Source organism: Aptenodytes patagonicus, chromosome 2, assembly GCF_965638725.1.
Source record: "Aptenodytes patagonicus chromosome 2, bAptPat1.pri.cur, whole genome shotgun sequence".
NCBI classification, from domain to species: Eukaryota; Metazoa; Chordata; class Aves; order Sphenisciformes; family Spheniscidae; genus Aptenodytes; species Aptenodytes patagonicus.
Window position 1 is genome coordinate 13003517 of NC_134950.1, and position 144179 is coordinate 13147695.

Sequence of the window (144179 nt, forward strand, 5' to 3'; positions counted from 1 at the left end):
ATTCCTTCAGTGCGTATTTCACATTCTCTTACTCTTGATACATTTCCTTTTCCTGCTGTCCTGTGAATACTTTCAGAATTATGCTCAAGAGCCACAGGCCCCATTCATAACAGCTTTCCATTAGTTACTGCCCAAATGAGTACCGAAGTCCGCCGTCTCACTGATCTAAATGGTCTCACGTCTCTCTTTTTCTTCAGGAGATGCTTAAAAAAAGTTCCTTTCCATCACTGGTGTGCTCTTTCCTTGCTATCAGGATGCAAATGGACTTCCTACAATGTTGCCTTACGTGTCTTCAAAATTAATTCTTTTTCCCCCTTCTGTAAGCTAATAAGATGTGTCTTTTTGCTACCTAACAATATCTGAGGGCTACAAGAAGATGACAGGGAAAGTTTCAGTGATTAGATTTCTGCTAATGGTGAATATAATGCATGACTATTACTTAGCTTGGTTGCTGTTTTATGTGTGTATTTCTCTAGATTTTAAGTTATCACCACATAAGTATCATTATGGTCATAATTACTCAGATTTCTTGCATAACCCAGCACTTCCCCCCCAGCCCGTGGTGGTCCACATTGTGCTGGGACACCCCTTCTTCTGAGAGTGATCTCTGCAACTGCTGGGCTTCACCCTGCAGGTGCAGGCTCCCTGCACCACTTGCTGGCTGACTTTCAAAGCAATGCATTAATGAAATTTCCAAGGGTCAACACTGGAGATTTGAGGTTAGAAATGGCGCCACTGCAGCGATGTGGTCAAAAAGTGAAGAGCTTTTTTTCTTAAAAAAAAAAGAAAAAGGATTTGTGAAAAATTAATCATTTAGGCTGTACAGAGGTTAATATATGCTGAAGTTTCTGCCCCAAAACTTCCAAGGCCAGGTTGGATGGGGTTTTGAGCAACCTGATCTAGTGCAAGATGTCCCAGCCCATGGCAGGGGGGTTGGGACTAGATGATCTTTGAAGGTTCCTTCCAACCCAAATCATTATGTGATGCTCTTATTCTATGCTGTCCAAGTGCTCTCTCACCATGACCACAGTTAATAAAGCTTCTGTCTGACCTGTTGTGCTGGTTTTGGCTGGGATAGAGTTAATTTTCTTCACGGTAGCTAGTATGGGGATATGTTTTGGATTTGTGCTGGAATCAGTGTTGATGACACAGGGATGTTTTCGTTACTGCTGAGCAGTGCTTACACAGAGTCAAGGCCTTTTCTGCTTCTCACATCACCCCACCAGCGAGCAGGCTGGGGGTGCACAAGAAGCTGGGAGGGGACACAGCCGGGACAGCTGACCCCAACTGATCACAGGGATATCCCATATGGTATGACGTCATGCTCAGCATATAGAGCTGGGGGAAGAAGAAGGAAAGGGGGGACGTTCGGAGCGATGGCGTTTGTCTTCCCAAGTAACCATTAAGCGTGATGGAGCCCTGCTTTCCTGGAGATGGCTGAACACCTGCCTGCCGATGGGAAGGAGTGAATGAATTCCTTGTTTTGCTTTGCTTGCATGCGCGGCTTTTGCTTTACCTGTTAAACTGTCTTTATCTCAACCCACGAGTTTTCTCACTTTTACTCTCCTGATTCTCTCCCCCATCCCACTGTGGGGGGAGTGAGCAAGCGCTGTGTGGGGCTTAGTTGCCGGCTGGCATTAAACCATGACACCTGTCCTAAATTGTACCTGTGTTATTACATGCTTGGAGTCCCCAGATCTCTGACAGCAGTAAGGAGCTAATGGCAGCTCATTTACTGAGCAGCACCCTTCGCAGCATCTTATGGACCATGCAAGGAGAAGTAATGTGTGTGTATAATGAAAACCCATCCTTTTGTCAGTGTACAAGCAGACTAAATTAAGAAAGTAGCGGCTACCTAATTCAAGTCATTCCTGGCTTCTGAGTGATGGATTTTAATACAAGCCACATAAAAAAAAAAAAAGTGTTGCACGAGTGCAAAAATCTGGGGGGGTGTGTGTGTGTGTGTGTGTGTGTGTGTGTTAACTAGATTTCTTCTGATTAGAACATTTCAAGGGACTTGGGTTAAAACACATTGTGAAAGATGTGATCAAAATCTGAGCACCAGGGACTGCTGGTCCTGGGGGACCCTGCCCAGGAAAGGCTGTCCCGAGCCGTCCCCTCACTGCGGGGCTTCGCTGGGCGCAGGGCCCTGCTCTCAGCCACGCACTGTGGGGCAAGCGTCAGGCTCCTGCACTGGGGAGGCACGGCTGCGCAGGAGGAAACTCAGTGTCAGCAACCTATTTTCATTCATGTGCAACGAAACCCCCATGGCCAAGGCTGTCCCTAATGGCCGCCGTGTACAAACAATGTCCTGATTGTGCCTCGCTGCTTGGACTCTCCTAGAAATGCAGTCACTGCGGCAGTATTAATTAAAAACAAAGACTGCTTGCAATGCCCAGTTTGTGAACCCGTTCCGGCAGTCACACTGAAGCAATCTTTGTGGGGATCTGGGTTGCTTTAAGCTAAAAAAAAAAGGGGCCGCTGGATCGGCTTTCCCCAGTGAAACCTGGTGTCCGAAGGTTTGGCATCACACCACAACCTGCCTGCACAAACCTACCCGGCGCTGCTGTTCTGCCGACGCCGGCAAAGGCCGTGCCAGTCTTTTGCAAGCCCATTTGTTTGCTGTAGGAGAGCTTCAGCTTTATTATCTGTGCGATGACAGACTCTGGGGCTGGTGCTATTGTTTTATTTGAATTGCAGAGATCTTAAAGAGCCCCAGTCCTGGCCCCTAATCCCACCGTGTCTGGGGCTGTACAAATACAGAAAAACCCAGGTGGGTCTTGTTCTTCCTACACCTCCTGTTGAGCTCCCTGGGAGCGCTGCTGGTTAAGCAAAGTAGGTCAGGGCTCCAGACACACAGACGTACACGCACATCAGACAGGAGAGATGCAAACAGGAATATTAAGCCGCCAAGTGGCTGCTAAAAACTGTGCACAAGGGCAATTAAAATGTTAGCATCCTTTCATGTAAGCAAAGCAGGCAGAAGTGGCAATTAGTTTCAGTTACAACATTGGAGTTCTGGAGGAGCGTCCTCGGAGGCATTTTCTTTTTGGCCACCTGATGCTTGCATCCATCCATTTGACAACCTGCGCAGGGGGTACAGCTGTGACTGCGCGGGCACCTGCCTCCATGCACGCAGGAGTACGATGCACAGTGCCACGTGTGATGGGACACGTATACTCACTGCCAGGCTGCCTTTGCCTGTGGAGGAGACGAAGTGGCTTCCCCACCTCTTACCGTTGGCCCGTGTTGCGCAAACGCGGCGAGCGCAAGCGCTGCCCCATCCAGTTACTTCTTTTTGGCGATGAACCAGAAAACTTTATTGTAAGGAAAGTTGCCGAGCACTCACCACCGCCCACTGCAAGCCTCCCTCGACACTTAAATGCTGTGCTGGTGATTAATAAAGATAATTCCATATGGGTGAGTCATGGGGATGGTTTCATTCATTCAGGTTGTGATTGCAACCAAAATAAAGGCACCCCCAAATCCCCATTCCCAGATGCTACCCAACCCCCTGGCGTGGGGAACAGCCGTCTAACACCAGGGAAATAAACATCAGTACTTCACCAAGTTCATTTTAATCTGGTTAGTGTTTGCCAAGCTGATTACTGCAAACCCAGTTAAAACCCTAATCGCGGCTCTAAAGACACTGAGCTCTTGTGCACCAAGGAGAGCTGCTCGGGGCCAAGTTTGGGTTTTAAATGGAATAAAATAAAAATTAAAAAAAAAAGAGACCAGAAAAAGGTTACCAAAATGTTTAGCCTTTGTTTTATTGAGTTACAACAAATGAGCAACAAGTTAGAAAAGTTGGATTTATTCAAACTCCCTAGCATTATATTTGTGCAGCGTACTGAAAGGTGGGTAAGTTTTCCAAACCCAGCTCATCAGAGGAACACACCGGACGGCTCTAGCACCCGCTCGCCTACACAACCACGCTCCCTCTCTCCCTCCTCCCCCTCCTCCTCACACGTGCATGGACAGACACCCCCACACAAATCCAAATTAGCAGTATTTGAAAAAAAGTGCACTCAGGAACCTAGGATTGATCGAAAAATTTAGTGGCAAGGATTAATCAGAAATTTCTGTTGTGCGCTACAACATCTAAAGCTGGAGGGCAGACTTGGTTATGGTGTCCATCATTGTACCAGCTGAAGAAACACAAACAAGTTCGGATTATGAAGCATCTTAATTTTCTCGCTCCAACCCCTCTGGGGGTTGTACTGCATGTTTAAACAAAAAGTGCTACCCCCCCCCCCAAAACAAAACAAAACAAAACAAAACAAAAAAGGCATTCTAGCCAAATCTTCAGAGACCCATGGTCGGGGCTGGCTTGTGAAAAGTAAAGTACAGGAGCTGGAGAAGACTCGCCATGTAGGAGCACGGAAAAGCTGATATTTAAATACTTCAACCAGTAGCAGGTGGCCATAAAACAAAACAAAAAAGTCAAAACAACAAGAAAAAAACAAACCCCAACCACTCCAGAATGACCCCGTAACGCATTTAAGTGGGCTGAAATGTAAACCGGGGTGGGGATCTGGGCTCAGATGTTGATCCACACCAACAAGACTCCAAAAGATTGCAAATCTGTCTTAAAAATGCTTCAGAAAAAATTCTCCTCTCCCTCCCCCACAAAAGACACTTCCCTCCCCCAAACCAACCCCCAAATTTTGCAATGGCATTATATGCAAGAATAACTTGCACCTATTAAAAAGTTAACAAAATTTCCACGTTGTACAAATCTGTTCCAGTAGAGGAAGAGGCTGGGCAGGAAAGTGGGTGGGAGAGAAGCTAAGGAGAAACCTATGTACAAGGACCCTTTTATCTTTCTTTCTTTTCTTTTTTAATGCAGTAGTAGGACTTTGGCACTATAAACGATCCCATGATGATGCTCCACAAGAGTATTTCTTGCTGTGCCTCCGCAAGTGTGGTTTGAGACTTGGAGTTGCAACACGCTATCTCACCCCAGGCAGGAAAATAGAGTTTTCTTCTATTTTCAGACAGCATTTCCCCTTCAACGTCAGGACAGTGCAGCTGAGGAGTACCCCTGCAAAAATTATAAAAGCAGCATATTATTTTTGAAGGCACTATGAACAACTATTTGAGCTGTCAACTAACACAGCATCCAGTTTACATCCTTGCACTCGTGGTAGCACTATATTTTGTATTAACTGTACCCTGAAGCCTATCCCTATCACAGCCTGATGCTGTGGTAGGGTGCTGGATTTTTGTCGTATATAACACCCAGCTAATAACCCCCTATAGATTTCTAAGAGGGACATACAGCCCAGCCTTGACTCTGCTGATCCCTCACTACTATACACCTTGGGCAGATCCTCACGCTGGCTCAAAAATGATGTGCGCATGGGTTGGGGGCAGCCACTTTGCGACCACAGGACAGATGAAGCTAAAGGCAAGAAGACCTCAGCTCTTTCTTCCCCAGTAAATCCTCTCATTAAATACTTTTTTTGCACGATTTTAGAAAATAATTATACAAACTGCAAGACAATGGAAAAAATTACATGTGCCTGTGCTCTGCAGAGCAGCTCCCTGGCTCCGCTATGACTCCTGCACCTACATAAAGGCCGCACCATGAACCAGAGGTTAAAAAATAACCCCCCAAAAACCAGCCTTCAAATGCTCACCCGCCTACACATATCCTCAGTTGCCAGCACAGAGCAAGGGCTCTATGACAGGGATAATGTTCAGCATGTTTTTCTCCATTGAGGTGTAAACGTGCAAGAAGTGCAAGCACCCACTCAGGCTGGAGCTGCACGCAGCAGCACGAGGCGGCTTTCCTGCACCATCCTCCTCACCCATCCTGCAGCAGCGCTTATTGAAACCTGAGCTAACCCTCACACCTTTTTTGAATGTTGCTACCAGGTCTGTTACTTCCCATAAAAGCAGTGAGCTCTGGCACCTGCAACGCAGAAAGCAACGTGGTCGAGCCCAGTAAAAGGGTACAGGCTTGCACCAACACCAAAGGCAAAGTCCTCCTCATCCTGCAACCTTTCCTCAAACAGCCCCCTGCTCCTCCTAACTCACTGGAAAATTTTAATTGTTGCATTGGGTTTTGCTTCCCCCTCTGAAGTCCTTCATTGTGTTACAGCTTGGATCTCCAACATGCCTCACTGGTTTCAGGGGAAAAGGCAAGTCCTCCGAACTTCGGCCTCACTCCCTGAAACGCTTTAGGGTGACCCTAGTTCTGCAAAAACCACTGGTCAATCCCACACTGACTTCAGGATGGCACCCTGGAACCCAACACCAGTAACGGGCACTGTAGCTAGCTTTATGGATGAAACCCTAAACCACAAGAAAAATGAGAACTTGGACGGAAAGGGAGGGAAACCCCAGTGCTGTTCATTTCTACCAGTTTCGGACACGGAGGAATGCACTGTGCCACCAGTAACTGAGCGATCTCAGCTCCCGCAGTGGTGCAAAAGGGGTTGGAGACACCAAGAGGACCCAGACCACCCCTGATGCCCAGTATGATGCACACAGCAGAAGCAAGGAGTGACTTCCTTTGGACTCTTTTTTTTTTTTTTCCCTCTGGTGTGCAACTCCCAGACATGGTTTTCCTTTGGCACATCTCCACAGAGCAGTGGTCACAGCCATCAAGAGCCAGGGCACGCATCTTCTGGGGTGTCCACCTACCTCGCTCCCACTGTGAGCCATGGACTTTGGTGCCTAATCCTGCAGGGTTTAGGCTTAAAATGGAGGTCATGAGACAACTCTAAAAAAGAAAGTTAAAGGCGGAGAAGGTGTGTGTGGGGGGAAAAGTATGCTTCTGAGAAAAAAACCAAAAGCTCTGGCCTGAGTAAATACTTATGTTGGGAAAACCCCACGGGGAGACAATGCTATGAAGAAAGCCAGCGGTAGCTGCCAACCACTCTGGCACGCTCTGGTCCCACTCTCATGTCTGAGCTGCAATTTGCTGTATTTAATTCAGGACTAGTTTCTGTTTCTCAGGCTTGCACAAATGGGGACAACAGACCTAATTTTGACCCGTGCTGTTGGAAGGCAGGAATATCTCTATTGATGGAAAGGGAGCTTAAGCTCTCTCTTGGTAGAGCAGTTAGGCCTCGTTACAAAAGGCTTCATTAAGCAGCATCTGGAGCATTTTCAGTGATGGCTCTAGTGCACCCTACAGCAGCCACTCAACATCTTGAAGGCCCCAGTACCCTAAAAGGACAGGTCTCCCAGCCTCACTGTTCAGGAAACCTGACCTGCTCCATGGAATAAATCCAATTTTGCCAAAAGCTTCAGATACGGACTTAGTAACAGAGCCTTTTCTTAGTCCAGGGATGGTATTTCAGAGCCTGGTGTGAATCCTGCTCTTGCTGAGGCCAGGCATTTGTGAAACTCCCACTAGCTCCAGCAGCATCTGCTGAACATAGGTCAGTTTTGAAAAACTCAGTTTCTAAGGCATAAGGTCTGTCTAAGCTGTAACGCTTCAAAAACTCCTAAAGCTACACACCGGAGCACAGAGTGATTGAGATGGTCTGGAACAGCTCAGGTTTTACAGAAGCCACACATAAATTCAGCCAACAACAGGAGTATGGAGATCGATCACCAAAAAACATTCACTTTAAACTACATATATCAAGCTGAGAAAATAAGAACACCATGAATATCAAAGGACTGTGTTTCTGCCCGATGCAGGGTTCAGCAGTGAAAGTTTCACATAAGGCCTGTGTGAGAATCAAGAGAAGTTGTCCCTTGTCAGCTCTTCAGTCCACCTCTTACATGTGACCAGGACAGTGACATGACCCCTCTCAGGTACTGAGGAGTATGATGTTAGGAAAAATCAGACTTTTATATGACAAATGGCAGTAACAAGCTCTCCATCAGGCCTTACGCAGTCTTTGCTTTTGAGCCATACCCTGGATGTCACCTGAGATAACGCTTTGCTAATTTAACACCAAAGTTTTAGTTAAAAAATATGTAAGATAGGCTTCACAAAGATAAGAGTGAAAGCTTATCCTGAAGGAAAAAGGAGCCAGTAGCTGGGATTTTTCCATGGGTCCCATCAGCGTGGGGTATAAAGCTTCCAGCTTTTGTGTCACAACACCTGTGACAATGCCTCCACGCAGGCGCCGGAGAGCAGGCACTTGCGTTTCTGGGCTGAGACTTACAGGGAGAATAAGGGAAAATGAAAGAGGAAAAGACTTTGGGCTTTTGTCAAGTCCCCAGGCCAGCATGCTGAGAAACGGGCAAAAAGCAGGGGACAAAACGGTCCTCTGATCTTACTGCATGGGCTTCGCAGTGGAAGCCCTGCTCCAGTCCACCTCTTCTCAGTAAGTGTATTTTACAACCAGCCACCGAAAAGCTCCTCATCAAAAGGATAACCCAGTGAAAGTTTAACCGAGATCAAAGTTCTTATTAAAATTCCTCTCTGATACCACTCGAGCACCTCCATAGCCCTGAAGCTTTACAGCCAGCACCTGGGCCAGGGCATGAAGGCAGGAGGCTCACCCCAACATACCCTACACTGCTCACAAGCACAAAAATGCAGGCACTAAACCTACGCTGCTGGAAGAGGGTTGTTGCAGAGCTTGGTTTCACGGTACAAGAGGTTTCTAAGAAATAGTGGTTTCAGGCACACACCACCCCCACCCCCTCCCCCATTCCTTCTCCTAGTCCCTGGTCTGCTCCCTTTCCTCAGTACAAACGTTTATAGCTAGAAGGGGGAAATGATCTGGAATAACAACCCTGGAAAAAAAAAGATCCCACAATGCATTTATTCATCGTGCATTTGATTTTAAAAGGTAGATCACATCCTGGCTCTCCTTTCTTATGTGGCTGCACAACAGTGTTACCCCAGCGTGCCTCCAGCTGATGTTCCAATGTCCTTCCTCCTTTAATCTCTGCCTTTGCCACACAGGTAACACAACCTGCTCCTCGCATCCCTAATTACCGACTTCTGCACGCATAACACAGGACAGTGCCTTGCATTGCAGTCTGGAGCTTTAAGATACTTTGTGATAACAGATGCTGTGATAACATTTCTCAAAATTAGCTGACGTAATTTGTAGTTCAAAATAAAACCACTGCAGGGTTTCCCTTTTCAACTCAGAGAAAATGTCCAGGAGACTTTCGGACAAGTATTGTACAAGGAGAAAGTGGAGGGCTCTAGGCTAGCCAGCAGGGCTTGCTAAGAAAAACTGCACCTCTGCAACAGATAGTAGTTCAATTCAAGTACTGCCAGCTGCAACAGTAAAGTCTTCAGTGCAAGTGTGGAGGGACTTCTATCAGTCCTCGGTTTTGTATTTTCTTTTTTTTAAATTTTGTATTTTTTTTAAATAAATGCTGAAGTATATTGTACTTATTAGACACCAGAAAACTACTAACTCTTTCTAAAATAGGTGTTCTCTCACTGTGGCTGTTAATGCAGGGTGCTGAGCTCTCTGTGGGATAAGTTCTAGCTCAAGGAAACTCCAGTTTGGGAGAGAGAGACTCAGTTATATCGAGCACAAAATGTTACAGGCTCCAGTGAATTCAATTCACAACATGCAAGTCAAGAAATGCTGACAGTGCTTGCTCCAGATTTATACCTGTGCAACTGTGATCAGGAACAGGCTTCAGGTCTCCAAATAACACGTCCTTTCACATTGTGAAAGATCGGATAAAACTCCCTTAAAGAAGGGCCCTGCAGCTTGCTTTTAAATTCAAGATCCTGTGAAGAAGAGCTGCTAAAACACCCACACAGCTTAGTCTGGGGCATTTCCTAGCCTCTAGAGTGAGCAAGCAGAACAAAGCGAGGTTGGAAACAGTTCTCACCTGCAAGAGGAAGAGAGCACATTTACACATTTTTTTGCTCGCTGTTGCATAAAGAAGCATCTCTGTCCTGGGCCCTTCCCCCAGTGACCTTTTATTCTGAGCAGAGCAGGATGCTGCAAAGGAAGGACCCAAGGTGCAAAAACAGGCACAGCCTCTATTCACGGGAGATCAATGATCTGTTACCACGGGGATATTAGCAACTAGTGTTACTTACTATTTCTTTGCGTGGCTCAGCTGGTATGTTTTACATCAAGTGCTGCAGAGGTTACACGGGTCATTTAAAGGCAGAAAGTTTAAGGTTTAATCACTTATCCAGGACTTGACCCACAAGGAGACAAGAAACAAGGCAAATGGTACTAACCCCTCCCCTACCATACAGTTGCTTTAATTTACAAGCAGGATGGGTCTCCCTTTTGTTCAGGCATCCAGCAGGCACAAGGATCCAGCAGGGATGGGCTCCAGGATGCTAGAAGCACACCCAGACAGAGGCAGGCTCAGAGAAACAGGGCACCATCAGCATTACCTGTCTATATGTGGGAATTGTCTCCAGATATACTTTCAGAGTCAAAGTCCGCCAGCTCTGCCTGGCCTTCGGGTGCCGTTTGGCTCCAGCTGTCTGTACAGTCCGATGCAGCGTCATCCTCTCCCACCGTCACCTCCACCCAGTTGACCTCCGCCGGCTCCTCGTTCTCCTCGCTGCCGTGGCCGTCGTGGCTGTTGCACTCCAACCTGTCCGTACCCTCCGCTTGATTCCCCAACAAAGAGTCTTTCAGTGGTTCGCAGTCTCTTTTTGCTCTCACCACTAGTTTCCCCCCATTCTCTTCATTCAGTTTTTTATGCTCCTGGTGATGCTGCCGAGACACCTCATTGCCATTCTTTGAACTCTCGATGTGTCTTGATCCCTTTTTCTGGTTTTGCTCATTACGACCATCAACAACGTACTGCTGCTGGTACTGGTCAATCCATTTAAGTGACCCTGTTCTTAGTGAAGACCGATTTTCCTTGAACCAGCGAACTATTTCAGTTCTTGTGAGTCCAGTCTGAGATGCTAACTGGTCATACTCCTGGGGCGATGGCCACTGGGTCCTTGCAAATGTGCTTTTCAGTAGATGAATCTGCTCTTGCGTTTTCTTAAACGTGGTGGAGGACCCAGATAAAGCACCAGGGAGCTGGGAGCTACTCAGCAGTTCTGCCTGGCTTATTGCACCGTTGGGAGTTCCTTGTTCTTTAATTTTTCTGTATGATCCCATTGAGTCCAGGACAGCTTGCTCCATGCTGTCCCTTATCTTTCTCCGCTCAGAGAACCATGAATCTATCTCCCTCCTACTCAGCTTAGTCTCCACTCGAAGCCTGTCCAATTCTCCTTGGGTAGGAAAAGAGCATCTTAGGAAACTCTCCTCGAGGGCCCTAAGCTGCTCTTGGGTTTTCTCTTTGAATCTCTGGGGAGTAAAATCTGTGTATGGGTGAAACGAACGGCTGTGTCGACCAGCTGAAGGTGCTATTTGATCTTTCCCTAAAGCATCGCCAGGGATGTGCACAATGCCCCTTTGACTTCTGTACCTGTGGTCACTGAACCACTTCTTGATCTCGCTCCTGGAGAGACCCGTTGCCTCTATCAGCCGGTAGACTTCCGCATCATCGGGAAACTGGCTTGCCATGAAACTGGCCTTCAGCTCTGCTATCTGCTCCTTCGTCTTTTTTCGCTCACTGGCTGGTGTCAGTGGTACAGCAGTCAACTTGGCAGGAATCTCAGGCATCTGAACTACATGAGGACGCTTGGCCTCTGGGGCACTTGACAAGGTCTGTATCGTCCTCTTTTGCCCCTGGTTCGGGGCAACAGCAAGTGTAATTGGTGAACAGGAAACAGTTGAACCATTTGACACAGGAGTCAAAACCAGACCGGTCTGGCCCAGTATCTGACAAGGCAAAGCTGTCTGGATGATAGGCTGGGGCATTTTTGCAGTTGTCAAAGGAGCTGGCAGGACAGTGATGGTTTGGGGAACTGCCTGGATAGTACCATTGAACATCTTCTTTCTTGCCTCCTCCACTTCTTCAGGAGACCAACTTATACCATGCTTCAAACGTTGCGTAGCAAACCAGATTCGGATTTGTTCTTCTGGATGTTTTGATGCTGCTGTCAACCAAGACAACTCTGCTTGCGTTGGATAAGGAAATTTATTAAAGGAGTTGATCATGGTTGCATTAGTGTCCAGTGCAGAGTTGTATTTGGTACTGTTCAGAGGTACTGGGACCTTGGGGACAAGGTTAATATTTGGTGGCAGCTGTACAGAGGGCATAACATGGGCTAACACATCATGGAGAAGGTCTCCATTTATACAAGCAATAGCTTCAGTGGCTTCAGTTATGATGCGGGGGAGAGTGCCATCCACATGGTTTTCTGTAACTCCCTCTTCCAGCTTTTTGGTACCCTTCTTGGTTTCCCCTTTAGGCTTTCCCAGTTTCATCATGGGTGTTTTACTCGCGCTAATTCCCCCATGAAGTGAATCATCACACTCCGCATTTTCTAGCCCACCACTTGTGACAGTGACATCATTAGCAGTGGTCTCAATGGACTGCTCTAGAACAGTCTGATTATTGCGTTTAATTAATTTCAGTTTAAAGTTAGTCTCTCCTGGGTGGTATTTTGTGTTGTGGTCAGATAAAGAATCATATTTTTTGGTTGTGAAGTTGCATTCAGCACAGACATACAGGGGGTTGAGAATGACATTTGGATGCTGAGTGTCAACATGCTCGGTAAATTCATTTAAGTTTTGTGTTGAGTAAGGGCAGTATTTACACTCATAACCGCCCTGGGGTTTCTTAGACTGATTTTCAGCTGGGGGCTTTGCCTCAACCACTTCGCAGTCTTTGACTGAGCTTTCTGAAGGCCAATTTTTTTTAAAGTCCTGCTGTGGTATGCCAGCCCCCTTCTCTTTAGGAGCCTCTACGCCCTCTGCGCCTTCCTGCTCCATGACTTCAGAAGTTCGCACCATACAGGGAGTCGTTGACTTTCTTTTGCTAGCCATAGCAGCCGCTGCCAGTGGGCTGTCCCAAATGGTGACTTTTTTTGACAGGGTGAGCTATCAACTCAGAAGATCTTGCAAATGGCTCCAACCTTCCTTGATTATTTTACTCTGTTCTGTTTAATGAAGAATTTCCACCCCAGCTGTGACCGTCAGCTCCACCAGCAGACCTGTCAGCTGCATGACACCTGTGAAACAAAGCACGCATTGTTAGGCACTGATCTATAAAACACAGATTTAGCAGAAAGCCACAGCTCAAGATATGTGCATTTACAAGGCCATTTTGGACAATGCTGAACTCCCCCCCACACCCCATCATCAACTTAAGAGTCAAAAATCTTCCCACAAAAAATAAAAGCAGTGGATAATTCGCAATGAAATGCACCACAGGTAGAAGATGGCTTTGAAACAAATAGGATGAACAGACAGGGGATTTCAATCTCCACTAGACTCAATGTGTTTATCTGGAAAAGAAAGAAGATACTGCTATAAATACTGTATCTTTTTATAGAAGCTGCAGTTTCTATAAATTATTATTTTGAAGCCTGCCGATTTGAAATTGAGTGTGATTTATATTAAACTTAATTACTTCCCACTGTCACTTACCTTGTAAATATGTCTACTAAATGATTGTGGTTACTAATGATGGGTGATTTCTAAATAAAGCTGTATTTGTTGTAAAAGTAAAGGCAGAAAGAAGAGTTAATGCAAATCAACATTTTCAAAGGTCTGTGTCTTGAGGTGGATTCAAAGAAGCTGCAACAGATCTATGGAGGCCTATCAAGTCTTTTCTGGAACAAAAGTTTCCTTAAAACACCACTTTTCACTCATTATTGACAGAGGTAACTAGCACAGGTCACAGAAGCTCTTAGATCCCTTTTAAACAGGGTCCCTTCCTGTGACCCCGCTGATATTCCCATCGAGCCCTGATCTGTGTACTTCACTCCCTACAGAATTAAAAAAATCCATTTTTAAGCATGATTCATATGTTGAAGTGGTTTTGGAAGTTCCCAAATATAAGAATTCTGTAAAACACATATGTTTAAAAGGATCTGAGGTCAATATCAGTCAGCACAACCACAGAGGAAAACTACACCAGCTGTCTTATGATCTACTGGCACTCATCGGGGTGGATGGAGGGAGGAGGATTTAATTGTCATAATAGGCATCAATAAAAAAGAAACTGATGTCAATCTCCTACTTGAGAAAATGCCTTTTCTAATCAATGCTTGACTCCAATTTGCTATTCTTCCCGATCAGACAGGCTCTGGATTCATAATACTTCCAGGCCTGATGGAAAACTCATCTTTTACAATCAAGGAGTCCTTGGGATGGGTTGGGGGAGGCACCAGGATTTACAAACTGGAGGAGGAGAGAAAGTGGACATTTGCAGAGTAGGTGACGCCTGCACTGATTTTTGTAGAAGCGTATTAAAAATGGAGAATCTGAACTAGAGATCTAAAAAAAGATGTCCCTGCCCACAGCAGTGGGGTTGGACTAGATGGTCTTTGAAGGTCCCTTCCAACCCAAACCATTCTGTGATCTCATGTCTAACCAAACACAGATTTTCTCACTGTGAAACTTGTAAATAATGAGCTGCATCCAGTACCCAGCAGACATGAAGATCAAATGAGATAAAATCCCACTGCAGTTACATCTGGACACATCCAACATCAGCAGACAGCTTATAACCACCTCAGTGCTGTCCCTGATCCTGCTCCTCTCGTTTGTGCATTGGCACAAGAGCCAGAAATAGTTGCTGTAAAAGCAGCCGCTAACTTCTCAGTTCTGTTTGCAGCTGACGAATACTTTGCAAGTCTCTAGAGCGTGTTTCTGCTACTCTGCCCGTCACAGATCATACCACTCCTGTATATATGGAAACCCAGGATGATATACTGCCAGAGGAAGCAGCTCCAGCTGGGGATAAGAGCAGCAATGGCAGCTTCCAGCTCCGTGTACTCAAAACCCAGCATGAAGCAATTCTCCATACACGAAGCACTTCATACCCGAATTGTCCATGAAGCACCTTCGCAGATAGGGCTCTCGCGAAATGCAAGCTGTGAAACACTAAACACACAGCATGGAGGAGATGCTGTGCAGAGACGCTATTTGTTATATTGCAGATGTGCCAGCATAACCGCACAGTGCTCTGCATTCACAGTCACCACCACCTCCGCACCTCCCAGCCCTGACGGAGACCAGGGATGCTCCTGCACACTCGCTCCAATTTGGTGATGCACTGGAGCACCTGGTTGACTTTCAAGGGTGCATTTAAGCTCCGGGCATTTCTCTAGGAAATGGGACATCTTTGCTCAGCTCCATGAAACAGAGGTGGGGCTGCCCATGGGCTTAGGGCTCTGCCTCAAGCATCTGGTTTGGTCAGTATGACAAAGTGCCATTTCCCTCTAACCTGGGATCACCAACATTGTCATTGTCATTCCCCAAAGCATTAGCACCTCTGAGCCAGCATCTCCTCTTCTGTTTTCTTTTCCCTTCTCCCTTTTAATAATAAAGCAAGCAGATGAACAGTGGAACAAATGATGCCTGGTTTTCTACAGATTTGTGCTGACTGACCTTTAAACTGGATTACACTGAATATTCTCTATTATTTCCACATATTGCTTCAAAATTCCCTTCTACTTCCCCTCACAATCGTCCTCCTGCAGAGTATTTTGGCTGTGATCTGTGGCTTGCTGTGTTCCACTGCAGACAGGATCAGAAGTTAGAGACAAACATGCAACTGTCCAAATGCCCATCTTCCTGGCCACCCATTTTTAATGATACTTGCAGAGAATTAATTATCTTTGAAGCTTCTTCCCTTATAACAAATCTGGCTGAAACAGGCCAAAAAGTGTGAGAAGGGGGCAGAGTGGGCTGTGTAAGCCTGGCTGCTGCTGGAAATAGAGTAAAGGCGATCGGGTCACCTCACTCTCCCCTGCAGATCCCACTGTGCTTGCGACTGATTTTCATAGATGAGGGAAGGGAGGCACAAGGCAGTGCCCTGTGAATGGGTACAGGAGATGAGGATGGAGCCACGGCTCCCAGGATGCTCCTCCACGGCTTGCTCTCCCTCCCAGGCCACACAGCTGCTCCTTTTCTGGTGTATGACCTTCTACAAAATTCATGTGGCAACATCAGCAAAAGGAAGAAAAATCAAAAGACATCAAAGACAGAGCAAGGCTTATTTATATTTCACTGAATACCACCCCCTGCCCCAAGGAAGAAAGAGCTAAGAACAAAAAGATAAAAGAATGGGATGGAAGAGAAAGAGTGGAGAACGAGAAACAGCTAGGTTACAACTTTGAATCAATCAAAGGTTTGTTAAAAGTTAAGACTAGATGTTTTGAATTCCCCATTCTCTGGAAGCTCAGTGAGCTCTCTACCACACTGGGTTGCTGTGCTGAGCTCCCATGTCTCATGGGGACACGAGGATCAGCCCCAAGCAAGGATGCTCTGATACAGAGGAAGGGCCAAGGTCCCTCCAAAACAGATATAAATGGGTGGATGGATGAAAAATTCTGTCTGCTACAGTTTTACTAGAAAATTGCACAGATTGTTGCTTCTGTTCTCTTCCATGTCCTATTCCACAGAGTGTTTTTCTGTATTTCTAATTGCTGTTTTGATAACTCTACACTCCGAATAGTTTTTCTGCCACACAAGAATCATTATCCACTGTAGAAATCAAGCCCAAGTCAAATGTTTCTTTTTGGAAGTCAGTAACAAAACAAATGAGTTTCAGTCCGAGACGTGCAGTTTTGGGAAGCAGGGGAAGACAATGACCAGCCAGAGACCATCTTTGTCCCTTCAACTTGTGTCCTGAAAGAGGGGGAGGAAACGAGACCCAAAACTTGCATGAGCGAGGAGAGTTTACTGGGAGTTGCAAGCCATGGCCACTCCAGGACCTTGGTAAGGATGTCATTTGGGATAAATCACTACACAGTTGCTATGGAGGATGGACCCCCCCATGGCACATATCCAGGAGCCGCACTGTGTACATTTGCCACATCTCATCTGAGGACGTCAGAGAAAGCACCAGGAGCATCTCACAGCTTTCAAACACAAGTTGCTCGCTAGAACATCAAAGCCCCAGCAGAGAGCTTTAAATACACGGTGTGGTTCCTGACAAAGCTGCTAAATGATGCTGCTTCAGCTCCTCTGACTTGGGAGCGAGGTGGCTCTCCTGGGCGGTTGCTCCACTGGAGTTCAGCAGGCCGGGGAAAATGCAAACCTGACCCCACAAACCTTTGGATTTCACCTGCAGATGGCTGATCCTCCAGCTAGTGACGACTCCCAAGATTTGGTGGGGGCGAGAGAAGTTACCCCTCAGCAACATCCAAGGCTTAGCAACCAGCACATCATGACGGGAACCCGAGCTACACTTCATCATCTCTGTCCATGGCACATGCGTCCCTTTCAAGGGACAAAATTCACATCTGATACTCTATGAACGGGGCTGCACCAGGTCAACAACCTATCCCTAGGTCAACCTCTATCCATAAAGCCAGCCTGGTTCACCCTTTATGTTTCGTTATGGCCAGGACCCTGGACAAGCGACATCCTTTTTGGGCTGCTGCCACTGTGGGGTGTAGGGGTGCTGCTGGCAGCTGCCCTGCAAGCAGCCAGTCCCCCTGGATGTGGGGAGAGAAGGTAGCTCTCACCCCTCCAGCTCACCTGCCACATCTCCTGCTTGTCTTGCCATGCTGCAGGGGGTTGAAAACACAAAAATAAAAACACCTAATTTTTTAATTTTTCTTTTTTTAAAATGAGCAAAAGCACAAAGCAGCAAAAAGCAACAAGGTAAAAAACAACAGCGCTCGGCTTCAAGCAGACAGCTGCCATCATGAACGAGGTCCAAACCAAACCACAGAGAGCCTGTGTGCAGTAACAAGAGCTTTTGATTTGCTTTGCTTCAGCAAAGCCATCCAGGACAGGAGCGTACAGGTGAGAAGCAATGTGTTCTTTTAAACCTATCTCCCCAAAAGTGCGTCACAGCAGTTATGAGTGAGGCCATAGTCTGGTTTTGTTTAATTTCTGAAATTTGTTTAATTAATGAAATAAGCCAGCCACAGTCCTCTGATCTTTCAAACCCCTGTTAAAATGGCTCTGGAGCATCCAACGTGAGAATGAAGTGGGACCTAATTTGGCAACTCTGTGCGTGACTGAGGAAATGCCACATTTCCTCCCTGGTCGCCTGGCCCCAGACTGGGGAAACTGCGGAGAACCGCACAGGGAAATTAAACCATACTTTTAGGCCTGGCTGGCACTGGAAAATGTTTGCCTGTGCAGCAATGCCACCTTCCAGCAGCAAAAGATAACTGTACAGTTCAAGCAAAGGGATGGAAAAAAATAAATCAAAAAGCTTTCTCTTGCTGAACATTGAAATCTTTTCATTCTCTCCCATCTTTCCCTTGTGCACATAGCTAGTTTTATAACCCCCCCCTCCCAAAAAACCCAAATATTTGGGTAGAGACTGAACTCCTTTTCTGCAGTGCTGTTCCCACATGGGCTCCTCCGAGGTGGTGGCAGAGCGGGAATTTTCCATGGCAGCTGGGACACAGCCCAGTCGCACAAAGCATTGGCCAAAACCCTGTGAGCTGGGGCTGGGGAAGTGGTAGGGCAGTGGAGAGACAGGGCGAACTGCTGTCTGTCTTCTCTCGTACCTCAAAACACCATTTGGTCTGAAAAAGGCTGTCCAAAGACAACCAAATTTGAAGGGATGTAAAATTAAAATGCAGGGAAAACCTTAACTTTGGCAGAAAGGGAAAAGCGCACCAGAAACGTCACCACTCTGTGCTGCATCTTGCTTCCAGCTGAGGGCTGGAAGAAAGTAATACAACAGAGGCTGAAACAGGTTGAATCCCCCACCCAGTGCAAATGGATCTTTACTTTTCACAGATATACCTTGTTGGTTTTTTTTTTTAAGACAAACAAACAAAACCAGAAAGAAAAACACTTCAGTGACACTTGTGTGATTTGCCAAGAAAATCTTTCTTATTTTTCATCTCACTGCATCATTTGCTCTGCCCTGTGCTAGCAGAGAGTTCCCAGCACCTGGCCTCATCTGAAAATGAACAGCAGGAAAACCACCACCATGAGGATACCTGCAAATCAGCACAGAGATACAGGGGGTTTCACTTGCAAGGGCCAGCTGATGTTTAAAGAGAGCGGAAGCATTTTTGTTGCTTTGTGTCCTGGTTTCAGCTGGGATAGAGTTAATTTCCTTCCTAGTAGCTGGTACAGTGCTGTGTTTTGGATTTAGGACCAGAACAATGTTGATAACACACTGATGTTTTAGTTGTGGCTGAGCAGTGCTTACACTAGCCAAGGACTTTCCAGCTTCTCATGCTCTACTGACTGAGAAGGCTGGAGGTGCACAAGATGCTGGGAGGGGGCACAGCCAGGACAGCTGACCCCAACTGGCCAAAGGGACATTCCATACCATGTGACATCATGCTCAGTACATAAACTGGGGAAAGCTGGCCGGGGGGGCCGCTGCTCGGGGACTGGCTGGGCATCAGTCGGTGGGTGGTGAGCAATTGCATCGTGCATCACTTGCTTTGTATATTCTTCTTACTATTATTATTATTATTAGTATTTTATTTCAATTATTAAACTGTTCTTATCTCAACCCATGAGTTTTCTCACTTTCACTGTTCCGATTCTCTCTCCCATCCCACTGAGGGAGGAGGGAGTGAGCGAGCGGCTGTGTGGTGCTCAGTTGCCAACTGAGGTTAAACCACAACACTTTGCTGCTTAGGAGCTCAGTCTCCATGAACAGCATCCTCTCTGCTACACAGGATGAGCAACAGCAAACTACACCTTTGTAATTTAAAAATAAAAACCCACCCCAATCCCCAAAAAACCTTCCCCCATGTCTGAACATGATGTTTAGTATCACAAAGGTACAAACTCCTCCTTACAGCTTTCCCATGCCCCTTCCCCAGCTGGGGGACACAGCAGGAGTAACAGGAGGTGCACAGCACAGGACCAACCAGAGCTCACTAAAAAGGACTTGTCGGACAAGTCTTTCAGTCCCTCATTTTTTTTTGGGATACTATCCCATTTTATCATGCAGCAAGTGGATCTCGGCAAACCTCAACGCGGATGCCACGCTCTGCCCTCAGATGCCAGCCAGGCCCTGCTGCCCACTGCCTTGCAAACACCGCAGGCTGCTTTTAAAGCAGAGATGTCACCTGCACCAATTTTTCCCTGAGCTGAAGAATTTGCCACCCCTTCCAGGATGTGTGACCAACCACACTGCGATGGACCTCAGTGGGTCTGTTCATTTCTAGCTAGCTTCAATGATGGTCCTCTCCCACTCATAACCTTCCAAGCTTGCGGGTCCCTGGCTCCCCCAGGACTCAAAAAGCGCGTGTCCCTGTGAGCATCTCTGCTTTTAACACGTGACTCCAACCTGCGTGGCTGCCCAGAAGTCATGCCCATAGAGTTTAGAGCAAAGCAGAAATTAATTGATATTACTTGACAGCATCATAATCCCCCCACAACCATCTACTCTTCACCCACGAAGGCTGCAGTGACACGAACACACACAGCACAGAGCAGAGCTATCATCCTGTTCCCTACCAGAGATGCTGAACTCACATTCATTAATGTTGCGGTAATATTCTCCTACAAATCCAAGGATGAGAGGTGAGATACGCATTTCATGGTGCAAAAAAAAGAACATGCCTAGGGTGATGTTTTTCCTTCCTTACAACTGTTTTTAGCATGCAGCTGCTACAGTAATATCAAAAAGCACATCAGCTAACACAGCAAAAAAATGCTGTTGCTCTCCACTGTGATAAAACATTGCTTAATTATATGCAGGAGAATAAGCAGAAGCAAACCAGGGCAAATAATTCCTGCATGATGAATTGGGACTGTAATGAGTTGCAAAAGAAAACCACAGAAAGGCAGGCAGGTTTTGTGAACTACAGAGCAGAGCTGTTAAAACAGCATTTAAGTCAGAGCAGCCTAGAGCTCCGACACTTCTGCAGTTCTTTGTAAGCTGAATAAAACACAATTAATGGGGAGTACACAGATCATTACAACAATAATTTTTGCAGACGTGAAAAAATAAATTTGACAGTGCTATACATTTTCAATTCACATGTCGGTGTAGACATTTCTAATTAGAAAAAACCCCCACATAGATGTTTGTAGCAGGGTGCCGTGGCCATGAATTTTTGTCTACAGAGGGGCAGCAATTGATAATTTTTCTTTCTTTAAAGGACCAGAGGCTCACACCTTTCAAAAGCTATCAGCAAACCAAACTGCCTCCAGGACTCCTGACTCCCCCAGCAACGCGTCCTGTGAAACTAGATGTCAACATGACTATGAAAGGGGGCAGAAGAAAACTCAGCGCACATCCCACCTCTGCCTTGCACCCCTACAGCACGGTCACAGAGAGACTCTGTAAAAATACATAGATAAAGCAAAAATGAGGGTTGTTGGTGGAGATGGGCCGAGGGTAGGATGAAACAGGGTTTCAAAAGGCACCAACAGTAGCAGAAAACCCTGGAGAACTGCATGCCTAAGCCAACCCATGTGAAAGCTGCCTCTTTACATTAACAGCTCAGCTGTGATGTGACCACTGCGTAGAGATAAAGAAACTTATTCTGAAAAACAGAGGTATTCTGGAAAAAAAAACAAACCTCTGTAGGCTTTACCAGAATAGGTTGTGTCAGGCAGTACTGTGCAATAGGCATATTTCAGAGTACACCGTTCACAGGCTCTTCTTTTGAACTAAAAATGTTCTCATTCATGCTGCTGCAAAGCCAAACACATGGGAAAAATGGTGGGTTTTCTGTGCTGCACATTGTACGAATGCAAGTGGCCAACCCCTTCCCAGAAAAGGGAAAGTTGAATATCCTGTGCTGTCAATTTTCTATTGTAAGTATTCATCTGCAATCGCTGGCTTGTATTTTTTTTTTCCCCCTTTTTTAAATGCAGGCTTAAGTTTAGTTGCTAAAAACTGGATTAGGCCTGATTTTAGCTTTTTTGCTCTCTGGAAAAATAACAAAATAATCTACCCAGGATGAAAAACAAGACCTTACGGACTGGTTCGTGTTCTGAATCAGTATTTATATTGCAGCGATGGTCACTTGTCCCATCCAAGACAGTGGCCTTAATCTCAGGTCCAGCCAGAGATGGTCCCTCTCCAGGAAGACATGCACTGGAGCGGATGGGGCAATGATGAGCAGGAGAGAGAGCACCAGGGTGCTGAGGTGGGGACAAAATCCAGGTTTTCTTGCTTTTCAGCCACTGCTTTCTCCTCCAAAAAAAGGGCTGGCAACGCACAGCTTGCACACGAAACGGGGCACATGGGCAACCACGATTGGCATGCAAGGGCTGCAGCTCCCACTGGTTTCTGAAGTCGGTGCAGTCCGGGAAAACCTTTTTTCCTCGTAGTGTGGGCTTCTGCCAGAGGCATCTGCTTCGGGGTGCTGCTGAACGCATGGCTTAGCTCCGGTGTCCTCCACCGGAGTCGCAGATGCTCAGGGACAGAAAGGGACCCAAAACCCCAATGGCACCTATGACTGTGCATGCTCAAAACCCAAAAGGTGCTAGCGGGTGCACTCCTGGGGCCTCGCACTCTCCTTTGGGAAGGAAAAATATGAACTGACTTCTTCCAAGCAAGAAGATGTATGAATCACCCATGCAAGACACAGCCAGATACATCAGCAGATGTTCTCAACACCCGCAGGAGGGCTGAACCTCTGTCCAACACCCTCCATCGGTGGCTTCCAGGGGCAGCGAGCTCCAAAGATTAGTCACGTACCCTGTCAAAATTATCTCCTTTAATCAGTGGTGTGTTTACTCCTAGGGTTCATAAGAGAGAAATAAAGACCAACAGCTTTCTTAAGAGAGAAATAGAAACACTACAAAAACATTCATTCTAATTAGTCTAATTACTTGTCTGTGCAGCTCACTGAATCCTCATCACTGGACTGGATTTAAGTCACTGGATTTAAGTAATTCTTCATACTGAGTTTTCATCCTGCATCATGTGGTGGGAGGACAAGAGACTCACAGACACAAAACAAAAATTATCTGTAGACACTATCTTCAGCTATATGGGTAAAACCTGGATATATCCACCTTTGATTTTACGCAGGAAAAAAAAGTTTATTCTGCTTGAATATTCAGCTTCATTTTTCAGGTGTGCTTTTAAAGAGTGAATTTTTCTAGGAAGGGAGGGGTGTTGAAAGAAGTACTCTGCTTAAGCAACAGCAATATCTGGTCCTCTTTCTCCTTCATGTCATCATTCCATGGCACTGCCACCTAGATGGGGTACAGCTGTATACATTTTATTACTATGCATTTTATGTATTATTATATATCCTCTCTCTTCAGATTTATTGTTATTATAGGAACACTATCACAGCTAAATGCCTCTGAAGCAGGAAGATGATGAGTTATGACACAATCAAGACATTTGATTTCTTTACTCCATGTGCTTCCAAAACTTAAGGAACAGTACAGAAGTTTTCCTGCTTTAGTACTTCTCATGTCACTTGTCTCCCTCAGCAAATTTTTCTGCTCTGGGAACCACAGTACCCTGCTTTTAGTCAGCTGAGTGTCAATTTTTCCAAGTAAAATCATCAAGGCACTCACAAATGTTTTTGCAGGTGAACTGCAAAGGAAAAACAAAATAAAAGTCACATGCACATTCTGGGTGTCCCTCTTGCATGGCTGCATGGTAGAAATAAGCTCTAACTTTCTCAAAACCCCCCCTTTCATTTCTCAAGAAGTAGCCCCTAAAGCTCAGCATTTCTTGGCTCAGACAGCACGTGTCCTGGTTTCGGCTGGGATAGAGTTAATTTCCTTCCTAGTGGCTGGTACAGTGCTGTGTTTTGGATTTAGGATGAGAATAATGTTGATAACACACCCATGTTTTAGTTGTGGCTGAGCAGTGCTTACACTAGCCAAGGACTTTCCAGCTTCTCATGCTCTACTGACTGAGAAGGCTGGAGGTGCACAAGACGCTGGGAGGGGGCACAGCCAGGACAGCTGACCCAAACTGGCCAAAGGGACATTCCATACCCTGTGACGTCATGCTCAGTACATAAACTGGGGAAAGCTGGCCGGGGGGGCCGCTGCTCAGGGACTGGCTGGGCATCGGTCGGCGGGTGGTGAGCAACTGCATCGTGCATCACTTGCTTTGTATAATCTTTTATCATTATTATTATTTTCCCTTCCTTTTCTGTCCTATTAAACTGTCTTTATCTCAACCCATGAATCTTACTCCCCACCCCGCTTCTCTCCCCCATCCCACTGCAGGGGGAGTGAGCGAACGGCTGTGTGGTGTTCAGCTGCCGAGTTAAACCATGACAACATGGCACATATCACAGCAGGAAACAGAGAGAAAAGTGCCCAGAGAACCTGATGGAGGGGAAGGAGCGAAGGCTGAGGCCAGGACGCAATTTGGTGACCACTTCTCAGAGGGGTTTAGATTTGAGGGAAAGAGAAAGGAGAAGAAATCCATGTCACCAGGATGTCAGGTCTGAATGAGACAGGCAATACACGTAGACTTATGGGATGCCTGGCCATCACTATTTGTCCAACACAGAGAGCATCCCTTGCATCAGCCTCATCCAACCCAACAGCAGCACTGAAGGAGTCTACGGAGTTCCCAAAAGAGATGAAGGAGCTCAATTAACACAAAACATTAGTAACCTGTGTGTGTCTACAGCTGCACACCTCCTCCTTTGACTCATTCACAATGTGTTACAAAAACGCAGATGGTTTGTGATTTATAATGCTGATGAGTCACTGTATCTCTTTCCTTCCCCCCCCAAGGGCTTCTCTGTGTATCTTCATGTTCCCTGATGAGAGGATAAAACACTACAAGCACACTAGTGTAACGTCTCCCTCCCACAGGATGGTTTTAACCGTGCCCCCCAAACATCACTATTCTTCTCTCCTGCCCCCATTTCCCCGTCTACTTGTCTACGCTCCAGTGAACTCAACGACTACTGCTTCAAGTCATCCAGACTGACACTGCTTATGCAGTCTGAACCTTTGCACTGCCAGGAAAAGCTTCAGTACACAATAATTTTCCCTTTTAAAACATTAGGTCTGGCTTATAATTTTAACACCTAAAAATATTCACTTCCTGAATGGAAAGTCTTGAGATACAGTGCCAGACGCTATTGAAGGAAGCCCAAAAGCTGGGTTTGAGGTACAAAAAAGCATCTTAGAGCCCACAACACTGAATACTTGCACACTGATGGAAACGTTCACCTCGACATTTCCGGAACCAGGAATTTCAACACATCTCCTTCGAAACCAAACCACCCCTGGAAACTGCCAGCTGGATTTTCACAGGACCTGAACACCCAGTGCCCTCCAACCTCAGCCAGAGGATATCAAACAAACCTTATGTCAAAGGCGCCTCAGGACAGCTCCAATTTTAAGCACATGAACAGTCAGCCGTTGGCCTAACTTGCATGGTTCAATACCCTGATGAACCAAGGAGGCAAACCTCAGGCGTCCCATGTCAAAATGCCATGTTTCTGTCTGGGGTGCAAACAGACCCCCATGCGCATACCACTGCCGGCTCGGGGGAGTATGTTGCAGACACCCATGCTGCCTGGGCCCATGGCCAGGTTGAGTCCCCCAGTCGCTAGCCAAATTCCGATGAATGACCTTAAACTGCTGGCAGATGATGCACATGTGTTTCCTAACCTTGATCTCTATTTAGGAGACTCCTGTGATACAGATGAACTCCTGTATTGCTGGGAAAATACATCTCCTTCCTCAAACCCGATGCAATTTCCCCCCAACCATAGCTGGTGCCCACTCTCCCAACTAAGACGAAGACAAAGAGTGGGTGTACAAGATCAGCAGGCCACATGTCTCCTGTCCCAGCACACAGGAAAGGTGGCTGCTGCTAGTTAAGAGGAATGAGGTGCTAGGAGGAGTACTTGCCTATGCAGTGCTTTGTATCAGTCTGACCTCCTTGTCTCCCTCTGGCCCTGGTAACAAGCGGATTTGGTTCTGCTGAGGGGCTTTGCGAGTACCTTGGTGTAGATAACATTCACTCTCATCTTGTCACATTTTACATTAAATTTTGTTGTGCTCTACTTGCTTAAAAGAACGACTGTTTCAAAAGTGGCCTTTTATCAGACCATGAAAAACGTAGTTCCACATCTGGAGGCTTTTCTTCTCTAAAAGCAAGGACGTGACTTCCACCAACTGTGTAAAATAAGTATCTTTTCTGGGTCCTTTCCCCTCATGTAGAAGTCTGCCTTAGATAGTTAATGACCTATCATGATCAGAGTATCCCACTGGCCCAGTATTTGGAGGCTTTACAGCTGTTAAGGCACCTCTCCTCACAGCAGGCCTGTGAATTAAGGCACTGGTATTATCCTTATTGCTCAGATGGGCAATTAAGGCATGAAGAGAGTGTGGCCAAGACTTCGTTAAATGGCCAAGTCAATTTACAGCTTGCTGCCACCAAAAGAGATGGGGTAGCGACACTGCAAAAGTCATGCCTTACCCAACATCTTCAGCAGTGCTGGAAACCACATCCAGGTTTTCTGTGCTAGAGGCTACTGCTCCATCCTCCAGTAAATTCAGGTTATCCTCCTGGCTTGTGAGTTGAAAATATTTAACAGCCCCCGCAAAAGGGGCTGGTACTCTTAGATTAGGTCCTAGTGAACAAGCACCAAAGTCACAAAACCACCACAACTCTCACTCACCAGTGGGCTCATGAGAGGAAGCAAAAGTCTGAAGATCAAAGGTCTGAACTATCTGCCTTCCCTCAGAAATCACTCATCAGGCCAGCTGCACATACACAGCAGAGAAGCCCATCTGCTTCTGACGATGCCAAACCTCCCCCTGTCCTTACACAAGCTAAAAGTTATCTTCCTCTGCAGCAAAACACATCACTAGCAAAGCCGCACCAATTCCTCCTGGTCTTCGTGTCAACACTACAGTTCAAGAACTTTTTTTTTTTTTCCCCCTAAATTCTGGAAAAATCTAGTATTGTAGGGAGCATTTTCATGTGATGAAGACCTTCTCATGACAACCCCATCTCATCCAAAGTCTATGGGCACCATCAATATACTTGCTCTCTTCTCTCTTTCTGGCTCTGGAGGCCCTGGAAGAGTTGAGCCACACCTCTTTCAGTCAAGGGCATATTTTTTCCTGGTGTTGGTAATACAAACTGAGCACTCCTAGCATGCACCACATTATCCCTTCATCAGTTCCTCGGTCAGCTCTGAGGTCAAATACTGAAAAAGTGACCCTCTAAAAGATGCTTAGCTACTCTGTTTTCCATCATCCTAATCACATGCTGTGCCTGCTGAAGTTGTTTTATTACATCTGCTGTACTTCATTCTCCTGCAATTCTCACTTAGACCACCTCTGCACATAAAATTTGAAGCCAGTAAGAGGAAAATTATCTCAGCACTTTGTTTTCAAAGCGTATTTAATTATCTCTCCTTCTCTTAGTAAGCACCCAGACCTCATACCCATACAAAACACTTACCTTTAGTATAATCCTATAAACCGTGACAGAGGACCGGCTACATGTTCAGCAGAAGAGGCAAAGAGAAAATAAATACCAAATCCAGCAAGATCCTTTGAAACATCTGCATGCATCCGCTTCACTGCAGGTCACAAAACACTTCACTCAGCTTACTAGGCATTTAAAACATCTAATACAAGACCAAAAGCCACCAACTATTGTCCGTTGTCAGAAACCAGAAGCCAGCTGAAGCATCACTGATGTTCCAGATGTCTACACCATCTGAAGCTCAAAATTAATAGTTGTTTGCAGCTGAAGTTATTCACCAAGTAACACATTCCTACTCTGTACCACTGTTCTAATTTCCTCTGTCATCCAACAAATATGCTCCCAATCAAATATTTATCTTCCTTAGGATAATCACAGATTATACACACAATTCTTTTAAAAAACAAAACAAAAAACCCCAAAACACAGAGAGTTAGGAAGCCTTTCAAAACTGTGCTTGCTTATGGGGAAAAGGCCTGCCTTGCCATGCAGTACGCTGAGATTTCAGGTGCGTGTGTACAGTTTATTAAGTGTCCCTACAGACACCTATTAGGCAGGATGACAAACAAATGCATTTTGCCCCTGGGGATCACAGGACCGAACGAGCTTCCTCTTCCTCCCTGCAGCACCCGTTGCTGCTGCAATTTGTCACAGGGCAGAGCCATGCCCTCTGTGCACAGTAACAGTTTTGCTGTTGGGAGAATTTGGCACGGCCACAAAGGACCTTTGTTCGTGCCAGAAGTTGGGTGCACAATGCAATCCTTCCCCCTTGTCACACAGAGTTGGGTTTCCATAGCCGGCTTAGAAACACTCCCTGACGACTGCAACCCGCACTGTCCCCCTCCCCAACACGAGATCTTTCTTCCCATGTCAAGTACTGCAGGACAGAGGAGACAGAGGGGAGCAGTCGCCGCTTTTTGGGGCATTAATTCCTGCAAACTCTAACCTGACTTGCAGCAAAGATGGGTCTGAGGGACTGCCGGAGCTCTGCCCTCAGTCTCTTTGCAGGACTTTCGCTACCTGGATACTACAAGACCACCTGAATATAAGGCTCTCCAATTTCCAGGTATATTCTTGTCCTCAGGAGGCCAGAAACTTGGCAGATAGATCTGATCTAACAACATGCGATTCCTTTGTGCCACATTTCCCCATCTGTGTTTAATCTGCCAGCCTCTGTGTGTGTGTGTGTGTGTGTATATATATATATATTTATTTCAGTGCAGCAGCTCTGGGGCACTGCTCTGAATCCAGCCTGTCCCACCTTTCCCTCAACTGGCCCTTGCAACGAGGGACCTCAGGCCAGGACATGAGCTGCCAGCACCCAGGAGCTCTGGGAAAGGATGCCGATATGGGGGGCAGGGGACAGAGGGTGAGCACCCCCTGACATGATGCTGCTGGAAAAGAGTGGGATTTAGCAGGCTGAAAATGTCTCTGCATTTTCATTTCACCCAGGAAATACAAAGAGGAGATGATTACTGGATCATTCACAAATTATTTAATGTCCCAGTTCAAAAGAAACAATGCTTCTTTTGGAAATATGCAGTGGAAGAGAGTGAAAAGGACCTTTCGAAGTAAATGAGGTTTCATAAGACCTGATTATGTATTAAAAAATAATAATAATAGACACACTCATAAACACGACCAGTCTAGCACAATCCATGCCTTTGCAAAATCCATGCCTTTGCAAACTTTTGCCACAGAGCGTGCCACAAAGAAGGACACATTTTGTTTCTTCCACTTCTCATTTTAAACATGAAGGGATGCAGAACAAACCAGTTCCTACTTCTAAAACTGAGCTTGATCTGGACCATCCAAAGCATGGATTCTTTGGCATCTGCCTGGAATGCCCCTTATGTTCCCAAACCACAGCGGGACCATGTTTCACCCAGACAGATTATTACTATGCTGAAGAATAAACTGCCAAGGAAAAAAAAAAAAAAAGAATTGGAAAAACATCCCATTCGTTTATTTCTTACCAGTGGAAGCATTTGCCATCAGAACACCTTAAAGTGTGACAAAGTATGCTTGGTGGTCACCTCCTCCCACGCATTTTAATCCGAGCGTACTCACTATTCCCACCATGAGGGGCTGGAGCCATCGCAGGCATCGGCTTCTTTGTCTCCCTGGTGCCTGGATTCCCCCCGGGGCTACTTCATAGAGCGTCCAGATAAACAAACTGTAACAATGATGCTTGAGCAATACTTGACAAAATGCAGAAAAGGAGGAGAACTGCTCCTTAAAACAGTTTCTCACTGAAGGGTATTTTTCTAAATTTTTTTTTTTTTTTTTGAAACTGGGTTTCTTCTCCTGTTTCTGGTGAGTAGGATGGATCTCGCTTGAAAAAGCAAAGGCTCGTTTATACACACGAAAAACATTTCCCTGGGGGAACATGTCTTTGTTGCCTCTCACAAGGTCAATCGATTATTTCAACGTTGCCTTTTGGTATGTCAGAAATCTATCGTTGAGCAATTTTTCTCCATTAAAAAGTATCTGAATAAATTATTTTCAGAGTTTCTTATGTATAATTGATATCCCCCCAAAAGCAAAAAATGGAATAGCTACTCTCCAAAAAGATTACACTCCAACGAGTAAAGCACAATACCACAAAGCAGCCATAGGAAGGCAGAAGCACAAAAACACGAGTCAACTCAGAATGCGGCCACTCTCGCTGCTATCTAGGTCAACAGAAGGAAAGCAAGACCTGAGCTTAAGTTTGTAACATCCCATAAGCCTCATTAGTTCAGTTTTCCTCTTATTTCATATGATTCATGTTCCCTTCCCAACCCACTTCCCTCTTCGGCTATAAACTCCAGAGCTCTGCTGGTCTCGCGGATGATCTTCTTGCTAATTTTTTTTCCAAAAAGGCCAAAGGGAAGGTGGAAGGAAAGTGTTAACCTCTTTCTACCCATACCTGTGATCTGTGCAGGCTCCAGCCTCCCTCATTTGCCAGCACAGCCCAGTGAGGTCCGCAGAGGGAAAGTGTTACAGAAGTGTTAAGTCTCACTGTTTCCGAAAAAATCCCGCCATTTGGGCAGCCTGCGCTGCCTCTCCAGCCAAACGGAGCTGGAAATCCTGCAAAGCCCTGAGCGTAACCACCACAGAGAGCGTTCAGGAATGGCTTGTGAAATGTTAGTGCCAGCAGAGCCCCAAAATTTGAGATCACCTGTATGGCGTGGGCTCAGAAATCATGTCCGCTCAGCCCGTGTGCTCTCAGAGCCAAGTTTTACAAGAAGTTTGAAGGCCCATCTCCTCCGACACAGAACGTTAATAACCTGTAACACTGCATGCCAGGGCCACGGAGCACGAGAGGCACAGGAACGGCCAGGACCAGGTCTGCAGCAGCATGCCCAGGGCGTACACCCGTTCCCACCCGCTCCAGCAAACCCTCCTCCTCCCCTCTTTCTCCTCTGCGCTGCAAAACAGGCTCCAACCAACCAGTCATCAAAATCCAGCGTGACACTAATATTCAGTATTTGTTTGCCAAAACATGTGTGCTCCTTCCAAGGGGAGGGGGGGGGGAAAAAAAAAAAAAAAAAAAGATCCTTAGTGATATAATTTCAAGAGCCACTGATTTTTGTGACCAGCTTGTGTTAATTTAGTTCGTCTCCCGGTTTTGTAATGTTTGTGAAAATTTCTCTCTCAAAAAGAAACAACCACCAAACACTCCACTATGAACTCAGTGCGATGTGGCAGCTCTTTCCATGGCAACCCACCACCACTGAGCCCACTTTTCTGCGCGGACTTCGCTGCACAATGAAGGAGGGCAGGGAAAGAGCCTGCTGAAAAGCTCCAGCTGTCGACTCCAGCCTGGCAATCCTGCTACCCCGGGGAACTGAAGACATTGGGAAAAGGCAACACTTCTACAGCCTCACTGCTGAAATGTGTCTTAGCTCTAACTGTTAACCAGCTGCTTGGTCACTTGCAGGTTGGTTGGTTTACTTGCTTTGTAAAGCACAGTCAACATATTTTTGTTTCCCAAACAGCATGGAAAATTACCTTTGTAGTCCCAAAATCATTCTCTGCACCAGAAGGGAGTGGAATTAAGGCAACTGGGCCATGCTTTCAGATGGTCTCCACATGCAGCAGCAGGATGCTCGCTGGGGGATATCTCCTTTTGGAGGACAGGCAGAAGCCTGTATCGCTCCCAGCACTGGCAGGACAACCACGCTTGGCTCACCACTGCTGCGGGCAGCCTGGCTGGTGTGGAGGGCAGGCAGGCAGGGTGCTCACGAGCTCCCTCGCTGCCTCTGATAGCCATCACTGGATGTTGCACTTGATATTCTGCTGCAACCAACCTGCCATTGCTGCAACACGAATTAAACACGGGCTATGCTCTCAAGCTTGTCTCTGCAACCACAAGTTTTCCTCCGAAACACGCCCCCCCATGCTCTTTAATGAATACTTTAGAAATTCATCATCCCCAGACATGTGGGAGCTAAGACCTCCAGGCATATCTCATCTTTGGCTATTCTTCAACCTAGCCATGTAGCCAAACCCTTTGTGTAACTACTTGGGATCCAAAGCTGTCACACAAGCCAACTCCCAAGGACCTCCCCCTGCCCCCCACTTCCAGCAGCATTCCCTCCTTGTCTTATCACCTGCAAGACTCTGCCTTAAGCACTATGATTACCCAGACTGGAGCGGTCCAGGGTTATTTCTCCTGAGGCTTTATGTGAAAGTTTAGTTGCACAACAGTTTCTGAGGTTTAGGAAAAACCACGTTCCACAGCAAGAGCTGATGCTATTATTTGAAGTCACCTGATCCCAAAATCCAAATAAGAAGGGGGGAAAGGGGAGAGACAATAGTCCCATGGATAAGGTTGGGGATGGCAGAGACCCAAAACCACATCTCAGAGGATGATTCACCAGCCGTCACCTCTCTCAAATGCAGCCTGGGCTTCAGACATCTTTCCTAACAAAAGCATTGGCAAAACACACATTTATGTGAAGAGCTTCAGTTCCAGCAGATCAGCTGCTTTCTGACAGGGAAACGCTTGCTCATGAACATTTCCTGAAGCAACTCCTGTCTCAAGACTTTTGTGATATTCAGGGAACTAGATCAAGACTTACTGCATGCTCCACACCTGAAAGAGGAACCCAAGAAGAAAAAATGAATTCTTGAATTACTTTTGTCTTTTCTCCCCAAAGCTCCTATTCTCTTCATGATTTCTTTGTCTTGTGGAAGCGATCTGCTTCTCCTCCGATGCCTTTTGCCTTCTCCACCCCCACCAAAACGTTCAGGGGGTGAAGGAAGCTCATACAGAAGAAACCAGACAAACTACTCACATAGCTCCTGATTGCGTGGCCTTCAGAAATACTCCTGATAGAGGCAGTCCCTGTGGAGGAGGGCTGCTTCTAGCTTGGGGAGGAATTGGGTCCGATATGACCCAACGCACTCAATTCCCCTGGTATCTCCTGTGGCCTCATAACAGTAAATTAAAGGATAAAAATCAGAGCGGAGAGAGAGGGAACAAACAGGAAACCCTTAAAATCCCTTCCCGCTCATGCAGGCCATGGGCCTCCGCTCTCCTTTTGAAAAAATTAATTTCTAAAGCGGTTATCCCATGCGCGGTACTGCAAGAGGAGGAAAGACAGCCAGGGAGCGTGAAAAGGCTGCAGAGCCTGTAATGGAAAATCCTCACTCAGTCACTGAGCAGTCCTCTCATAACACTTATTAAAATAAAGCAAATATGATGAAACACAGCCCAATTGCATGCAACACTGCTGAGAAATTGGATCTGGCTGCTGAAATTGGCTCCCAAACCCCTCCTCTCCAAATACTGGTGGTTCACGTCAGTTAACTGCGTCCAAGCCACCCCTGGGCAAGAAGGGATGGAATAGATGAGACAGGATGGGTCACCCCGTGTTTGATTCATCTTCAGAGCCGGGCCGATGTCTAAATCTTTGCTTGTCTCTTTTGTCACTTGCCAAGGTTCAAACGCAGCATCTCTAGCTGTTTCCTAATGATGAAAGGTGGCACTGAATAAAAGAGTTCAAGGGCGATGTCCATGGGACTCGGTCTTAGCTGTTGCGTGAACGAATGAGAAAAGGAGCCTTAATATTAGGTCTAGGAAAGCAAGTTAAAAAAAGGCCTCTCTGTTTTCTTCTCATCATTTGTTTTTAATTCTGTATTTTATTCTTTCAAAACTGAATTCAAACAAGAAGAGACAGATTTTACTCCTTTTGTGGAATAAATCAGCCTAACCACTGAGGTCAGTGTTTTCAGACCAATGCATAAAAGCAGAAGACCCGGCTGAGGAAACTCAGCGCGCTCTGATTCATCCTTTAGAAAGGATGAACAGCCGCCATCCCGGCACGTCAAGTTTGTTCCTTTGAAGGCAAAACAATTTAGTGTTGGTATCAGATGGCAGGAACTGAAAAAAAAAAAAACCCAAAAAAAACAAACCAACCCACTCTTTCCAAACTGCCCCGAGATATCTTTTCAGGGCTTCAAATGCTGAACAACGGGATAGCCCCCATGGTCCATTGAGCTTGAAGTGAACTGAAGTGATGTGAAAGGCATCCTTCCCCATTCACTTCTTGGCATGGTGGCTCAGCACCGCTGCTCGCCCCGTGCCTCCTGCCTTAGACATGCAGAGAGAGACTGGGGCAGCGAAGTGAGAGGAGAACCACAAATTATTTAACCCACCGAAAGGGGCTTCAGATGGGATCCATGCCTCACATTTCAGAGGAGCCAACGCACTGCCTGAGGCTCGCATAAACAAAACCACCATCACCACCCCCAAAACCACACAGCAAAACCCCACCAAAAGCATATTATGAGAGAAAGAGTGGGGAAAAAAGTGCAGTGAGGTTTCCTTCAAATCTGAAGTAAGAAATCAAGACGGTGTTAGTGAAAAAAGAAAAGTCTTTCCTCCTTGGACAACCCCATTTCAAGATGCAGGCACATACACACACGACATATACCAAGCTATATAAAACCAGCACACGCCATCGCTGTTTCCTTAGGTTGTAAATAGCACCAGGAAAGAAACACCTTTGAACCCAGCCCTCTGTTTGCTTCCAGTCCCGGGTGACACAAAAGAAGGGCTGTCTGAAGATGCTCAGTAGCGGGTCAATCTCTCCCAGCAGGTAGGAAAGCTAGAAATCAATCGCTTCAAAATAATAATAATAAAAAAACCCAACAAAACCCCCTGAGGCTTACTGGGAAGAAGTAAAATTGGGGGGGGGGGGAGGGGGGGAAGGTAAAGATGAAAAGCACCTGTAATCTCTTTAATGCAGCACTGAAGTTCTTATGAATAGAAAGCACGGAAATGCTAAGAAAAGGAAAGAAAGGAAAAGAAGAAAGCAGCTCATTGACACCAGCTGCAGATGTATTTTTTTAATGGGCATTAGGTCAGCAGGGCATTTTCCATCTGCCCTGCTTAAACCAGAGCTTTGATGATGTTACATGTGTGATTTTAACACAGCATTTATCCTGGTGAGGATGTAAGTTTATTTTGTGCGTGCATGCATGGATGATAGTGCAGGGTTTTCCTGAGGGGAAGAAGGGAAGGAGGGCAATTTGTAGGTAGATGGTGAAAACAGCAGGTGTTGGGTTGCACCTCAACTGATTTTTCGGTTGCTGACAAGGGAAAGGGGGAGAGAAAGGAATAGGCAGCAGCAAAGGGCTACAAGGACTTGGAGAGAAGGGAAGAAGAGAATAAATAAGAAGCAGCTTTGCCCTCAGCCTCCTACAGTCCTCCTGAATTCAGCTCAAAAGGCCAGCCTTGCTGCTGCCGAATCCTGCCCCGCAGGGACACCTTCCCTCTACCAGCAGAGCCCTGGTCAGGGGCTCCAGGCTTTCCTCTCCCATGCCGAATGCCCAGGAGCTGCAACATCCCCTTGCTCCTGCCCAATTTTTAGTCCAACCTACAGGCATGCCCATCTCAAATCTGAAGGCTCAGTACATTGGCCAAGGCAGCAATGATAAAACACATTTTTTGCTATACTCTTGCTAGCGATTTGTATCTACACATAGGTGAAGACACCCCAGGCTTCCTCCTTCAAAAAGGCTACAAAAAAGGAAAGATCACGAATCCACATTCTGCTTTTCTTTCAAATTCCACAGTGCTTTTCCAATCTAATTCAATAAGGACTGTGTAAACAGTCTGGAGCCTGTAAAAGTTCCCAGCGAATTAGCCGCTTGACTAACACAGTGGAAGTTAAAGAAGGTTAGCTAGAAGCCGAAGTCAACGTTCAAAACACAGACTAGGGACAGACTTAGCAGATTTGGAAGCTGGCTTTCAGAAAACCCTACCCTACAAACTTAGCAATCTCTTAAGTTTAATTGCTGCATTTTTAGGATAGGTTACCATAATTAGACTAGATTATACTTTCTCTTAAGGTGCAAAAGGTCCCTGGAGACAACACCGTTTGTGCCAGCACTGATTTGCTATACACTTAACTGTATGCAATACGCTTAAATACACGCAATGCCTTTTAGTTGAATATATCCTATAAATCCAAAACAAGCCCAGAGAATCTTTTTCTGTCCATTACATTACAGACAGCAGCGGCGTTACCCAAAATGGTCACTGTTTCAGGAGACCTGAAGACTTGAAGAACAACTGGCAGACATGAAGAACAAAGCAGAAGACATCCATATCTCTATGGGGAATCTCCACCACAGGCAGCACGGGTGTAGTGATGCTACAGATGGATGGTGCATGGATTCGCTTTGCCCTTGGGAGGCTGAAGTTGGGGTAGGAAAAAGGTACTCAAGACCCAATAAGAAGCTTAACATTCACAAGTTGCTGTAAGAACAACCAAGGGGTTAACAATTTCCAGTGGTTTTACTTTACAAGGGGCAAGACAGAAAGGGGGATACATTTTCAAATTTAATTTTACATTCCCTGAGGATTATATTCCAGGAAATTACTGTTATGTGAATATTGTTACTGCATGACATTTTGGTCCCATTATCTCAGACTCTTTTTGGCATGTATGTCAAATGTGATTCACCATATGTTTAATGACATGCAACACACTGGTTCAAATATATCCTACTAATGCAACAAGCCAAGAGAACCTTTATTTTCTTATGCTTCAAGTTACAACTTAACTCAGAAATGCCTCAGTTAGTCACACAGTCCTCATGCAATTTTAAGATCTCCCATGTAGATTTATGGAACTTTAAACAACAAAAGAAAACCTCCCAAGACAGATAAAACCGCTTTTCATAAATTTGAGAAAGACAGGATACGGTTTAACTGTTAGCATTAGAAATGTCCCAATCCCAATGCCTTCTCCAGCATTTTTGAGCTATTCATGTAAAGTGGTTTCTCTGTATGATTAGTAGGCAGGATTTTTATAGCAAGAAAGTTTTCCCAGATCAACAGCTTTTCCCCAATCATGACTTCAGTGCTACAAAACCAAACAAGCCCCAATCCCTGTCCCAAAGAATTTACACGCTATTTCCCTGCTCAAAGGGGAGTTAGGAGGATTATTAGCTGTAAATTGCTTTGAAGGTTAAAAAAAAGTAAGTGCTAAATATTGCTGCCTCCATGAGTCAATATACACTCTTCAAAACTCTCTACTAACCATTTATACTATGATAAAAATAGCAGTTTTGGGAAATAAGCTAGATGCTCTACAATCAGTGGCTCAAGAACAACAAGCAACACCAAGCGTTACTGTCTCTGACAATAGCCTCTCGCAGGCAAACATGTTTTAAGGTTAAACCAAACCAATTTCAACTCATGCAGTCAGACAATTTTGTTCAAACCCTTCAGTCCAACGAAGGCAAAGAGCTGAGTGTGCTTCTACCCTGCAGAGGGCAAAGAGCAAGCGGTGTCCACCAGAATGACATCAACCTTTGCGAAGGGGGGACCACCCTCCTGGACTTCCTATGAAATACGGCTCACCTCAAGTTAACTGCTGCTGTGCTGAAGGTGCACAAAGCAATTTGGCACCCAGCCTCTGCCGAAAAGGGTCTCGGATAAGGAGCAGCAGAGGAACACCAGTCACCTCCAGTAACCCACACGGGAAAGGATGTACAGGCCAGCAGTGTGCGTGGATCTAGCCATGCTATCAGTCATCCTTTTGACCAAGTAAGAAAAAAAATCCACCAAACTCACTCACAGGAATACAAAGCCCCACCCCTCACCCCCCACCCCGAGCTTCCAATTGCCTGGAATAAAATCCAGCCTTTGTAAAGCAGCCAGAAACTAATTTTCAGATGTGTCCAGTACTCAAATCTCCAAGCAATTTAATTGGACCCCCGGGAGTTCAGTGTCTTGGGGGAAGGAAAAAAAAAAAAAAAAAAAAAAAAAAAAAAAAAAAAAAGAAGTCCTACACATTTCATATAGGTGTCTGACATAGCACTGGCACATAAACCCCAGCAAGTATGCCAGCTGTGATGTTATCGGGGTCTGCGCTGCCATCCCAGTCAAGGCTCCCACCAGTGGGAAGAGCAAGTGGAAACGCCAGGACACACACTGAGGTCTTTACATAATGCCCCGGCTACTCTTGCCGAAGCAAACAGTACGGCTGGTTCCTTCACTCAAATAGACTAGGTGCTATCTAAAACAGAAAGCACAGCTAATTACTTGAAGTCTTTGAATGTCACTGCCTCCTGGGAGGCGACACCAGGGATTGTCCCTGCTTTTGGAGATCTCGGGACCGAGTGTTAGAGGAAGAGCAGAGCAGCATCAGATGGTGCCAGCAAGACTAATCCTGCTAGAGCCTCCTGAAAATCAAAGTGAGATGATGGATAGCAACTGACAGGGCTGCATAAAAGAGGGTGGTTTCTTCCCCAGAACAGGCCTGACACCAGACAGTGGCGGTGATGACACAAAACGTAAGCACGCCAGGAGCCTCTGCCTCAGTGGACACTATGCCAGGCCCAGAGGAGGCCACAGACATGCATTGCAGGGGGCAAGAACTGATGCATTTTGAAATCATCATTTATTGCAAAATTTTGGGGGTTGAAAGCAGCACAAAAGCAGCATGTTTTAAGGGATACATGCTTTTGATAGCCAGCAGGCGGTTGGTATGGCATCACCTTGGCGCTCAGGGTGTTGGGAAGGGGTCTTGGAAAAGGACTCTGCAATTTTCCAGCAGCTGTTGTGCTATCGATGCCGTACATCGCTCAGAGTTCATTACGTGGATGTTACCGCTGCTAAATTTACAGGCATATGTTTCAGGCAGCCGCAGAAGAGGACGTGACACCTGAGCCCAGTGCTCCGTCCCACTGACACATCCCAGAGCACAGCAAATAGACTGAGGTTTATTAGAAGGAGAAGCAACAGTTTTAACACATATCTATGACTGGCCAGAGATATGATGGGCACGGCTGCATATGCGCGGGGAGAAAAGCGACATGTTGCAGAAGCCAGGTGTCCGAAGCAGAGACTGTGATTTGCAGGGGTAGTTCACTAGCTAAGCCTAGTAGTTGTTTTTTTGGTTTTTTTTTAATATTTGCTAAGTGGGAAGCCTCAACCACTGCCGGTGGCACAGTAAGCCCCCTCCTGCAGACCCGGCGCCTCTGGGTGAGGAAAGCACAGACAGACGAGCAGAAAGGTGCTAGGCAGGTACGGAGCCGAGCCTCCATGAGCCTGAAGCAAACCAACATACTGGAACAATCACACGGCTCCATCGCCCATAAGTGCTGTGCTACGCAGCACTCCTAACCTGGCGATGCTGCGCAGAGCTGCAGCCTAGAAACTCCCCACCCTTATAAGTGATATTTTTTCATGTTTATTCCTTTTGCAACTAGCTTATGAGACCCTCAAAATACCTTGCTACTTGTTTTGCTATTCCAATGCTCTTTTGGAGTCACCTACCCCTCTACCAAAACCAAGAGCAGCTAAAACACTTTTTCCTTCCCCACTCCACCACAGCAGCTGTTTGGAGGTCACCATCTCCCTCCTCTCCATTTATCATCTCCTTGAGCACACAGCTGTGCGTGGACCAGATACACCATGACTGCAGAGCAGTGCCGAGGCCATCTCGGGGGCTGAGCACAGGATTTCTTTTTGCCTGGTCGGCCTCAGGCTTAAGGACACATTGGAGCCATTCTCCGCTGGGAAAGGAGATGTGCACCACTGTCCCCTCGTGCCTGCCCGTGCCACCACCATGGGCACACGCCACATGGCAGGGCATGCAAACCCAACCCCCAGCCTGCCCTGTCTGCTTCCTACGCTCAAAAACCCTCTCCGGGATTGCCGAAGGTGATGTACATTGTGGAAAGCTCTGGCAGGTTTACACCACTTTTAACATACAGGGCATACCTCCAATTTCACTGCCACCTCTGGTGGTCAGGGTTAACGCGAGGCTAACGTACACAGTCAGGAGTTCATCCAAATGACACAATTACTCATGCAGACTCGGCTGGAAAGAGATGCTCAGAGATCCTCATGACACGCATGAAATGCACCCTTCAGGTTTTCACAGCCAGCAAAGTAAGGTGCTTTTGGATCTTCTCTTATAAAAAGTGGCACAATTTCTATAGTAACAGACCAAAACTTACTGCTGCAACAGGCAGCACTACATGTTACGCTACCGCTGCCGAAGTTTCTTTCCTTTTGATAATACGCACCAAAAAGAACATCTTTATAATGAAGCAACCCTTATTAAGGGTGCACTCCCTTCCCCCCTGCAGGCACATATGAGCTGTTTCTCACCTACTCACAAGCGCTTTCTGCAGGTGCCTTGGGAGTATTTTTAGAGGAGCTGATCCTGGCTCATTGAAGTCCTCCAAAATTTTGCTACTGACTCCGGCAGAAGCAAGATCAAAGAAGAAAGCTGCTCCTTCTCTGCACTCCTCCAGTATCAGAGGGATGGTCTGTCCATGGCCACTCAGCAGGCTCTTTTAGTTAAGAGAAAACCATCGGAGAGCAAGGTCACACCAGGATGGGGATCCACTGAATGCTTTACAACAAAGCTAAAAAAAATTGCAGTTCCTCTTTGTATTTATAAAGTATATAATAATTAATATCATTAGTTATGATTAAATATATATTTATTATTGCCGTGGTTTAACCCGGCAGGCAGCTAAACACCACACAGCCGTTTGCTCACTCCCCTCCCCCAGGAATGGGTTTGCCTTTGCCCGAGGCAGGAATAACCCAGACTGTCTTCCCCAGCATATTTTTTATGTGCACTACAGGGACTTTATCCCCTTCTACAGTACGTAAAAGTTTTGGCTGGGCAGGGACAGCTCGATTGGCAGATCCCCGAGTGTTGACTAACCAGGTGGCCTTTGCTAAATGCGTATCCCAATGTTTGAACGTCCCGCCACCCATTGCTCTCAGCGTAGTCTTTAACAGTCCATTGTATCGTTCAATTTTCCCAGAGGCTGGTGCATGACAGGGGATGTGATACACCCACTCAATGCCCTGCTCTTTGGCCCAGGTGTCTATGAGGTTGTTTTGGAAATGAGTCCCATTGTCTGACTCAATTCTTTCTGGGGTGCCATGTCACCATAGGACTTGCTTTTCAAGGCCCAGGACAGTGTTCTGGGCAGTGGCATGGGGCACGGGATATGTTTCCAGCCATCCGGTGGTTGCCTCCACCATTGTAAGCACGTGGCGCTTGCCTTGGCGGGTTTGTGGGAGTGTGATATAATCAATCTGCCAGGCCTCCCCATATTTATATTTCAACCATCGTCCTCCATACCAGAGAGGCTTTAACCGCTTGGCTTGCTTGATTGCAGCGCATGTTTCACATTCATGGATAACCTGCGCAATAGTGTCCATGGTCAAGTCCACCCCTCGATCACGAGCCCATCTATATGTTGCATCTTTTCCTTGATGGCCTGAGGTGTGATGGGCCCACTGAGCTAGAAATAATTCACCCTTATGTTGCCAGTCCAGATCCACCTGAGCCACTTCAATCTTAGCAGCCTGATCCACCTGCTGGTTGTATTGATGTTCTTCAGTGGCCCGACTCTTGGGTACGTGAGCATCTACGTGACGGACTTTTACAACCAGGTTCTCTACCCGGGCAGCAATATCTTGCCACAACGTGGCAGCTCAGATGTTTATTATATAGTTTATTATACATTGGGGCCTCCTCAGCATGCGTCACCTCCTCCTCTGGCGATATTCCAAAATCTTTGCCCTCTGGCCAGTCCATGATCACTTCCAGGATTCCTGGGCGACTGGGGTTTCCTATTCGAGCCCTTTGTGTGATTAGTGCGACCCACTTACTCCACGTAGCATCAGTTGCATGATGTGTACAGGGGACCCTCCCTCTGAACATCCAGCCCAGCACCGGCAGTCGGGGTGCCGGGAGGAGCTGTGCTTCAGTACCAATGACTGCCGAAGCAGCTCGAACCCCTTCATATGCTGCCAATATCTCTTTTTCAGTTGGAGTATAGCAGGCCTCGGATCCTCTGTATCCCCAACTCCAAAACCCTAGGGGTCGACCTCGAGTCTCCCCAGGTGCTTTCTGCCAGAGGCTCCAGGTAGGGCTGTTCTCCCCAGCTGCGGTGTAGAGCACATTTTTTTACACCTTGTCCTGCCCAGACTGGCTCAAGGGCTACTGCACAAACTGTCTCCTCTTTAATTTGTTCAAAGACTTGTCGTTGCTCAGGGCCCCATTTGAAATCATTCTGCTTCTGGGTCACTTGATAGAGAGGGCTTACGATCAGACTGTAATTTGGAATGTGCATTCTCCAAAAACCCACGACGCCTAAGAAAGCTTGTGTTTCCTTTTTGCTAGTTGGTGGAGACATGGCTGTTATTTTGTTGATCACATCCATTGGGATCTGACGACGACCATCTTGCCATTTTATTCCTAAAAACTGGATCTCCTGTGCAGGTCCCTTGACTTTACTTTGTTTTATGGCAAAACCGGCCTTCAGCAGGATTTGGACTATTTCCTTCCCTTTCTCAAAAACTTCTCCTGCTGTGTTGCCCCATATGATGATGTCATCAATGTATTGCAGGTGTTCTGGAGCTCCACCCTGTTCCAGTGCAGTCTGGATCAGTCCATGGCAAATGGTGGGGCTGTGTTTCCACCCCTGGGGCAGTCGGTTCCAGGTGTACTGAACGCCCCTCCAAGTGAAAGCAAACTGTGGCCTGCACTCTGCTGCCAAAGGGATTGAGAAAAACGCATTAGCAATATCACTTGTGGCATACCACTTGGCTGCCTTTGACTCCAGTTCATGTTGAAGTCCTAGCATGCCCAGCACAGCAGCACTCAGCAGTGGTGTGACTTCATTCAGGCCACAATAGCCTACTGTTAGTCTCCACTCTCCATTAGACTTCTGCACTGGCCATATGGGACTGTTAAAGGGTGAGCAAGTCTTGCTTATCATTCCTTGGCTCTCCAGTCGACAAATCAGCTCATGAATGGGAATCAAGGAGTCTTGGTTGGTGCGATATTGCCGCCGGTGCACTGTGGTGGTGGTGACTGGCACCTGTTGGTCTTCAACCTTCAGCAACCCCACAACAGAGGGGTCCTCCGAGAGACAGGGCAAGGTAGACAGCTGTTTAATTTCCTCCATCTCCAAGGCAGCTATACCAAAAGTGCACTGGTACCCTTTTGGGTCCTTGAAATACCCTCTCTTGAGGTAGTCTATGCCAAGGATGCACGGAGCCTCTCGGCCAGTCACAATGGGGTGCTTCTGCCACTCATTCCCAGTTAGACTCACTTCGGCTTACGATACAGTTAGCCGTTGGGATCCCCCTGTCACTCCAGAAATACAGATGGGTTCTGCCCCTATATAGCTTGGTGGCATTAGGGTACACTGTGCACCGGTGTCTACTAGAGCCTTATACTCCTGGGGGTCCGATGTGCCAGGCCACCAAATCCACACAGTCCAGTAAACCTGGTTGTCCCTTTCCTCCACCTGGCTGGAGGCAGGGGCCTTCTAGTCCTGGTCATAGTATTTGTTACTCATTTCTTGTACGTACGAGTCAGAAGTTTCTTCATTAAGATCAGGAGTAAGATCAGCCCTTCTACTCTGTCTGGAGAACTGCCTGCTGGAAACTGGCGCAGCAATTTTCCTGGAAGAACCCCCTTTTGTGATTGTTTTCCCTTGCAATTCATGTACCCGTGCCCCTAGGGCTGCAGTAGGTTTTCCATCCCACTTCCTCATGTCCTCTCCGTGGTCACGCAGATAAAACCATAGGGTGCCCCGTGGTGTGTACCCCTTATATCCTCTCTCTTGAGCAAAAGAACGCTGACTCCTAATAGCTGAGATACTGATCCATACAGGTGGGGAGTAGGACCTATCCTCTTTGAATTGCTGGAACTCCCGGGACAGTTTCTCTACAGCCAAGATGAGGGAGGACGAGAGACTTTCTTCGTATTGTTGGAGTTGGCCAGCCAATTAATCCACTGTTGGTTCCTCTCCATCTTTCCAGGTCAGTACTGCCAATGAGTTGGCATACGATGATGGTACACTCCGTACAAACTTCTGCTACGTGGGTCACGGGCACTGGACTTCATCTGGATCTTTGGAAAACTGCTCATTGTCCAGGTCACCATAAATCACCTCCAGCACAGCTAATTCCCTCAGGTACTGGATACCTCTCTCCATGGTGGTCCACTTGCCTGGGTGACATATATAACATCTCCCTTGAAGGGATATCTTTCCTTCACACCTGACAGGAGTCACCTCCAGAGGCTGAGGCCTTCTACCCTCTTTCCAATTGCTTTATCAATGCCGCCTTCCCTGGAAAGGGATCCCAGTTGCTTGGCTTCCCTACCCTCTAATTCCAGGCTGCTGGCCCCATTATCCCACCATTGGAGCAGCCAGGTGACAATGTGCTTGCCTGGACAATGGCCAAAATCTTTTTGCATATCGCAGCTCGCCCAGGGATAGGGATTGGGTGGTTACCGTCTCGTTTATGAGTTCTTCCTCTTCTCATGATGGCCCTGCTTTTTCATCATCCCTTACTAAACGAGCTGACTTTCGCTTCCAACATTTCTTCTTCTTTATAGGGGTGACTGATACCAGCATGGGTTGGTTCTCTGGTTCAGCTGCAGCGCCTGTCACCAGGGCTGGAGTAGCCGCAGTGCCTCTTCTTTTGTTGTCAGATCCAGAGACCTTCTCTTCCCCTTGAGGATACTGAACAGTGTTGAACAGGGCTTGGTAGGCATGGGCCAGGCCCCAGCACGTTGCAGTGATTTGTGTCTCTCTGGAATTGCCAGAGTGACAGCATACTTTTTCCAACTACTTTACTAGTTTTTCAGGATTCTGCACTTGTTCAGGGGTGAAGTTCCAAAACACTGGAAATGCCCACCATGCTAGGTACTTGCCCATGCTATCCCACACACCCTGCCACTCATAACTATCCAGCCTTGGGGTGGATCTCTGGGTGATATTCTTAAATAGTTTAACTTTAAACAAGACCTGAAACACATTCAGAAGTAGGAGCAACAGGAACATGCCGGTTTGAACATCCCAAGGATATTCAAAATTCTCAAGAGCTATTGTAACTAGCCTGGAGGAGAAGGGGAAGGTAAAGAAAGGTGTCTCTCCTGTAAATTGGCTCTCCAAGGAGAAAAGGTAAAAAGTGTAATTATTAATGGTTTCCGAGAGATGGCTCCTGAAGTACAGAGATGACGGCAATGTTGAGGACAAATACCAGATTCGTCTCATGACCAGCCATTTTATCATATCGTAAGCCAGTGTTACAAAGTACAGCAAAATGATAACCTTAACCCAGCCCCCAGAGGTGATAAACAGCACAACAGGGAACATGTAACACCTTACTTGCTGTATATAACAGAACTCTGAGAACAAGCATGACAACTCTGAGAGCAAATAAATCAACGTTATGACCAGCGACTATCAAACTAATATAATGAATGTTTATAACAAATTTGTTCTAACACAATCTGGTCAGATTTGTCATTATCTCAACCTGTTGAGCCCCATGTTAGGCGCCAAAAGGACTGTTGTGGTTTAACCTGGCAGACAGCTAAATGCCACGTTCGCTCACGTGAGCCGTTTGCTCACTCCCTCCTCCCAGTGGGATGGGGGAGAGAAGCGGGGAGTGCGGGGAAGTAAGATTCATGGGTTGAGATAAAGACAGTTTAACAGGACAGAGAAGGAAGGGAAAATAATAGTAACAACAATAATAAAAGAATATACAAAGCAAGTGATGCACGATGCAATTGCTTACCACCTGCCGACCGATGCCCAGCCAGTCCCCAAGCAGCAGCCCCCCCGGCCAGCTTTCCCCCAGTTTATGTACTGAGCATGACGTCACATGGTATGGAATGTCCCTTTGGCCAGTTGGGGTCAGCTGTCCTGGCTGTGCCCCCTCCCAGCTCCTTGTGCACCTCCAGTCAGTAGAGCATGAGAAGCTGAAACTTAGTGTAAGCACTGTTCAGCAACAACTAAAACATCGGTGTGTTATCAACATTATTCTCATACTAAATCCAAAACACAGCACTGTACCAGCTACTAGGAAGAAAAATAACACTATCCCAGCCAAAGGACAATTATATATAAATAATTAAAATATATTTAAATATAATATTAATAACAAATAACAACAATAAATGCAAGACCATTCCCCATCCTGCTGGAGCTTGAGTCTCCTCCTGTAGTAGATCCCGAGTGCTGCATTCACTCCTCGCCCTTCCTACACACACTCACAGCAGCATCTGAAACCCAGCCACCCCAGGCGCTGCGGGGTTTGATTCATCTGTAGCAAGCCTGGCTGGATTTCAGAGCACGGCAAATGCAGTTACAGTCTGGTTTGAGGCATGCAAGCAGAAGACCGTGCTTGGAGAAATGCAGACAGGAAACATGGCAGATTGTTTATACCTGAGTCATGACTAATGTTGACAGTGAAAACTGAGACAACTCAGAGACCACTACTGTGCTCAGTGCATATGTGATGATCTACCCTAACTCCACCAACAGCAAAATTGGGACTAAGTACACATTACCCGTGCAAATATCACAGTTGCATTGTGTGAAACTATTTGTGATGCAAAGCACGGGATACTCACCCCCCATTGCATTTGCCCGGTTAGGAGATGGGTGTGTCTTCTCCAATACACAAGCAGACTCGCAGGTTCAAGCGCTCCTGCTTTCAGGATATCAACCCTCCCTAATTTCCAACAGACACCCTAGCGAGCAAGCAGCCACTACCAAAAACTACTGATGGCAGCAGAAGATAAAGGAAAGGACTGGGACGGGTGGAGATGCGAAGGTCCAGGAAAGTTCATTGCAATTTTTGTCACTTCCCATCTCTCTCCTTTCAATTCACCCGACTCTCTATTCCATCCCTTGATGTTCTTGCTTACCAGGCAAACATAGAAGTAGCAGCATGTGTTTTAAATCAACTGGGACCAGCGAAGAGGAAAGCAAGCAAAGCCTGGGTTAGCTTTAAGCATATGGAGTGAGGGTTGGGTGAGGGGAAGAGACCCCATGCTTGGTTACATGGGGATTTGGGACAGATCACCGACTTGCAATACAAGGTGTGCGCGTGGATCCTAAACCACCATAAAAAAAAAAAAAAAGGCCCTCGGGCTTCATTTTGGGGAGTCCTTGTTACTGCAATATCTCTGAGCACTCGCTCAGGAGAGATGTGCCCTTCACTCCTGCGCAGGGCTTTTTGCCAGCTTGGATCCACCCTTATCCTCAGGGGTGGGAAAGTCAGACCTGCCAGAGTGCATGTCATGCCTCTCCCGATGATGTGCCAGTCGCAAATTACTGTAAACTGAAAATCTATATAGCATATTACACCCATACGGGGAGGCTGAGTAGTTGAGGCTGAGCTGGGGACCCAGCAGGTAAACTCTTTTACAGCAGTCTGTATTTGCAGTGGAGTCTTTCTTTCCCCTGGCAAATCATGTTTCAGCTTTTCCAGTATGACTCCAGTGCACATCTACCCAAACAAAAATATACACTCTCGTCTTCTACTTTTTTCCTCCCTCCTGACTAACCTGATTTCCCTCCTGGGGAACCGTTTTCCAGGGCAGATCTGACCATCTAGACCTGCCACCCATCACGGCACTTGGGAGCAACATGCAACAGGGATTCCCCAAATCGCTCACAGCCAGGTCTGCTCCACCACACAGGCTCCTGGCGCAGCCATCCTTCCCCAACAGCCTGCTGCTCGCCTCCGTGCCACCTCCGCTCAGGGATGGCAGTGCTCCTGACCTTCCCTGCCCTCCCATCTGCTCTACTGCCCATGTTCTGGCTATCAGCCACATCTCTCTAACCCATAACCTGGGGGCATTTCTCCTACACCCCAGCACGTAGCCCAAGCAGGATTGCTATCCTGCAGCATTTTTCTCTGTACCCTTCTCAAAATTTTGCCACAGAATGAAAATTCCAGGTAGAAACAGTATTTCTCTGCCTTCTCACCACAATTCCCATTTCTGCTACTTAACCCTCCACCCTATAATAGCCAAAAGCATTGCCGCTCAGCCCCCTACCCATGCTAGTCACCATCACCAAACCCTTCCCACGTCCTCCCTGAGAGTGGCTCTGCAGGCTCCCCTTGGTCAGGATGTTTGGCTGAAACCTTTCAGCCCCCCTTGCCCCTCTGTGGTTGCCTGATCGCATTCGTTAACGTAACAGCACTTGCCTCCTCCGCTCCACCAGCAATGCCAGCTTCACCCATCTGCTTGTCAGCTTCCCCCACAGCAGTCACTGCCTGTCCCTCCACGCTGCCCCTCCGGCACGGCAGGACCTCCTGCCATCCGTCTGCAAAGCCTGTCCCGGCTGCTGCCTTGCAAGCCTCACGGAGACCCACGTTTGCTATGAAACCAGTCAAATCTGATTTTTGCAGTACATTTCAGTTCCTTACTGGTAGGAAATAGAAAGGATTCCTTCCCAGACCTCTTGGGAACCAGCCGCTGACCCAGGTGGCTACGAGCATGCGCTGCTCTGTGCTTGTCCACCCAGAGACCCTGCTCCCATCACAGCTCCTTGGACTCCTTGAGGTTGCCATCAGCTAGCAGAGGCATTTCAACAGAGGTCAAAAAACTTAACATACCAAGAAGCATGGGATGCAACTCAGAAGCATGCTTTAAAGAACCGCCTAACACACCCATACGGTTTGCAATACTACAGCAGCAATAATATTATCATTATAATTTTGGTTGCAACAGTACACCTCCAGCACAAACAGAAAGGAAAGCCTTAGCTCTCTTCCTGGCTTGCTCGAAGAGTTCAGGAAAATCTTTTGCCCCTCAGTTTACATGCCTGGGGACTGGGTTTGCATCTCCCTCTGAGCTGTTCAATCCTGGATACTCATCCATGAGCAACGTGTGGCAGAGATTAGCTGTGCTGCTTTGGAAGGGGGATCCAACACTACATGACCAGAGCAGTGTAACGAACGAGAACATCTTCCAGCCTGGGACGCCGTTACGGACCACCTATAGAAATGCATATAAAAGATCTTTTGTGCAGGATGGCACTTCTCTCACCTAATTTTCCCCATCTCATTTATAGCTCAGAGTGACTGGGGAGAGATGGGCAACTCTGAGGGTTACACCTGCGACCTGCCTCAAACATCTGTCCTAAAGCAGGGTGAAACATCTCTGCAAACAGTGCAGTCTCTCAATTGATCCCAGAAGTGGTTAGACAGCTACTACAGAATAACTGCTTAACTTACAGGCAGCTGGGGTGAAACACTTCCTAGTCCATCTCTCCAGGTCTACCCTTCTCCATTTATAAGATGGGATAACAGCACGGTCCCAGCCTCTGGGAGAGCGAGAGGCCAAGCACATCAATCCCAGGGACCTGGCGAGACACCACGGTGATACGTGATGGAGGTACATATAGTTTCAGACTCCTTGGCATGAGTCAAAACACTCAACAGCCTTGCCCTCCCCTCAGGAAATAAAGGTGTTATCTTCCAAATAAGGTTTCAGTACAATATTAAGGGATGCAATGTGAATAGAGACAAAGTATGTGATACTGAAGTTAATCACAGAAAATAGGGGCTGGGAGGGAATCCCACGAGAGCGACACATTTATTTCATTATTATATCACAGATGACATTAAGTATCCATCGAGTCCCTCAAGGCAGAATTCTTGCATAAAAAGCATGCCCATTTACCAAGCATGATAGAACCTGCAACTGTTCTATAAATAAAGGGTATTTACAAAGAGAGCTGTTAAATATTTATTTTTCTCTGGAGACCGAGTTCTCTGTTCATTTGTCTCCATTGCAGAATTGTTCGGTATCAGAGAGCAGAGGAGCTCACCTAAAAAAAGACTAGGAACCAGTCCAGAGCCTGGTCAGGACACAGCACCAGCCTCCTCTACAAGCTGGCGAGGGAAAAGCATCCAACCTGACACAGAGGGAACATGAAGCAAACAAAATTGGAATGATCTCATCCGGCAGGCGAAGGTAGAAGAAGGAATGCCAGTGACAAAGCAGCGATTAACAAACACTATCATACCGCTCCGTCCTTAAGGAGCTGGCTTGGCACTATACAGTGACAACTGTCAATTGTGAAGAGTAACTGCAGATTTGCATTACATTTGCTTTGTGTCTTGGGAGCAAGCATCCGTTTCTCACAACTAATGAATTAGTGATTTTTTTTTTTTCCCCCTGTTTTAAATTTTTTTTTTTTGGAAGCTCACAGTTCTGGGAGGGGGGTGGTGGTGAAAAAAACCCAACCAAAAAAATGTGGCTCTGAAATACACTTCACTGCTAACCCTTTGTAGTAGCAATTGTAATAGTTCTTACTCCGGCTCGCCAAAAGCTGAGTTTAAATTAAATATTAAAAAGCTATTTGTTAAAATAATGTTGCCATAGCAACTAGAGAAAGCTAAAATACCCTGGCGTTTCTGACTCACAGCATATTAATCAACCACCAGCTATTATATAATGAGCACCCCCCTGCAAGCACCCGTGGGAGCTGCGGCACCGAATGCCTGAACCCACAGCCCCCGAGCCAGGCGGCGCTCGCTGCTGGACTCTGCCCCCTGTGCGCTCGCTGCCTGCCCCTGGCTCAGGCAGGGCTGAGTAGTTATCCAGGCTCAGCCCAGGAATCACATGCCCAAATATTTTGGGGAAGCCATGCCGGAGTGCTCGGGGTCAGTACGTCCTCGTGGGGGCGTGAAGGGGGATGGTGCTGGGCAAAGGCGGTTTTGGCGAGAGGCTCTCTACATGCCTGCAGCAGCGAGGGGCTTACGTGGCTCCTTCCCAGCAAGTCCTGACCACCCACCTCCAGCGCTTGTCTCGCAAATGTGGCGCTCGCACCGGATCTATTTCTGTAAAATTTTTTTTTTTTTAATTATCGGAATTATTTCTTGCAGCAGGTGCCTTCCTACCATTTCCTACCACAAAACTCCAAAGGAGCAGAGATTAAACCTTGCAAGGGCAAACCAGCTCTGCTGCTCACCCAGAACACCTTATTTTACAGACTTAAAACCAACAAAACAAAAAGAACCCCCAACCCGCCCCCCCGCCAGAATCACAACTCATCTTCAACCAAGCTGAAAAAACCCTTCTACGCTCTCTGTCCATGTAGCACGAAGATGGCAACCTCAGCCATCCAGCAATCAAAGCCAGCTGACCCACGGCTGCTGCTGGCACTCGCTGCCAGCCCTTGGGAGGCTCTTCCCAGGGGACAGAGCTTGTGTTAGAGGCGGTGGGACTTCTCCCATTGCCTTCGTCCATGCTGTGGCATCACCATGTGGCCTGCAATGGTGGGAACGGCTGCAGAAGGGAGTCGAGCAGTTGAGGTCCAGAGCAACGCTGGCGTAGGGGAAGAGGACTGGGAGGGAGAAGTGCAGCTTCTGCATTGCTCAGATGGAGTTGGAGACAACCTTCCTCCCCCTCAACGACTCAAGTTTGTGCTTTTAACCTCCCCCTCCCCTTTTTTTCAAAAGGAAAATAAATACCTAACCATGTAGTTATTAACTGAAAGGAATGTGATGAATATTACAGCATTTGTATGCCAGCTTCAGTTTGCTGCTGCTTTGTTTGGGTGTCACGGGCTGTGACTATGACAACCACAAGCAGCTATTGGACTGATGTCATTTGTGACATCATGCTTAATGGAAAAGAAAAGGAGGAAGAGACACTACCAAAAATAAGAGGACTGGAACAAAACCTGCTTTTGCCTCTTCAAGCATCACCAACTCCTGTCTACGGAGTAAGATCCCGAAGGACCGCCACGCTGGGGCTGCTGGAGAGCCAGGCAGCAGCAGCCCCGTCCTTACCGAAGCCTGGGCAGCACTCAGCACTTGGGAAAACCTGCCCTCTTCCCTCCCCTCGGCTGCAGGACAAACTGTGAGTTTGCAGTCACATGGAAGAAATCTCCTCACCCTTTCCCGGCTGAGAACCACCGGCACGATCCAAAGCCTAAGCCTGGCTTCCCGATCTGAGACAAAGGGAGCAATGGAGGCTTTTGGCTAAGCCTCACTTCTCCTGACTAATTTTCTCCTGCTCTCCAACCAACTTCTCCTCCCCATCTCTATTCTTCAGTTATAGCAGTATTTCCCCCCCCTTTTTAAAAATAAAACTCAGTCTGCCCAACATTTCCAGATAGTCGCCTGAGCACAAGGGAAACGTGCATTGATTTTGTGAGGAGTGCACTGTTTAGAGAGGTTGCTTTTCTGGTGACAAGTACAAGTGATGGTTTCAGCCGCTGAAGGCTGCCCCAGCTGGAGCCAAATCTCTTGCCCCGCCTAAGAGCAAGGAGGCAGCACCACTGCTGCGTTTTGCAAAGCCATTACCGTACATAGTGCTGGCACTCATAGGACACACCGCTGTCAGAACCTGCCTTTGCTTTGACAGATAATGTTTGCAAATTCACTGCTCAAGCTCCAAGTAACAAAAAAACCCAACCCTGAAGCCCTCAAACCCATCTAAATCTTATCTGGTAAAGAACAGTCCACTGCACCAAGTATCTCCTTTATAGTTACACATCCAGAAGCCTCGACATAAACCAGTTAATTTTTCCAAGTTACTTTTCCCCAAGTTTTTCCAACACATGAAAAGTGCTTCTCTGCCCTCCGTGCTCTCCTGCCAGACCTGCTGTGCCTCCATAGCCCAATGTCACAGCCTGCCCTGGGCACCCCCAAAGCCCCACCTGACCTGCAGCCAACCCACCAACCTGTCCTCACACACAGCGTCCTGGGGTGGGAAAGCAGCCACACCGCCATGATACAGCTGAAGATACTTCTCCTCAAGTGCATAAACCTGAAGGAAACCCTCCCCCTGCATCCTCCCAGGGCTTGGTCCCCCATGAAGAGATGGCTCTGCCTTGCACTGCCCAGAGAACAAAACCCCATCAGGGGGATCTTGCCCATAAAACAAGAGGATATTGCTGTTAAATGGCAAAAGAAAGATGCTGCCTTACAAAGGGGAGGTGGATTAAAGCCTAACATGTGAAGCAACCACTGCTGACAGCTCCCTGCACTGCCTCTTTTTGCTCATCAATGTCCCCAAGCCCACTGGAAGTGGCAGGAACTGCCCAAACCAATACCATCCCTGACCATCCATAACACAGCACATCAGTACTTGGTCTAGGTTCCCTCTGCATGGGCGTCAGCCGGAGCCACCCCAAACCACTGATGCATCCCACGCTGCCACCCCTTGCAGGGGACAGCACCCCTGGGAGTAGTGTGGGCAAGTTTCACCCTCTGGGTTCTGGGGGGAAAATGGAAAAAGGGAAATAGCAAAGAAGCCTCCTTTCCCCTCTCCCTGTCAAATCTCTTGCTGAACACCTGGTCCTGAAACATTTTGAAGGACAATACTGGAAGGGGATGCAGAGAGCGGACGAACAGGAATTGAGCTCTTTCAGCTCTGGTTTCTCCCTAAGCTTCTGAGCAGGACATAGTTTCTCAGTCGGCATCGCCCCGCTGCAGCCACCTTGCGCTCCCCAGTTCCTCACTTGGGCTTCTGCACACAGCCAGAGCAGTAGGAGACAGGTAAATAGGAATTTACAGTCTCCTTTCACGGCTGAACAACGACTACATCTTGCTGCAATAATTTCAGAGCCATCTGAGACCATACATGAGTTACCTGGGCAGCTTCTAAGCAGCCTGCTCTTGTTTTCTCTCTCAGGCTCTTAACACAGCTATGATATATCAGAGGCACCTGTGGACTGCATGCCACCCTCAGCATCGCTGCTTTGCTTTGACTTAACAACACAGACAACATCTAGCCAGCACTAGTGGTCCACCTTTGAAGAGCAGGACCCTTTGTTTATTCCTTTTGTGGAAGCAATGATCACAGGGGCACATTAGGACACAGATTCATTAGGACCTCAAAAACACTTGCCGAATTTCAACGCTGCCTACTTAACAGAAAAACAAAAAAAACCAAGCAAACTTCGCTTCTGAGATGAGCAAAGAGAATTTCTAGTGTATGGATATACTTTGAGAGACACAATATGTACATGTAGCACGTTCCTGCTGAATTTTCTTCACCTAAATCAGCATCTACTCTTCCCACCGCTCTGGAGCCAACACAGCTGTAAAAAAAAGAGGCCAGAGCCCACCCTGTGCAATGTTTTGTAAGTGACTGACAAAAAATAAACCCCAAACCTCGATTAGCAGGTCTTGTGTGACAGTTTAAACACCAAGGAGTTAGGAAAAAACATTTGTTATTCAAAGGGAGAGTATAAGCTATGGACCTTACTGAGGGAGGATCAATACAAAACTTTGTCATAATTTCACATCCCTTTTCTCCTAACTATGCTCATTGCCAGTATCCTTCACAAAAGGCTGAAAGTAGGATTCTCTATTCAATTTTTTTGCTCCCCAGTTTCTAAACACTTGTTAGGTATTTATCAAGGAATTTTACCATGTCTTTACCAAACACTGATGGACTCAGTTTCTCTCCTGTTAACAAAAGATAGCCCTTTCTTTTTTCAGGCTGATTTCAATTTGGGGTTTTATTCTGCTCTAGCCCAAATAGATTTGAGTTGCTGTAACAGAAAACAGGCAGTAAGCCACTGAAATAAAAATAGAAACAAAACTCTGCTGATTTCCAAGTAACCATAGATTTCCATCACCATAGAACAGGGTAAAAATGGGACAGGAGTTGGGCTGATTTTAAAAACCTCAAAAAAACCCCTTATTCAACCCCTCTGTTAAGAAAATTTACTTACAGAAAAGCAGTGAAGCCCAGAACAATGGCATCCGAAGCCCCAATCCAAATTTTAGCCCTGTTATCCAGCTTTGCACCAGCCCAGAGGAGCCCACACTGTGCCAGGCACATAGCCAGGGGCTCCAGTCAGAGCTTGCCACCGTCGGTCTAGTACAGCCCCGGCTGGTCCACCTGGAGAGCTGCAAACCAGCCACAGCTGTTGGGAAATCACAGCCCAGACCCTTTAGCAATGCATAGGAAAAGGCCATAGTGCAGCTGCTCCTTAAATATATACTTTTTTATATATATATTTTTAAAATATATACGCAAAAAAAAGCTGCTGGCTGAGCTGCTTTGGAGCAAGGGAAGGAGCCAAGCATGCAGGTGTCTCCTGCGGTGTAAAAGTTCCTCAAAAGTTATTTTACCAGATCAGGGAAGAGCTCAATATTGGATAGTTTTCTGTTTCGATGACAGGGCTGGGGTGCTGTATACACACACAGAAACAACCTCACAGCAAATCTGTGCTCTTCTTCCCTTTCGAAAGATGCAGGCTTTCTTGCTGAGGAATGCCTTGCCTCAGCTCTCCAGCAAGATTTTGTCTTTCAATGGCTGGTAGAGCTTGGAAACAACAAACAAGCTTCAGATGGTGCTAATGGTCCATTCTGCTGACCATATTCTCAGTTAAATGCATTCATGTGGTTCATATCTGCAGCGAGATAATTATTCAGCCTATGTGGTAATACAATACTGACTTGATTTTGTGGGTTGCAAAAAGGTGCCAAAGGCACACAACTGGTTCCAAAAGACTGGAGTTGCTTGCTGTAAACATTTCTTAAAGTGTCTTTTAAAAAAAAAAACCCTAAAAAAAAATCTTCCTTCTGTTTGAGCAAGCTTGGGTTTCTCATTTAAAGGAAAATAGAAAAAAAACCCTACTCACAGCACTGCATTTCTTACATCTTGGGAATCTCAGTACTTATACCTCTCTGAAGGCGAGCAGAACTTCTGATACCTACAAAAGAGGGAAAAGCTACGTAAGTCAGGGAAAAAAAAAAGGAGAAAATAGCAGCCATCCCTTCCACTGTCTGACTGGCAATTTAGTTTTTTCGCCAGCACCCGGGAATGCCGACTGACAGGAATTGCAGCAATTCCCTTTTCCACTGACCACCACTGACAGACACAGAATTTGAAAGACTTGGTGCTCCAGCCCTGTTACAGTAACACAACGAATGTTGGGGACCTCTTGGGGAAAAAAAAATCCCCATTTCTTAGGCCAGGTAGACAGTGGAGAACACTCACACACTGATGTCCAAAGATACCGCTGCTGCGGTTCAGACTGGAAATACCCACAAAACATCTGCTGCAGCAGACACGTACCAGAACAAGCTGTTTGGCTACTGGGAACTTCGACAAAATGCCATCAAAATTGCCCTCCTCCTCCTTAAAGGGACTCACCTGCTGTGTCCCAAAGCTAAAGCTGGCTTTCCTCATTTTTGCTTTTTTTTTTTCCCCTAAAGAAATGGGAGAGGAAGGTTTAGCTTCAGCAGCTGCAAGAGCAGGACTGATATAACACACTTCCCCCTTTGGCAGTGGCTGTGCACATGTGTGTGTACACACCTGAGAAACACCATGCCTGTGGGTCTGCAAAGAATAGGTAAAGACAAAATAAATGGTCACGGGACTGCTCTGAGTAAAAGAAATACATGCAGCAAAACACTCTGCTAGTCCCTCAAGAAAAGAGGTAGAAGCTTATCGATCGCTTCAGCAGCACCAAGAGCACAACCTGCATTCTCAGCTCCAGCTCAAGTATTTGAGTTTGAAATTTCACACTCTTGTTATCTGGCCAGAGGAAGGTCAGCTGGCGAACCCCAAAGAAATCACTCAGAGTCTTCTGCTCCTTCCCAGCAGGTTAGGAAGATATTTTTTTGCTTCTTTTCAAAGGAAGATATGACTTGATTTCCTGAAAGAGCATCATGGCTACTGGAGGAGCTGGGAGGCCAGGAGCTGTTACACAACCAAACCCATTTTTTAAGAGCTTAGAATAGAAAAAGCTGCATGTTTATTCATAGATAAAAGGGAAGCTGCTTCCCGCTTTGCTCCATCTCGGAGTAAGGCAAAAAAATGCTAGTTTCACTGAACTGTAAAAGAGAAATAAACATACAGGATAGCTGCAGATTTTGTGCTATTTACACCTCCACCCCTTTTTGGACTCGGCAGGCCACCTTCTGCTGCCCTTCCTCCCTCTTTTGGGTCAAATTCCCCATTCTCCCATCATAGGCTGCAAGCCTGAGGCCGAGCAATTTCTGTATTTAATGGGCTTAGTCCAGTTATCTTACACTGAATCCACTATCTGAAATCTTGTATTTTTAGTGCTGTGTCCCACGCGCAAAAGTGACCCCACGTCTTGCCAACATGGACCAAAACCACCCCTATGAATAAAATGCTTTTAAAGAACAACAAAATTTCCTATAGTGCAACACAGCTGTCTCTCCATGATCTCTAACCTCTGCTTAGAAAGTTAATTAAAATAAATATGTATGTATGGTGTCATCACTTCTTAGGACTGTATAATAAGCCTCACAATTTTTGGTGCTTTTCCTAAAGACCCAGCTGATGAAATTTCTGCAAGGATCCCCTCTTTAGGAAACATAAAGCAGGAAGAAATCTCCAGGGTTATTAAATCCAGTCCCTTGCTGTTGTACTCATACCGCACAATCCTCTTCAGAAAGTATGCAAAAAGTTTCTACCCCTTGTGGCTACGAGAATATGATTTGGGTTTAACGTAACAGCTCAGAAACAAGTTGGTAATATATATATATACATATACAGACACAGATATTTCAGATCTTTTAAACAATTTCATGGTTCTGGGAGATCTGCTACTGCTTTTGAAAGCCTGGAGTTAGGCAATAGTGAAATGAAGGAGTCACAAACACGGTTTATACAGAAGTGCCCAATTTTTTGCAACAGGTAGGTAATTACTAATGAAAAGAAAATGGGTCTTGCCCAAGTTTGTTCATCCTGAGGATCCCTGCATGGATAGCTCTTGTGGGGGCATGCTTACTCCAAGCCAGCTCAAGGCAGGGGAAGCAGCTCTCCTTGGCACGAAAGCATCACTTCCCTGAAATGCATCACAGCTCCAGAATCAGGCAAATTCAGACCAGACCTCTCCACTCCACATTCATGCAGGCGGCATGTCCTCACCTACATGAGTCGTGCCACGTAAACACCCACACAGTCATGGACAGGAGCTGGGAAGATTTGTATCTGCTGGCTCCTGTGCGGTGTCCTGGTGAGTACATGTACAAAACAGGTGACGGTGATTTATGAGTTACCACACACCGCCTGGTTCATGGGAATTGCCTGTGTGTGTGTGTACATAGCCCACAGCACGCAGAGGATAACTCCAGCTACCCCAGCCATCCTTCATTCTCCACACACCGAGCAGGAGGCTCAGCCACCAGCTGCTTCATTATTCTAGATGCTTTCCAAAAAAAGTAACATCTTATGGCAAAGCAAAACAAAATAAACAAAATTTTTAAAATACTTTTTTAAAGTATGTAACTTGATAAACACCAGCACTCCGCACAGTTTCTGCAACCCAAACACTACCACACTAAACACCTTAAAATGGGATTATTTCGCTTTGTTCGCCATGAAATTTCTCGCAAAAACCAGATCGTCGAGATATCTTTAGTGAGCTAAAATGTAAATCTTGAGCTGCTGTTAGGTCAGGGAAGAGAAATAGTGGTACTTTTTAGACACTTGACAGAAAAGTTCCTTTGAGACTCTCTCAACCTACGGAAATGATCAATTTTGCAAAAGAACATTTTACAGAGAGAAATAGAGTTGGGAGCCCTGAAAGCACTTGTTTTGCCTAGCTGTGCTCAAGACGAAGAAAAATAAAATCCAGACTCCTCCCAACCTCTTCTCCTGAAAGATGCCCACTTGGTGGCTTAAACCCTGCTGCCGGTCAGCCAAAAGCATCGCCGCGGAGCAGGTTGTGCCTGTAATGCCAACCCTCCGCAGCCCCACAAGGCTTTGGTGCTTCCCCCGGCACTGCCGGTGACCCACCCCCATTGCCCAACTGCCCCAAGGCCCAAAATTTGGTGGGACAGGCAACAGGTTGGGGCTGCTTTTCCTTCATCAACCTAACGAGCCCTGGGATGCTGCCTTCCCCTGCTGCTGGCTCAGCAAGGCAGGAATATGGTGAGGTTGGGGTGCAGGCTCGTTCCCGTTCCTCACCCCTCAGCGTTTGTATTGTACTAGGCATTTATTAACTTCTCAGCCTAGCTTGTACCTAGATTTCCCTAAAAACTACCATGATCAAAATTACCACCTTAGTGATCTGAATTACTTCTAATGCTAGACTAGAAATGCCTTCTATCGAATTAAATATGCACAGCTGTGTTGGAAATGGTGGGTTTGCAGCCTGTAGATTGCAGACTGTTATTACGGCGTGATTAGCAGATACAAGCATTCCTGAAAGTCGTCTGTATCCACACGCTGAAACTCCCAGTTATCCTGGCGGATCCTGAGCACCCCAACAGCTCCTGGCTGCCGGTCCGGTCCTTGTTAAACATTCACCAAACCTGGCAGACTTCAGCGCAAGGGAGTAATGTGCTCATGAGCATCCTTCACTTCAACGCCTTTTTATGAAGCTAATAAAATTAACTCATCCTTGCCCCCATCCCTAAGACAAACGCATAAAACACAATCCAGAGTTTCCATCAAATACCTAAATATGCAGTGAAAAAAGCCATTAAAAACCCCCAAAGTGCTCTGAGGTCTCTGCGTAAGCACACACCCCCCTGTGCGGACAGTGATGCTCGGAGAGGCCCACGGATATCCCCCACACCTCTCCATCCCCAGCAGTCTTACCCCTACCCCACTTGGCGCTCAGTCGCCTTTCTCCAGCCTTTCGAACAAAGCTGAAACGGAGACGGCTATTTCCACCCCACAGCAGCTGCTGACAGCAGCCCCGGCGCTCCCTGGGAAAACCACCGGCTGACCTGGAGAACACAGAGAAACAGACAAAAAGAGGGAGACCAGGGGCTCCGCAGCCTCTGAAAATATGGTGGTGGGAGGAAGGGGAGGCCGGGAGCAGGAAGGCTGCCGGCAGCTCCTGGTGCTGCACAGGCGAGGTAGGAAGCTCCTGCCAAGGGTCGTCTCCTCCACCTCAGCAGCGTGACAACTGCTCACATGAGGTCTTAATCCATGCTGCACCATTTGCAGGTACCCACGAGCAGAAATTGTCCCAGGGAGTCACTCCAAGGCCGTGGCACACTGCAGCTCTGCAGCCTTCGCTTCCCCCAGGAAAACTTCTATAAACTGCAGGAATGGACCAAGCCCCTGTTTGCAAGGCCTTCTTAATGCTACCAGCTGGTTTTGGAAATATGCGGAAGCATAAAAATAAGCAAAGAGCAAATAACAGCAAAGTAAGAGTAAATAAGAGCAAAAAGCAAATAAGCTGTCTCAAAAAAAAAAAAAAAGGAAAAAGTTTCCTAGGTTTAGGCAGATTTTCACTGTTACTGCAGCGCTGTCACAGAAACTATTCCCCTTCTCTTAGACCTTTGTAAGGTTTCAGAAAACATGCTCTCTATCGAGATGAAACCAACCTTCTTACATCCCGCCAGGGAGAAGCACGAGAGTGATGCTCCAGGGCAGCGGACGGCTGAGGCCGAGGCCGCCTTCGCCCAACTGCCGCTCCCAGGGGACTGCTCTGACCCCTCAGCCGCAGGCTGCCCAGGGCCGAGACGTGCCCGTCCATAGTTTTACTTGAAGCTGGTAAGAAGATGTGGTTTGGCTGCTGGCAGCTCAGCTGCAAGGTGAGGCAGGGGCTGGCGAGGGTCCCGGCCTGGCTTCCCTGGCACTGGACAGACAGATTGGACCGTGACTCTCTGCCACTTCTCATCTCAGCGCTTTCTTAAAAAATATGCAAACAAACAACAACATTAACCCCCATGGCCCCAGTGCAGGGGGATGATCCCCCGTGTCTCCGCTCACGTCATACAGCCTTTCCGCACCTCACTTTCCGTTGTTAAGCCTAGTTCATCGGGAGCCAGAGCACTGAACCAAAATGAAAAAAAATGGGAAAGCATTGCTCAAAGTGGATTATATTTAGTTTTCAACACATCCCTCGGCTGCGATGTCAGCACAAAGAAAGGTATATTACTTTCTTTCCTATCTCCTTAACTGTTCCTAGTTTCCTTCAACAAATCAAAGTGTTTTCTCAAAGGGTGAGAAATCTCAGTCTCGTATACTGTTTTAAATTGGCAGCAAGGGCTTTAAAGCAAGCAGAAGAATGTTTGATCGCGTAACAAAATTCAACCAGAGAGAGCGATTTCTTGTAGGGTTCTGGCCAACAGAAAGTTCATCATTAATTTATTTGGCTTTTAGTAGAGTTAAACTATTTCCCATTATTCCTCTTAAACCTTGCATTTCAGACTGTCACCCTCTGGTTAGTTACCTACTTGCCCATAGTAACAAACGTGTTGGAAAACAGTTGTCAGACCCTCCTCTGCCAGAACCATGATTGATAACTGTTTTCCAACACAGCGGTTGCTACAGTAGCACTGTTGTAGGACGCGTTTGCTGCCCAACATATGTACAGCAGTAACTTTTATTTTATTTTTAAACCACCGAGCTGCAGACTGTTCATCTGCTAATTAATTTTCAACACCATGGGATGTCCAGTCCCTGTGTTCAGATCCATCCAGGTGTCATCATACAAGTTTGCTGAAGAGATGTGGTGTACGTTGTACACAGGGGACACAGACAAGAATCACACGTTCCTTCCTCTCCCCACCAAACACCCAAGCTCATAACAACAGCAGTGCTATGGAGGAAAAGACCAACAGAGAGAGAGAACTGAAGCAAACACAATACAAAAACATGCTAACCCACATCGGTCCCCACGGTCTAAACGCATGTGCCAATTTGGAAAGGATGGGGGTCATCATTTGAGACTGCCTATAAGAGGTATCACGCAGGCAGGTACAGCAAATGATGCGAGCAGCAGCCCGTCAGCATCACTTCACATGTACACAATGCTGTTTAACCTAGACTGCAGCCAGAAACATCACTAGCTATTTCCACCACTTAGATCCGCTGTCAGAGTGACACAATTTAAAGCCTCCCAGTACCGCTGTTAGGTTTGGCCCAGTCTCTCCAGTTTCAGCCTGATTTTCTTACCACACGACACAGCCCAACAGCAGACACTCTTTTCTCCTGCTCTTAATTTATTCCCTCTTTTGTTTCCCTCAACCCCCAAGCTGAAAAGAAAAAACCCCAAACTTAAAAAGGGGAAAAAAAAAAAAAAGACTGATCAAGGCCAGCCAGGAACTACATTTTGCTGTTACAAAAATAAATACAAGAGGAAGGGGTTTCCCTTTTCTGGCTGTTTTAGACCAGTCCTACTTTTGGCTGTAAGCACTGACGTGTTTGCAAATTCCTGCCAAACACAGCAGCCGTCAATGCAAAAGTGGTATAAGAAACAAAATGAGCACAGGGTGTAAATATAACGCAAGAAATCACTTCATTCTGTTCAAATAATAGCGTTTGTGCTCCATTCGCTCTTGAAGACCAGCTCTGTTAGGTGTTACTGAGTCTTTTATTTTCAGTAAGAGCGTCCATGTGTCTGTATCTGGAAAGTTAAGTGAGATGCACTTGGGTCAGCAGCCCCTACATTCATGCCAGGTGACCTACTTTCAGCTACAAGTAATCAAGGAGCCCAAATAATCAAGGAGCCACAAAGAGACCGGAGGAAAGGTTGCTTGGAGTCCCCTACACGTTGCTATATGGTCCTGCTTGGTGCTGAGCTTCATCCTCTCTCCTTACTGCAAACTCCTGGAGCAGCCCGTTTGAGGTGAGCATCTCCCAGCGCACGTGCCTGCCTGCTGCACTTGCTCCCCAGCTGCACAGCCCCAGCACCGGCACTTCAGTCCCCACCACGCTCCAACAAACACAGCTGAAAGGGGAAAGTCTGCATACACCAAGCACTGAAAAACAGCGTCCGACCCCAAGGACTGGAAAGGCTTGTGGAAATCCCCATGAAGCAGTTGCTTTTGTGGCCTTTTCTCCCTATCCTGGGGTTAGCCAGCACAGCCTGGGCACTGAGTCTGCTTATTCTGTTAAGAATCAGTAGCTTTGGGCCCATCCTTCCCCTCCAGCTAGACTTTAACTTTTTTTTTAAGGCTGAGAATACAAAGGGATGTAATGAAACTTTCTCCTTACAGCCTGCCAGTCTCGCAGTCCCACAAGTCTGTCCTATCAATTTATCACCCTCACTGCAGCGATGCCTGCACTGAACGCTGATTTGTTATGCCTCCGGGTCCACAGCCCTTGAACAGCCTGGGATGTTTTTGGAAGGCAAAGCAATACAGGTTCAGACACTGAATGTCTGACTCCTGCAGATCTAAGTGCTGTATTTGAATCAAATTGAGATTTGGATCCTATTTATATTGGAATACATCTGTAGCAGCACATGCTTTTTACAGCTTTCTACCCGATTCAGGATCCAGGGCATAATTACATTTCTGAGAGTGAATCCTGCTACTATTTGGATACACCTTTGCCACTCACTCCAGTAGGAGCAGGTCTGAACCAAGGAAGAAAAAGTGCAATTCACATCCTACTGTGAAGAGCTGTTCACGAGAAATGCACTTTCACCCTTTAAAAATCAGATAAAACCAGATTTCATACAAAATTTAGCCTATCCTTCCATATAACCAGCAACATGACATTAATTTCTTCCGTCTCACGATATATTTAATGAGGGGGAAAAAAAAAAGGTACATGTGCACACCCCTTTTTCCAGTGCTCCTTGTTATTCTTCCAGAACAATTCTTCAAAGCTGCTGAGATCACTGTATGTTACCTCCTTTTTGAAGGATCAGATACATTGCATCAAAAAGCATGCAGGAAAAGTTCTAGGGCATGAAACCAATTTTTGTGCACTTTTATCTGGGTCAGCTTTTCTACTGATTCTGCAAGTACCATATCATTTTTTTAAAGTTAAGGTTTTTTAGTTTAAAAAGAAGAAAAAGAGAACATCAGAACTTAACTCAAACATCCATCCGAGCCGAGGATTCGTTTTGTTGGGTGACTCCAAATCAAAAAGGTAGATTGTTTTTATAATAAAGTCTAACTAACAGTGAAAGAGCATCTGGATTGATTTCTAAATTCAGTAAATGCCCTCTTCTCATACTGCTTCTGTTTTTATTAAATACTATTTGTCTTTTGCTGTTAGGTGTACAAAACTCAGACAGCTGACAACATCTAGGAAAGCCAATGTGAGACAAACACATTAAAAACAGTCACATACACATTTTACCATTAATTCATCCCTCCCTTTCTCTGCCCCTCTGCCAAGTTTTCCTCCATGGTTATGAACTATTTGGCACAGCCTCCAGCTTTGCTTTATGTCATTTCATCAACCCCAATGTGCGTCTTGAGGCGCTCTGAAATAGAAATAATAAGTACAAACTGGCCTCGGGTGACAAAAGGCTGGATTCTGTTTTAGGAGGAGGTGACTTGCTGCAGACATCTTGAAGGTCTCATATCAACTTCATCTGTACACACAGGTGGGAAATGGAGAAAGGACACTTCTAGGATGCCTACCAACAGGTGACAGTTTGTAGTAGGAGCTTGCAACTCCAGATGACAGCAGAAAAAAATATACAAAGTAGTTGGGAATCCTAATTAACTTTTGGTGAAATCAAAGAGCTAATGAACTGGCTATCAAGTGCTTTTCCAGGATGGAGTCCTTTTACATCTGAGAGATGCTTTTTGCATATTTTGGTGGTGGTGTGATGCTGGGAACAACAACACGTTGCCCAAGAGCCTGAGCAGCAAGTGTGCTTCTGCGGGAAGGTGGGTGCCCACGTTGGCAAGACCTCGTTTCGCAGGGACCCGAGCATATGGTGAGCGGGGCCATTTGCACACACACTTCCGAGTCAGAGCTTGAGAGGGGTCTGACAAAGCCGAGCATTTCTTTCCTGGCTCTGGGACGCCCGTCTGGCACGCTCAAGATCCAGAGGATTTTCAGGACAGATCCTTCAGCCTTTTTATATTCCATTTTCCCAGTCTGGAGAGCTGGGATGGAAAGATGAGTAATCGTTTACAGCACACCAGTTGTGTAACACAAACAAAACCCCCAGCCTAACAGCTTAATGATTTCTGATATGCAAATGATTAAACCCAAACATTTTCTCGCCATGATTTTACCCAATTAAGCCTTGTCTTCATTAGGGACACCGTGCCAGTCCTGCACTAGGCTGCTGGATGCTGCCTCCAGCATTGCACATCTATAACCAAAGAGCTGTGGACAAGTGAGCTGCCCTCACTGCGGCAGGGCCAGAGGTCCCCTCGCCCAAGGGTGACCCTCCTTCCAGCACCCTACCACACCGTACTTCATCCACGGCTGAAGTGCAGTTCTTAATATACTTCTAATTGCAAGGATTATTGCTATATTACACCCCAACTTCTCTCTTAACCCGTGCATTAACTGGTTGCTCGGAGCTTTGCAACCTTTCGAAGAAAATGCCTTGAAAAATAAGACTGGGGAGGCTCACGTTAAATAGGGAAATGAAAACGCATTGCTAGCTACCCTGAAAAACTAGGCCAGGCTTCTCTCGACCAAATCTCCAGGTATCTCTAAGGCAGTAACAGTTGGCACGATTCTTAAAATACGCACAGGCTGATTAAAGGCTGGCATACAGCACTCGCTACACTTAAAGCATTAGCGGTGAATTTTAAAATCCGACAGACACGACGATTTCTGAAAGAAACCTTCTCCAAACACAGGGCTGCTTGCTGAACCCCCTCCCTGGCTTGCTCTCCCACCTCAAAACACACTGAGAGGTCACCCTGGGAAAGCCAGAGGTACCAAACTTGGTACCTTGGATGTTGGTCCAAATTCAAGCCAGTGGCTGTTTCAGCGTTGAAGCGGGGTTGCAAACCCCAACTTTCCGGGGCTCCTGCCCTCCAGCCGCCATACTGCTCCTTCCCCAGGGACTGGGCTGTGGCGCCGGCCTTGCTGGGAGATGTGGCGTGGACAGCAGAGGGGAAAGCGGAGGGCTGAGCAGAGACAACCGGCCAATGGACCTCCCTGCCGGAGGAGACAACTGCAGAGCAGATTTTAACACGAAAACATATCCCACCCTAACAGGACACCTTCCCTGGGGGAATGTTTTTTTCCCTGTGTGTCATGTCCCGGGCCCTCTCCTTCATCTGCTCCCCTCACATTAAAAAAGCTTCATTAGCAGAGAGGAGCCGAGCTCTGCCCGTCCTCGCTCCAGTTAGTGACCGTAAAAAGCAGGACTGAGTAACCAGCAAGTACCCTCCCCTCCTCTCCCTCACACCAGGGAGAAACGAAGGCTGCTTTCCTTCAGCTGCCTTCCCCACCTTCCTATCAAGTACCCCCCCCCCCCCCCCCGTAATGAATTTAATAGGGGAAGTGTTTTCATCCTCTTATTATGGATGAGGTAAAGCAAGACCGATAGTTTGGATTTATTTATGTTATTTCAGTTTAAATTAAGGCTGCAGCTTCGCAAGATTGCAAATCTGGCTTTGTCGTGCCCATTACTTGACTGAGACCACCGTGTCCCAGCAGTGCAAAGCGCTGCCTGTCTATGACCCCCCGGCAGACCCCAGCTGCTGGGCAGATGGTGCCCCCGGCAGCGTATCACCCTTGCAATCACCGGTGGCTGCCATTTCTGTAGCGGGCTGAGGGCTGCGGTGCTGCAATGCCTGTGGGAGTGGGGTGGGCTCTGGCTCCCATCACCACCGGGTCACCCTGTACTGCCACTCACCCCACACCCTCGGACGTGTGTTTCAGCCTGCTTACTAACACCTCCTAATTCAAATATTTAGGCCACTCTGCAACAAATGTAGATGCTTTTGTGCCTGTGCTCTTGCACATGGACTTCAATAAACAGGTTTTGGCCACCCATCCCATGGCAGGTCGTAATATGTGGGGCAGTTTATCCTCTTCGACAGAGCTATCAGGCAAAGGGGTTAATGCACGAATATGCTGAACCTGAATGGACTCTCTCAAACTGGATTCAGAAATGACTATGGGCAAATACAGTCAGAGGTCACCGGAGAAAGTGACTGGTAATGCTCAGATTTATATAGAATCATAGAATAGTTTGGGTTGGAAGGGACCTTACCATCATCAAGTCCAACCCCCAACACATATACAGTGAGGGAAACAGTGGCTTTGAAGTATCTCATATAGAGCAAGTTAAGTAAACACCTTTAAATAAAGCTCAGCAACCCTCCAAATCCAGGCAGGGTAGTTACATCTCTCTTCAGCCTGTCCTTCGTGTATATTCAAAGCAGTCTGTGAAATCAGTTGTAACTCTGCCACTCGATTTCTTTGCTTTGCGACACTTTATGACAACTTCCAAATAACTGGGAAGCAGCACAGGAACATCAACCAGAACATCCTCCACTGTGCAAAGGCAAACTGCACAGCTTGGATTTAATTTGTATTTATATGCTTGCATTTTCCAGATTAAATGTGTGGTTTAAGGAAAAACCTCAGCCAGAGTCTCCACTGCCTTCATCCAAACTCAGCCATGAGCTCTCACATGTCCCACTGAAACAACGAGGACCCCACTTGGGCCCCGAAATCCCTTTTATTTAGAGCACTTTGCCTTACAAGGAGCTCTGTAATGCTCTGTTCACAGATGCTCAGAAATTTTATTTGTGATGGAAGCTGTATTTAAAATGTTTTTCTACTGTCCTCAGTGGGGTTTCACATTTTGCATGTGTGACAAAGCAGACGTCTGCAAGAAGTTATAAATTCTGACTGCACAAAACTACCCTAAATCTAGAGCATCCACGGACCAAATTTGACCCCTAGAATCAAGGTGCTCAAATCTTGTCTGCTGCTAAAATAAAGGCAGAATTTGGTCCTGGAAGCTTAAGGTAGCTCCTCAGTTTGCAGCAGAGCTTTACTAGAAATCTGTCAAGTTTCTAGTCCGCACCTCAAATAGCCTTGTCAAGTCGTACAATTGGCAAGAAGCAGCCAAGGCAGGGTTTTATTGTCAGGGAATGTAAACAAATAGGAGGCAGTGCTGCTCATCTATCTCAGGTTGGTGCATATAATTTTAATTAAAGCATTTATGTAAATACAGATGCAAATTAGGTTTAGTATAGCATCTGGCAAATTACTATCGGAGCCCTGAGGCTACTGGCAAATTATCAGCACGAGCTTTCATGATGTGAAGGTACCAAATCCAGTCTTGGTCCAGATGCTGTATATTTTATTTGGCTTAAATTGGCAGTAAAACACCATATTGGTATATACATAAAAAGTTAAATAGTCTTCCATTTGAAAAAAAGCTCTTAGGAGGTAAACCAACATCATTATAAGCCGTCCTTTTGACAGCCTATGTCTAGCAAGAAAAAAAACCCTTTTGCATTTCTGCAACACCTATCAAAGGAACTCAAAGCGCCTCTGAAATGTTAATTAATCCATACTCTCCCCAAGGGAGATCTATTTTAAAGATGGTTATATGGAGTCTGCATTCATCTCTCATTTGTCAAAGGCTTGCAGGAGGGAAAGCCACAGAGATCGAATCTGGACCTAGGAACCTTGATTCCCTGTTCCTCCATGTTCTCATCACAAGACCTCCCTCCCCAAAAATCACAAGAACTTCCTCACACCAAAGAGGTGAGAACCTCTTTGGCCTAGATATCACTGCCTCAAAGTAGTGTTAACTTCAAAACCTTGTTAAAACTGCAAAGGCGATTACACGACAAGAAAAATAAGGGAAAACAAATCACAAGGGGAGAAAAAAACCCCAACTTTTGAAAATTGAAGGAATCTTTAGATCATGCTGAAAGGATCTTATCCTTGGAAAATGAAAAGGTATGACCAAGATAATGTTCACAGCAGTATCAGCATCAGCTTCTGCTGATTATTCCTCTCCTCAAGGTGCACTTCCATCTTTAGGGCCTTGCAAGTGGAGATCAATTCCCCTTCTTTCAGAACCCTCCATTAAGTCCAACGCTTGGAAAGAGGCAATAGCTCCTAAGGCTTAAGAGCACACTTAACTTGATCAACATCAATGATGCTTAAGCACATGCTTAACATTTTCCCTGCAATACCCTTGCAAATTTCCCAGGGTATGAATTTCCCACCGGCACTGAATGAAGTGAAATCACATTTCCAATTTATTCAGAATGGATGCAGAAGTTGACCGGAAACAATTGTTATACTGGTGACGAAGAACAGGAGAAGGAAACGCAGTAAGGTTTGGAGTCACATGGGTATATTCACAGTGTGACAAAACATGACACATACATGACATATCATTACTATGACAATAGTGTTTGGAAGACGTGTAACCAGCATTTTGTAAGCATATGGTCATATACTGGCCCCTTCCTGTGCTCAAAATTAGAAACAAAACAGAGGGACAGGAGCTAAAAGCCTCAAGTCACAGACTGGCCTGTTTGCATTCCTTTGCTCTGATACCAGTTGTAATGACTGCACATTCATTTAAATGCTTTGCTTATTGACTTGTTTATTTGTCTTTAGCATTTTGCTTCCCCAAAACCCCCCAATAAACAGGTAAAAATAACAAGTGTTGTTTTTGAATGTTGGGACGCTGGTGTGAATTCCTACAGTAACGGTGAGTTACCGGCTGCAGGGAGAGTGTGGAACAGGGAGAACAGGGAATGGAGATGTAATTAAGGACATTACACTGTGGTCCCGTCTCCTGTGATCTATTGGAACAGGCTAAACATGAGAGTTTCATGCCCTGGGAAGCCGGGCATCCCTGCTCTCCACAGCTATGAAGAGAACTGGCATATATATATAGGAAACTTGCTAGAAAGCCGTAACACTTCAGGCTCAGCTCCTCCACAGCATTTTTGCATCTTGACTGTACCCTGCTCTAGCAAAATAATGTTCTGGGTCCCCTTTGCAGGATGAAAAAATGCCAAGTTTCACTGGAGTTGGGGGGGGAGACCATTACAAAAGATGAGATACCTTCCATTCTTATTCTGGGAGAAAACCAAGCCAAAATCACAGCCTTGCCACGTATTTGTTTCAAGTCAGAACCCACATTCCTCATGGAGGCCAAGCTGGCGATCTTGATGCTTTCTTTGTTGATAATCACATCTCAATAGACTTTTATCTGATCTGAGACTTAATTGGGCAATTCCAATAGACTGAATGATTGCAATAGTTTTGCCAAAGGCAAAACATACAAGCAAACAGATAAATAAGAGACTTGCAGGTCTGACGTGGCCTTTGCCATCCGCCACGCTCAGCTGGCACACCCTTGGGGCCCGTTCAGAAATCGGTGCATCCTACACTGTACAGAGAAGCTGAGCTATTTAGGTAGCAACTCATAACCCAGGGTGCACCAAAGGAAAAGGAGGCAAGAGGGCATCTAGGTAGCCAGGATATGGGAGAGGAGGTTTTAATCCTCTGCCTGAACTTGTGTAAATCATTTTTATTCCTCAGTGCTTCTACACCTAATTCTTGTAAAAAAACTTCTCTGTATCACAAATAGTGGGATGGAAAATATGCAAACAGATACCAGGTGCTTGTATTTTAAGAGAGATGAGATTAAATAAACACCACAATAAACCGCTCTCTTCTCTGCTTCTCCAACGAGGCTGGGGACGACCTTGAAGTGTTTTTCTCGAGCAAAGAAATGTGTAACTCTAAAAGGATGGGGAGGAAGAGAGGAGCAGTATTTCACTGAAGGACCTGCAGTAGCAGTGTGACAACATAAGCTCTTGAAGGGAGCCAAAGATTAAAACTCGGTGTGGAAAGACAGAGTCGGTGGTAAAAACCCAATGGAGTTATCTGACTTTCAAGACTCGGGGGGTGAAGCTGTGCTAGGAAGAAGAAAGGGGGTTGCTCTGCCCAAGAGGTAAAGTTGTGCCTTGTTTCCTCTGTCTGAATGTTTTTCCACTTTTTATATTTGGATCTTGCAACATTATCCAGCATTAGATGGCCCATAGCTAGAATAACTGCTGCTGTGCCCTGCTCCAGAGCATGAGGGGAACACCAGAACCTCCCCGCAAAGAAGGATGACGAGAGAGAACCTGCAACATTAAAAATGTGCCTTTCACCTCTTTTTTACTAAGGAGGATCTGAAAACACCCCTTTAAAAATTTACAGGAACTAAAACCCCAGAAGCACTCCAGCAGCAGATGAACACCCACGTAACCTTGTCAAAAGGCTACACGGCAGATAGGGCTACTGCAGCAAAGCCCTGGTCTACAAGAGCCCAGCATGAGTCCCTTGCAGGCTGGAGAAAGGGTGGCTTCCCCAGCATATGCACGCCATGCCTCGGGGCTGTGCCAGCATGGCCGTGTCACTCGGCAATGACACCTCTCCATGCTTTTTGGCCAGTACAGCTTTGCTGGCAGACGTCTGTACTGTAGGCACAGGTGAACCCCAAGCTATTTTCAGAAGAAGGTGAGATGCGAACATCAGGTTCGAGACCACCTAAGGCACCTGAAGGTGCACAAGTCCATGGGACCCGATGAGATCCATCCGCAGATCCTGAAGGAACTGGCGGATGAAGTTGCTAAGCCACTACCCATCGTATTTGAGAAGTCATGGAAGCCCGGAGAAGTTCCCACTGACTGGAAAAGGGGAAACATAACCCCCATTTTCAAAAAGGGAAAAAAGGAAGACCCGGGGAACTACAGGCCAGTCAGTCTCACCTCTGTGCCTGGGAAGATCATGGAGCAGATCCTCCTGGAAGCTATGCTAAGGTCCATGGAGGACAGGGAGGTGATTCGACACAGCCAGCATGGCTTCACCAAGGGCAAGTCCTGCCTGACTAACCTGGTGGCCTTCTACGAGGGAGTGACTACATCAGTGGACACGGGAAGGGCTACAGATGTCGTCTGTCTGGACCTCTGTAAGGCCTTTGACACAGTTCCCCACAACCTCCTTCTCTCTAAACTGCAGAGGTAGGGATTTGATGGGTGGACTGTCCAGTGGGTGAGGAATTGGTTAGATGGTCGCATCCAGAGGGTACTGGTCAATGGCTCAATGTCCAGATGGAGACTGGTGACGAGTGGCATCCCGCAGGGGTCCGCATTGGGACCGGTGCTGTTTAATGTCTTCATCAGTGACATAGACAGTGGGATCGAGTGCACCCTCAGGAAGTTTGCAGATGACACCAAGCTGAGTGGTGCGGTCGACACGCCAGAGGGACGGGATGCCATCCAGAGGGACCTGGACAAGCTCAAGAAGTGGGCCCGTGGGAACCTCATGAGGTTTAACAAGGCCAAGTGCAAGGTCCTGCACCTGGGTCAGGGCAACCCCCAGTATCACTACAGGCTGGGGGATGAAGGGCTTGAGAGCAGCCCTGCCGAGAAGGACTTGGGGGTACTGGTGGATGAAAAGCTGGACATGAGCCAGCAATGTGCGCTCGCAGCCCAGAAGGCCAAGCGTATCCTGGGCTGCATCAAAAGAAGCGTGGCCAGCAGGTCGAGGGAGGGCATTCTGCCCCTCTACTCTGCTCTGCTCTGCTCTGGTGAGACCCCACCTGGAGTACTGCGTCCAGCTCTGGAGCCCTCAGCATAAGAAAGACATGGACCTGTTGGAGCGGGTCCAGAAGAGGGCCACGAAAATGATCAAGGGGGATGGAACACCTCTCCTATGAAGAAAGGCTGAGAGAGTTGGGGTTGTTCAGCCTAGAGAAGAGAAGGCTTTGGGGAGACCTTATTGCAGCCTATCAGTACTTAAAGGGGGCTTCTAAAAAAGATGGCAGCAGACTTTTTAGCAGGGCCTGTTGCGACAGGACAAGGGGGAATGGCTTTAACCTAAAGGGGGGTAGATTTAGACTAGATATAAGGAAGAAATTTTTTATGCTGAGGGTGGTGAAACACCGGCACAGGTTGCCCAGAGAGGTGGCGGATGCCCCATCCCTGGAAACATTCAAGGTCAGGTTGGAGGGGGCTCTGAGCAACCTGATCTAGTTGAAGATGTCCCTGCCCACGGCAGGGGGGTTGGACTAGATGCCCTTTAGAGGTCCCTTCCAACCCAAACTATTCTATGATTCTATGATTCTAACTTCCCAGCATATATTACAACCCATGTTGTAACACAAAATTCAGCCTTTGTGCCTTTCCACACAGAGCTCAGGCCACTGGAGGCGGGGACCATCGGATGCTGTCAAGTGTCAAGATGCCAATGCCATGAAATAAAAGGTTTTATAAAAAGCCTGACAGGACAGTTTTCATTGATACACAAACTCCAGATGAGCGCTGTTTTGGGAGAGGATTCGGCACCCAGGACGGAGCTGTAATGCTCATGGCTTACACACTCCCCTGGAGCACTGGTGGCTGTGGCCCCATCATGTCACGTTAGTGCAGAAGGACCCAACTACGTGAGCACGGCAGTTGCAAGGCGACTTTGCACTCCTTAAGCCAAGGCAAGCACGAGACATAAACAGCATCAGCGGGAAAAATTATAAACTAACACACCTCAAATGATGATTAAAATTTTCTGAAAAGGCCAAGTTTAGCAGGTCTTGCAGGACTGCTTCATCCCAGACTCAACCAGGATCCATTTTATTTGGCCAGCTGACCTGTTCCCCCATTTCTACCCATGAACTATAAGGCTGGGTTTGCCCTTTCTTCCTCTTAATTTTAGGCTTAGATAACATTTTCCTGAGTCAGAATTTACCATGAACCAAAGTGGCTGCTGGCTGGAGTACCCACCAATCTAAACGCACATGAAAATTTAAGCTAACACTTCCAAACCTGGATACCCCTCCCCGGGGACACAGCAACAGCTGATTTCTACCAAAAATGCTGGAGACCCACGAGTTCCAATGAACTACTGGTACCCCATTGTTCACTTAGATGCCAAGACATTACTTTAAAGGCTAGACTTTAGAAACCACTATTCATAAATGTGAGCAATCATTTTTATCTTGACAAGACATGAGTACACTGGCAGAAAAGGAAAATGAATAATGAGTTGCAGCATCCTCCGAAGCATTGTCCAGTCCTCAGTCCGAAACTGCTGAAATTAGGAATCTGCCCAAGAGTGCGAACAGACACGCTTTTTCCTTGGAAACGTAACCTGCAGCTGAGCGGCATGCAGAAGACACATCTGGAATTTCTCTGGCTGCCAGCAGCTCTTTTAGTTCACGTTATGACACCAAGAACTGAAAGTTGATGTTTCTACAGAGAATCCCTCCCTCTTCCAGTTATTTCATACAATACAGTACGTTTCTACTTACTGAAAATGTTAATCATCACTGTATTTTCTCACATCATTGATACCTGATCATTGATGCCCTTGGCAGGGACAGGACACAGCACCCAACGTTTTGAATTACACTGGTCTTCCCTCTGCTGAGAAACAGAGATTTTGCAACATCCCTCACCTGTGATTCAACCCCAAACTCAGAGAGGAGGAACAGCATCTGTTTTGGGCAGACTCCTCCTAACTACCAAGGAAGAAGCAAGGAAAGGGCTCCCAAAATCTAGGCAGAGCTTCGTGTCCTTGGTGGGATGAAGGGGTAGATCTTCCACAAGGAAGAGAACAGCTTTACAGATGGAGAGGTAACGGCACCATTGGTAACTAAAAAAACGACGATCTGCTCTGCAGCCTCCACTGCAGCTGCCTCTGGAAGAGCTGCACCAGCAAAGGGACAGGGACTCGATTCCTGCACCTACCCATTTTCCAGTTTTTGGAGGAATTGCTTCAATAAAGTGAAAAGAGTTGCTCAAGATCTGGATACTATTCTTGTAGCAGCAGAGTCCCAGAAGTCTTCCCCAGAGACACTTATGCTAGTTTTGAGGGCAAAATCAGATGGCATTCAGCACGCTGCCGTGGTATTCCTGGAGATCAATGTGACAATGGAGTCCCACCAGGACCTGCTGCAGTCATATGGGGCACAATATGACCATGTTCTACCACTAAGCTGTGGCTACCACCAGGATATCTGAGTAGGCTCTTCACCTTGTAGCAGTATAAAATTAAGGTGTTAAGATAAACCCTTAAACACCACTTTGGTGAAGGACAGGACTTTGAAATTCTACCCTGAATCCATAACTTCACTCCGTCAACTAAAAGGAATAGCTCCAGGAGAGAAACCAAGCATCCCTTGTAATTTGATATGATGTCGGATAAAATATTCACACTCTGTAAGAAATAATAATGAGAAAGTTGTACCAGGGAGTGCTCCTGATACGGATCTATTTTGCCGCCTGGCTCCACTCTGGCACTATCTGCAAGTCCAGAAGCTTGAACAGCATTAAAGGCTGGTCATTCCTGACACAGCCTGCACCTTCCAAACACACAGGAGCCTTTTTACTCTAAAGGCCAGCTGCATATGGAAAAGGTGTTAAACTTTGTACAGATCAGTCCTCACTCCTGGAGTCATACCTGTTCTCTTTAAAGCATATCTCCCTGCTTTACCAAAAAAAGCCTCCCACATGTATTTACACTAGTGTTTGCTCTGCAGATGGCTGTGGGAAAGAAATACAGATTTTCATCTGCCTGGCACACCACCAGCCGAGCTGCAGTTGGGATTTAGTGGACAGACTCTTTATTGCTGGTAGATGTAAGCGACGGGAAAAACACAATTTTATCTCCAAAATCTGGATGGAGGGGAAAAACAGCTTCCTTGCTGCTTCTTGGTACCAGAGGGAGCCAAAACAACTGTCACCTTCCCAGGGAAAGCACTACTCAGTGCTCCTCTCTGCAATCGTGTAGGAGCTCTGTTTGGGACGGGATGGGAACAACTTATAGTAATGGCTTCAGAGGAGGCTTGATGAGTGTTTCCCTCTTTCACACTAACCAGACTTCAATCAAAAGTAGCATTACAGTTTGGGGCAAAACCACTTCCATCCTCTGCTGGCTTCCCATTGCTTAGCTCCAGGCAAATTGTTCAACTTTTGTGCCTCAGTTTCCCCATCTGTTAAACAAGAGTAATAAAACCTTCCCTGGAGGTATCATTTACACCTTGGCGCTTGTAGAGCACCATGCAAAGGAAAGCACTACAGGAGCTACAGATCATCAGTAAAGCAGCCAAGACTCTGCTAAGAAGGCAGAAGACGAGACACTAGATTAGGTTAGTCTGGTTATGAATCTGACGTGTTACAGGGGGTTGCCTGGAGTAACGGCTCACCAAGGGACCAACTGAGCCACTGATGCTTCAGCAAACCACCAGCCCATCCAACCCTTACAGCCAGACGTGTAGCGCAAGCCAAAAAAAAGAGAGAAGCTGCCAGCTTCTTCATATTCATGAGCTCTTTAATAATGCTCAACAAAACTTGGAGGCATGTTCTCTGCTGTCGCTCTTGCCCTTTTGCACAGAGAGCAAGTCATAAATATTTCAGGGGAAGAGTCCAGAAAATTTGCAAGATTGGTCCTAGCCTTTTACAGCATTAATGAGCAGGCCATTAATAGTTAATGAAGCAGCTGCTGGTGATCTCAGAAGTAAAGGCAAGAAGAGAACAGCAGTGTTTGCCCATTCACAATGTGATAAGGCGAAGGAACAACTTGCCATCACAGTAAGACCCGAGGGCTGATCACAAGACCTCCAGCAGAACCGCATCCGACCCGCCTGCCCCGCTGCTGTCACCCAGCAGGGATGGAGACCGCTGCAAAGGGTCTGAACCGACCATCCCGATACTCCGGGCACATCCGCGGGAGTGAAAAGGCCTCAGTGCTGCATCTTACAGTGCAGCATCACACACAAGTGCACTGTCCCAAACACTTAGCCAGGTCAGACCATGCAATGCATGTGTGCAGGCGCGTGTGTGCACCCTGTAGTCGTACATATGTAAAAATGATGATCAAAAGAGTGGGGGTTTGGGCCTTTTAAAGGTCTCAGCTGCTTGTTCAAAGCCAAATTCACGATACGATTAGGCAGCCGACTTCAAAGAACATCTGTGATTTCAGCCTTGCATGCAGCGAGGACTCCGGTGAAAAGATATTTTTGCTGTACTTACTCTTTCATACTTCCGAGCTGACATCGCCTTGTCTGTATGTTCGCAGCCGGGAAAGTACAAAGCGTCCCTCGGCCATCACCGTTTGGTTACTCCACTTGCCAGGAGCTTTACCGAGGAAGGGCACCACGCGACTGCTGCCTGCCAGCCAGGCTGCTGGGAGCAACTCCAGCCCTACAGCCCGGGCAGGAGCAAAACGAAAAGGGGATGGCAAGGAGAACTGGGTAAAAGTTTGGACATTGCCAAACTCCATTTCCTTCTTTTTACCCCTGCCGGTATCACTGATTTAAAGGATTTGTGAGGTTGGTTTCTGGCTGTTTCCACATTCCTGTGTATGTGGGTTTATCAACCCCAGCGCTATTTTTTTTTTAACTTACTGGCTAATGTCTGTCACATTTGACAGAGGTGAAAATCTCAAATACAGTAACTGTCTACTGAAAACAGACAGGGTGTGGAGGAGAGATCCCCATCACCGCTGCCATGAAGGGGAGAGGATGTGGGGTTAGTCTGATCCCTCTCCCAGTGTAGGCAGGAATTCAATCTCACCAGTCAAACGCACTGGAAAGTAGTCTGTGTCGGTCCCGCTGCTCCCAGGAATAATCAGTCTCCTGGATTTCAGCTCACATCACATCTGGCTTGTCACAGATGAAGCTTTTTCTGCTCGACAACTGATAGGAGTCTGCACAAAAAGCAAGGATTGGTAGCAGAAAGACTCCCTGAAGACCCCCAGGTGGATAGGGACAGCACAGACCCATCTTCTTCAACAGCGAGCCCATGAACTGAGTGGGGTTTGGATGCAATCTGAGTATCTCCCTTTTATGTAAATGTTCTTAGCACAGAGTGCAAAATTTTGCACTATATCTGTTCAGGATGTAATGCTCAGAGCTGGCAGGCAAGAGCCTTGAATTCATTGGGACGAAGAAAAGGAAAATAAAAGCTTAATTTCAAATTTATAGTCCTAATTCCACCCTCCAAACCAGAGCTGTTAAGTAGTGCAGGAGTCAAAGGCAACTGCAGTGTTGGGCCTTTTGTTAAATAATTAACTACAATTTGCCTAATCTATCTGCAGGTACTCACTGAAGAGACAAAAACCTTCTCTATCAGCACCCTACTCTCACCTAAACCATGGGCTTCTGGAGAAGCACCTCCTGGGATGTTGTCTTCTAGTTTTTAACAAAACTGGTCCTTGGCTTTCCTTGCCTTTAAACAAGACTCTGCGCTGCCTACTTTCAATGCAGATCAAAGGTGACCTGAAGAGGTCCTCACTGTATTAAGACCTGTAAAATAAGTTTATTATGTTAAATTTCAAGTAATTCTTTTATTCTGTAATTTGATTAAAAACTATCATTTGCCAAACATGCCTTGGAAAAAAAAATTACTACTTGGATTTAGTAAAGTATATAATTAGCAATGAATGTATAGTGCTTCCTTTTAAAACCCACAGCATGTAACATTCCTTCATGCTTTAAGTGGGGAGCATCTTAAAGTCATTATAAACCTTGATTTAAAGACTTTAATACCTTGAACTATTTAAATAGGATGAAACTTCACATATGAAGAACCCTGCCAAACCCAGATGCGCATTGGGCTGTTCCTCAGCCTCATACCATCTATTTTACATAATTTAAGAATGGATATTTTAAAACCCCAGACAAGTAAAAAAAAAGTTTAATGACCAAAAAAACCTACTCAACTTCAAATGTTTCTTAATCAGCTTCCTATTAGTTATCTGTTTCATTTAAAAAAAGAAAAGTAAAAATAACAAGATTCTTGATATTTTGCCTCCTCCTCTAGCTACATTGTAAAAGTTTCAGTACTAAGTGTGTGTTAAGCTTGCTGTTTCTAACTTTTTGAGTACTTATTTTTTACTGGTTTTAAAACACAGCAAAGGGACAAGGGCCATTCACGCACTAGCCAAAAATTAATCAAGCTGCGAAAGGTGAAGAGTGTTTCAAGATGAGTATCTGTACGTTGTAAAAGACCAATAATAAAGGGTGGTAAATCACAGTCTTTCTCCACCGCTGTGCAGACCAGCAGTCACGAATGTGAGCACGAGAAGGGTCTCCTGGCCGGTCTGTGCCAGAAGCTCAGCGTGGGAGCTCTTCTGGAGGATGCTACGGCAGTGCCTAGATGCACAAACAAAACCCAGCGTGACAGCAACCTTGCGACACACGGTAGCAGCCTCCACCCTGAGATTCAGTAAAAAGATCAGGCCGAGAGTGAGAACGAACAAATAAGACCCCCATCTACACAGGCATGGCCAAAATACAGGCAGATTAAAAAATAAAATAAAATAAAATAACAAAAGCATGTTAGATGAAAACACGAGCCAATCTGAGTGGTCCTGTGAGAGCTGCACCTACTGCGAGGTACTGCTTGTGCCAGAGAGGCAAACAGGAAAGGATGCATCACGTCCAAGGAAGCTAACAGAAAAATATGATCAAATTCTAACCTCGGCTGCAGAAATCGATAGAGAGAGGAGGCTCAGGTACAAATTCAGCTTTCCTGTGCAAATACACTGTTTCCAAAACGCAGCAAACTACACCTCACACCGTTGCACACAAAACATCCCAAAGAAAAGTCAGATGAATGGCAGAGACCGGGTGGCAATCCCCATCCCCTCTTGCTGCCTGCTACCTTCTGTAAGTAAAGCAGCCTGCAAACAGCCACAAATCCTTTGCCATACAGTACTGTGACGTCTACCACATCACCACTAATTTTGGGATGCAGCAGTGCTAATGTTAAATGTCCAATATCCTCCTTGCAATGTACCCTGCACACTTTTCAGGAGGTGCTTCACATTCAGTAGCACATTTCAAAGCAGGTCCCTTACTCCATCAAGCACCACAAAAGCTCTTTCCCTGCAGCTGGAAAGGAGCCTTCCCTGCCCCGCGAGCACCCTGCCACGGCAGGGTCCCCACCGGGATGTGGACGGAGCCCTCCAAAGCGATGGCAGGGTGGGAACAGGCAGGTGGGGAAAGAGGGGAAGGAAGAGGGCACCACAAAGAAATTAAAAAGGCAAAACATGCTGTCAACAACATACTTCCACCTAAACTGGGGACAGGGTGCAGACAGGGGTCTGTGGCTTTTTTTTTTTTTAAAAAACACATTTAAGTCCCCTATATATTTTGTGGGAGAGGTGCAGAGGGCTTAGCAGGGAATTGGGGACATCTGGCGAGGGGTGTGCCAGTGCCCGGTCACTCACCGTGCCCCAGAGCTGCAGACCCCGAGGCTGCAAGCACCCGCTCTCGAGCGCTTTGCAGGGAGAACAAGATTGAGACCGTCTGCCGCTTGCCCAGAAACAAGAGCAGAGCAAACAAAAAGGAGTTCAGATTTCAGGAGATTAACTTTAACTCCACTGACTCGGCGCCCTAATCTGCTGCTGGAGAAGAGACGGGGCTGGAGCTAAGATCATCCCTATGTACGAGCTCTTTTCGGCATTAGTAACATCGTGTGGCACTCCTCTCCTGGAGGGAAGTAAAGGCTTCCTAAGGCAGCAGTTTCCTCTGAACTTACTCATCACCATTTGTACCTGGAAACTTTCTACCCACAGCAGTTGGGCAAAATCCTGCAGGTCCTCAGCGGCCACCAGCCCCTGCAGCCAGCAGCCTGGCATGGCTGTGCCGGGGACTCTGCCGTGCAGCATCCCCATTCTCTGGGGATGAACCATGAACCATTCTCTGGTTCAAAAACTCCACATGAGGCTTCTTCAGCATCTTATCACTGCTGGCTTCTCAAAGAAAATTAAACCTAACCCTCAAAATGGTAGCACAGTGGAGCTGGCGCCTTCCTGGCAAGATGCTTGTACCCGAACACAGGTTGGGGAGACCTGTGCCTTAAGTTAAAGCCCAGGTAAAAGGGTTTCTGGCTCTCAAAAAAAACTGGCTGCCCAGTCCTGAGAGACGATGAACAGATCCCAAAAATCTGCAACCGCGAGGTCACGACTCCTCCTGGTACCGAGCATTACATGACGGTGATGAAAAGTAGCATCATAAACGTGACAGCTGCAAGAGATGCCATGGGGATGCCCGATGGTGACAAGGGAATAAATGAGCGATAAAAGACTCTGTAACCACCTTTGGCTGAGCAAAAGGAAGGTGCTGGTGCAGCAGTTGTCTCACCATGGGTGGGAGCAGCGACAGCCGCCTGGACACCCAGCCAGGCGACCGAGCGCTCACCCCAGGAGGGAGCCCAGCGTTCAATTTCCTCGCCTTTCAATTATGTGAAAATAAATAGGTCTGACCCAGTGCCGCTCTTCTCAGAAGACTAGGAAGGGGAACCTCTTTAGAAAAATGCAGGGTGTTTACTCAGCTTCAGGGGGGGACCACGATCCTCTGGAATAACCCCGTCTTCCACAATATTCAAGGAAACTGCACGGAAGCTCGGAAGATGACAAGCACCAAAGCCTGCAACAGCAGTGTGCTCCCAGCATATCATTTAAATAAATCAGTTTCTGGAGAGACAAAAGACAAGGAAAAACTCCCTGCGGTGCCTGACAGTTCGTGCTGAAGAGGATGCTGAACCCCCCCCCCCCCCCAACAAAGTGTATTTGCTTTAGAGGTGGGAAGCGGGAAGAGGGGTGGGAAAGGCACCTCCTCAAAAACACTTCAGGCCAGAACCATCAGGACTTTCCTTTATTTCGTGCGAGAGTGAATCAGCAGCGCTCCGCCAGCCTGGCAGCAGAGCTCGGAGATGCTGGCGCTGTCTGCTTCGTACCGGCTTCCCCCGGCAGGAGAGGCTGGAAAACCTCCCCGCACTGCTTCCTGGGGCCTCCGTCCCGGCACTCTTTGAAATCCAACAAAACTTACTACCGCCAACTGTTTACTCTTGGGTTTTCTTCTTGCAAATAAGATTTAAAAAAAGAACAAGTATTTTCCCGCTTCTGGTATCTGAGTGAAGTGTAACATAAAGTAACTGAAACTAATAAGCATGAAATTAGGTTTAGAGATATTAAAAAAAAAATGTCCAAAGCTTAGAGAGTGAGAAAAAGGAACACGTACATCAGAGGCAAAGGAAGGGGCACAGAGTTCTTGAGAAGTACCAGTATTTTATTAAACCCCTCTGAGGGTGCCTTTAGCAGCAGCTCAGAACCTGCTTTTTTTGGGTGCTATTTAAAATAACCCACAAACAACAAGATTCTGTTTAAAAAGAAAGGAAACACATTTTTCCCTATATAGCTTTGCTCACAGGACTTCTTCCTTTGCTCACCAGACTGGACAAGAGGTTAAATAACCCTGAACTTGAGGCTTCCTTTGTTATTGTCACTGACTCAAAACAAGCGAGAAAATCTCTTTCCATTTGTTTTTTTTGTTTTAAGCTACAGCGAGTCAAATATGCAGTTTTAACACTTACTACAAAATTGTGGCAACAACAGACAACTAACAACAACAAAAGAAAAGCCAAAATCTACAGGTAATTTGAGGTTGCAAGTTTAAAAAAATATTTAGTATTTAAGAGGGGAAATAAGGTCAGGTCAGGAAGAATGGGAGAAAAAAAGGGAAGGAAAACTAAGATTTCAGGCCTGTGATGGGGCACAGAAACCAGTGCAAGAAGTTCCCATCCCACCCCTCACATGAAGTTAATCGTCCCCTCTGTTGGTGCCAGCTGGGACCACACTGTAAATCACATCACTGAAATGCCGCAAGTTAAAAAATAATACTAAAAAAAAAATATATCTATCTCACTTACAAAAGGAGGGAGTGAAGCAGAAGGTTGCTTCTCACCAAGACTGTTTCTGTGCAAACCCACAGCTAAGGGGACACCGAGTGGAGTAACACAAGGGAAATAACTTCATTTTTCAGCTTTGTCACATTTTTCCAGGACAGAACATGAATTTCAGGCTGTGGAGGAGTCTCCCAAGTGAACTGAACTACGCCGTGGTCAGATAACACCGGTCTGGAGGGAACTCCGTAACGTGCAGAGAGACACTTGTGTTTGGGCCAGAATGCGCCCACTCCTGTGGCCCAGAGCCTCCAACGCCTGCCCCTGCAGGGAGGACTGGGCTTAACTCAAGCAATAAAATGGGTTTCCCAGAGTGGAGTGTTGATGTGCAGACATCAAGAGCTGAACAAGCACGTGACCACAGACATCTCTGCATGGGAACATCTCATGTCAGGTCTGTACCGCTAACACTTACCGTTTGTTTGTTATCAGCCCAGGGCAGGACATGTCACTGATGTAGCTGTGCTGGCAAAACCCGCGAGCAGAAAGGCTGTTACACCAGCAAAGGGGCATTTTTTGCTAATGCCGCTTATCAAACTCATCACGCAGGGTTGGAAGGATAAACCCACAACCAGCAAATTCACCCAAGGAGCAAGTTCTTGGTGTGGTCATGGGATGCTGACCCCACCAAAGCGCTCATGCACTCCTAGGCTCTGGGTACCCTGCATAATGAGATATTAAGTAGTCTGAAATATATACGTGCTTGCTTTTTACCAAGGTCTGTAGTGACGGGACAAGGGGCAATGGTTTTAAACTGAAAGAGGGTAGGTTTAGATTGGACATAAGGAAGGACTTCTTTACAATGAGGGTGGTGAGACACTGGACCAGGTCGCCCAGCGAAGTTGCGGATGCCCCATCATTGGCAGTGTTCAAGGTCAGGCTGGACGGGGCTTTGAGCAACCTGATCTAGTGAAAGGTGTCCCTGCCCATAGCAGGAGGTTTGGACTAGATGATCTTTAAAGGTCCCTTCCAACCCAAATCATTCTATGGTTCTATGATCCCATGGATGCTGGGGCTGCCCTTTGAGCCAGAGCCCCAGGGGGTGGGCAGCCAGCGGGCTTCCCCCTGCTGCGAGACAAAGGACAGCACGAGACGGAGAAGACCTACATCACTTCAGTGTTTGTGAACGGTGTAGACGGCAACTGAGCCCAAGGGTGAGCCTGGACCACGGCCCTGCTTAACCTGTAGTCTATGGCGGGGGGGGGGGGATCTGCAAATTCCTCCCAAAATGTCTGCAAAAGTTAATTTGAGAAGGAAGCCAGTGGTGAGCGGGCTTCACTTTGCTAGATCAGGTCCCTGCTGGAAAGTCTGCCCGGAGGCCACAACCTGTAGAAGATATAAACTGTAGATGTAGCTGGGGAGACTCACTGCTGGAGTGACATTGAATTCCTTGCATGCGCCCTGCTTTCACCACCCAGCACGTACCTCGTGCACCGGGCCGATTTGCAAAAGGTTGTCAAAACTCGCTGAAATCCCCCCCCTCTGCTCCCAACGTGCGATTTCTAACCACGAAGGCGTTACAGATCACCTTCTTCCCCATTTGCTTCCCGACCCTTCCTCTCTTCTCCGTCAGCCTTCCAGATGGCAAACGCTCCCCTCTGCCAAGCGCCAACACGAGCCTTCCCACCACCAGCCCCGCTTGGGGCATCGTGCGCCGCAGGCAGCTCGGGCACGTGCCTGTGCAAATTCAAGAGATGAGCCTGCCCCTGTCACAGGGCACGTGGCACCATAACCCATGTCCCCAGCTACCACAATAAACCCCTCAGGAGGACTTTAAAAAAGTCCCCTCCTGGTTACCAATGCCAAAACCTCATCTGCTTGCCTGTGCCATTCTCCCTCCGCTCACTAATAAAAACCAGGCTTTTTAAGGTTCTTCAGTGCTAAATACACAAAATTATTTCACACATCTCCCTGAAAAACCCTATATCCCTCATTTTGACTGGATCTGCCAGTTGCACCAGCAGGATCACAATACTGGCTGGTTTATGTAAACTTATTTCACAGAAAACTCAGTTTTCACTTTAGAAACAGGTTTTGGGTCTCATGGTTCTGAGAAAAGCTTGCCAAGTGCATCATCTTAAATCCAAACTCACAGCATTTCTTGCAACAACCCAAAGTGCATCTTTTTTACAACAAAAACAATCAATCAAACAACACTTCTGACTTGCAAAGGCATGGCAGTTTTGGAGAGGGAGGGCTGGGTTGGTGATTTCTGAACTGCCTCTGGATGGCAAGGCTGGAATTGAGCTCTCTTCCCTTCATCTTCCAAGGGCCCGATTCACTTCATTCCCATTTTGCTACACCTTTGCAAACCAAACTCTCAAATACTACCCTGTACGAAAAGTATTTGTAACATTCTGGAAATCAACAGCTCTTTTGGCTTTTACAGAAAAAACCCAAACTTATTGCTATCCTGGGACTGAACCATATCATGACATGCAGTAAACTTCAGACCTACCTATTTTTGAAGGGTTGATAAAATAAACTAAACCCACAAATATTATTTCCAGATGATATGACACATGTAAACACACCTTGACAGAAGACCACCAATTACTTTAACAGCTTCAAGTTAAAGCCTTTATAGATTATTTTAATGCCTACTTTTGTTTGTTACTTACTTTCAATACGAACAGATACCATCATGCAGATGTGCATGTTACAACCTTCAGTTTACAGCAACTTTTAGGGAAAGAACACACTTGCTGAATTATTCTCACACTTGAAAGAAAATCAAAACTACAATTACACTCTCTCCACACAAAAAGCAGATGCAGCTTTACTGCAACCTGACAGCCATGCTAAAATCTCAGGGAATTCAGTTGTGACACTGTCTGTTTCTAAACAAATTCTAACCAAAATACTATTTTGATTTATTTTCAGTGGATATTTTGATTCCTTAAGTGGACACACAGGAAAATAATTTAGACATGGGTCAAAACATCCCAACCAGAGAGACTCCAAATAATATTGCTGAGGATCATGTGAGTTAGAGCAAAGCTAAAAGGAATAAAACCCGACGATGTCGCACATGCAAATACAGTGATGTCATGCCTAGCACTAAAATCTTCATCTTGTACGAGGATGAGCAAAACCTGCTGTGTTCTCATTCCAGCCTGCAGCAGTTTTGAAACTGGTGTGAAAATGTAAAAAGAAGCAAGTAACTTTGCTATATTTAATGTTAGCATTATTTTTTTGACTTTTAATAAAAACACAATAAAACTCCCCCCCCCAAACAGAAAAGAACCAAAACATGATGCTGCCAACCTGGGCTGTCTCATGCAGTGGATTATTGATTTTACAGACACTGTCTGGAAATTGTTGATTGTAACTAGGGTAAAAAGGAAAAAAAAAGTGGTACTTTGAGAGGAAGCAATTGGAAGGAACACACTCCCTTCAAACACCGACGGCAGAGATGTCCTGTGGGATGAAACTCTGACAGGAGAACTTTTGGGGCGGGCAGGCAGGAAAAATGTCATTTTATGAAGGTGAGTAATCACACGGGGATTGGGCTGATAACTGAGCTACGCACATCTATAAGCGCTTTCTGGCACTGAGTTCATCACAGATGCAAGAAGAGAGGATGAACACGGGAGAGCTCTTGGCCATTCATTTCTGCAGATACGCTGCAGAAGCCTGGAAGGGGATACACACGCACACGACTGCCGAAGTAAAATAAGGACCGGCCAACAACTTCAAAAATGCATGGGCTTTTTGGCATTTATATTCTTCCCGATTGCTGGCCAGTACCTTGCCTTCCCTGACCAGGAGATCAATTTGCAATTCTGTGTTTCAAAGGGCTGCTGAGTTCATACAACAGACTGAAGCCACATCTACATGAGAAAGGCTTCACCGGGACAGGAATATATTACACTGGCAAAGTACTTCAGTCACAGATACCTCTTAAACAACAAAATTACTCCTCTACCGGTCTAATAAAACCACGGCAGCACACAGCCGTGTTACTTCACATGCCATTTCCCAGTAACGCTACATGCAAGAGGTTTCTGCTAGAGACATCAGACCCCTGCTAGTCACACCTGCGCCCGCACAACTATCCCAGCCCCAGCCAGGAGGGACAAACCCCACACAAAGTTTAATTTGTAGTTTAAAAAAAAAAAAAAAAAGACAACTCATTGACCAACTACATGTGGATTATTTGCAGGTGAGCTGGATGACGAAGCAGAGAGCGGCAATGATTTACCATCATTTGCTGTAAAAGAATTACGTTGAGGCATTCGACATTTTAGTTCTCGGCCCCAATTTGGAAAGCAGTTTGGTTGGAGTGACTATCATTGCTCCACTAAAGGATGTGCTAAAATTCCTTCCTGAATTGGGATCTTGACACCTGTGCAACTGAATCGAGGTGGGACAAAAAAAAATCAAATAGGAAAGACCAGTTTTGCCTAACTGACAGCCTTATGCTGCGACCCCAGCATTGCTGAGGGAGATCCCCGGTGCTGCCAGAGGTGCAGCTTCACAAGGCACCGCATGCTCCGCCACCCTCGCCTGCTGCTCCCCGCACTGCTGCCTCGGGACACAGCTGGCAGGAGGTGCTGACGCCCAGCAATCCTGATCACCAAGTCACCTTCCCACCCAGCAAGAGTCCTTCTCTTCCCTCCCATTCCTACTTCTTTGGACGCTTTCCCCGCTTCTGCTCTCCACCTTCTGACCCAAAACTTTTGCTGAGTTCCCCTGCACGGCAGGGCCCTTGCAAGGTCCCGATGTTTAAGAGGAGCACCTGCCCTGAGAGGATGGGGAGCTTCCATCGGAGAGGTGCCTGGGGAGCTCAAGGGGGGAGGAAATCAGGGCCGTGTCCCCCCACCATGCTCTCTCCCTAAGGAGGGATTCGCAGGTGCAAAGCAAACAAAAGGGCTCAGGAGAGAGCCGGGTAGAGGGATCCCCCAAAGACAGGTGGGCACATCCCAACTCCACTTCCAAGTTTTATTCCTAGCATAAGAGGGGAGAAAAATCTGTGTCTTTTGCTGTCTCCCTCATCCCTGAGGGAGAGAGAGAAGGGAAAAAAAAAAATACACAGTTCTGTGATGACTTTGGAAACCAGCTAAAACAAAAGGGAAAGTCACCCCTCCTAAAAAAAAAAAGTGGATGCAACGTGCCAAAGGCCGAGTTTCCTCAAATCTCCCCATCCCGGGGAAAATAAAATGCCAGAGGAAGGCACAGGCGTTCGCAGAGGCTGAAGGAGGGATGGAGCGGGGTGCCCGGCTCTGCCCCGCCGCGGTCCCGGCTCGGTGCCGCCCGCCCGCCCACTCCGCCCCGCCGCTGTCCGCAGTTACCGGCAGCGGCGGGGCAGGAGGCAGCGAGCCCCGGCGTCACGGGGGAGCGGACAAGGAGGGGAGGGCAGAGGAAAAAAAATTAATAAAAAATTAAAGCAGAAGAAACCGCTGCTAAGTCCGGGCGCGGAGCCACGCGTGGCGGCGGCGCCCGGGCCCCTCCTGCGCCTGCAGCACCCCCGGGGCGGCTTCCCCCCCCCGGAAGCCAGCGGCCCCTTTTTAAAGACCGCACTGACAAAATCGCCCTGCTCGCCTCTACGTAACGCCCTGTCGAAAGCGGACGCCATATTTTGTGTTGCTGATGTCGACATAGACAAACGTAGACATGTTTTTTCCTCCCCCCCCCCCCTTCCTCCTCCTGCCTTCCCCCCTTCACCCAAACTTGCGATCGGGAGGCGGCGGGGAGCGGGGAGGAGGACGAGGGGGGAAGGAGGCTGCACGGCGAAAAATTAAAAATATATCTAAAAAAATTAAGAGCCCACCCCGAACAACCCTCCCGGCTCCCTCCCCCCGGCGCTCTCCCCCGCCCCCCCTCCTCCCGGCCCCCGCCGGAGTCCCGGGAACCGGACAGTTTTTTGCGGGAGGAAAAGTTGGGTGCGAGCGGCCGGGGCGGGAGCGCCGGCGAGTGCATGCGTGCGGGGAGGGGGGCGGCCGGGGAGCGCCGCGCCGCGCCGCGCCGCCGGGGGTGGGGGGGCCCCGCCTGGGAAGTTTCCTACCTGCGCCCAGGGCGGCGGCACCGACTGTCCCGGGCGGAGCGGCACCGGGGCTCCGCGCGCCGCTCCGCGCCGCTCCGCGCGCCGCCGCGGCAGCCCGCGGCCGCGGGACCCCGCGCCCCCCGCCCCCGCCGCGCCGCGCCGGCCCGCGGGGAAACACGCGCGCACCGCCACGCGCGCACGCACGCACACACCGCCCCGGCCCCGCCGCGGAGGAAAAAAGGAGGGGGGGGGAAAGGGGAAAAAAAAAAGAAAAAAAAAAGGAAAAAAAAAAGAGCCCTCGATCGGTGGGGATCTACGCCAAAACCCACATGATCTCTGACGTCAGCGTGCGTATTTGCATACGATACCACCGCCGGCGCGGCCGCCGGGGTCCCTCGGCGCGGCGGAAAGTTGCGAGCGGGGCCGGGCCCCCCATTCCCCCGCCCGGCTCCGGCCGCTCCTCCTCCGGCTCGGCCCCACGAATTTTCCACGCATCCCCCCCCGCCCCGAGCGGTACGCGCGTGGGCTCCGCCGGGCGCTCCGCAGCCCATGTGGCGACACCGCCGGCCAGTGCCCGGCCCGGCCGGTGGCATCCGCGGGTCCCCGCCGCGCCCCCCGTCCCGCTCCACGGGCGGAACCACACGGACCCCCCCCCCCCCGCCCGATCCTCCGGGCGGAGCCGGGGCTCGCAGCGGGGGCGGCCCCCCCCGGCCCCGGGCGGTGCGAGCGGTGGCGGCGCCGGGGGGTATGGACTGTCGGTATAGGGGCCGGAGGGCGAGGACCCTCGGTGCAGGACGGCGTGGGCTGGACCTCCCCCTCCGGGGGTGGCAGAGGCTGGACCCTCGTTGTAGGACGTAGGGACGGGACCCCCATCTTAGCATCGCGGGGATGGACCCCCTGCCATAGGGACGGCGGGGGCTGGACCCCTGTTATAGGGACGGCGGGGTTAGACCCCCGTTGCAAGGACGGCGGGGGCTGGACCCCCGCTATAGGGACGGCGATGGGATGATGAGGGGCTGGATGAGGCTGCGCCGCTTCCGTGAGCCTGCCCCTGCGAAGCGGGGCGGGTTACCTGGGGAGGTGGGAGGCATTTCTTCATCCTCGGCTTGTGATGGAGGTTTTCCAAGCCACCCGATTTTGGGTGGGCTTCAGGCGATGGTTGTTTATTGCTTTGCAGAAGGTGGTGTGTATTTCCAAGGGATGCTGCAATAATCTCTGCTCCTCTGCTGCATCGCAGGAATCCTTTCCCCCATTTAAAACTGCCGTTGAACTCTGGTGCCTCTTTGCCTTTCTTCCGAAGAGATGTAGACAGATAGGACTCAGACTGTTTTCTGTTTACTTCAATGAGTTAATTAAAAGAAATAATTTACCGATTGTATCTTGCTAGTAGATAGCAGGTCTTCCAACAAGTCCAGGCTAATAGGGCTTACGTGTGGCATAATCTCACTGTAACTTCAGGGGTGTGCTACCTACGACGCGGTACCTTTGATTAGATCGCATTAAATTAATATTTTAATTGTATACTTCGGGCTCCAAAGGCTTTGAATCTCCACTTGCTTCGGAGTGCTGCCCCGTACCACCAGCGCTGTGGCACGCAGAGTCAGAGCCAGGCTGCAGTCCTTAACCCGGCTGAATGACTTCGTTGGGCAACATTTTGTTTCCCTTCCCCGCGTAGGGCTGGGGACTGGCTTGTGTTAGAGTGTCAGAAGAGGAGCTCTAAGTTACTGCAACTGAATAATCGCGGAAGAACGTAAATGTGTCAAAGCAGTGTCAAGAGATTTCTTTGCAGGGATACCCTTATCTGAGTAGGCGTGTTTTTGACTGCCTGATTGAGTACAGTCTCTGCAAGTATTTGATAACAGAATGGATTCCTTCCTCGCTGCCACCAGCTCTGAGATTTCTGCTAACTTTTCCTCTTCTTTCTAGATCGAAGCAGTTAGGAAGGGACGAGCATGGGCATGCTCTCCGCACTTGCTGGGGGCACGGAGGATGACCATTAGAGCTTGCTGATGATCATTGAACTCTGGTTTTCCTCCCCAGAGGTTTTGTTGGTTTCTTTTTTTTTTTTTTTTTAAATGGGAATTCCTTTTTGTTATAAATACTGCCGAATATATTTTGTTTAACTCTTCAGTAGCTGTTCAGCCCTGGAAATATTTCTGAATTTTGAATGCCTGGGAGAAAAAAAAAAAAAGAGCTATTTTAGGGGGCAAAAATATTCCCTCCCAGGATACATTTTTTTCCCTACTGTCTCAAATTCCTTTTCTATGATTTGGAAAAAAAGAAAAGCCGAAGTGTTTTAATAAGACTACTATGCTTATGAGTCTAAAATATTCTTGAAAGGGCAGATCAATGGAAAAGCAGGTGAAAAATCATCTGCTTGCTCTTGTCCTAATTAACACTTACTTTAAGGCCTCTTTAACTTCTTTTGCATTGCCAAATGCAAAAGGCTCTTTGATTGATTGGGCGATACGGCGGCTAATGCTGCCTTTCAAGTGCAAAAAAAGGCCGTCAATGGGAGCCGGGTCCGGGCTTTCAGACTTTAAGCCCGGGTTGTAACAAAGACAGTTCTAACCTGAGGTCAAAGCGATCGCTGCACCAAGGCCCCCGGTGAGGCTCATCTGCCTTCCCCAAAACCCCGGACGATGTCACACAAATTAGGAGCTGAAAGGTCATTAAAAGTGGAGCATAATTCACCGTATTTAAGGTGAGGAGGATGTGGGTTTAAAAGTGTAGCAGATGCTATTGCCGTCCCAAATGAACAAACTAAGGACAACTTTTTGGGCACTGTGCATTCAATGCTAGAGAAGCAGCTCAGCCCGTGCAGGTAAGTCTAAGGATACCTGCTCGTGTGTGACTTTGCATTTTCCCACATCGAAGTGCAAAATGTAGTGCACGGAGATCTGTTCTGTGAATGTTTTTCAACTTGGTCATCCGATTCCTCCTCTGTTTGAATCTTGAGTAGTGGGACCAAGAGGCTTTACGGCATCTCTACCCAGATGCTCTCTTTTAGGAAACTTGTGGTTAGTCAGTTAGCTCTGACTGTCAAATTTAGCTGAAGTTAACTGAAAGGATGAAAAGTTTACCAAGGGATGGGAGAACAGTGTTTATGATTAGAGTTTATAATTACAAAAGCCTTGACTCCTTCGGAAATCATGTCCCCCCCCCAAAGTATCGGTGATGAATGCAATGTGAATACTCTTGCTAACTCTAGGTATTTAACTCATTTATAGAAACCGAACATTAAAATGATGCAGGGTAACATAACAAAATGGAAATTGCTTTTACAGAAGATGCAAAAAGGAAATTTGCAATTTTAAATTTCTTTTGCATAAGGCCTCTCTTTTTAATTAATAACACAATGGAAGCCACACTGATTACAAAGCACAGTGAACATGCATGCACAATTTCGCAGGAAAGTGAGAGCAGAGCACTTGCTTGCTTTAAATCTAGTGCCCTCTCTGTTTCCTCTGTGCACTTTCTCTAGATTTAAAGTGACATCTGCTCCATAAAGCCCTCAGATGAAGTTGCAAGCTCGCCTGTGAAATAATACCTTGGTCAGAGATAATGAACTGTGTACTGATATGTGTATATATATATTTTATGGTAAGGAGATGAGTGTCTGACATATGTATTGTCACATACATTTCAGTCTTTTTCAGCTTAATGGTGTCTTTCTGACTGTTTAATCCTGTGAAATTGCAGGCTGAGTCAGCATTACAGATCTAATTCCCTCTCCTGGAGGCGCAGCTCCGAATTTCGCTCTGAAGAGACTGCGTAAATATCCTTGAAGGGAATATGCATCCTTTAAGAGCCAAAACAGAGGCATGTAAATAAAAGCACTGGAGAGTCATTTTCTGTTGAGTGCGGGGCTACACGTTGCTCATTTTTACGCTGGCCTAACACTGGAAGATCAAGTGGAGTTTTGCCTACGGGATGCAGCAGCAAATGGGTGGGCTCTGAGCTGCAGGATGTGTGCGCTTCTCCCGGGTAAGGTGAACCAGCCCTAGGCTGGCGGGCCAAGCTGCTGCCTTAGAGCTGGTCGGGAAGAACCAGGCTCAGCTTCAATTGCTAATTTTACACCTTGCTCCTAACTCCTCTTCCACCCCGTTCTTCTTCCCCTGCACAGGTATGGTGATTCCCCTGCTCCCACTTGGTGTTTTTAATGACAGCTCAATAGTGGAGTTAGGCTTTCTATGCAGTCAGCAATAGAAATTAAGGTAAAAACAATTTAGAAAGAAGTCAGCAGATAAATGCTGTTACTTTTTTTCCCTCTCTTGTGGAGATCTTGATCTCTGTGCTGAGGGCAGGAAGCGGTGCTTGGCTGGTGGTCGGCACATGTTGTGCAGACCAGTGGCTGAGAAACAAAGCTCTTTAGCCTTGTGTGTTTGCCACTCACTCCCCAACCTGGGTGGTTTGGTTTTTTTCACCCCAGCAAAACAAGTCCCCAGATCAAGCTTTCTCCTTTGCTAAAATGCTCTGTCGATCCTATCAGTGTTCTCAGTCGCCAGGGTGTGCAAATGCAAGCGGAGTTAGGGAGCACCAATCAGATGCGCTGCCTGCAAAATGAGATGTTAATATAAATGCACGGAAGAGCAAAGCAATATCAAGGTCTGATCCAATTATAAGGCCTGACCTTATGATTTGTAGTGCCCTTAAGCCGGGGGAAGCTGTCAGAAGGCAAGACGCCTCCCCTTCAGGACTCAGGGCTGATGGGGAAGATCAGTTGCTAAGCCAGGATGGAGAGAATCCCCTGAACACAACCTCCCTAAGCATTTGCACTCATTGCCTGAGCTTAAGATGAGTCCTGGCAAGAGGCACGCAGGCATCTGTCTTTTTCTGTTTCAGAAACTCCAGGAGAGCTGATCACTTATCATGGGAACCATCTGGCTTATTCTTAGAGAGATCAACAGTTAGTCACTGAACGAACGAGGAACATGCTGCATTGAATTCTGCTCTCTCCATTAAATATGAGGACTCAGCCCAAGGTCCCTGAAACACCGTGTGTGGTGCCTGCTGCAGGCGGAGGGGAGAGAGATTTAATTCTGCCTTGAGGTTGCTGAGCTGCTGCGATCTGGAAGAGAGCTGCTGCGGCAATCTGGGGGATGCCAGCATCTCTGCAATGAGCCGTGGTGGCCACAGGGATGGGGACCTGAGACTTCGCTTCCTCAAGGTCACCTCTGCCGGGGACGGAGAAGCCCGAGGGGGGAGCAGGGCTGCACCATGGCTATCTGGAAAGCTTGACGCTGTCTGCTCTGCCTCTGTTGTTTGCTGTTGATCTCAGTTCCCAAGTGCAGGAGCAATAGGTGGGACTGGGTTATCACTCTGCAACAGAGACGCTGAGGATGCAGGGCAAGGCCAGCGTAGGCTACCATGTGGGTCAGTGCTGCTGGGCTGTGAGAAATAGGGGGCCAAGTGGTTGCACTCTCATCTTGGAGGAGTAACAGGTCAGGATGTGAGGGCAAACACATCCGTGTGACTCTGGGCTCCTCATGTGCTGTATTTAAAAGGGCCGTAGAAGTACCTAAGCCAGCCCCTTGCTAAAAACTTCTGAAGCCAGGGCACTACAGCTCCCCTTCCGTCGTGCAGTTCATGTTTTAATAGAGCCTGCGGCACCCTCCGCCTGCCCTCTGCCATTCCTATCAGGCCCTTGCAAAGGGCGGCTGGCCGAGCGCCGGCATGCTTTGAAATGCGCTGATGCGCAGGGGGTCTTCGCTCGCCCACCGCTGCTCTGGGCCTCCTGCAGCTGGGCAGGCTCCAGACTTTTTTGGACCCATCAACGACCCCAAGAGCTGGGTGAACTTGGAACAGTAGCTCGGCCATCCTCCTCTGTGGATGGCCTGCAGATCCCACGTGAATCCCCTAACCTTTGCTGAGAGTGGCAGTTTGGGGGTTTTTCTTTTCTTTTTAATGTCTTTTTCTATTGCTCTTGCTAATTACTAAAGCAATTTTTAAAATTTAAATGAGGGCTTCCTCCCTCACAGCCCATCTGCTGTGAAATCATAGCACACATCCTTTGTGACAGTTCAGGCATCGCCATGGCAACGTGCTGTGATGTGATCAACCCTGAGTTATGACCTCACTGCGGGACCGGGCAGGCCAGGCTGCTTTGGCAGGAGGAATAAAAAGCAGCTTCTGTATTAACAAGAGTGGGATCTCTGCTACAAGCTGATGGGATTTGTCCTGGAGCAGACGGGCTTAAAGCCCTCCCCGGAGCTTTTTACAGGACTTCAGTGCTAGGGCTGGGGGGGCATCCACTTGAGAAATCATGTATTTCTCTCCTTAGAGAAAGTTGCTTTCTTTGAGATGTCTTTTCCACCAGTTTATGGTACTACTTCAATAGAAATCCTTGGAATTTTTAAGACTTTTTTTCCTTTTTTTTTCCCCCCTGTGTATCCATACACATACAGATTGAAAGTGCTGGAGACCAAACTCTCTTTTTCCTGTTTGGAGGCAGGTACTGCATGGCCAGTGGCAATGCATACTTCACCTATGCTCCCCCCTGGCTTTGCCCCAATCCCATCCAGAAGATAACAGGGCTGGGGGTGAGTGGTTTGGCTTTCCGAGGCATTAATCTCTCACCTCCCCGCTGAGCCTGGCGTGAAGGGCGACAACTGTCACAAGCCTTTGTGGACAACTGGAGTGGATTAGTGACCAAAGACTGCCCAGCAGGTGTCATATCCAGTGTTATCCATTTCCAATTAACCAAAACCTGGTTCAGAGCCCCTGGTTCAAAGTAGGGGATTTTTTTCTTTTTTTTTTTTTTGTGATTCCCATGGATTTTGGATCAGATTTTAACCGTCAAACTGAGCCTGCTCTTCCAGGAAGCTATTTGCACATGTAACTAATTCAACGAGACAGCTTGTATATTTATCTGTACTTTAGTATGTTTTTCAGAATGTGTCTTTATCTGTCCCTTAGATTAGAATATAGCGTCTTTAGACTGGTGGTGCAAACAGAATTGGTGGGGATATTTGGCAATTCTAGAGGGACTGGTGGTACAATTTGCCACCTCTCTGGGGAGCTGGGAAGTTAACAGGCAGCCTAGTTTGGCTATTTTATTTGTTGCTGAATAGACATGGTACTGTCTATGAGGACTTAAATGATACGTGCCTGTTAAATGATGTGTTAACAAAGCTAAGAGGTGTTTTGGGAAGGGGAGGAGAGAATCTGGGAAAAATGATACAGTTCCTCAAGTGGCACACTGTGCAGAAGAGAAGTATTAGACTTTCATAGTATTAGACTTTCAACTATTAAGACTTTGTGGCAACTTCTATATGATGGTAAGTTCTAGGGAACCACAGTGGGTCTGCTGTGCCAAGGTCTGTATGGTGACAGAAGAGCACACAGCCCTTAGCTGCTGTAGGTTCCTCCATCCCTTATGGTGGAGCTGATGCATAAGGCTGACAGGCCTCACACATCTGTTCCTCCCCTGTCCCTTTTTGAACATATATAATCATTATAGACCCAGTGTATTACTTATCAGGCCATTTCATTTTGCACTGATGACTCTCTGCTTTACCTGTCGAGTGAGAAAACTGGCAAATGGCTGCTGCAGCTTTGTCTTTAAGCCATTTTGGAGAACTGACCTCGAAGACCTCCATAATTTTTTAGGCTCACACCAAAAGGAGGGAAAAAAGGAATCAAGTATAATGATTTTCTCCCTCCAAAACTGGCTTTAAAAATACTCCCTGCTCAGCCTCTTTATGCCATCTTACAGCCTCCAGCAAGTTTTTACAGCTGAGCTATGTTCCAACCCCAGAAAATGCAGTGCAGCCCCTGAACTATTGAAGTGCAAATGGCTTGACCGTAATCTAGGAAGGTTCAAGAGAAACAGGTCAAATGTACACTTATGGCAACATATTTTAACAGCAGGAGGATAGAAGCATGTTTACCCTGGGCAGGTTTAATGTGAGAAGATTAAAATCTCTTTTCTAAAGGTGAATGTAATCAGTTTACTGGTCTTTGGCTGTGCAGGCTCAAAAATAACAATACTTCTGTAGCTCCGTCCACATACCAGGGTCTCAAGGTACTTAGAAGATTAACTTCATAAGCTTTACAGCATGCTCATATTATCAGCCCCTTTGGTTATCCCAATTTATCAGTGGGAAACTGGGGCTTGGGAAAACTGGAGATCAAGTTCTCCAGTGGCTTTGGCTGCAGCCAAGCATTCATAGAAATCAATACCAGCACTGGGGACCTTGCGACTTTTGCCAACTCCACATAAGGAACCCGTGGCACAGCCAGATCCCCTGAGTCTAAACCTGTTGGCTTAGCTATGCGCCCCATTGTTTGTCCCCATCGCTGACACCATCAGGAATACTCAGTTCAGCTCGCTGCACGTTGTAAATATTTATAAGACTGGTCTGGATCTCGGCAGTGGCAGTAGGAATTTTCCTGCTTTCCAAGAAAAGTGTACCTGTACCACTATCAGAAATGTAAAAGTGGTATCACAGTGCTCACAGAAACAAATTTATCAATGATCTGGATGAGGGGATCGAATGCACCCTCAGTAAGTTTGCAGGCGACACCAAATTGGGCAAGAGTGTTGATCTACTTGAGGGTAGGAAGGCTCTGCAGAGGGACCTGGACAGGCTGCATCAATGGGCCAAGGCCAATTGTATGAGGTTCAACAAGGCCAAGTGCCGGGTCCTGCACTTGGGCCACAACAACCCCATGCAGCGCTACAGGCTTGGGGAAGAGTGGCTGGAAAGCTGCCTGTCAGAAAAGGACCTGGGGGTGCTGGTCAACAGCCGGCTGAACATGAGCCGGCAGTGTGCCCAGGCGGCCAAGAAGGCCAATGGCATCCTGGCCTGTATCAGAACTAGTGTGGCCAGCAGGAGTAGGGAAGTGATTGTGCCCCTGTAGTTGGCACTGGTGAGGCCGCACCTCGAATACTGTGTTCAGTTTTGGGCCCCTCACTACAAGAAGGACGTTGAGGTGCTGGAGCGTGTCCAGAGAAGGGCAACGAGGCTGGTGAGGGGTCTGGAGAACAAGTCTTATGAGGAGCGGCTGAGGGAACTGGGGTTGTTTAGCCTGGAGAAGAGGAGGCTGAGGGGAGACCTCATCGCTCTCTACAACTCCCTGAAAGGAGGTTGTAGCGAGGTGGGTGTCGGTCTCTTCTCCCAAGTAACAAGCGATAGGATGAGAAGAAACGGCCTCAAGTTGCGCCAGGGGAGGTTTAGATTGGACGTGAGGAAAAATGTCTTTCCTGAAAGAGTGGTTAAACATTGGAACAGGCTGCCCAGGGAAGTGGTTGAGTCCCCATCCCTGGAAGTATTTAAAAGACGTGTAGATGAGGTGCTTAGGGACATGGTTTAGTGGGCATGGTGGTGTTGGGTTGACAGTTGGACTCGATGATCTTAGCGGCCTTTTCCAATCTTAATGATTCTATGATTCTAAATTGGAGTCTTTATTCTACCAGGGCTCAGCCAAGAGTTCGTATCACCTTCTTAGTAAGAGATGTGCCTTTAGGTCCTCAGCGCATAGATTTTCCCTGCATGCTGAGGTAGCTCTGGGATTTTGTTTTGCTACAAGGCCATGCTAGTAATAACTCCTGTAAGTTTTGGAAAGCTGGATTTGCAAAGCTAGCTGCTGAAGAACATGGTAAATTACAGGTTAGGCTATGGGTATTTACTACAACTAAAGTGAAATGGTTTTTTCCAATCTTGAAAAACCCAGAAAGGCAGCTCTCAGTGCAAAATATTTTGTCACAGTAGCCATCTTAAATGTCACCCTGTTTTGGTGACAAATTCATGGTGACATTTTTCCACAGAGATGGTTAAACTCAACTCAAGTGCTGCCTGTAAAATACTGATTTTCCTGCACTCTGAGAGTGTCTGGGGGAAAAAAAATGATACTGTATGTAAAATTTGATTTACAAAAAGCATGTGCCTGTTGCTTCAACCTCTGGGTGCATTTACATTACAAGACACAAATTAAATTTAACATCATGCTGCCAACAACTGCATTTCATCCAGGACTGAGCTGGCAGGATGGGAGCTAGAAGTTGCAATACATGGATGGCAATACAGGAGAAAGCTTGGAAAAGGCATTGAGGGAACAGACCAAGAGGGTAACGGACAAAGGCATATACCTTTATAAAGGCACGGACATGCATTTTGCTGGCTATGAACTGTATAGAGCCACCTGGTTTCAGAACTACTCTTTTCAATATTAAAAAATGTGAAGGTAAGGGATCGCCCTTCCCCTAACCCCTTGAATTTATTTGCAACAGTTTTTGGAATCAGCAATAGAATGAAAAATAAGTGTAGAATTTATTAATGATTTCCTTAATGCCATAATATCGGTGCAGATCTTTCAGAGAAGTGCTGGGATCTACTGTCTGGGGGGGAGGTTGGGGAAGGGTCACTCCGTGTCCAGGTCCTATTTACCTCTTTTACTTGTGTCTTAACACTTTAATGAAATACATTTAAAAATAAATGCTATGCTAAGGATGGTGTGATGGATAGTGAATTTGATGGATAGTGATACAAATGCAGATCAATATTAATCATATCTGTATAATTTAATGAAGGATATAATGCCACCTGCTGTGTGGTAAAAACAAACTACTGCTTCTTTGGTTGTTTTTGACTAGTTCTGGAAAGAAAATGAATTTGGACTAAACTAATTTCCCTTTAATGTCTTATATGTGTAATTAAAGATTCACGTGTTGCAACTAAGCATAAATACTGTGTAAAATCACACACAGAAGAGGCCTACAATGTTTACCCACCACTTCCCAGAGGGTACAGCACCCAGCATCTTCTAGCTGAGTTCAGTAGTTCCTTTTCTTCATTGGGGACCTGGAAGACACCCTCATACTTTTCCCTGCTTTGTTACAGGTACAAAAGAAATCCCCTTGGAGGCAATAATGACCTTTTATTCATAGAGCAGTGTCAGACAGAGACGTATATTCATAGGCTTAGCATGGGCAGGGCACTTGACCAGCCCGGATTCAGGGCCACCCTGTGTTGGTACATCTCTCTGGTGGTTGCTGCACCAGCGGCTCTCAAGCTGGGGATGCCATATGAATCCAAAGAGGGAGCGATGATGCCTTGGAGCAGGTGTCTCTGCTGGGTGCAGACCACAAGTGGCACCGATGAAAGGCATTAAAACCCAGGCAGTGGCTCAGATCTGTTGCCACTGTGGACCTTTCTGAGGACTTGATGGGTTTTTTGGCTAATGGGTTATTTTGCATCTCAGGATGCCCAGTCTAGCCAGAGCTCTGGTGCTGGAGCGTGCTGTGTCTCCTTGCCGTATCTAAAGGCTGAATGGCCTAGCTGCTGGATGGCGTATTACATACGGCAGACTGGCAAATGGTGGTAACAAAATAACTTTGTCCCCCAGCAAAGTTAATTGAATGAGATTTAATGTTGCTAAGAGATTTGGACTGCATCCCTCAAACTTCAGGAGATTAGGCTGCCGAGCAGGAGGCACTGCAGAGGGGTTGGCGCCGCGCCAGTAAACAAAGCTTTATCAGGATGATATGTTAATATTTGTGTGTACTGTAAAATTAAAAAAAAAAAAGAAAAAAGGGGGCAGGGTGGTGGACTGCCTCATCTGCTTCTCTGGCATAGCGTTTCCCATTGAAGCTGATGGTAAAACATTAATGCTTCAGCAATAAAGACAAGTGATTTCAAAACAGCTTGATTGCAATGGAAAACAGATGCCTAATGCAGCCAGTCCACCTTCATCTGTGGTCCCAGCAGATCTTACATGGAGAAATATTTGTCTTATGAGAAGGCCCAGAAGCCCCAACTGAAATCAGAGCTGAGTTCAGCGAGGGGCTTCTTTGGGATGCAACGATGCTGACTCAGCAGGTTATGGGTGGATACAAGCTCTCTCTGCCTGGGCACCAAGCTGGTCGTGCACGGGTTCACCATCATTCAAAAACTGTGTAACCGCGTTAGTGTGAGACTGCACTTGAGGTAACAAACCATGATGAAAAACTCAGACTACAGAAAAAAACCCCCGATGAACGAGCTGGTAAGAAATGCAGGCAGTGGTGAGACTCTTGGTGTCCTTCATCTGACACAATACAGACAGGGAAAATGCTGAGAGTGCAGCAGTGGATCTTGCAGGCTGAGAAGGTGCTCCTGAATTTCATCTAAACTTGGACAATTAAAACATCGAAGCTGATGTCAAAGTGGATTTTTGTGAATTAATTGCTGGAGAGAAGCTAACTGGAGATGATGATGGAGCAGATGCTGAAGATAAGAAACGACAGGATGGTTAAGAGGGAATTTCCTGTTGGTTTAGCTAGTGATGTGTGCCAGGGTTAGAAGAAATGTTTTCTGATTGTGGATGTGTGCGAGAGGTTTGAGGAGGGCCCCTAGCAGTGCTCCTGCCCGGTCCTGACTTGCTCACTGCTAGTGGGTTCTCACCTTGGAGATTTGCAGAAAGAGGACCTGAGTGCGCCAGGTGCTGGAAACACACATGGCTGGGTGTAAAGGGTGTCACCACTCCAGCTACAGCTGACATGAGTCCTACCAGAAACTCGAGTGGTATTTTCATCTGAGGACCACTGCAAGTGTGGTCCATCTGGTGACCGTATCAGCAAAGTGTAGCATGTAGTTTTGTCACCATATGAAACCTGCAGCACCTGCATAGGACATGGGAGAAAGGGGGAAACCCTGAGGTTTCATGAGATGGAGGACAGCACAGTTTCTACCCACAGAGCTTAATAGGTTCAGCTGTGGTTGTAACACAAGAGCTACAGCTCTCCTTTATTGCCAGCAAACAGGTAGGGCCTGGGCTGTCCAGATGACACTTTTTTCCTCTCTTCCAACCTACTGCCTACTTTCATAAGCACTTTGCCTGAAATTCTGGTCCCAGTGAAGCAAAACAGCAAATATCTCATTGGCTCCAGTGGGATAGGAGCTAATTCTCAGGCAGAATGACGTACTAGCCCTATGCACTGGCTATATTCTGAACTTACACACCCAGAAGTCACATAAAGGCAACACTGAGGTCATGGGAAATCCACATTTTCTGTATAAACCATGGGAGTACAATTTGTAGGCTGATGCAGCTTATCTTTAGATCACTAAGGGAATGGATAAGGCTGGGAAGCTTTGAGTAGCTCAGCCCAGATACAGGTTCATGTCCAGCCTGATCAAATGTTGTCTGTTGTCTCCACAATGTGGTTTGGATGTGTCTGCCTGGATTTTAGTAGACAAGTTTTACACCTACAAGATGTTCCCTCTTTGCCAAAGCACCCCCTGGCATTGGGGTGAGGTACAAGCAGGACATTTGTACTGTTTCTATAGCTGGGCTACAAGCCTGCCAGTTGCTATTAACATTCCCTAAAAAACCCAGACTCCAGGAGAGGGGGATGAGAAATGCATCAAGCGTTTATTGGCTTTGCTGCTGATAACTGGGTGAAGATAAATATTTGTGCAATGGTATGTCCCGTTATCTGGCTCTGGGAATTAAGTGATGATTCAGTCCAAGTGCTTTACCAACAGCTACACATCAGAGAAGAACTATATAGAAAGCTTATCTCAGGACTGTCTTGGCTTTTGCAGATCTGAATAATTATGTGGATCTGATTAGTTATAAGTTTTATATTCCTTTAATGAGGCTTTTCCATCTGAACAGTCAGTTGTTCGCACAGAAAAACTCCTCCCACTTCACATTATTTTTTATTGCTCTGGGCTGCATGTGTCTAATTCATTTTTGTATCCCAGAAATGGTGTCTCTGGTTATATTTTGGGGGATTCAGCTTGAGTTAGGACCTGCTAGTGTGCTAGAATGCTGAGGAAATGTATAGGTTTGCAGAGAGCACTCTGTGCTGCGACACAACAACAGAAATTAGGAAGACTAAAGCTAAACTCAAATTCATCCTGGTGGGAGCTTTATTATAGTGAATGAACCATATCACTGAAGAAAAAGCTGGGTTTACCTTCAAACACCACATCTCCCAACTCCATAGGTGTTCAAATGAGCTAATCCTAGCAACTTTAAGTGATGTAAGGCGACCTTCACTCCAAAAGCATTTTCTCCTGTTGATTTTCTCCATTTGGGTGTCTTTCCATGCTCAACTGGCAGCATCAGCAAAGAGGTAGGAAAATAATAACAACAGTCACTGCAAGAGCAAAAACGAAAGTGTACAATCTTTTTTGTATTGTCCAGAGGGGAAAGACTATGAGCAGAGAAACTTGTGTGCCGAGTTCAGTCTTAAGGTTCCTTCTAATAAGCACCGATGTTGTATTTAAAAAAGGAATCTCTAAATTGGTGAAAACAGGCCTTATATTAAAAGTATTGTCTCTGGCTTAAAAACCACCAGTGGAAAGTGCTTTTGTTCATATTTTTCTCTCTCTCTGGGCTGCAATGATTGATTCGTCCGTTCGAGCATAACACTGGTAGCTGAGACTGTCACAAGGGCTGGCCCCTTGAAACCAAAGCTCTTCGTTCCTCCCCCATGTAACTGGCTGGGAAGGGGCTCGCTGGCCGCGTGGGGAGCTTGCTCCATCATGAACACCCTCCTGCTGCTGGAGCTTCAGGAGCTGGGGGAACGTGGGGGAATGGAGAAGCCAAACCTCCTTTTCCTCTGTCTGGTTTTAATGTCACTTACGAAGGAGCTATCGGAAGTTCTTAGTTTCACATTTTGATCTCATTTCCCATTCGGCAGCTCAGTACAGATGTGGATTTTCCGAGCCATCTGATCTGTTTGGATAATAAAAGCCCATTAGGTCTTTTGGGGAAAAGCTGATATATAGTTGCCAACATTTTTGTAGATGTTTTCCAAGCACAATTTTCCAACTGAACCCCAGAGGGTGGGCAGGCTGGGAGCTGCTGGAGGGCTGTGTGCTCATTTTCATCCATTTTTAATGTGCTTAAAAAAAGAAAGAAAGAAAACAATGCCCTTTCCTAGTGACCAGCTTCTCTAAAATGATACAGTTTCAGGGTTTTTGTACTGAAGAATTTATTTTCTAATAAAGTCTTGATTTATATCTTTTAATCTAGGTTTCCATCTTTCTGCCAAAACATTAAAAAAGCAGCAATTTCTTCCCCATCTATGTAATGATGAGAGATCCTCACATGCTCTGAATCAGGAAAAGCATATTAAAATCCTATACTGTGTTTTTTATAAAGCACTTAGAGCTGTCAGTTCCCTTTGAAATCTGGTGGCGGTGGTAAATGTGTAGCAGTTCTAGAAATAAGGTCATAGATGTTAATCCATAAGCTCCCAACATCACTTTCCTCTCCTGTGTTTCATAGGCTTCTCCCAATGAACCAAGCTGGTAGTATTGCATCCACCAACTTGATGAGCAGTCCTGGAGCATGTTACATTCATCTTGTGGGACTTGAAGTGGTGAGAGGCTCTGACCTCTTTTCTGGCATGTCTGGATATATTTACAAGGTAGAAAAGAGTGAGTGTTGAAGATAAGTGTGCTGACTCTGGACACCCTACTGCTGGGATGCTCCTGGACCTTGTTCTCAGGAGACCCAGTTGGTACCCGTGGGGAACACCCAGGACATGCCCTGCAGTGCGCTGTATGACACCTTGCAGACCTGTTGTGAGACGGGCATTCGGCCGAGGAGATGTACCCAGGTCCTCTCTGCTGCACGCCTGCTTCTCACTCCCTTCTGCAGTTCTGGGTACATCTAGTCTTTCTCTGAGAAATCTCCTCTCCTTCTGAAATTGATCTTTTTCCTTTCAAGTTTCTTCTCTTCCTGTGTTTTCTGTAGTTCTTCATAATAAAATAGAGGACTGTGAATTCCTCCCTCATTTTCTCTGCCTTCTTCTTTCTCATGATACCTTCTCCTGCTGAAAGTGCAAGTGCAGTCTGCTGCCAGGTCTTCATAACTGCTGTTCATGAGCTGGAGCACTTGCACGCAAAGCTTTGTGCAAGAATCTAGAAATCGGTGTGACAAAGTGAATCCAGGACTCAGCAATACAGATTTTTCAAAACTAAGACTGAGGACACCATTGCTTTCTAAAGCTGTGTGCAGTGAGACCCATCAGAGAGCTCTCATTGACCTCAGGAGGTGAATGCAAGCCTCATCTCAGTAGAGCAAATGGCATAAAAGCAGGCATCTGTTCTCCAAACCTGCTTTGTTTTGCTGTTACGTGTGAGCTGGAGGGCCTCCTGTGTGCTACTGAAGAAGGAAGATTTATTTTTTTAAGTACTAATATAATCAGAAGATTTTTCTCTTAGAACTGAAAAACAGCAAAGAAACTTTAAACAGCAGGCAAGAAGACTGTTACAGGTGACCCAGCCATAATTTACAGAGAGACTTTAATCAGCACAGTAACATTGAGGATCATGATGCTCTGGCCCTTTTTTCTTCCTTGAACTGTTCAGTTAACGGTTGGGCTAATTGGTAGCTGTCAAGCTTGTGCTGAATGTACTGAGGGTTTCTGCGATACTGCTCTAGCCACTTGAAGGCAAGCAGTATAGTTTGGGTTTCAGAAAAATGTCAATTAGAGAGCAATTTCCATGCATTCACAGCTTACTCAAAGTGTTATAATTTCACCTGATGCTTTCCATGCTGCTTACTCTTCCACAGCTGATCTATTTATTTCTGTTATCTGCTTCATTGTAAACTCCCAGAGAACAGACTGTCTCCTTTATGGTATGCGTGCAAAGTGCCCGCTGCAGCCTGGCTCTCCTTCTTGCTGGGACTCCAAGGTGCTGCTACAATTAATGTGAGAATGGAAAGTTTGAATAAGCTCCTTGTAGCTGCTCTGAGTGATGAATGTGTGTGAGGAAGTCTCCTAGGATTTTTCTTATAATAAAGTATTATTTTTCACATTAACAATTCCAAAATAGCTGAACTTTGACTTGGACTTCTCAGTGCATGTTTCCCAGAGTATGTGTTCACTAAGCTGTTCTGCTGCTGAGAGTGAAATTCTGGCCCCTGTGAGCCATGCACAGTCCCAGTGAGCAGTGGGCAACCCAGTTGTCTTTTGCTGCTTGATTTTGAGGAGCGGATCTTATATCTTTTTTGTTTGCACTTCCATAAACTTTCAGATCACACTATAGCTTGAGCACATCCCTCCAGGAAGCATTTAAAAATACCTGGTTTTGAAGATGCGTCTCACAAATAGGTATTTTTAATTGGTCAAGGAAAAATTGCTTATTAAAGGACAATATTCTTTTTACAGGTATGTCACAGTGGTGGTGGTGGTGTAGGGATAGAGCTGGTGGAGGTTAGTGGCTTTTTACCTTCCTTTGCAGCTTAACAGTGAAGATAAAGTGTTGGGACAGGACCTCGGAGAACTGGGCTCTGAAAATAACCTTACCCCATATTTTTTTGGCAAATCACTCATAGTCTCTAGCTACCTGAATATCTTGTCTGTGAAGTGGGGACTGCAGACAAGGGAGGTGCCATCCTGGACTGCCACTGCTGCTTCTGAAACTGCTGTGTCACCCTGCCCTGGAGCCAGGAGTTACATAGGTCCTACCTGTCTGGAGGAGTGAGGGGCTGTGAACATTTACCAGGCAGTTTCTAAGGCAGAGCTTGATAGCTGGTGGACAGGGTTAGTGGTATATCTGGAGAGGGCACTTGATGGAGGTCTCTGCTAGCTCTCTGCTTAGTTTGCAACTTGTCTTACCTGCAGTGAAGCAGCTGATTTCAGCAGGTTTTGATGCTTCATTAAAACATTATCAGTGCAGTCTCATATATTGGGTGACTCTTGCAACTATTATCCTCTCAGAGCTTTTTTCTGAAAGTATTCAACAGGGGCAGGAGAGCATGGTGGAAAGGTGGCAACATTTGAGAGCTGTGGTTGTCCATAAAATTTGTTCTTGGCACCCATTTAATGTTCCTAAACTGTGCCTGGATCCCTCTGTAAGACCACTGTAAGGGGTCCAGCTAATCCGCAGAACCACATCACTTTTAGCCATTATCACGGTTTAACCCCAGCCGGCAACTAAGCCCCACAGAGCCGTTCGCTCACTCCCCCGCAGTGGGATGGGGGAGAGAATTGGAAGAGTGAAAGTGAGAAAATTCGTGGGTTGAGATAAAAACAGTTTAATAGGTAAAGCAAAAGCCACGTGTGCAAGCAAAGCAAAACAAGGAATTCATTCACTCCTTCCCATCAACAGGCAGGTGTTCAGCCATCTCCAGGAAAGCAGGGCTCCATCACGCATAACGGTTACTTGGGAAGACAAACGCCATCACTCCGAACGTCCCCCCCCTTCCTTCTTCTTCCTCCAGCTTTATGTGCTGAGCATGATGTCCTATGGTATGGAATATCCCCTTTGTCAGTTGGGGTCAGGTGTCCTGGCTGTGTCCCCTCCCAGCTTCTTGTGCACCCCCAGCCTACTCACTGGTGGGGTGGTGTGAGAAGCAGAAAAGGCCTTGACTCTGTGTGAGCACTGCTCAGCAGTAACAAAAACATCCCTGTGTTATCAACACTGTTTCCAGCACAAACCCAAAACATGGTCCCATACCAGCTACTATGGAAAAAATTAACTCTATCCCAGCCAAAACCAGCACAGCCATTTCCCATTGAAAGGCTGAGAAAAGCTGAGATGAGAAAGCCCATGGCAGTGTAAGCAATGGGTGGGGTCGAGTGAAGCAACTTGAATGTCAAGTAGTACAGAAAATTTGGAAAACCTTGGATTAGGCTGTCACTAGGATATGACCTAAATTGCCAGATGTAAGGAAAAACAAGCCTTCCTTTGTGTTTGACTAACCCTACAGGACTCTCAAATCTGTGGATGATCATGCAAACCGTATGTGGTGCAGAGAGGACAAATCTGAGTTACTGGCGAGAGCGATTTGCTGTTCCTGGGCTCTGGGGTCAGGGCTCTTCACCCAGATTAGCCCAGAGAATTTTTTTTTCTTTGTATAGAATAAAGATTATACTATAAAAGTCAACAGATGCTTAACTGTCATGTTATGAATGGCATCACTGTAATTAAATGCCTCAGCTTGTTGCCTTAAACAAGCAGTTTCTTTGAGAATTCATCACTGAAAAAAAAAAAAGAATGCTGTATTTTGGAGAGGGCAAAGGGGGGGACTTTACTTTTCTTCCTCCTGATCTTGATTCAGCACCTAAAACTCCCCCATTCCCTTAGCAGAACCTGCTGCCTCATATGTGGGGATGATGTGGGCAGCTTTCCCTGACCTCAAGCCCCATGTTCTCCCAGGAGCTTTATGGAGGGGAGTGGATACTACAGTCCCCCTTTACAGATGGATGCATCATGGTAGAAATCTTCAGGTTCAACACTACAACTCAAATGCTGCATCACTGTGTACCTGTGAGCCTTGTTTTTAGGTGACCTGCTGTTCTGTGAACTCACACCTCCCATTTGGGAATTCACGGTGGGCATGGGACCCCAAGGCTGGGATTCGCAGACGTCTGCCCAGGTGGTGGGAGACGCCAAGGTGTCGAGTCGTACTCTTGCGGAAAGCCTCTTTCTTCTAGTAGCTCCTAGCTGTGAGTGGGGAAGGGCTCAACCCTTTCTCCTGACATGCGCAGGGTGCTCCTCTGATGCACGAAGACTCTGGTCCTCGTTTCTTCTTGTCTGCCCCAACCCCATCCCCAAGGTAGGCACCAACCAGCGGGGCTGCAGGGCAGGCTCAGTGGTTGCCTTGGTTTCCCTGCTGAAGCTGGATGGCTCCATGCCCTCCACCTGCCTGCATATGGCATTTTGTCTCCTGTCAAAACACCCCTTGCAAATGCAAAAAGTGGGGAAAACTTCTTGTCTGGAAGTCCCTTATGGAGCTACATCCCCATTTTGGGGCTATTTAGGGGCTGAGTGCTTCAGCCGAGGCAAAGGATGAGTGAGTGCCAGGAATGCCTGAATGTTAGACATTGCCATTAAAAGAAGTAGGCAAGAAGCTCCCATTTCTTACAAATGTATACCCTAAATGACTTCCCCAGGTAAGGAAGAAAATAGCTAGGCTCAGGGTTGCTTGCAGCTGCAGAACAGCCTCTTGATTTCCCTCTTCCCAGTGTTTTTTTCACTCGCTTTTTTCTGTCGCTGTTCAATGAGGGCCTGACCCTTCTAGCTGCCCCATGGAAGGCTGCCCCGAGTTCAACAGTCATGCTAGTTGAAACCAAAGGGCCTCAGGCCAAGGATCTCAGCTTGAGACCCTCAAAGTTATTTAGACTCCCAGTGCCTGAGATGAAGGATGGCTCCTTATCAGTGATGTTGTGCTTAGGAAGGAAGGGCTTTGGCACATGAGACAGTTAAAACTTTGGATGAGGGGTGTTTAAGCACTTGGGCAGGATCTTTGGGGATCACATGGGAATCTGCAACTTGGGGAAGGGCCCCTTATCCGCGAGTCCCACAGGTCAGCCCAATTTCCAGCCTCTCCAGGTCCCTCTGAACAGCAGTCTGCCCTCCAGCATATCCCACTCCCGCATTTGGTGTCTGCAGCCCTGCAGAGGCTGCACTCAGTCCCGTCAGACAGGCCATTAGGGGAGAGAAGAAGCAGTACTGGTCCCAGAGCTGGTCTGAGGGACACTGCCAGTTCCTGGCTGCCAGCTGGACTTTGCACTGCTGGTCACACCTCCTTCAGCCTGACGGCACAGACAATTTTCCACCCACCTTATTGTCCTCTTATCCAGCCCATATTGCACCAATCTGATGATAAGGACACTATGGGAGACTGCGTCAAAAGCCTTGCAAAAGTTAAGGGGTACAACATCCACTGCCCTCTCCTTGTCCAGAGTTTCATCACAGAAAGCAGATTTTTACTGTCTCAGGCATGGTTTAACTTAGACGCAGGTTCAGCCAGCTTTGCACTGCACTCCCTCCACCCTCCAGGATGTGGTGTTAGTGGGGATCAAATTCATTCGGTCTCCCTGCCTCCCCTGGAGTTGACATGCCTTCAACATATGCTCATGCTGCTGTAAAAGCAATTGAACCCTGTACTGAGCTATATTCCCTCCAATTATCCAAACCACTTGTATTCTGGGAGAAAGTACAGATGATGACAGTCAAGATGGAATGATTATGTAGTGAAGTCTTGCAGTATTTATGTGAAGGGTTATTACACCAGAGCTCTAAATGTTAGCAAAATCACCCCAAGTAAGCAGCATGCAGTGTTTGCATGTCCGTCTCCCACTCTCATAATGCTCGCTCATGTTTATGTGCAGACTTATATGGGTTTTTATTGCCAACGTCTTTCTCATTAATAGCCCGCTTGAGTTTTATGGTATATCTTTTTGACACAAAATCAGTTGAGAGTTTGCAATTACGTTTCCGGATAGAAGATGCTGTTTACATCATGTTGCTCTGTAAATCTTGGACAAAGAGATCTATGTGGGAGCATCAGGCATGGTGCTGGGCCAAAGACACCAGAGGGTTATTTGCAGGACGTTTATGGCCAAGAGGACAGAGTTTGCTGCCAGAGTTACAGTGCTTTCCCTCAACTGGATGCAACAGCACAACCGGAGCTGCAGAAGGGATGGGAACTTCAAACAGGGTTTGCCCTGAGGCACTGTGGGCTGGGAAACACTGGAGCTCTGTGGGATTTCCGTATTTAGCTGAAGAAGGGCAGGAGCATTATGGGCAGTGATGTTAGTCCTGCCTGCCCTTGGAGAGGTGGGACCTGCCTTAGTGCAGAGCTCTTCCCGCACACTTGCGAGGCCTCGTATGGGCACACTTTGTGCGATGTTAGGCAACATGCCACATGAATCACTTTGCAGAGGCTGGAAAAATATAGCAACATATGGAGCTGAGTTTGGGGAAAGAATTGAAAACAAACCTCATAACTTGAGCGGTTTCCTCCCATGGCAGCTGTTCACATGTGCTCTTGATGCTTGATATGGACCTCCCTGCTCACTGGGGAGATACCTGGAAGTCATCAGTGGAGTGCTTGCTTTCCAGAAGACTTTCACCACCTCTGTTTGCAGCTGCTTGGGATAAGGAGTGAAATCTTAACTGACCTGAGGAAAACGCAGTTGTCTGCTTCTCTGCACAAGCTTCATGAACCTCTCAGACAGCATCTCTGCAGCCTCTGACCTAGATTACATCTAAACCCAGCAGCTATTAAATAATCTGCACTGAGGGTATTCAGCATGACTTGACGAAGAACCTTATAACCAGGCTGGGAGGGTTTCTAGTGGACACAGCATAGCCACCTCCACATCTGATTAAAGCTCCATAACTCCAATGCAGCCGAAGCTGGCATCACAGCTCCCACCAGGAGATTCAGCTCTTTCACCAACCACCACAGAACCTTGCAAGCCAGGTGGAAACCAAGTGGATGGCAGTCCTTGCTTTAGTTAGGATGCTGCAAGGATAAAGCTCAGGAGGAATGGGTTATGTCTGCTGCTACAGACTTCATGTGTGACACTGGCTAACTGGTCCCTTTGGACCTCAGCTCTCCAGCCATAAGAGGAGAGAGGAATAGTGCTCTCTGCCTTAGCTATTTGCCCTTTGACTTTTACAATGGACATGTTACCATACCCAAGGATGTCCAAGTCTTACTCGGGACAGAAGCTGCAAGTGAGTTAAACCAGCTTAGAATAAACAACTTCAGCAGAGAAAGATAAACACAAGATTTAGAATAGAATAAACTTACCTGAAAGCAGGAACTCAGCAAGAGTTTTATGGGCTAAAATCACAGCATTGCCAATGTTAAAGATATATCTGTCAAGCAATTCCTGTTAGGGCATCTCCTTCAGTCAAGCTGCATGTGATGCATGTGGACACCGAAATGCAGAGCTGTGACACATGGTGACATCACTTACTGTTTATCTGTCAGATAGGGTTGGAGGAGGCAGTTTCTGGGACTACCACAGGGCCAAGGGCTGGGGAAAGGAGATGAGAAGGGTCTCCATCTCAGTGCTGGGTGGGCAGTACAAGGGGGCAGAGGTGTCTCCCAGGCTCTGCTGTTGTCTGGGGGCCCTCTTGTGGAGCATTTGCCTTGCACATCCAGGGACGGGATTAGATCCCATTTGGGACAGGGCTTCTCTTGAGCTTCAGACTGTCTTTTGCTGAGAGGCAGGGTTTTTTGCTCAGGTTGCTCCCCAGGAAGAGCTGTGCAAGCCTCAGTTTTGCTGGGCTAGGCCAGGGCTCACCATTGACCCTCACATCTGGGTTGGGTCTTAGCTCCTGTGTAAGGGCCTGGGGGGACGGACAGTCCCTGCTTTCAGCAGATAGGTGGAAGGATTGATCCCCTAAAGATAATGTGTCTACCCTGAGCTGGTCCCTATATAGCTAACTGAGTATTGCTTAACGGGGTGTAGGATGAATCCCCCAGACAGACCTCTAGAGAGATCAGATGAAGAACAGTTCAAGAGCACATTATTTCTCTCCATCTCCTATAAAAGGAGTTGAAGGTGATGAGCAGATGTCAACGCCTGTATTGGAAGTATCCACCATTAGGTGAAGTGAATCCCACCATTGTGCCTGAGAGCTTGATGAGATCGGAACAAACTCTTCTCCTGGTCCCACTCTGGACAAGAATCCTTCATGCAAGGGGCCCTGCTGCAAGGAATTAGATATTGATTTCATTGGCTACTGCCAATAATCCATGATTATTCTTACTCACTAGGGGCCCTGCTCCAGCAAAACTTGAGTATTTGTTTAATGCCTAAATGGGAGGGGGATAATTATGTACTTAAATCTATTTCGTAAATGATCTGATGAAGCGAGGGATGCACAAGAATTAGCTGCGAAGTTGGTTGCGGTAGATAGAAGCCAAGGTGGAATCTGGCCAGGGATTCTCTCACTCATTTCCTTATCCCAGAGCACTTCACTGAGCTTAATGGGCAGAATATGGCCAAGTCTATTCTTTCCATAGTCTAAGTTTTCAACTAAAAATATCTGTACTCCAAGCACTTTTTCCTGTAACACAGATAGGCTGTGCCTTCTACCATCTGGGACATGTACAGACCTCGTAACTCTGATCATGGGTGTTACTTATTTTCTTTTGTTTGTGTCAATATAAATCTCTGATTTTTTTCCCAGTCACTTTCTGTGTCTGAAATGTGAATTTGTGCAGGAAGATGTTTCACCATGGTTTTTGGGATAGGGCAGAGCTGGCCCTTCTGGTGTCCAGCTTATTTTCAAACAGTTGGAATGACTCCCACCACTTTTTGCAAGGATGGCTCAGCCATCCATGCAGCAGCAGCTGAACTGCCATGAATTACAGCCTGGTGTACTAAAGTTTCCTGAAATTGAAGCCATTTTACTGCAATACCCTGTGTTGCAAATGGTGGTTATTCATTCTCAACAGCTTGTGAAGCAGCTGCTGGAGCTTCATGTTAGGATTGTAGATTGCCACCAGGACAGGCGGTCCTGTTTCTTCCCTACCTCTCCAATGCAGCTGCCTGTTTTGCACTGCATGTGCCATAGCTGCAGGAGGGGAAAAGCCTACTGGCCCAGCAGACACCTAACCCAGCAGAACTGCAGGGACTGTTTATCCGATGCATGGACAAACATCTCAAACACAACAAGGGGAACCTGTCTGATAAACAGTGGGGTCTGGTTTAATTCTTGTGAAAGCAAACCTGGCTTCTGCAGAGCTGCCTCTGCTCCTCGCAGGGCTGTGTTGGCTTCAGGTGTCAATGTTCTGCTGGTGTAAAATGAACAGTTATTGCACCAGAGACCTTCAATCTGCAAGTGCAAATGTGGCATAAATGAGTCTAATGTGCATGGGGCTTGTAATGGGTGACAGCTTAAGAGCTGCACTTTGAAAATATGGTCCTCTGTGTCCCATTTTCTTTACTTGGCTTTCGTTTACTTTCTCATACACGTGGGGGAGGTTAGGAACAGAGCACTTACTACTCTCCAGCAATTGTGTGTTGCTGATCCTTTCTCTTTCTGCACTAAAAAGAAAGCAGGGGCTATCACAGAGCTCCACCGTAGATTAGCCGATATGCTGCAGGAATGGCAAGGAGATTTCTGGTTTTCTGCAATGCTGCAAGTTGGATCAGATGATTTTTATCTTCACCTGAAGTCTGAAATCTGTGCATCTACAAAATAACCAGGGCAGACTGTGAACAGTTTTGAACGGTGCTCTGCATATACTATGTGCCTCCTTTTCTATTGACTTTTGAGCATCAATAAAAGGAGCACTGAATCAGAAGGGCCAGATACCCAAAGTGTAAGGTTTTCTGAACACTGGAAACTGTCTTTGCTCTCTGGTCTGAGTCCTGCAGCAGGCACATGAGAACGCTGTGCTTTAATATGCATCTGGAGACGTTTCACATGAGGAAGGGGAAAGAGTGAAGTGTATTTCTGTGAGCACTTTGCAGGCATGAATGAGGCAAGAACAGTGTTTAATTGTTCTTGTCCTCATGTCACATACTTAAAGTTACTTTTCCCTTTTAAAGACATAATTTCAAGCTGTCACTGGGTACACTTTCCTAGGAAGACCAATTTACTGAGAAGACTGAAGCTATATGGTGCCTTCCCACTGATGCCAGAACAGCTGTTTCTCTGATTGCCAGTCCTTCCCCTGCTTTTTCTTCTTGAAAAAAAACAAACACAAATATTACAAGCTCATATTACTTGCAAGCAATGAGACAAATGACTTAAGAAGGGTGGTATTGCTTTTAGTTCTGTGTATGTTAGCTTAGGGAAGCTGTTGATGCAAAGAGCTTACAGAGGGAAACCTGGATCTACCCAGGGAGGTTTTTCTTTCAGAGGTACTACTGCCCCTCCTCCCGTGTGGTTTTGAGGGGCCAAAAACCAGACCCAGCGATCCAATAACAAGTAGGGAAGGATAATGACTTCCCTTGATTTGGAGCCTTGCTGCTCCAAACATAACTCAAATTGCAGTTTGCCCTTTTTCTCTGTGAGAATACATTGCTGTTTCATAGTAAGATGGTGTCCGCCGTAACCCTTGGGTCCTTTTCAGCAGGGTCCCATCACTGCCCAGTTGATGATGGAATTGGTCACAACATGGAAATTGCCACTCTTAGCTAAACTGTGGCAACCGGTCGTGCGCATGCTGCTGGGACTCTGAGGGAGACTCCCATGGCAGGAGGGTTGGATGAGATGATCTTTAAATGCCCCTTCCAATCCAAACTTTTCTATTGTTCTATGGTCCTATAAAACTTGCTGTAGTGGTTTAAGATGTCTCTGTCTGTGTCTAAGCTGCTCCAGAGTTTTAACAGAAATCAAAGGTAGAGTCATTGTATTTAACACATTTTGGTTTTTTTTGCAGGAAGGATAAAGCCCACCTAAAAGCAAAAAAATCAACCAGACACTGTGAACTTTCTTGATTCCTGTGATGGGATGTCTGCTCTCTCTCAGGCTCTAGGAAGGACAAAATTCATTCCCCTTTTTCAATAGGAACATAGAATAGAATCATAGAATCGTTCAGGTTGGAAAAGACCTTTAAGATCATCAAGTCCAACTTAGCACTGCCAAGTCCACCACTAAACCATGTCCCTAAGCACCACATCTGCACGTCTTTTAAATACCTCCAGGGATGGTGACTCAACCACTTCCCTGGGCAGACTGTTCCAATGCTTGACAGCCCTTTCGGTGAAGAAATTTTTCCTAATATCCAATCTAAACCTCCCCTGGCGCAACTTGAGGCCATTTCTTCTCATCCTATCGCTTGTTACTTGGGAGAAGAGACCGACACCCACCTCGCTACAACCTCCTTTCAGGGAGTTGTAGAGAGCGATGAGGTCTCCCCTCAGCCTCCTTTTCTCCAGGCTAAACAACCCCAGTTCCCTCAGCCGCTCCTCATAAGACTTGTTCTCCAGACCCCTCACCAGCCTCGTTGCCCTTCTCTGGACACGCTCCAGCACCTCAACATCCTTCTTGTAGTGAGGGGCCCAAAACTGAACACAGTATTCGAGGTGCGGCCTCACCAGTGCCGAGTACAGGGGCACGATCACTTCCCTACTCCTGCCGGCCACACTGTTTCTGATACAGGCCAGGATGCTATTGACCAAATAGCCATGGCTAAAAGCAGTAAGTTTCTGTGTCTTGAGAAACCTTTTGCCACTCCCACATGTTAGGTAAGGGCCAAATTTTTGGACTATGATCTGATATGAAAACTGGAAGCAAAAATGTTATTTGATTCCAAATTTTTAGGGAATTGTGTTTGGCTTAATTTGGTGTGATAATTCTGCATCCTCCTGGTTTAGAAATAAAAAAGCCCCCTCTATATATTTTTGTTGTTCTGCTCAGTAAAATTAATGTTATTCATTAAATTTCAACAATGGTTAACTTGTCATTCTCCTCAGTAATTATCTCTCATCCGTTAGGAGTACATAAACACACACATTTGTAGTATATAAAGGCCCATGCCAAACTTACATAAGTTAATCAAGGAAAGCATAGTGTGAGCTGCTTTTGTGATACTCTTAATGACTGAAGGACTGTTCCTCTTAAAACACCTCCCACTCGCAAAAACATCAAAAGTGGGTTTTGCGATAAGCGTTAGGTACTTAAGTTGAATTCACTTTCTGGAATATAGAATTTGTTAAAATGTCTTAAATTATTTATTTACAGACTTCAGTTCAACACTGAAACGCTCATTTTGATGAGCTAGTGATGAGATGTCATTATTTGTTCCACTGCCAACCTTCCATTCAATAATTAGCCACCGCACTCATAACATTTTTCCTTGATCCTATCAAGCATGTATTCACTTTGATTGGATAGAATATTCATTGGCAGAGGCTGTGAGGAGACACATAATTCTATTTATGTTCATCCCTTAATCTATTTCTGTAGTTTAAGGGGTCTAATAATTCCAACTCTCTTTTAACCTTGATTGTAACTTAATTTAGTAAATTCTCATGCTATATTTTGTGAAAGATTTGAAGATGTTAACTCCTGAAATGGGCTGCTCTATTCTTTACTGATAAGAAAGCATTCTGCTGAATGAAAGGTATTCACAACTTTTTTTTATGATTAAGAATATTAAAGGTCAAACCAGCCATGCCAAAATTACCTTTTTTGGTTTTATACAGGAAGAATAAAATCCCCCAGGAAAAACCCTGTAATATGAGGAAGTGTGTTCCTTGGAGCATTTCTCATCTGATCAGATGAAGGTGTCTACAGCTTTAATGTCTGCATCTGAGCTCATCATCTAGAACCTCTTTATATTCAATAAATACCAATAGACATGTACATGATGTGATTCATGTTTAGAGATGACTCTCTAAAGTAGTTGGTTGAACTGCTATTTTCTCTCCAATGTCTGTAAAGGAATACCATTTGTCCACACATATGCATCAAGTGTCATTTGAGATGCTGTAGTGTGTTTGACACACCTGCATGGGGCTGGCAGATATGGTGTAGGACCTAAAGGAGACCTGTCCCCTTCTGGAACTGTAGCTGGAGACAAGCATCTCAGGTGGCACTAGGTGCCTGTGTTAGGTGGCCAAATCAGGACAGCCTGCATGAACATGGTCCAAGGTGTTCTGGGCTATCAGCTTAGGAGATCATGCTTGACCTCTGATGCTGCTCAGGGAGGAACTGGACATCTCATGGGTCCAGTGCCATGACATCCAGCTCTGTGTAGATCTCCTGGATCCCCTGGAGCATATCAAACAACATTAGACAGTTATATTTGTCCAACAAAATCAAGTCCTGGAGCTGACTGCAATGTGAATTTACACTACTAGTACACATGTGGACAGCTAAGTTTCTGCCTATGAATCTGGAGCTGAATTCCACCCCAAAAGTTGGGTACTTCTAATTTCCAATCTTTGTTACAGATGGTTAATATTCAGGGACAAGTACGAATGAGATCTTTTTTCATTGATCTTGCTTCAGAAAGTGTCTGCTAGTAGAGCTCAGTACAACGTAGTGTTGCTGACATATCCTTTCCACAGGAGAGATGCCTGCAGTTATTCTCGGGTGGTGACTTACCGAAAAACTCTGAATTGCCACAGTTGAGATTATTTGTCTGTTCTAATGTGAAGATTTGGAATTAAACGTCTTGCAGGAAGAACAGAAATCTTCCCTTAGGATCTGCTGGAGGCTCTTACACGCAAAGGTATATGTGAGTAGTTAGCTTAATCCCTTGGAAATGGTCTCAGTGAAGACAGAGGGACTATAGGTAGCCCCGCTTGAGCAGGCGGGTTGGACAGATGACCCCCAGAGGTCCCTTCCAACGTCAGCCGTCCTGTGATTCTGGGATCTTATGATTATACAGAATTGGACTCTGTCCAACTGCCGTGGGGTCACTACAGCTGGGGTTTAAAATTAGGTAGCTGCACGAATCTTTTCTGAATCAGGATTCATCCAAGCCTGGCTGAAGTGAAACACAAGGCTGCCATGAACTGGTGTAGAAGGAGCAAGGTCATGCCTGGCTTCTGTTTGGGTGCTGAGATCCTGCTGATTTCACTGAGATTTCTGTGTCTACAGAGCAGTTAGTAATGCAAATGCTTCTTTGGATCTGGATCTGAGATCAGAAAGGATGACAGCTGGAGCCCACCTATCTCCCGCTAATACTGTCTTTATCCATTGCTACTAAATTAGTTTCTACATTAAAGCTATTTTTACATTTTTTGCTCTCTGAGATTTTAGCAGTTTATTACTAAATCTTGCTCTTTTGGGATAATCCAGTCTTTAAAAATTAGATTTAACACTGAGATTTAATGCAGAGCTTAGTTCAATCCGTATCTGACTATTTTGTGATATTTTAAAAGGTTTCTTCTGAAGTACAGGGGACTTGCTGTGCTAAAAAAACAGGATAGTGAGCTAGATGGATCACTGCCCTGATCCAAGACAGCAGTCCTAGGACAATTTTTGACCAGCCCACTGAACTCCCTTGTATATTACAATTGTAGCTTAATATAAAAGTGTGACTTATATGTGGCTCTGTAGTCTGTTTGTCACTTTGGTTGACACAGGGCAGACTGAAAAGACTGATACCATCTGCATTTGATTCACAGCAGTTTGCAGTGGTCCGGATGACCCCTTGAAGTAAGGTATGTGTTAAGGGAGAGACACCACAGTGACTCCGATGAAATGGACACTCAAGAGGTGGAAGTAACAGAAGAAGTTAGTAAATTAACTCTTACTCTCCAGACAAACCTTCTAAATTAACAGATACTGGCATTGATATGCCAATAAACGACGACTTCTTAAATAAAAGGGAGTGGAGAATAAAACTAATGTAATCAGTATATTTACTCAGTTTCACCTGATAATTTTTTCATGCTAACTTTTATAACATTAAAAATAAAGCCTCATACACCAGCCAAAATCCATGTTTAACAGAGTCATGACACACTGCAGCTGATGTGGGATGCTGCAAAACCTTCAGTGGCAATTGGTTCGGATGGGACACCCCTGCAAGGACAGTGAAACGGGCTGCCCGTGGAGCTTGTGAAGCTTCCTTCATTGGGGAATTTTCACAAATAGGTCAGAGAAAGATGAGCTGGGAGGCTTCTTAGGCAGGATTGCTTCTGCTTCAGTGTTGTGTCTCCTGGGTTCCCAAAGCCTCTCTGGGAGAGTGACTCTGTGCAGTCTGCAAAAGAGTTTTTGAACTGCGAGATTTCTTTGAAATGGGGTATGCTGTGGTGGTGGAGCCCCCAGACTGATAACCCAGTGAAGGCCAACACAGTGGGTTTCTAAGTCCTATGACAGTCTTAATAATAATTGACTTAAACATTAAATTTTCTTTCATTTTGCTGCCGTTGGACTTGAAGTTTTACAGTAGCATACTGTTTTCTTAATTTTTTTCAATAGCCGCTTGTATTAACCCCTCAGTATACTACTCTAATTCTCCCTTCTTACACCACTTTCTCTTTCACATTACACTTCTGTAATCGTAACCCCACACTGATGGTATTTTTTTGGCTTTTAAAATTGGGACGTGAGCATGCAACATCTAGGGGAGCTGTGAATAAGAGTACAAATGTGAGCAGACCCATTGATTTCAGTGGGACTGTTTAACATCATTAGACACCCCGGGAGCTGGCAGGAATCGCGTGCTGAGCCTGCAAACACTTTGACCTCATGGTCTGAGCTTTGCTTGTGGATTCTTCTGCCTCTGTGGACACACTGACTTCACGGGCACCTGCCTGGACGTGGGATCTCCAGGCATGTGCTGGGCAGCAGCAGTGGGCTCTAGTGAAGAGGAGAAACTGAGGAAGGAATATGGTCCCCTTCTCAGGCAGGGGTGCTTACTTTTAAGCAACATACAAAATCCATTTTTTTCTGAACTTCAAAAGACTTGGTGACAAGGGGCAGTGACTTTTCTCTGCAAGCCGCACACCCTTTCCCTGGCACTTCTGCTTTCCCTTTTACCTTGTCATGCTGGTGATGTTTTTCCAAGTTGTATCCTTTGCATTTCTGTTTCCTTTGATCTCCCTGTTTGTCTGCTTAAAATATGCATGTTCACAGAAGAATAGCAAGTAAAACCCTTTTGCCTTTTGTACGTACTTCTCTTTTGGGTGATGGCATATGCCATGTTTAGGCTGGAGGTGGCTATTATTTTGCCTATCCATTCACATAAAAGAGCCTAGCTTTTTTCTTACAATTCCTAGAAAATCAGGGAATCGTTTTCACAGACTTTTTAATCTAACACATAATACCAAGGCTAAAAGAATCAATATTGACTCTTATATTGAAATATAAAACAATATAAAAAAATTACTAATTTTTTTCTTTTGTAAACTCTTCACTGGATTACAGCTTCTATAGAAGTTAATATACCTAGTCCAGTGTATAAATTTTAAAGCTTATTTAAGTAGTATAATAAAATATAATAATACTGAGAGTACCTTGGGATTTGCAAAAAACCACTCTAACACATTCAATTTAAGAAGTGGTCACAAGTCTTAGATTTATTGTAGGTTTTTATAGCTCTTTGTGAATTTCTGTAGAGGGAAGGATGGTTATTCCTGCTTTGCTGACACTACAAAATGTAAAACTTCCTCCGGGTTTTGTAGAAGTTCCACTTGAGTTTTTAAATAATTCCTAAGTTGTGCTGGATGTAACAGTGAATATTTTGTTTTATTTCATTATTCCTTGGGACTCTCAGTTTGCTCTGATTGACATTGCTGGAATTTCCAAAGGTGAAATTACAGAGTAGAGAGAAATATGCACAGTGCTGAAGGGATGATGGATTTTGCTCTGACTCATTTAAAACAATTTTCTTTGCCCTAAAATCTTAGACTGATTAAAAATGGTGATCTAGCTAATTCTCCTCAGGAACTGAAATCAGTGAGTTGCCCTGATTTACGCCTGTGAAAGAGCTTCCTTGAGCACTTGCAAAGCACAAGAGGGAAGTCCCATCATCCAGGATCAGTTCAAAAGCAGACTGCAGTAGTGAGGGGATTTGTCATCATGGAGCTCCAGAGACCTTCTGGAAGTCTCCCCAAGTACATGAATTTTAATCTACTAAAATTCTGGGACAGGGAAAATATTCTTGAAATTATCCAGAGGGAAAACCACTGTCCCTTCAGTTTAATCAGAGAAATCACAGACTGCAGAAGAAGGATCCAACAGTCAGTGATAGTAATAAGCTTTTAACTATGTCAGGACTGGTTCTTCCTCTGTTAATATTGATCATTTGACAGTCATTGTCACCTTCAGCCAGGGCACCCTGCCTCATTTTGTCATCTTTGACCCCAGCCTCAGTTCAAGAATGGGTTTGCCCTTCTAGTTCATTTACTTAGGAAACAAGTGAGTAACAAGCCATCCTGTCAATAAAACGTGCTATATAGCAGTCAGACTGCAATGGCACCAATTCTGGTTTGTCTCTTGTACATTTGATGGTTATGTTTTCACTATCACCTTGTTGGTTACCTGTATTTTTTTATGGGTCTATCACAATTTCTTTAATTGGTTTAGCTTCTTACACGTGTGCTTTTCAGACCTTTCCCAGTTATGTGTTGTGTATGTCACCCAAAATGGGCCAATATATGTCCTACATGTGCCCTGTAGTTGTCAGAAGACAGCTAGAGCATAGTTTTCCTGTCTTTGTATTTAGCTAATAGTTAAATTCACAGTCTTAGATTTATCTCTACAACTGCCACATAAGTGGGTCACTTTAGACTGGAAAGAGTTTATACTGCCATTTTAGTCAATGGAGAAATACTTGTTGACTTCAATTGTGTAAGATCATTGTATAAGTGGAGGATTGACCCTCAGTGTAGTTTGGTGGATATCCATTTGATATTTTTGTTCCTAGTGAGATCTACCTTTTCCTCCTCAGGATAGCATGACTGATTTTCTTGCTCTTGACTTATCATATGGTGGTTTCTGCCTCATGCTGTCTCCTGTTCCCATGGCCTGGAGAGAAGGAACGAGCTGGAGGCTGCTGCTTCTGGTTCCTTCTTTCTAGACACCAATTCACCAATTTCCCTGGTACAGTGAGAAACTGGAAGAGACCTGTGTTTGATATGGCAGTTTTCTGCTGCTTGGGAGTCTGTCTGCTGCTGGAAAAGATTAATGAAGGCAAAGCAAACTTGGACTGTGTACAGCACTATCTGTGGGCTATGCATGCAGACACTTAGGTCAGCTCAGCTGGGGCATGGCAATATGCAATCTGTCATTAAATGGTCCATATTCTGGAGTCTTGGGAAGGTGAAGGTCTGTCCCCAGGGGACCCCAGAAGGCTGTGTCTGCACCGTGGCATGGAGGTGGGACAGCAGGTCCTGGCTTAGTGCTAGTCTGGCTGGTCCAGACCCCTGTATCAGTGACAGGCTGCAACATGAGCTGCTGGGACGGGGTCTTGGGGTCCTGCCTCTGTGGGATTCACACCCCGGCTCCATTTCACCCACCAGGGAGCTGAATGATGTCAGATGATTTGTGTGAGCTAAAAAATGGGTGTCAGCTTACTGCATGGCCAGTGATTAAGTTTTCACATGTCCCTGCAGGGAAAGAGCTATTAAGTAGATGAAAAGGGATTCTTTCATGGGATGGCTGTGCATCCATCCACATTGCTTCTCTTCAGTTTCATTGGCAAACTGCTTTTTCTCCAGCACTGGTTCTACTTCTCCATTTATAATTTTATGCTTGACTCAATATATGTTGGTCTTTCAGAATGAATGCTACGTGTTTGTTCCTTGTTTTTCTTCCAAAATGTGGTTGGAGGCCTGAGGGACTGTCACCATGTGCTTGTGAAGCTCTGGGGGAGGAAAAGTCCAGAGCAAGGGAGACGGCTGCAGCAGAGAGCCCTGGGAGCCTGCGCCAGGGTAGGAGCTGCTCCATCTACTGGAACTACCAAGGGAGAACTACTGTACTCCTGCTTAAATGAGGAGCTGGCAAACTTTAGTATTTCTATGTACTTCACTGTGGTGGGTTGACCCTGGCTGAATGCCAGGTGCCCACCAAGCTGCTCTAACACTCCCCTCCTCAGCTGGACAGGGGAGAGACAATACAACGAAAGGATTGTGAGTCGAGGTAAGGACAGGGAGAGATCGTTCACCAATTACTGCCACGGGCAAAACAGACTCGACTTGGGGAAATTAGTTTAATTTATTACCAATCAAATCAGAGTAAGATAATGAGAAATAAAACCCAAATCTTGAAACACCTTCCCCCCACCCCTCCCTTCTTCCCGGGCTTAACTTCACTCTCGATTTTTTCTACCTCCTCCCCCCCAGAGGTGCAGGGGGACAGGGAATGGGGGTTGTCGTCAGTTCATCACACGTTGTCTCTGCCGCTCCTTCCTCCTCAGGGGGAGGACTCCTCACACTCTTCCCCTGCTCCAGTGTGGGGTCCTTCCCACGGGAGACAGTCCTCCATGAACTTCTCCAATGTGGGTCCTTCCCATGGGCTGCAGTTCTTCACAAGCTGCTCCAGCGTGGGTCCTTTCCACAGGGTGCAGTCCTTCAGGAACAGACTGCTCCAGCGTGGGTCCCCCACAGGGTCACAAGTCCTGCCAGCAAACCTGCTCCAGAGTGGGCTCCTCTCCTCATGGGTCCACAGGTCCTGCCAGGAGCCTGCTGCAGCGCGGGCTTGCCACGGGGTCACAGCCTCCTTTGGGCATCCACCTGCTCCGGTGTGGGGTCCTCCACGGGCTGCAGGTGGATATCTGCTCCACCATGGACCTCCATGGGCTGCAGGGGGACAGCCTGCCTCACCATGGCCTTCACCACGGCCTGCAGGGGAATCTGCTCCGGCGCCTGGAGCACCTCCTCCCCCTCCTTCTTCAGTGACCTCGGTGTCTGCAGGGTTGTTTCTCTCACATATTCTCACTCCTCTCTCCGCTGCTGTTATTCCGAGCATTTTTTTTGCCCTTCTTAAATATGTTACCCCAGAGGTGCTACCGCTGTCACTGATGGGCTCGGTCTTGGCCAGCGGCGGGTCCCTCTTGGAGCCGGCTGGCATTGGCTCTGTCGGACATAGGGAAAGCTTCTAGCAGCTTCTCACAGAAGCCACCCCTGTAGCCCCCCTGCTACCAAAACCTTGCCACGCAAACTCAATACAATCACGTGACAAGAGGTCCTATTTGGTCTGGTTTTTTAATTGCTGCAGTGGAATGCAGAGAAATAACCTTTTTTCTGGATTTGGAGGATCCACATCAGGACAGAAGCCCCAGTCTCCCAGGCAAAGCACCCACTGATGGCCTTTCCCCATCAAGCTGCTCTGCCGAGATTGGGAGCAGGCAAACATTTACACACCTGGTTAGCATGAGTCTGCAAAAAGCTCATTTTATTCAGGCTGCTATTTAGTTTTGTAAGCCCCAGACTCGGCCCTGTAACAACTGCTAACTGTGGTAATGCATCCTGAAGCATTATCGATCTTACCTGTACACGCAATTAGAATTTATTATTGCGACTAGTACCTTGCTGACTTGTCCATTTGTAGTGTCACACACGATGAGGATTTTGAAAGACAGCAACAGCCTAGCTGGAACGACATGAGAGCTGCATTCGCAGCAGTACAGCTGACATAGCAGTAGTGACACAGCCAAAATTAAATCACTGCTCTGGGAATACTTGGCAGCGCAAGCCCAGATTGGAAGTACCCAACAGGCCTGGTGACATCACAGGTACTTTTTTCTTGTCCTAAACCACTCCAGAATAATGCAGGAATCTTATTTCATAAAATGTGACGTTCTTCAAAGTGTTCTCCTGTGATTCATTTGTTTTGGGTGTGGTAATATCCCTCTTAGTTCCCTGTGTACTTACACACTCATTAATCTCCCAGTGGAGAATTTCCATCTTCCTTGTAATTATTTGGGGATGGAAAAAAAATTCCGGGTACGTCATCTAGTAGGACAATCCCTTACTGATTGACTAAAGGGAAGATTGAGACCGCAGAGTTTTGGCTCTGTGTGATCCAAAGTCTATCAGTGTCAGTGAGTTAATTGACTTATTTGTGCAATGGAGCCAACTTTCTATCCTATCTGGTTTTAGAAATGATATCTCTAGTAATTATATTTCCAGGATTCTGGTAAAAGTGAATTTTGGAAGTGTGTCCTGAGACACGTCAGAGTTTCATCACATAAAAGGAGAACCGGACCAGTGGCTCCCGATCCTGGGACAATCCAACCACTCTGCTTTGAGAGATTCTTTAGGGTTCTGGTTCAAACCTTCATTAAAGCTCACCGATACTAACTATTTGCAAAAGCTGCTATCTATCTATCTCCTGCCACTGTTGCGCATGATCAGTCTTGTGGGGCCTAACTATGTGAAAGCTGGGTGTTACTTCCTGACCTGTTAGTTGATCTGGGGGTCTTCTAATGGAGCAGGGCACTGGGGAAGACCTACCATTTGGATCCATGTGCTCCACTGTGGGACTTAGCCTGATCACAGTGACCACAGCACTATTATTTCCTCTGCGTAACACGGATGAAGCTTTGAGCAATTTTGATATCGTTTTTATTATTTGAAAATCCTCTCCTAGCATTTATAAGCACATTTGATGGCAAAAAGTATGGGTGGAGGCTAGATCTTCTGTTTCAAGGAAAGTCTGATTTTCCATTCCCAACTGGAAAGGAAAAACAACCCTTTCCAAGTAAGTGAAATTCCAGGAAAGCAGATAAATGAGAAAAAATGTTTGTTCTTAATGTCAATCTTTTGTAACTTTTGTAACTGAATTTTGTTTTGACAGTCCATTTCAGGAGAAAGAAAATCAAAACTGCCATTCCAAAAGGACAAAGTAAGATACATGAACTTCACAATGTGTCATTCAATTTCTTTCTAGGGCAAATGCTATCAGAATGAACAGATTTTTGAAAATGCATAAATTATGACAAAACCAGATCTTTTTTTGGTCCCCAAAATACTTTAACGAAATCTTGCCAACCAGCTGCTACTGTAAGTGTACCCGTGGTCTGAACATCCAGGCAGATCTTCTGGAATGGGCTTGCCAAATGCACCTGGAGAGTCTAATCCTGAAATCAAAGCAAGCGAACAGTAGCAGAGTTACATCAGACCAGGATACGTTGGAATAAAACCACTGTTTTAAAGGGGGTTCAGCTGCCATGAAGGCTGGATCCTCCTTTTCAATTTTTGCTTTTGGGAATTGTCATCCTCCAATTCCCTCTTGTAACTTCCTGAACCAACTTATATGACTGCAGTGGAGTAGGGGTTCTATAGCAACTTCATTTATGTTGAAGAATGGAGACAGAAAAGTTAAATAAGAAAATGAATAATTCAGTTTCTAGTAGAGTATGCTGTGTCTATTATTGCGGTGTTGCATAAGATATATGATGCTCTGTCTGTATAACTTCTTACATGGATTTTAGTACCAGGTACCTCAAACTGCATGTCAGAAGCCAGCATGAGCCTGTGAGACAGGAAAATGGTGATTTAAGTCACCTGGATGAACATGGTCAGGACTCTGCTGGATATGGTGTTTTGGGTAGGCTGAAATTGTGAGAAGGAACCATGCAACTCGACTGCTTCTTTTTGCGAAATAGAGTGTGAAATCTCTACTGCTTCAAGCATTATCATAGCCTTAGGAGTATATAAAATCCAAGACTACTGGTCCTTAAATCCCTCGAGTTTCTTATTTTAGTGCCAGATTTTCCTAATTTTCTTCATGTCTGTGCACGCGTGTGTATGTGACCGTGAACTACATGTAGAATGACAGCAGCAGCAAGCCCAGGTTTTAGCTTTGGTGATCAATTTTGAAAATGACTGTTTATTTGATAGCACCTGAAAATAAATGAGGTTCTTGAAAGGAAATTGTATGGAAAAGGAGATTACAGTGCAACGAAGGATTTGACAGTTCAGTGAGGAGAAAGTGTGGAGAAGAAAATGGGTTATGGAAATTGGAATATGTGGTTACTGAAGTTAGTGTGGGTGGCTAGAAATAATTTTGCATGTGAAGTGTATGTACATCCCTTTTCTGAAAAGCATGTGAAAGAAGTGAATTTTTATTTTAAGGATAAAGGCTTCTCTTAGAAATGTTATTTGAGATCTGTAGATGAACAAGAATTATTTACTGAGGAACAGATTTTTGGAAATAGCCAAGAAAAATGCACTCCTCATGATCACTCATCCTTGTATGACTCCGCAGATTTTGTCTCTTGCACTGACATTTTCCCTTTCTTTATTGGAAAAAAATGTGAGCCGCTAAAGCCAGTTGGAATATTCCTTTGAAAATACTGCTTGAAAAGAAATCACTTCATCATCAAAATAGAAACTGATGTGGAAAATTCGTGGTTTTATTCAAACAAACAAACAAACAAACCAATGTAAAAGCCAAATATTTTTTTCTGTTTGGTTCATGATAACTAAAGGTCCAAACATTTTTGTCTGTGAATTGGGTTGAGGGCCAAAGACTTTCCTTTTTTCAGTGCATGAAACCGGAATCTTTTTGTGCAAAACAAAATAATCTTTCACTGGACTATTTGTGAGAGTGCAAACATTTGGCTGTCCTAATAATGTGACTGCTTATGCATCCTTTATAGAAATGGCCATGCAAACATACAAACAGATAACCTAGCCACAACTGTGAGTTCAGAGTTTGCCTGACACAAGTAATTGCTAATCACACAAATTCCTTTACTAAAAGATTTGCTTTGGATGCCATAAAGACCATAAAACATAGTGAAAAAATGTTCAGCTGTGTCTTTTACATTTTGGACATGTTGAGATGGCTTTTGAATTTCTGTGGGCTATAGAAAAGCAGAGCTTTATGTGCAGAGCTCTCAGATATGCAGCGCAGGTCTGCCTAGGCCAGATAATATTAATCGCATGTGAGGAAATTGAGATTCTTTGCCCATTTAGAGATCATCCATCATTTTCAGAATTAAGCATCTGAGCGGTTCTCACATGAAAGTTAAGGAAGGTAAGGAGAGTCAGCATAATAGTATGTGATTGCGAGGTAATGAAAAATGCTGGCGCTCATTACTTAATTACAAGAGGTCTATCTGCCTGCCTGGTAGGGAAAAGTCTTTGGCATCCAAAGCACTGAGACAGACTGCCCAGCCCAGGGAGCGCAACGCCGTTCCCCCTCCATCATTTGTGAGGAGCTTAGATGCCTTGCAGTTAACCGGACCAGAGACATGGGACTGGCAGAGCTTATTAATGTTAAAAGTGAGGCTGCGTGAGCATGGGGATGGTGTTTGCAGGCTTGAGTCAGTCTGGGAAGCGGGTTAGCTGTGTGTGCCCCATGCAGAGCCAGAGCTGATGAGCCCTGAAAGTGCTGCCTTGGGTCTCTCTGCATGCACTCCATGTCCGGAGGATGAGGCAGGACCAGACACAGGCACCCCAGCACCATGTGAATTAGGAAGGCAGAGCTGGAGGGGCTGAGGTGCAGGGACAGCTAGGCTGCCTCGCCTCAGGGAGGTGCACCTAACTTACCGGGTGCCAGATGAGTCTCTGCTTAGGCTGAGGACTATGTCCAAGGTCAGGATCACACCCACATACCTGAGGCAGTACCCGTTACTAGCTGCCCTAGAAGATTAAAAATTGTATTTCTAGGACTATAGACTGATTGTATCTCAGCACACACATAGCTGCAAGCTTGCAGCTTCCGCTTCAGATTTTTACACCTTACTTGACTAATTATATATTTTTGTAATGACTGATTAAGCAGAACAGCCATTTAATATATCTGTCCAGACAGACAATTGCAGAGGGTGTAGCTTTTAGCCCTTGTCCCCACTGCGGGTGCAGGGGCCACCATTCCCCTAGGAGACTGCCAGCACTTTGGGACTGTCCTTCACCTGGGCTGCTCTGGGAGAGCAGAGCAGCCGACCTGCTCCAGGTGTGGAGGTGGAGAGCAAAGTGCCTCTCCAGGGTCTGCTGCTGTGAACTCTTCTGCTTGACAGCATGAGTTCTGCATTGCTCCTTACAACCAGACTAATGCCCAGTAAATGTTGATAGCACACAGTATCTTTGCTAACACTTAATAAATGTTGGTGCAAGGATAAGTGCAGGGAATCTGCACGCTGCCTCCAAAAACAAGTGTTCTATGTGTTTGTCCTGGTTTCAGCTGGGATAGAGTTAATTTTCTTCCTAGTAGCTGGCATCGTGCTGTGTTTTGGATTTAGCATGAGAATAATGTGATAACACACCGATGTTTTAGTTGTTGCTAAGCAGTGTTTATACTAAGTCAAGGACTTTTCAGCTTCCCATACTCTGCCAGCAAGGAGGTGCACAAGAAGCTGGAAGAGAGCATAGCCAGGACAGCTGACCCAAACTGGCCAAATGGATATTCCATACCGTGTGATGTCATGCTCAGTATATAAGCTGGGGGGAATTGGCTGGGGGGCAGCGACAGCTGCTCGGGGACTGGCTGGGCATCGGTCGGTGGGTGGTGAGCAATTGCATCATGCATCACTTGCTTTGTATATTCATATATTATTATTATTATTATTATTACTACTACTATTTTACTTTATTTCAGTTATTGAACTGTTCTTATCTCAACCCATGAGCTTTCCCACTTTTACTCTTCCAATTCTCTCCCCCATCCCACTGGGGCAGGGGGAGTGAGCAAGCGGCTGTGTGGTGCTCAGTTGCCGGCTGGCGTTAAACCACAACAGTGTTGCACTTCGGGAAAGGGCAATGCTGAGAAATGACCAAAGCAAAAGCTTTCTCACCGCTGCTATCCATAGTGAAGAGCTTTTTGTTACTTCTTGATGCATGTTTTGCTGACACCGTTTTAACAGATGTGATCAAACTCCATTTGCCTGAGTTTGAAAAATGCACACCGGTGCCGCAGGTAATGGGGTGTAAATCTGTAGACTGTGATGGTCTCTGTATTACAGAGCTGGGGCAGGCTCTGGAAAGAACTAGTGACCCATCCACTAGCTTTTTAATCTCTATCACAACGAGCTGGCTGTTAGGGAAAAAGATTTTGAATTCAGGCAAAAAGCGTGTTATGCTTCATCATATCTGGACATGAAGGATCTTGAACAGTGCTTAAATCTCCCAGTAACTGTAAAAGGCAGTATTGCTCCCCATTTTGGACACAACTGAGGTATCTGAACAAATAAAATAATAAGGAACAGAGGTTATTAAAAGTAAGGAGAATCAGGGCCACTGTTCTTCAAGAGCTGTATAATTCCTGAGACTTGTTACAGTCCCTTAACACCTTCTCATCTGGAGGTTCACTGCCCACAGCAGGGTAAGTCCTCCTAGCCTGTTGCAATGTGCAAAACATGGATTTCTACAAAAAGCTGCTGGAAGGACCAGAAATGTGCACCCTCACCTCGGCTAGGTAGAACCTTTCTGCAGGGAACTGTGGAAGCCTCTTGCAAGATCTCAAGGACTTGTCTGGTCATGACTGCCTAAATTAGACAGTGCAACCAGCTGTTAAACAAACAACTGGTCCCACAACTGGTTGTTTTAAAAAAAACCACCTCCAGCAAAGGGTGCTCTCTTCTCTCCTATGGACGTATGGCAAAGCCACTTGCTTCCCAGGGCTGTGCTTTAATCATCAGATGACACCAACTCAAAACAAAAGCTGGAGAGAGTTAGGGATGCCCGGCTGTTAGCCCTTTCCTCCTTGCACATAGAAAATGAAATGATGGTAAATCCAAATGACACTTCAATCATGAGCACCAGTGAGGAAGGTTTTACACAAAATTTTCTCCAGGGAGCCACACCATGGCATCACGCTTTGCACTTTTGACAAGTATTTTTGCCTGTATAGCAGCTGTGCGGCTGACCATTTCACCCTGTCCTATGAAGCTGAGGTGGGAACCTGTGCTAGGATCTGTGAATCATTAATAAACTCTGCCAGAGGCACTGAAATTTGTATTACTTGAATAGTGGGATGCTTAAGTACCTGGATGACAACTTCATTTCACTGTCATATCAGTACTTCTAAATATACTATTGAGTTCTGTCTACAAAAAGATGGCTCAATCTGTAATATATCGGTGCAGACAGTGGCCATCATGACTGGCCATCATCTTTGTAGGTAACAGTGTGACCCAGCTGTCACAAATGATGACTTTTCCATCTCAGTAGATATCAAATAACCAGTCTGGAGTCACCAATGGTATCCTAAATTACACTAAGGTGTTGTGCTCACTGTTGTTACAAAGGTGTCAAAAAGGACTTTCATTTTGTGCTTTGTGTTTTCTCAGCTTTGGGCATATTTGAGCGCCATTGTTCTTACTCCATGATAAAAAGAGGAAAGGGTGTGGCGAGAAGCAAGGAGTCAGAGTGAGTCAGGAATTATTAAAGTGCCAAATGCCCAGTGCTCCGAAGTCCATATTCACCACATCTGACTGCAGACTCGTGGATTACATCAAGGAGTGGGAAAGCCATATCACCCACAGAGAGAGACAGGAGGTGATAAGCCCTGAGCCCTCTGGATGTGCCTCTCTGCTTTCTGCAGGGAGTGTGCCTACCCATCGTCCTGCTCTTCAAGGACCTGCCCGCTGCTCTTCAAGGCCTGATGGATCCCAGCACTCCTTAAGGAGAGCATCTTCTATAGGGCTTTCCTGCCCTTTTCCTTTCAAATTAAAGAGCTTTGCACCATTCTCTTATTTGTCACGTAGCAAATGACTAGGAATTTTTACATCCTTGCAAAGGACAGGAATCTCTGCTGGCCCATGCAAGGGAAAGGCAGGCTCTGATACAGGCTGCCCTGCCTGCTCTGCAGAGCACTGGTTAGTAACCAGGGGTTGTACATGGCTTTGGTTTGTAAAATATTAAATAAATGAGTATCTTCTGCTGCTACCCTCGGATAGAGTGCTAACATGAGCAGCGTAACAACGGCTGCACTTCATCCTGGAGGTGGCTTCATTTTATCGGCCTTGTAAAGCCAGGATGCATGATGCAGAATTTTGATTTGCTACTGTAGAGGCATTACACAAATTTAAATATTTTTTGTTATTTAACAAAACATGCTATTTATCTCACAGATGAAGTGAAAGCTTTGGAAAAACTACTCATGTAACAATAACCTGGCCATTCTGTTCTTTCCTTTCCTGTTCAGTTTCCCACGCTGCTTCCTGGTAGTGCCCAAAATGGACTGATTTTGAGCATCATTAGTGTGCTGTTCTTGTTTTCACTAAAACTTTGGAGAATTATACCAGGACTTGACCCTTCCTCCCTTTCCCGTATCCCTCCAATAGATTTAATCCCAAGATTTTTTTCTTTTCTTCCTGACTGATGCTATAATCACCAGGATATCCAATCTGTTAAAACACCATGATGTATACACAGGAATATATAAGTATTTAAATTTTACAGGCGTAGACAAGTGAAATGACTTCCATGGACAATGCCGCAGTAGCAGGGGCAGGTAAGAAGTCCTGAGTTCTCAAAATTTTACGCTGTACTTAATTCTTCAAATCACAAATGCGCCCTTTTTAATCCAAACAAGAACACATTTTATAAGCAGGTGGCCATGAACCTCATCTCTGGGTTGGAAACAAGCTGTGCCTATTCATTGTAAGCTACAGTTTTATTATCGACTTGGGGCTGATATTACTGGCATTCGACATGACCACATAGCAATACTGGGTGCCAGGTCCTCTTCTGATTTGCTTTTGCTGACACATATTGTAACATCACTCAGGTTAGCTCAGACCCAGTTTGTGGCAGTTTCCAGTCCTGTAGTCCTGTCACGGTATCATAATATCACTGCAACAAACAGCTTTTCGCTGGCACTTAGCAGTGGAGCACATGCCAGAGATTCATGTGAATCACAAGGAAATGGTTCCCACTACTGAGTACATTAAGTTAAAGGAGAAAGCTATTTCCATAGTAACCACATATGGTAGGTCAGATGGTGACTTTCCAGATTTACCACCAGTGGTTTTGATCCTGAATTATTTATACAGTGAATTTAGCTTCTCTGGTCTTCTTGGCATGTTGCCTGTGAATCTCCATGTTAACATGTGGGAGAAAAGGGAAGTTTTATATGTAGTGCCAGAAACACTTAAACTTGATGTTTTTACTCATAGATAAAACATTGCTATTCTCATGGCAAGTATCAATGCAAGTAACAGTGGAAACACTTGGGCTCACTAATCTACTTTTTACTAGGGACTCTACAGTGTATACTAGTTTGAACATGTTATACGTGGAGCTGGTAGTAATTGCTATGCCTGTATTGCCAAACGTTTTTCGACTATAAGATCTGCTTTTCTCACTGAAACTCCTTGAAGCTCAAAATGCTTCAGCTGAAATTAATCAGTTTTCCTGTTTCTTTGGACTGTGATTTTTGGAAGAAAATTTCAGCCAATTGCAGGCTGAATTTAGGGGTGAATTGTTGCTTTGTTCATGTCAAAGTTTTCTTAAAATTGTTTTGCTGAGAAACGTGACTACTAGTATTGGGAGCAAGCACCTAAAATTACACAGTAAAGTCATCTTAACATCATGATTTATCTTCATTTGTTCCCAAGAATTATAGCCAAATGTGGTGAAAGTATAAATATTTTATTAATTTCAGAGTAGATTTACATTATCTGCTGCTTTTCCAACCCTCTGAGCTCGTTAGGGCTCTGTGGAGCCCAACTTTTCAGCTTTTACTAATAGCAGACCTGGGGGAATGAGGGACATGATATTTTATAACCTTGTGGACACCCCTTGTGGATCCTGGCGTAAAATAGTCCTGAAACCCCTCTGTTGTTGGTGATTATTTCCAAAACTCGCTGGCAGAGTAAGAGACAGCTCTGCATGGAAGAGAAGAGCTCCCTGCTAACAGGTGGATATGGTCCCTGTCCCAGCCTAGCTAAGGCATCTCTACAGCTCCCAACTGTGGCATTTTGGGTTTTGCTGTCTGGGAGGTGGTGTTTCGGTCAGTAAGGATTAGCTGTGAGCAGCTCCCTCGCAGGGCAAGCAACAGAGTGTTTAGCATGGTCTCAGACCCCTGGGCTGAGAGCCCCTTTGGCAGAAGGGGCACTGTGAAACATGGGTTTCCTTTATACTTTGTCCTATCAGACATCACCCCTGGGCCATAAGGACTCATTGCACAGCTCCGGCATGCCAGTTGACTCCCAGCCAGACCAGCTTCTCTCACATAGGGAAGAGAGGATAAGTCATCCCCTGAAAGGAGAAGAGGCTGCTGGGCCATACCAGGTCACTCACCATCATGGGCAAAAGCAGTGCAACCACCATGGAGATCCCACAGAGACATGCAGTAGCAGAGGTTGAGGGATGGACCAGTTTCTGCCAGTCAGCAAAGCCTTGGGCTGGGAAAGTCCTGCCAGGGAAGATACCCTGCATTGAGGATGCAAAGTTGTCCCTATCAGCTAGGCGTCTATGGTGTGACCTCGATGTACATTAATTGTGCGCAGGAGGTAAGCGAGAAGATGGCAGCTGTGGAATAGGTGTGTTGGGACTCAATTGTGGAGAACTACCACATGGACACACAGCTGCCAAGAAATCAGAGAGATGGACATCACGCAATCGTGCCTGCCTCTTTAACTGAGGATCATAATAATGTTTGAAACCAGTATCATGTGCAGTTACCAGCAAGGTCCATGTGCTACTTTCCACCCCTTGCCATGGAGCTGAAAGGGTCAGGGTCCCATGGCACGCTTTTAGCCAGCAGAATTAGTTTAAAATCCAAATTCTTTGGATGGGGAAACTGTGTTCAAGGCACACCTGCTTCTCTATCCAGAAAAGTGATTGACAACAGATTTGCTTATGCAAAGATCTGGCACCCATTCCCCTAACACTTGGCTTCTGGTTTTGTTCTCATCCTTTCTCTGATTTCTCCTGTCTTCATGATGTCCTGTGGCTTTGTCACACCCTGAGTCAAGGCAGAGAGAGGTAAAAAAGGTCCACTGAGGCTGCTGTGTATTACTGGACTTGGGGGCTTAAACCCAACTGCATGCTCAGCCATGCCTTCATGCTCTCTCAGTGCAAGACACCTTCCCTTCTCCCTTGGGTCCCATGTGCAGGAAAACCCGGCTGGACAAGGGCATTATTGGGGTAGATGAAGGAAGCCGGCTCCTCTCTTCTAACCAGCTATGGATTCTCCACTTGCCATGGTATGCATTTGTAATATTAAAGGCACTTAACTACGTAGGTAAGGAAACCCTTGGAACTGAGGTTCCTCTAAGCAATTAGTTCTTGGGTCTTCACTTTTTAACTGTTTTGAACTCTCAAATATAATGGCTCAGGGAGTTGGCTGTCAGATCAGTGTGATGTTTTGGGCAATTGCATGATTTTAAGGACTGAAGTTCACCTGCTAGAGTCTGGTGTGTTAAATGCACTGGAAGCAGGTGCTCAACTGCTCAGCAATGTCAGATGGGTCTTTTCTGGTCCCCAAAAAAGAAGGAGGGGGGTTAATTTGATTCATGCTGGCATTTTTTATTCCATGGCAGAAAACTTCTCTTTCAAGGTCATGTCATCAGCTCACATCATTGCTTCAGGATGACCTGGGTAGGGAGCTGCTGTCCCATCACCTCCCTTATTCTTTGCTCAGTTTCTGGTCTGTGGTTTTGGTTGCAGGGAGATATAACATTTTTCTCTTTCTGCCTGGAGCTGAGCAGATTCTTGTGTTGAAGCACAATCCTGGAGTTTTCCTGTTTCAGTGTGACACTCAACTTGTGCTTGAACAACTTGAAACCAGAAGGAATGCTCCTAGTGCCATATGCTTTCCTATTGATGGCCCAACACTCCACAGCCCTGCAAAGACAGTGCTAACACTGCCCAGCAGAATATGGAGCAGCTCATAGTGTTGTACACAGTAACATTACCAATTACTTATTTTGACTCACAGGTCAGTTGGGTTTTAACCCTTGGAGCCACAACTTTTCACTGGGACCTCCTGCTCCAGGCTGAATATTTTCTGAAAGGTTTGGCAGAGACTACTCAGTTGTATGTGAGATGAGAGAACGGTCCCTTGCTTAGCCCTTGCCTAAGAGAGGAAATACCCACGCAGCCATCTGTTGAGGACAGTCAGCACCTCGCCCCTGGAGAAAGGCTGGCCACTCTTTTGGCCAGGCTGTCCATGTGCTGGGCTGACCGCTGTGGAAGCCTGCCTGTGTCGGGCCATAAAAATCTTGGTTTGGCAGTAGACAAATAACTGAGTTTTCTGTTTATTTCAGCGGGAGCAAAAACAGGCCTGTAATTCCTTACAACATAATGTAGTCATAAAATACAGAAGAATGAAGAAATAACTAGCAAAAAAAACCCCACAGAAACCACCCTTGTGTCAAGCAGATTTGCCAGCAATTTTTTTTCCAAATGAATATAACCATTTTGCCACTCTGGCTGCGATGCGAAAAGCATTAACTCCCTCCCTCTGCCCCACCCCAAATCCTATTATTTCATGTCTAAAAAGCAGCATGCCTTGATTTGAAGCACGTAAGAATTGTTCTCTGGAGCTGCTGAATTGCTGATGAGAATGTGTCACTGAATTCTTCTGCATTTTATCTTCTTTCTTCGGTGACGGAGAGATAGAGGGTGATTCAGAATACGTTGGGACTGGGTGGTCGTACTCTTAATGCAGGTACCTGAAGTTAGCTGGGAAGAATGCAGACGGACAGTTGTCCTTCAGATATTGGCTCTGTTCCACAATCTGATGTTGGATTCGTCTATTTGGCTAATTTCTCATATAGTCACCGCTCCTTTTCAAAATTGTCTTCACCAAAACCAGGGCCCAGATGAGTTATTCAGTGGGTGAGAGATACAAAACAGAATAATTTGGATTGGGAGAAACCTCTACACTTCACCTGCCCCAACCTCCTGCTCAAAGCAGAGTTGACTTTGAAATCAGAGCACGTTGCTCAGAGCCTTGTCCCATCAAGTCTTGAGTATCTCCAGTGCTGGAGATTCCCCACCTTCTCTGGGTACTTCCTCCACTGCTGAACCGTGCTTACAGTGGAATATTTTTTCCTTGTGTCTCTTTAGAATTTCCCTTGTTCTGGCTTGTATCTGTTGCCTTGTGTCTCTTCACTGTCCACCTCTGAGAAGAGATGGACTTCACCACCTTTGTGCCCTCCCATCAGATAGTTGTAGGCAGCAGTAAGGTCTCCTCTGAGCCGTTTCTTCTCCAGGCTGAACAAGGCTGTCCCACTCAGCTACTCTTCCTACATCGTGTGCTCTACCCCCAACCACCTTGGTGGCCCTCTGTGGGACTTAATCTGGTCTGTCAATGTCTGCATTGTGTTTGGAAGCCCAAAGCTGTCCACAGTTTTCAATCTGTGGCTACATCAGTGCTGAAGAGAGGGGAAGGATCTCTCCCTTGACCTGCTGGCTTCAGTCTTGCTACAGCTCAGTATGAAGTTGCGAAGTATGAAATATGAAGTTGCTGTCTTGGGTTCACCTGGTGTCCACCAGGATCCCAGGTCCTTTTCTGCAAAGCTGCTCCCAAGCCAGCTGTCTCCCAGTCTGTACAGCTGCATGGGGCTACTCCATCCCAGCACACTTGAATGATGGAAAAGGTGTGGAATATCCTGGTATGTAGGTGACCAGGAGGCCCGGAGGAGTAATGTCCCTCATAACATGAGGAGCTGATATTCAGCTTCTATCACCATGACAGCTTAATCTGTATCATGCTGTGGCGTGACCTGGTGTTAAATGGTGAAACAAAGGCGCAGAAATGCCGTTGGTTGCAAATTGTGTGGTTCTGTAACGAAGCACGTTGCACGCAAGTTTTGCAGCGGTCTTCGGGCTTCTTCCTTTTTCCACTAGAGGGACCCAAATGCAAATAAAAGCTCTGATTTATCAGCTGGGGAAAAGTGTGTGTGGGGTCAAGTATATTAGCATCAAATGAAAGCCAGTATTTTCTCCCTCTTAATATTTGTATTAAGGACCTGATTCACCATTCATTTAGTTCGAGGTGGAAATACTCAGAGAGTTCAAGCTAAGACCTGGGCTCCTTATTTCAGAACTGGTTTCCAAGGCTTGAGTATCTCAAATGTTAATAGCTAAAATAGCTGCAAGCCAAAGACAAGCCTTGACCATTAACCAGAGTGTGTCCTTTTGTGGGCAGCGTATATTTCAGTTTCTATGTCCATTTTACCGGTGACCTCTCTGCTGTGGCTCCCTGACACTGCTCTTTTCTGCCAGATGACGGCAGAACATGATTTCTGTTTCAGCTGACTGAGGGGAGGGAGGGAAAAAAATCACTGCTCATCACTGAGTGTTTGAAACCTATTAGAAACAAAAGCACAGAGGGATGGGGATCTGGATCTTCTATCCCAACCCTTTGGAAAGAAAGGCAAAGGAAAAAAAAGCTGAAGGGAAAAAGACAGTAGCTGATGTTTTTTGGGTTTCATAGTGGAAAAAGCATAGGATTAACCCTTCCTCCCCCCACCCAAACTTATCCACAACAAGATTCACTTAACAAAGGCTGCTTTAACTTCAAAACACTGCTGATTAGCTCCAAGTCAGCTGAATAAATGTCCTGCCTGGAAAACCAAATCTGAATTAGGTACTGGGGGAGGATGAGCAAAACCTTTATTAAAAAGCTGAGTTTCCCCTTTTTTTCTCACTTGGAAAAAGAAATAGCTAAATACATGAGTGTGGCTTAACCTTATGAATCCACTGGCTCTACCAAAAACCCAGCCTTGAATGTCTTCTTACTACAGAAGTGTTTAATAGAGGAACAAAGATTTAACACTGCCTGGGCTGCACAACCAGTTTGGCTGCAGAAAGCTGTGGCCATCTGTCTTGGTCCAGCAGGACTTCTCAGGGTTTTCCCTTAGCACATGATCCTGCTCGGAAACAGACTTAGTTTCACTGGAGGAGACTGGGACCAAAACACTCTGGGATGGCTGGGCTTAATGACCAGGCACCCGAGCAGGCAGGATGGGAGGGGAGCAGGCAGCTGGACTAAAGCACTAAAGCTGGACTAAAGCACCAACTATTGACACTGGTGTTTTGTTGTGTCCCTCTTGATTTGCTTTTCTGAATTCCCAGGCTCATATCTGTCCCTTTCTCACTCTTCTGTTGCTGGCAGGTTTCCTCCTGCGTGCCTCCAGCAAGAGCCTCGCAACCCAGCCACTCACTTCTCTTCTGCTCACCCCTTATCAAGGTTAAAAGGAGAAGGCATCAAAGGCTGCCAGAAATAGGTCCTCTGGGCTCTGTTCTTCCTGTCTGCCATGTCATTAAAACTAACCCCCCTTTCTGTCCCTCTTGGTAGGACAGAAAATTTAATTCAGGTGGGAACTACAATTGAAGAGGAGGATGCTTGCCCTGGGACCAATGGTTCAGAGTCTGGAAAGGGGGAGAGGGAGGGTGGCTCAAGTACGTCTACACTGTGGTCAGGCATGGGTCCACCATGCCCATTTTCACCTGCCATGTTGTCCTCACCCATGGACGAACTCAGACTGAAGAGTGCTGGAGCCTTCTGAGGGAAGGAGGATGGGCAGTGCCTTTATGCAGCCCTTGCTCTTCTTCTGTGCTGACACTCAGACTCCATCCCTGCATTGGGGAAGGACTGGTGGGGTGGCTGATTTAGTAAACTTTGGATTTAGAGGCAGACTTAACCAACAAAACAGGTATTTGGGGTTTGTGCAGTTTTCCTAAATTTCTGGAGCAAAGAAAGGTCTAATATTTTTATGCTGGTAAGATTGTTAGGGCTTTTGCCAATAGAGAAATGCTGTAAAAATAGCGCCACCAGTTGACATGATTAAGCTGGCAAAAATGCTGACTGGTGACCTGGCCTCTGTACCCAGACCCACTGTTTCTTCTTTTGTTTTCCTGCAGGTCTTTGTATTTCTCTCCTGACTTATCGTTACCTGTCCCACACACTTCTCTCATAATCTGCTGCTGACAGTTTTCTATTAGGCATGATTTCCTGACCATCTTGTGTATAACTTTGACATGCTGTAAATTTGGAGATTTATATGGAGTCGTATGAACTGTGCTCTTGAGACACTTGAAAGAAAAACATTGAAACGAACAATCTTGGCAGGAAAAGTACAATTGGAGAGCTGTAAGACCAATCCGTAAGAGCTAGTTAAAGCTAGTCAGTGTGAGTTGATTAAGATGAAACAGGCCCTCAGCTTTGTCACTGTTTGGGGCTGAGCCATCAGTGACTGTAAATGCTATGATGTGGACTTGGGTGGATGCTAGACAAGAAAACCCCCTGATTTGCAGCATATTCCTGTTTGAAGCTCACCATTATCTGGAAGCCAGGTGGGCTTGGAGAATCCGGAGCAGCCAGGGCTTTGCAACGAACTGGCAGAGCTGAAATACCTTTGGGCGACAAGAGTGAACTCTTCTTTCGAGGCATGCCTGCCTTAAAACTGGCTCCCATCTCTGTTCATTTTTCATTTTTCATTTCTGAAAGTATGCCGGTTTACAGAAGAAACTGAACTCAGCAGTCATGGATGTACAGGCAGCCTGATTCTTTAAAAACAAGCAAGGCATTAGTGGTTTTGGAATCAGGCTCATAATCCTAACAACGCCCCCCTCCAGATCTGAAGAGCTGCTTGGTATTGGAGTCAGGCTGTTACAGTTTGATACTGGCACAGTCCTAGCTAGTGTGCTAGGACTGGTCTTTCCTGATCTTACAGCAAAACACTTCCCTTGCAGCTGGACTGCCTCAGCTCCTGTCCTCAGCTGGTAGGTCCTCACTACCAGCTTTGCTAACCCAGGCCCGAGAGAGAGCGGAGGAACTGATGGTGCTGGCAACTGTCTTTGCCTGTAGAGTCTCGTTAGATACTGTGCAAAGGAGAGCAGTGTCCAAAAGGGAAGAGGAAAAACCCCCATTTTTAAAGAGGAAAAAAATATTAAAAAGAGAGTTCTTCTCAAGAGCCATGGCCATGCAAAAACGTTCATTGCACACAGCCAACCTGACATCTGTGCCCTTGCTGGGCCAGCATAAACCCAGGTGGGAGTATGGAAAAAGTCTGCACCTAATTCCTTAATCAGCCATCACTGTTCCTTGCTAAAACAGAGCTGACAGACATGCAAGAAAGACAATCTGAAGAACTCACTTGGTGTGACCTATGGGTCAGTTCTTATACATGAGAATGTAGTTAGAGGCTGACAGAGGTACTGGACATACAGGGTGAAAGCTGAGGTTGTGGCCTTCTATGCGATGTAGTGTAATTTGACAAGGCAGGTCTCTCTCTGACTGTGCTGGCGCCTGCCCTCCACCCTGAACGTAATATCTGAGACACTATATCTCTAGCCTTCTGTAGCATCTCAGAAATGAAGCTGAAAATATCTATTGCTAATCCACTCAAAGGTTTCTGCTGAAAGGAGGGTGTATTGAGATGTTTAAAGGCTTAGAAGGCTTGAGGTGAGTTATTCCTACTTAGGTCCATGTTATGAGTTAAATCTTTGGAGTAATTTTCATGCCTGTGGTGAAATAGTCATGCTGCTGTTTCATTTGCGGGCTAAGATTTCTTTTCTAAGATTTGTAGGATAATTTACCTTTGTCTCAAAACTCTAGATAATATATCTTTGAAGGTTTAGTATGCCAACTTCAACATACCTGTGATTGGTTTGACATTATGGAGCATTTTTGTCATGGACAGGAGTTTGGCTGTTTTTTTAAAAAAGATCTAGACTGCATCAGACAACTTTTTACAGCAGGTAAGATTCAAAACAATCGGACTGTGGAAAGAGCAGCAACTCAAGACACTCTCAGGACAAAGACTTCAGCATTAAAGTAGCCAGTTTATAACACAAGCTCCATTGTCAAGTGGCCCATCTTTCAGAAAATGTATATCCTATGGTAAACCTCAGCGTTTTCACAGTGGATGGGCTCTCATGGAGGACAGCAAGACCACTTCTTGGGGGAGGTAGGCAAACCCAGAATAAGCAAGCAAGCAGGAATCACTACGTTTAGATTTTCTAATGTTCATCAAAATGAAACATTTTCTATTTATAATGTTGTCGATTGCCAAGTACTTGCACTGGTTTTTATTTAATGTGGTTACTAGTATTCTCTCTTTTTCAAGGGTCAGCAAATGAAAAAAGTAATCTTTAATTTCTCTTTTGTTGAAACCAATCTTGAACTCTCTCTTGATCTCACTAAGAATAGGGTGGGGCCAATATTAATTCCATGTGATAAATAAGTAAAAGAAGAGTGCTATGAAAATGTTTTTTTGAGCTGGCATTGTTTTGGAGCTCTGACAGAAAATAGTCAATGGTGACTGATGTGCTGAGGTCAGGATCATTGTATATGCTATTCATTATATTGTTTATTGCCAGCTGAAAGCACAATGGTATTCCTGTTTTTGAGATCCTTGTACCTAGTGCTATTTGTAGACAAGGAAAAATTATTGCAGCTTCTCATAACTGAATGCCAGGAGAGATATCAGAAATTTTCATTTTGTTGCTGCTTTAGATTACAGAACAAAATTAGTTGCATATGTAATAAGGCTACTGATGCCATGAGAAAATGATTTGTGACTCATGAGAAAACTTCTTAGCCAAAAATATACAAAGCTAATTGGGAAATGATTTTTTTTCCCCTATGTGGCAAGACATGTCAACCATATATTTCTCACCACATAACTGGCAGGAAAACAAAGCAATTTTATAGTCTTGTATTGTGCTACAATCTGTTGGTTATTGTAAACCTTTGCAATCACCCAATTACAAGGTACCAAAGAGAAATGAGATTCAACAACAATAGTTCAGGACTCTACTCAGCTCATAAGTACCTCCAAAGATCTCAGAGTATCCCAGTTTTCACATCCAGACATCTATTACTTTTCCCCTCTGACAATGGTCAGGCTAAAAGCATTAGGTTCAACCCAAATGCGTTAGGTTTAACTCTGCATGCTTAGGTCAACTCAGCACCACACGTCCACTGCCTATTTGTCCAGAAATTTCCATAGATTAAACTGTAGTCATTAAATCACTTTAAAAGTACTAATCTTCCAACCGAGACGTTGGCAGATGCATTTCCCATATTTCAGTAGAGTAAGAACAGTCTAATCTACCTCTTTGCGACAGCTGATCTTTTAAATCTGGAGGAAGTACCAGCTCAGTGCTAATGTTGCCAGTCTTTGGTTGATGCAGGAGGCATTCTCTTTCCTCCAATCTAGGAAGTATGTTTGGGTTGTTAAAGTTTTTCCTGGCATTGCAATGCTTTCCTACCCGAAATGATGGCATGTTCTTTCATCAGGAGGATATTCTGATGGTTAGCATCAGAATGTGAATGTGATATGTGAATAACATAGAAATGTGAATGTGAAATGTGAATAATAAGTAAATAAGATCTGTATGATGCATGTGTCACAGTGAAAGCTCAGAACTTAATGAGATTTTCATGATTTAAATTTATAATAAAACTAGTCAGTTTGACAGTTATGGCCAACTGCAGTGACATAGCAGGCTTGAAGTCCTCAAGATCATCTGTTACAGAATTCAAACCATGTTTTCTCTTATTAGGATAGACATAGAAAATTATTTAAAACCACAGTAACAAAGCTATATTTCTCTGGGTTGGTTGACAAAGGACCCATAATAAAGGAGAACTAATCCATCTTGGGATAGGGATAGCTAGCAGAAAAAGATTATACCCTATCATATATTATTTCTTTTGCAGGATCCTTGTTACATGCAGTGTGTAGGGTAAAAAATGTTAATTGAGATGGTGTGGGACTAAGGCTATTGTCTGTAGGGTCCCAGCCTCATTAGCTGCAAAATTTGGAAAGCGTGGAGGGAGCAAATAAAGGGATTTCAGAAAGAGAAAGTGTGGCCTAATGTTTAATGCAGTCAAATACCACCCTGAAGAGCTGGATTCTTGCCTAGCCTCTGAGCTACTATGTGATGCTGAACTGAGCTTTCCACAGGGTGGGGAAGTGGCCCTGCTGTTGGTGTAAGAGCTGGCTGGTTGTTTGTCAGGAGATGGGATCCTGGAGCTTGGGTCTTCCTGCTGCTTGAGAAAACTGAAAACTGCGCTTCCCTGATCCCAGGGTGATGGGCTACAGAGGGGGAGAAGGGAGCACTGGGGCCACTTTCTGGCATTATCCACGGTGTCAGGGCAGCAAGCCCGCTCGGGTCAGTGCCATGGATCCAGAGAGCATCCTGGAGTGTGTGGAAGATAACTTCCTGACACAGCTGGTGAGTGAGCCAACTAGGGAAGGCGCCCTGCTGGACCTGTTGTTTGTGAACAGAGAAGCACCTGTGGGTGATGTGATGGTTGGAGGCCGTCTTGGGCATAGTGATCATGAAATGATAGTTTTTGATTCTTGGAGAAGTAAGGAAGGGGGTCAGCAGAACTGCTACCTTGGGCTTCTGGAAGGCAGACTTTGGCCTGTTTAGGAGCCTGGTTGAGAGAGTCCCTTGGGAGGCAGTCCTGAAGGGCAAAGGAGTCCAGGAAGGCTGGACATTCTTCAAGAAGGAAATCTTAAAGGTGCAGGAACAGGCTGTCCCCATGTGCTGAAAGACGAGCCAGCGGGGAAGAAGACCGGCCTGGCTGAACAGAGAGCTTTGGCTGGAACTCAGGAAAAAAAGGAGAGTTTATGACCTTTGGAAGAAGGGGCAGGCAACTCAGGAGGACTACAGGGATGTTGTGAGGTTATGCAGGGGGAAAATTAGAAAGGCCAAAGCCCAACTAGAACTTAATCTGGCTACTGCTGTAAAAGACTATTAAAAATGTTTCTGTAAATACATTAGCAACAAAAGGAGGGCTGAGGAGAATCTCCATCCTGTATTGGATGTGGTGGGAAAACACAGTGCCAAAGAATGAGGCAAAGGCTGAGGTACTTATTGCCTTCTTTGCCTCAGTCTTTAAATAGGAAGACCAGTTGTTCTGCAGGTATCCAGCCCCCTGAGCTGGAAGACAGGGACGGGGAGCAGAATGAAGCCCCCATAATCCAAGGGGAAATGGTTAGCGACCTGCTACACCACTTAGACACACACAAGTCTATGGGGCCAGATGGGATCCACCCAAGGATACTGAGGGAGCTGGCAGAAGTGCTCACCAAGCCACTTTCAATCATTTATCAGCAGTCCTGGCTAACTGGGGAGGTCCCAGTTGACTGAAGGTTAGCAAATGTGATGCCTGTCTACAAGAAGGGTCGGAAAGAGTATCCAGGAAACTACAGGCTTGTCAGTCTGAGCTCAGT

At 46.2% G+C, this 144179-nt stretch overlaps 1 protein-coding gene across 7 annotated transcripts; it reads right to left on the minus strand.

Moving 5' to 3' along the window:
* Window positions 1-3741: 3741 nt before the first annotated feature.
* ZHX2 (zinc fingers and homeoboxes 2) lies at window positions 3742-89149 on the minus strand. Of its 7 annotated transcripts, none has more exons than XM_076329164.1 (4): window positions 89038-89149; window positions 55240-55311; window positions 10301-12988; window positions 3742-5044 (listed from the first exon to the last, which is right to left on the minus strand). In XM_076329164.1, exon 3 carries the CDS (start codon window positions 12801-12803, stop codon window positions 10305-10307), a length of 2499 nt encoding a protein of 832 aa, XP_076185279.1. In that variant the 5' UTR covers window positions 12804-12988; window positions 55240-55311; window positions 89038-89149; the 3' UTR covers window positions 3742-5044; window positions 10301-10304. The 7 variants fall into 7 exon arrangements, with proteins under 7 accessions (XP_076185279.1, XP_076185280.1, XP_076185278.1 ...); XM_076329165.1 differs by lacking the exon at window positions 89038-89149 and adding an exon at window positions 88295-88325; XM_076329163.1 differs by lacking the exon at window positions 89038-89149 and adding an exon at window positions 87987-88040.
* Between the last annotated feature and the right edge of the window lie 55030 nt (window positions 89150-144179).

Excerpts from the sequence above, each read along its gene's own strand:
- ZHX2 (XM_076329164.1), bottom strand. The coding sequence starts at position 12,803 with ATGGCTAGCAAAAGAAAGTCAACGACTCCCTGTATGGTGCGAACTTCT.